Source organism: Pelophylax lessonae (assembly GCF_965119305.1).
Source record: "Pelophylax lessonae genome assembly, chromosome: 3".
Classification (NCBI taxonomy): domain Eukaryota; kingdom Metazoa; phylum Chordata; class Amphibia; order Anura; family Ranidae; genus Pelophylax; species Pelophylax lessonae.
In genome coordinates this window covers 508,511,220-508,655,398 of record NC_138770.1, presented here as the reverse complement: position 1 = coordinate 508,655,398, position 144,179 = coordinate 508,511,220, and the positions used below count along the sequence as shown (strand labels likewise).

Genomic DNA, 144,179 nt, shown 5'->3' with positions numbered 1-144,179 from the left:
TAGACAATCTGTCCAATACTTCAGCAACAACCAGCTTGCCTGAAGCTCAAGGACACTGATAGGCAAACAGGCTTCCTCTGGAGTCCAGCCACCCTGAGCTAAGTTTGATCCCAGGACTCCTCCCCAGCATGACAGGCTGGCATCCGTTCCCAGTCCAGTGAAGGGGTAGTGAGGACTTTCCATTCCTAAGGGCCAGAGACCACCACCACAAGAGGAGAGAGGCCCTCGTCATCTGCTCCAAGATAATTTGAATGTCCAAGGTAATGAGAAACATTTCCATTTGGAAAGGGTTGCCTTCGCCAGTGTTCTCGAATGGAACTGTGCACACAGAACCTCCTCCAAAGGTAGCAATCATCAGGCCTAAAACCTGCATGCAAAAACACAAAGAGGGCCACCTGCAAGTCAAGAGCTGCCGGACCGCAGACCGGGGCTAACCGAGTTAGTCTTGTGAGAGGAAGACCTTGGCCCACTCCAAATCGATAATCAGCCCTAGATGCTAGCCCTTAGATGGGGCCAACACAGACTTCCTGAGGTTTATTAACCACCCGAAGTCCTTGAAGGAATGCATAGTGATCTCTACGCTGTCCAATAGGAACGAACAAGTCTCTACCTACCTGTTCAGGTAACTTATCACAGCTATACTCTGTTGTCTCAACAAGGCCAGGTCTGGGGCCAAGATCACAGTAAACAACCAGGGAGCAGTAGCCAGACCAAAGGGAAGCGCTATAAAATGATAATTCCCCAACTGCAAAGCATAGGAAATGCTGATGTCCCTCGCAGTTAGGGATGTGCAGGTAGACTTCAGATGTCCATGGATGCCAGAAAATCCCCCTGGTGAAGGGAGACCACCACTGAGGGAAAGGATTCCATCTTGTACACCTGCACAAAGCCACTCAGGGCCTTGAGAACCAGGATTCGGCTAACTTTGTTCATCTTGGGGACTGTAAACAGATTGGAATAAGATCCCCGAACCACTTCTCAAAGGAGCAAATCTCGCACAGCCCTGTACAGAGCCAGCAAACGGTCCGGCGACAGCCGCAGATTAGAGGGAAAAAAAACTGTCTGGCGGAAAGGAATGAAATCGTATTTTTTCGTTTGAGAGAATGATTTCGCAAACCCACTGGACGTGAATAAGGAAAGTCAAGGGGCCTGGAAATCAGCAAAGGCAACCCCCTTCCCGACCCTGGAAGGGGTAGGAGCAAACCTCCATGCTGAGGACGACCTATCTGCTTCCTTAGAGGGCTTCTGGGCCAGGGATGCTTGGCACCACCTACAGGAGTCCTAAAAGGTTTAGAGCCCTTTGTCGAGGGCTCAAGGTAAAAAAGAAATCCACTTGTGAGCTGATTAAGCCGGTCCAATTTCCTTTCGCACTTCCTTACTGGTCTGTGGGAGGAAGGTACTTTTGCCACCTGTAAGAGACTTGAGAAGATTACCCAGAGTATCCCAAAACCTTTTTTTGAAAGTCTGGTCCACTGATCAAAGTTTGAGCCAAAGGGTCTGCCTCAGAGCCACCACCGAAAGGCAAAGTTCAGAGAGAAGTGAGGCCCTGTCACATACATACTTTAGCCCCCAGACCAACTGTTTCATAAGTGTTTCCACAGACGTTCAGGCATCTGGCTGGTAAACAAGGTTTGCAGCAAAATCTTGGCCCAGTTGGTCGGAGACACCATAACCGTGGCCAATACATGCCAGAGCACAGATCTAACAATGGAGAACAGCAACCAGGCTAACGCCTCCGCCCTGAAGTCCGCAGGGTCCCTAAAGAGGAAGTAAACCCTCCTCTGCAACTTGTACCTATAGGTAAGCCTATATTAAGACTTACCTATAGGTACTGTAAATATCTCCTAAACCTGCACCGTTTAGGAGATATTTACCTTGCATGCAGCCAGTGCATACTATGGCTGCATGCAAGGTAAATGCATACTAGCTCATTATGTGTTTTTCTTTCAGGTGTTTGTGTTTTTTTTTTTTTTTAATTTGGAGGTTTACAACCTCTTTAAAGGAGGGAAACCCCATCACCGGGACCACTGTGGCCTCATTGAGCCTTGGAGATAGGTGGATCCACCACCGATGAAGTAATCCACCTTAATCCACTTGGGCTGCTAAGGTTTCCATCATCATATAATTTGACAAATTTGTCTGCAAGGACAGGGGTCACCTGAAGCGCAAATTTGTGCTTCATAAGTGCTTCATGATATGCTACCCTTTTGAGGAGGTCCTTCTAAAGGACATGTCCATGTCATTCAAAGGATGTCCTTTGATGACGCCCTGGTAGGTGTTGCGAAACGCGTTGACGTATTTCTGGTCGTACTGAACCATTGATGTCACTTCTTGTCCTCCATGGAACGCATGCCGAACGGCGTTCCCGGAAGCTTTGCTTTTTTCTTCCTACAGGTTGCTTCTATATGAACTCTTGTATGTAACATTTTATGCGCATATTAAATCTGTTTTATATGGACTTCACTATGTCAGCTATTTATTTTGCTTGAGCCCTAAAGACCCGCTGTAAGGCGCTACTCAGTGATAGAGTGGCAACATCCTACAGGTTGAATAAGGACTCATCTCACCAAATATAAGCTTCTTTGACCCATAGACTGAAAAGCTGAGGGTCTATTGTTTCCAGTGAGTGGGAATGCAGGAGAGGAGTGATACACTCCACACCGCCTGATTGGTCTGAAGCACTCCAGCACTTTCTTTACCTTCAAGCACCTTTGTACACTTTCTGTACATTTTTGGAGCACCATTGCACTTTATGTATATTTTGTGGATTATCTAGAGCATTATCGCACTTATTTTACATATTACTTTAGCACTTTATTGTGGTTACATATATATTTTTTTGCACATGGACACTTTATTATATTATTTATTATTGTTATAGGTGGAAGCGCTATTTTATTGTTAGTATGTATCTCTGAGTTTTTACTTAGTGGAGAGCAGCTGCACATTTTAATATTTTTTCTTACAAGTCTCTACATAGCGCGGGCTTTATTAATATTTTAAATAACCACCAGAAGCACCTGCTCACAGTCAAACTAGAGAACAGCGAGGTGGAAAGAGCTTCCCGCAGACAGCGCTGGGCTCCAGAGCCGAGCACAGCCAATGTCGGGAGGGACTACGACTTCTGTCGTACTCTGATATACCTACCATACTGAATATTTATTGCATATATGAATGAGATGATCCAGTGATCCCTCTCTCCACGAGTCCAGTGTACAGGAACCGCCTGACAGAGGATACCTATTAATATTCTAAGGCTTACTACCCCTGTAGGGGTCCCTAATTCTGGTGAGTGCGGGATACATTGGAGGGGTGCACCGTTCCTTCACCTGGTACCTAGCACTCGGACCACCCCGAATATCACCCATCAGAATTACTGAAGCACTTCCAATTTTCAGCACTTTATGGACGTTTTTTGACCACTTATTTATTGTATCACTATTTATTCATACCAGTTTCACTATACTACCTCATTTGACCTTATTTATTGATCACCTTTAGTCATTACACCTTGGCACTGTAGCACTGTATATCATTATTTATCATATATATTTTATTTTTATTTATTGATCTATCATTGCTATATATATCCTGATCTACTGAGTTTATTTAATCTTGGTTCTTTCTCACAAACCAGAGAATCACCTCCACTTTGGCACTTTATATTTATTCACAGCTCCTTTTTTATCACTTATATTGGTTTCCATTGCATATACGTATATATTTTTTGTACTGTTATTTTGTTATTCGAATATGCACACCAGCACTTCATCATTCTAAATTACACACAGTTTAGTGCCAAGATACATTTCTTTCTACATTTATATATTTATTACCTATAGGCAGCGCCACCTACCTCATTCATCCCATATTTACTGATATAGTCCTTTTTTGGACTATATTTTGAGGTTGGCTGCAGCCAAACCGTAGTCCACAAGCACAGAATTTTTTATCTCCACTTCCCCACAGCTAGGGGTACCCCAGAGAGGCCTGAGAACCCATACAGTGGACAAGTACAGCCTCAGGGGATTTTCAGGTTAGGAGGGACTCAGCGACCCCATGACAGTGTCCGCCTGCTTTACTGGCCAGCGTGAACTTGCTTCCTCCCCTGCGACCAGCCAGGCCCTTACAAGTATTCCCCAGTAACCAGCAGCCAGGAGAGGAAGAGGGAAAGACGGGACCATGCAGGACCGACTAGCCCAGGGAGTACCTGTGCCCCAAACTGCATCCAGAGATGAAAGGGAAGGGGCATCTACTTACCAGTGGATCGGAGCATGCGGGTAAGGCTCCCGTGACAGATCCTGCTCTCCACCGAAGTGGAGGGGCTTTTGGCCTGAGTAACATTGTGACATGCACTATAGGCGCCCAGTCATGTGTCCCAGCGAGACGTTTAACTTGCTGGCCGCTCAGGTCCGTGGGGCATCAATGCGGCCGATCGAGTGTGGAGCTAGTGGTCTGCATGCTTGCTGGTTAGACTGGGGTGACCATTTGATTTAGATTATCTAGCCACGCCCAGCCCGACTGTTGATAGAAGATCTCCGCAGGACAAAAAGCTAAAATTCCATAAAAAAGGGAAAAAAAGCTGTGGGACCACAAGTCCCAGCAGAAGGCCTATAGCAGAGAGGGGGTTTTATGTCCAGAGAGGACTGCACATAGGAGATGCTGAGTCTTATTTTCTGCCTACTCCTGTAGGTGGAGCTATGAAACCCTGCTTGGTCTTGAATTAAGAATCAGCTACACAATGTGTTAATTAATATGTGTGAAGTTAAAAGTATAAATATGTGCAGCTGCTGCAGACACTAAGAAATTCTTAGAAAAGATGATTAAAAACAAATTTATGCAGCGCTAGCATCTATAATATTTGGGTGAAAAATGATATATGTGACATATATTGCACAGTAGCCCAGGATCTGTATGGAACCTCTCCGAGAGCGGCGCCACGCGAGTGTACAAATTATATGCCTAATACCTTTTTACTGTTTGTAAGTATTCCATTGGCTTTTTGGCAAAATAAACCAGTTAGTACTTACTTCACCATGTACGGCCTTCTTTTTGTTTAATGGTGGAAGCGGAGGCGGACCCACACAACATTGGAGGCCACATTGGGAGGTTCCATACAGATCCTGGGCTACTGTGCAATAACGTTAAGGTCTTTTTACTTTGGCAATCTGGTGAGTGGGGAACCGAGAGGGGCACCTTATCACTTTGCAAGCACCTTGATTTCCTGGCACTTTGGCACCTTATTTGGATCACAACTTAAGGACTTTTTATGCACTCGTTATTTATTGTTCACTTGGATATAATAATAATTTTTAGCACTTCTATATATTTTTTATCGTTGCACAAGGACTTTTGATTCACCTGATATTTATTGTTTATTGATTATTCCTGATTTTAGCACTCTAGTACTTTTTATTTACACATTATCTGAGTCATAAGTGTATGTCACATATATAATTTTTCACCCAAATATTATAGATGCTAGCGCTGCATAAAATTGTTTTTAATCATGTCACAGTACATGTTGGCATTCATGGTTCCCTCAATGAACTGTAGCTTCCCAGTGCCTGCAGCACTCATGCAGCCCCAGACCATGACACTCCCACCACCATGCTTGACTGTAGGCAAGACACACTTGTCTTTGTACTCCTCACTTGGTTGCTGCCACACATGCTTGACACCATGTGAACCAAATAATTTTATCTTGGTCTCATCAGACCACAGGACAGAATTCCCGTAATCCATGTCCATTGTCTTCAGCAAACTGTTTGCGGGCTTTCTTGTGCATCATCTTTAGAAGAGGCTTCCTTCTGGGACAACAGCCATGCAGACCAATTTGATGCAGTGTGCGGCGTATGGTCTGAGCACTGACAGACTGACCCCCCACCCCTTCAACCTCTGCAGAAATCCTGGCAGCACTCATATGTCTATTTCCCAAAGACAACCTCTGGATATGACGCTGAGCATGCGCACTCAACTTCTTTGGTTGACCTGGCGAGGCCTGTTCTGAGTGGAACCTGTCGTGTTAAACCACTGTATGGACTTGGCCACTGTGCTGCAGCTCAGTTTCAGGGTCTTGGCAATCTCCCAATATCCTAGGCCATCTTTATGTAGAGCAACCATTCTTTTCTTCAGATCCCCAGAGAGTTCTTTTGCCATGAGGTGCCATGTTGAACTTCCAGTGACCAGTATGAGAGAGTGAGAGCGATAACACCAAATTTAACACACCTGCTCCCCATTCACACCTGAAACCTTGTAACACTAATGAGTCACATGACACCGGGGAGAGAAAATGGCTAATTACGCCCAATTTGGACATTTTCACTTAGGGGTGTACTCATTTTTGTTGCCAACAGTTTAGACATTAATGGCTGTGTGTTGAGTTATTTTGATGGGACAGCAAATTTCCACTGTTATACAAGTTGTACACTCACTACTTTACATTGTAGCAAAGTGTCATTTCTTGTGTCGTCACAGGAAAAGATATAATAAAATATTTTCAAAAATGTGAGGGGTATACTCAGTTTTGTGAGATAATGTATATATTTTTTGGGACTTGGATATATCATCGGATGGTGTGCAACACTCATTGATGCAAAGTTTTTTTGTACATTCACTTAATATATTTATCATAATATTTTTTTCACATGCATGCTATATGTGTTTAAGCACGAGATATTTATATATATGTTTGTATAAATGTTTTTTCACTGTTGTATATATTGATATAGCGCCGCTCCATAACGTTCTATTATTTTAAGTGTATGTGGTGACACTACAAGGATTGGCTGCCATATCCAGTTTTTTTATATATACATTGTATATATTTTTTTTCATTTACTTTTAAATTTTCTTGAGTATAGCAATGTTACAGAGGATGACGTCAAAGTAATACATTGACCCTGGAGGAAACAAAGTAAAGAACAATGTTCACATAAAACAGGCAAATACGATTCTGTGGTAGGTTAACCGTAGGGGATGTGAGCCATCCTAAGTAGTATTACACTCAAAAAGAAAAGGAAAGAGCAGGTAGTACCTTAAAATGGGTTGATAGGTCATATAGAGGCCACCACCGAGGGAACACACCATAAGACTACATGGGCATAACATAACATTTCTACTGGTCTTTGCTAGGAGTGTGGCGGGTCATTAAGAGAGTATAGGTGTACTGTTTAGGACTATGGGGCGTTAAATTTACCTCTTGGGTCTCTTAGCCAAAAGGCCCACTGATTTAAGAACATACGTATTGTAAGGTGGGCTTTTGCATGCATATATTCCATATGCATGTGTTGATTAAATATGGTTATGAGCTGCTGGGAAGTGGGGGCATGAGTATTTTTTCAATTGCAGCCAATGGCAAGACGTGTGGCTATTAGGGTGTGAGTAATTATAGTATGGTACTGTGTGTGCCATTCCTTTAGCCCCACTCCTAGCAAAGTGAATAGGTTAGGAGCGTTTAAGGGAAACGATGCAAGAATGGCTTTAGGTATCCCTTGGGATGTACGTAGCACCGAACTCCAGACTTTAGTGGCTACAGCAATTGTACTAAGGTAGGAGTGTGGTGGAGTATGATGTAGCCAAAGGGCTGCTAGTAGTTGCTTAGTTGAGCAGGCCATTGTGGCTTCTTCAATTTGCAGCCATAGGTGTTGCTAAGAGGGGACCCACCGTCTCTTAATCTGATCTAGCAAGATTGCTTTATAGTATAGTTTATCCTCTGGAGCGCCCAGTCAAGCCACATTAATAGGGGCATGTAGGATTGAGCGATGAACTCTTGGCTGTTTGCCGTTCCAAATGAATGAGTTGAGTATTCGTTGGGAGACTGGAGAATTGGTCTTGCAAGAATGTGGAGAAAATAGAGTGGAACAGGTAGAGGATATGGAGCATGAGGAAGATTTTGACCAGAGCGATTTTCCCAACTCAAGATGCTTTTAGCGCAGGTGCAGAGATATATCCTGTAACTGCTTTAGTCACTCTGTCTAAATTGATTTTTACTAAGTTTGCAGAGGGAGTTACTAGTTGAATACCTAGATATGTTAGTGAGGAGGCTGGGGCCCAAGGGAATTGGGACAAGTTAGATATTTGTTGTTTCAATTGTGGATTTAGACAGACTCCTAACATGGAGGATTTTGAGAAGTTAACTTTGTAGTGAGAAATTTTCCCAAACTGGATAAGTTCGGTGAGGGCCGGAAGGGATTGGACTGGGTTGGTGAGGGCAACTGTCACATCATCCACATACAAGCCTATCTTATGGGAGATGTGACCAATTTGGATGCCAGCTATAAAGGGATGTGACCGAATTGCTTCTGCCAACAGTTCCATTACTAGTGCAAAAATTAGTGGTGAGAGCGGGCACCGTTGCCTGGTACCGTTGGTAATTTTGAAAGGAGGGGAAGTGATGCCACCTGTTTGGACCTTAAGTGAGGGGGAAGAATATAAGCTCATAATGGCTGTAGCAAAGGTTCCCTGCAAGCCAAACGTCTTCATATCTGCTGTAAGGTAGAGCCAGTGCAATCTATCAAACGACTTCTCTGCGTCTAGGGACAGAAACAGAGTAGGCGTCCGATGATGTTCCACCCATTGGATGAGACTGATAAATCTCCTGGTGCCATCCGAGGCTTGCCTATGGGGTACGAATCAAACCTGGTCAGGATGGCCCAAGTGTGGAATGTAGTGAGAGAGGCGGGTAGCGAGTAATTTTGCATACATTTTGATGTCAGTATTGAGTAATGAGATGGGCCTGTAGTTGGACGGGTCTGCGTGGGATTTGCCTGGCTTGGGTATCGTGATGATTACCGCTTCAAGGGATTTCTTGAGAATATGGCCTGATTGAGCAAATTGGGAATATGCCTTACAAAGAGAGGGGCTTAGGAGTGCAGAGTAGGTCCAATAATATTTGTTACCAAAGCCATCTGGCCCATGTGCTTTACGAAGTGGAAGGTCACGGATCGCATCTGCAATCCCTTTTTCAAAGAAGGGTTAGTTTGACACCAAGAGTTAGGCAGCCGTGAGAGTAGGTAGGTGTAATGGTTCTAGAAAACTGTTAATCTGGGTCATGTCAGGTAAAGGTTCAGTGCTGGAAGTGTTAAGATTATATAGTTTGAGAGTAGAACTCCCTAAAACAGTCTGCAATGTCCTTGGTCACATACTCTATGGCCCTGGGTATTGTACATAAAAGGAATCCTGGCCAACGCCGCTATGCATTTCACCTGCCTCACTGAGTGTGTTCCGGGTTTGTTACCTAGCGTATACCAAGTGAGCCAGAGATCTTTGATGTGGTGGTCAGAGTATAGAAAGGTTTGGAGTTCCTCTCTCAGTCTACGCAAGGAAGTTGTGCACAAATCTTCCGGATTTTGTTTGTTAGATTGTTCTAGTTGTCTGATTTCCTGTAAGAAGGGAGTTTATACTCTCTGACCATCTCCGCTTTTCTTGGGCACCCAGCCTAATAAAGAGGCCTCCCACATAGGCTTTGTGTGCATTCCAGAGGAGTGCATCATTAGTGACCGAGCCAGAGTTAAGGGAGAAATATGTCTCTATTTCCTGTTTGACCAGTTCCTGTTACTCTGGAATGGACAGCTGTGTTCATATGCCATAGTGAGCTGCATTTGTTTCTTGGACCATAATCAAGTGTGATGGTGGCAAGCACATGATCTGACCAAGTGATAAGCCCTATGGTTGCCTGCGGTATGGCTTGGAGAATAGATTTGTGTACCAGGAAAAGGTTGATCCTGGAATAGGACTTTTGGGCTGCCAAGTAGAATGTTTAGTCCCTTTCTGAGCCATGCAAGCATTGCCAAAGGTCATAGAAGTCTTCAGAGTGGATCAAGGAGGACAGGGCAGTGGATCAATTCCTGAGAGGGCTAGAAGAGTCTAAGGACATAGCAGGAATGCCGTTAAAGTCCGCACACAAAATAATTTGTTCTTTTGGGAAAAGTTGCAATTTGGCCAAAACCGATTTGAAAAACGTTTTGTATTAGGGCCATAGACGTTCGCTATTACTAAGGGAGAGTTGTTGAAGGTGGCCGAAAGAATTAGATATCTGCCCATTGGGTAAATTTTTGTGTGGTGAAGTTGAAATGCGGACAGAAATCATGACGCCTTTGGTCTTTTTAGGTGCATGTGGGAGCTTTAGTATTTGTAATATGCATTTCTTGGATGCATAGTATGTCAGTTTTCTGGGAAATGGCTTCCCTCCAGAGGCTGCAGCGCTTAAAGGGCCTATTTAGACCCTTCGCATTGATGGCGGTAATATTGAGTGGCATAATGGTCAAGTGTAGGCAAAGCTTACGTGGCCCAGAAAGAGCGTGAAGGGTACTGCACAATTGTGTACCTTTGTGGAGAGACAAAAGATATATGCAGCAGCAGCAGCACCTTAACGTTCAGAAACACAAATCTGAAATACAAAAATGGTGGATAATACTGTAATACAATAATGCAATGAACAGCTACAAAACAACAATGCATGTGCTTGTGACGAGACCAATCTCGCCACTGGGCAAGCCTGGTTGCTCGCCTCCTGCAATGTGACTATGGACCCTCTCATCAGCCCATGCTAAACGTAAACCCCATGGCGATTTGACTGTGTTTGTGGTATCTAAGCGCTGTTTGGATATGTTGAGCGCTCAGATCCAGGCTATCTGGGGATGGGTTGAATGTGGGGGTTCTGTTCAGTAGACTGGGAGTTATGCATTTTTGTGTCTTTTTGTGTTTCTTTAACTAATGGAGTCTTGCCTCTATCCTGGAAGCTAAACCTTATTCCTGTAAACTGTAAGGCACAGGAAGTGCACTCCTAATATGGTCATTCCAGGAAGTCCAATGAGGAGACGGACTGTCTGAGGTGGCTCTCCATTCAGCTATTGTCGGGTGTGCTAATGAACTTGCCTGCTGTCTGCTAAGAGATGTATTGACACTCAGAGTAATGTGTATTGAGGGCTTGTTAGGGAACCATTGTTCTGTGTCTGGCTATTGTGTACATTGATTGCCCCCTGGAGCTTCTGTCTCCTTGCACATGGCAGTCCTTCTGGTCAAGCTATCTGACCAATCACTGCTGACTCATTTTTCAGGCCCTCATTTGCATGGCTGGAGAGGGCCTTATGGGGAGCTGCAGGTACTTTACAATTGACCAATAGGAAAGCGGTTGTTGGGGGAAGGATGTTCCAAATTCTGTATAAAAGTGTGCTGTGTTCTTCCAATAAATGTTGTTCCTATTTTAACCTCAGCGCGGAGCCTTGTCTCATTATTGGGGGGATTTATTGTATGCTGTTCCAGTTTGACTGCTAGGAGTGTAAACCCTTCATATGGTTTTTCCTATTCAGCTGTATGCAGCATTCATAAGGTTCCAGCTACACTGTTTGCATCATTCCTTGGTTTCCAGTTCGGGAGTTTGGTGTCCTGCAAGTAGCTGTGCCTGTAGCTCTGGAAGGGGAAGATCTCCTAAACGGTTTTAACCCTTTTGTGTCCGGGGTGCCGTAACAATTGGTGGCAAGCGGCGGGATCGTTCTCACAGCCAGAAGGACAGCTACAGGAGGCACCATTCCATAGATTTACAAGTTGGGGGCAACGCATGTCTCAGTACAGCGACCCTTAAAGCAACAGGATGGAACCAGCAGTGGAGTGCAGATACTCTCTGAGAGAATATGACCGTATGGTGTGGTTACGGCTGAGCTTCTTCGGACCCAATCCACTGGAGAGATCCAAGCAGTTCGTGAAGAACTTAGTGTTCGGGACTCTGCTAGACAGGGCAGAGAGAGAGGGCCAGCTGGCACGTTGGGAGGAACTCCAGCGGCAGGTACAGTTAAGGGAAGAGGAGAGGAGAACCCAGTCTCCATTCTCCAGCGGCAGGCTGAGTTACAGGGGGCAGAGACAGTTGGTCCTGTCCCCCAGCAGCAGATTGATTTGTTGGGAATTGGGAGCCCAGTCTCCATCCCACAGCAGCAGAGTGTCCTGCAGGAAACAGAGAGCCTAGTCTCCTTTCCACAGCAACAGGACACTGTATTGGGAGCAGAGACAGTCGGTCTCCCTCCCCAGGGGCTGGAAGTATATTTGGGAGAGGAGCTTGTTACCCCCTCTCCCCATGGACAGTTTGATTTGTTGGGAATTGGGAGCCCAGTCTCGATCCCACAGCAGCCGAGTGAAGTGCAGGGAATTGGGAGCCCAGTCTCCATTCCCCAGCGGCAGCCTGATGTATTGGGAATTGGGAGCCGAGTCTCCATTCTCCAGCGGCAGGCTGAGTTACAGGGGGCAGACACAGTTGGTCCTGTCCCCCAGCAGCAGATGGATTCATTGGGAATTGGGAGCCCAGTCTCCATTCCACAGCGGCAGAGTATTTTATTGGGAATTGGGAGCCCAGTCTCCATCCCCCAGCGGCAGAATATTTCATTGGGAATTGGGAGCCCAGTCTCCATCCCACAGCAACAGGGCTGTTTAGCCAAAGGGGAGACAGTCGGTCTTCCCCCACAGCAGCATGGTGGGTTATCTAAAGGGGAGACAGTCGGTCTCTCCCTACCGCAGTATGGTGGTGTATCTAAAGGGGAGACAGTCGGTCTCCCCCTCCAACAACCAGGCTCCAAGAGGCTACTTCCGTGGTAGCGCTTGCAACAGGGCAGAGTACCGCTGGTCCCTGCCCACTCAGCAACCCACCAAGGCAGTCTACCAGTCCCCCACACAGCCAAGGTGAGGCACCTGGACATGGACAAATTTCTCTTCTACCCAGGTGTAGTAACCAGTTATTTTGGGTGGGCTGTACTGCTGTTTCTGTTTTGTGGGTGGGCTGCTGGACTAACAAGGGCACTGACCGGCAGAAGGTCAGATACCCTGTTAGTCTGTTTGGAAAAGGGGAGAAATGTGACGAGACCAATCTCGCCACTGGGCATTGGAGAAGCCTGGTTGCTCGCCTCCTGCAATGTGACTATGGACCCTCTCATCAGCCCATGCTAAACGTAAACCCCATGGCGATTTGACTGTGTTTGTGGCATCTAAGCGCTGTTTGGATATGTTGAGCACTCAGATCCAGGCTATCTGGGGATGGGTTGAATGTGGGGGTTCTGTTCAGTAGACTGGGAGTTATGCATTTTTGTGTCTTTTTGTGTTTCTTTAACCATGTGGCTAATGGAGTCTTGCCTCTATCCTGGAAGCTAAACCTTATTCCTGTAAACTGTAAGGCACAGGAAGTGCACTCCTAATATGGTCATTCCAGGAAGTCCAATGAGGAGACGGACTGTTTGAGGTGGCTCTCCATTCACCTATTGTCGGGTGTGCTAATGAACTTGCCTGCTGTCTGCAAAGAGATGTATTGACACTCAGAGTAATGTGTATTGAGGGCTCGTTAGGGAACCATTGTTCTGTGTCTGGCTATTGTGTACATTGATTGCCCCCTGGGGCTTATGTCTCCTTGCACATGGCAGTCCTCCTGGTCAAGCTATCTGACCAATCACTGCTGACTCATTTTCAGGCCCTCATTTGCATGGCTGGAGAGGACCTTATGGGGAGCTGCAGGTACTTTACAATTGACCAATAGGAAAGCGGTTGTTGGGGGAAGGATGTTCCAAATTCTGTATAAAAGTGTGCTGTGTTCTTCCAATAAATGTTGTTCCTATTTTAACCTCAACGCGGAGCCTTGTCTCGTTATTGGGGGGATTTATTGTATGCTGTTCCAGTTTGACTGCTAGGAGTGTAAACCCTTCATATGGTTTTTCCTATTCAGCTGTATGCAGCATTCATAAGGTTCCAGCTACACTGTTTGCATCATTCCTTGGTTTCCAGTTCGGGAGTTTGGTGTCTTGCAAGTAGCTGTGCCTGTAGCTCTGGAAGGGGAAGATCTCCTAAACGGTTTTAACCCTTTTGTGTCTGGGGTGCCGAAACAGTGCTTAGCACACTTCTTAACTGGGGGGAGGGGGGGTGGAGGTTAATGAAGTGGTTGGCCTAGCTTACAGGGAGTTAAAGAAGAATCTATTCTTCCAAGGTAATGAGCCCAACTGTCAGGGCTATAAGTCAGATTTAGGAGGGAGAGGAGCTCTGGTTTCTGCGCTCGTTGGCCTCTCCTGGTGGCGCTGTTTAATTTGGCATATTATGGCGGGCAGCTTTGGTGATGGGGTAGGAACAAGACCACAATTGTGGAGTTGTTTATAGCCCTCTTTCGGTGAAGTAATAGCCACCTGTTGACCCTGGTGTGTAACTAATAACTTGGTTGGGAAACCCCCATTATATACCAACTTGTTATGTTGGAAGGACTTTAGTTATCGGAGCAAATTCCTTCCTCCTCTGAGCGGTAGCTGCAGACAGATCCTGAAATAGCATTACTCCTGCAGGGGGAGGCATTCCTTGCAGTCCTCAGGAGCTGGTCTTTGACATGGTAGTAATGGACCCATGCCAGAACATCTTTTGGAATCCTAGGTACACAATCAAGGAGTAGGTCCCCAGGTGAGCTGTTTCAAGTATGGAATGAGCTCATGCGACTTGACTGATTCAGGGATCCCTCTAAATTTGATATTACTGCAGGACCTGTCTTCCACATCCACCACTTTCAACTGTAACTTGCGATTTATTTCAGCTAGCATTTCCTGGGTGTCTACTACTTCATTATGGGCTGCTACCATGTCAGAAATTTGGTTATCCATGTAATTTGAGCTATCTTCCAGGGTGTCTATTCTGGTGTATAAATGATTAGTTGAGGACCTTCGTTCTCTCTGCAGCCCTGTCTGGAGAGAGCAGCATAGATTTAAGCATGGCTTCAGTAGCTGGAGCATCAGTAGTAGGGAAAGCAGAGATAGAATTAGCACAGTTTTCCTCCTGTTCACAATCCTACGCAGGCATAGAAGCCCAATGCTGTTTCTTTGCTGAGTGCAGGTTAGTGGGATAGGAGGCTGGGGAAGCTGCAGCTCTTACCTCTATCAGATGGGGAGATGGAGGCTTCTTGTGGGGACTCATCTATGTCTAAGGCTTGATCTGCAGAGGAGGCTTGTGAGGAAGGCAGCGGTGGAGGAGAGCAGCCATGCTCCCTGGCGCCATCTTGACACGCTCCATGTGGCGGCTTCATGGAGAAGTCTGTGAGCCAACGGTGACCCAGAGCCCTGTGGGTCATGCTGTACTGATGTCATCCGGTGCTTTCCCCCTCTATGTGGAGGTGAAAAACCAGCAGGCTGTGAGCCGCTAGAAACTCCCTATGAAGCAGAGCATTATGCAGCCATACTGCTCGGCAGCCAGGACACGCCCCACATTGTATATTATTTTTATTGTTTGCCTCATTTGGTAGCGCATTGATTTTTTGTTTTTTCATTTGAGGGTACTGAAGTTTGTCACCATTTTACAGATGCACACAAATTTAAGGTTTGGCATTCTGGGCATTTACTCGTCTTCTATTTTACTAAAAATGTGGGTAATTTATTGCGTTTGTTTGCACTTAAATTCCCTTCAGTGTGTGGTTTTTCTTTTTTTTTTTTCTGAAGTTTTGCATTTCCTAGGCCTTGTGCGGTAATATTGTGTGACATAAATAATTGGAAATACCACACTTTTATTCTCTAGGGCATGGGTCCTCAAACTACGGCCCACCAGGGTCCTGGACCCGGCCCGCCGGCCGGGATTTATCATTCACATTTTTTTTTCCTGAATCACCTAATTAGAGCCAGAGGCTCTAATAGGCTTCAGAAAAGGATGGACCCGGGGCGCAGAGCACTGCGCCCTAGCCCACCCATTTGTGTGTGAATGAAAATTCGCTATTGTCACACAGATCCTCCTCCTGGCCAATCAGGAAGCAGGTCTGAGACCCGCTTCCTGATTTGCCGAAAGGCAAACTCATGCCAATGGCCAAGGAGGAGGCGGGAGGACTCGAGGAGATGCAGCCGCCGCTGCAGCAGGTAAGTGCACTGACTGGTCTCTGCATTGAAGGGGGCACGGCCTGCTGGTCTCTCTGCCTTGACTGGGGGCATGCTGATCTCTCTACATTGAATGGGGGCACGGCCCGCTGGTCTCTCTGCATTGAATAGGGGCACGCTGGTCTCTGTGCATTGAATAGGGGGCACGCTGGTCTCTGTGCATTGAATAGGGGGCACGCTGGTCTCTCTGCATTGAATAGGGGGCACGCTGGTCTCTCTGCATTGAATTTGTTCATATTTTTTTTTTTCAAACTATAGTCCAGCCCCCAACAGTGTCTGAGGGACCGTGAACTGAACCCCTGCTCTAAGGTGTCTGCTTTCAGAAGATATGTAATGTTTGGGGTTTTACTTCCTTTTCAGGGCTAAAATAATGGGAGTTTTTACTTACTGTAAAATCCATTTCTCTAAGTCCACCGACGGAGCTGCTGCTTTAAATCATAGACGGATGGGTAATAAGCCCCTCCCACTAGGAGTGACCAGGTAGTGCTAAAGGCTTTGACACGCCTGGGGGGGTGGGGTCCCTGGGTTATTACCCCTGGTCTCACCGTTGCCTCTTCAGTTTAGCTGTAAGCAGTGAATAACCAAAACCCAACTCTTCAGAAAATCTAGGATGCAGTTTCCGTTATTCACACCAAGCAATGTACGCTTTCCATGTACGATGTTAAATCTTCCGAGAAGTGGACTTCCTAGCCTTGAGTAAGGTAGGAATCACAGAAGCGGACAAACCCCTGTCCTTTAACACCTTGCGCTCAACAGCCAAGCCATTAAAGCCAGTGACTGTAAAGCAGGATGGAAGATCAGACCCTGGAGATAGAAGATCTTCCCACAGAGGAAGTGTCCACGAACCTGCGACCTTCAGCAAAATCACGGGGCAAATCGGGAGCCACCAGAATTACCGGAATCCTCTCCAACTTGACCCTGCGTAGCAGGTGAGATAAAAGTTTCAGCAGAGGAAACTCATAATATTAGCCCGTACTGACTCCAGGGAGCCACCAGGGCATCTACTACATTGGCCAGAGGATCTCTGGACTGAGCCACAAACTTTCCTGTTTTGTCTGGAGGCAAACAGGTCCACATCCAGGGTCCCCCACCAGAGACACAGCTGGTGGAACACCTGTGGATGCAGGGACCACTCTCCCTGATCCAGGGTTTGACGACTCAGGTAGTCCTCCTGCCAATTGTCTACGCCGGGAAAGTTCACGGCAGATAGGGCTGGAACATAGTCCTCTGCCCAGCACAGGATCTCGGCTACCTCCAGAGCTGCCAGGGCACTCCTAGTGCCCCCTTGATGATTGACATTGTCATGGCCGTGACATTGTTGGACTGGACTCGGACAGAACACCCCTTGAGATTGTCTGTCCAGTGGAACAGGCTCAACTTAATTGCTCTCAGTTCCAGAATGCTGATCGGGGGCCTGGACTCTTCCAACGTCCAGGTCCCTTGAAAATTCAGGGTGCCCTGCATTTCCCCCCCCCCCCCCCCAACCGGTCAGACAGGCATCTGTCATCACCACCGTCCAGAATACTAGAAGGAAGGATTTCCCATGGAGAAGATTCGGAGAGCTGAGCCACCAATCAGGGAATCCTTGGATCTCCGACTCAAACAAAAACAGACTGTTCAGGAATAGAGAATCCTTGTCCCATTTGAGAAGGATCTCCTGTTGCAAAAAAGTCTTGTGTGAGCATAGGCATATGTTACAGCCTCAAAGGAGGACACCATCAGGCCCAGCACTTGCATAGATGACCTGAGAGACACCAGGTCGCAAGCCAGCAGCAACAGTATTGCTTCCCTTAACTTCTGTAACTTCACAGGAGGTAGAAATACCTTTCCTGAAGCTGAATCTAGGATCATCCCTAGATACTCCAGTCTGGTTGTTGAAACCAGGGCAGATGACTGAAGGTTGAGATTCCAACCGAACTGCTTCAGAGTGTGAATATTCACCTCCAAATCCCGTTCCAATGTCACAAACAAGTCCGTTCGGAGAAGATCGTCCAGGTACCCCAGAATCACTATTCCTCTGTCGTAGCAGAGTTAGGATAGGGACTAACACCCTGGTGAAGACCCTAGGAGCAGAGGCGAGACCAAACGGTAACGGCACAAATTGAAAATGGTCCTTGCCCACTGCGAAGCGGAGGACTCGATGACCCTGGCAAATAGGGACATAGGCATAGGCATTATTGATATCGATTGATGCCAGCAGGTCCCCCTGATGCAAGAACGCCACCACTGACCGCAGGGACTCCATGCAAAATTTCTGGACGCACACAAAGCGGTTCAGAGTTTTGAGGTACAAGATTGGATGCAATTTGCCCTCCTTCCATGGAACGGTAAACAGGTTCAAACAGAACCATTGAAAGCGTTCCTGATGAGGAACTGGTACAATCACGCCTTGTGACAGCATATCCCGAATCGCTTCCTGCAGCCCCAAAAGTCTGGGGACAGCTGAAGATTGGAGGGAAAAAAATCTGTCTGGCGGACAGGAACTAAACTATCTTGTACTCGGACTGAATTACCTCGTGGACCCACCTGTCATGCAACAGTGAGAGTCCAAGAAACTGGGAAGAAACCAAGTCTGTTTGGTTTTCTGCAACACGGTCACACGAAAAAGACGCTTCTGGGTTGTAAAGGAAGGACCTTGCTTACGGGAGAAGATCTGCCAAAAGCTTCTTAGAAGCCCAGTCAGCCGACCAGGACTTTAGCCAGATCGCACGTCTGATGAGCACACTTATCACTGACGCTCTGGCCACGAGCGGAAGAACGTCCAGGTTAGCATCGCATACAAATTGCAGAGTCTGCGATAATTGGTCAGCGAGTTCCAGGGCAGATGACGGTAACGGGGTTACTGTCAGTGCCTCTCTCAGAGCCTTTACCCATTCAAGCATAGTCTGAGAGACTAGAATGGTAGTCAGGGCAGGCCTGAGAATAGATCCCACTACCGCATACAGGTGTCGGGATAAGACCTCAATACGTCTGTTAACCGGATCAGGGAGAGATGAGGATTCTGCCACCGGTAAAACCGTGGCCTTGTGAATACCGCATATCTTGGGGTCCACCTGAGGGGAGGACCGTCCATTTGCATAAGATCTCTTCCTCAAAACGGGTAGCATCTAGGCTAGCCAAACGTTTGGGAATTGCAAGCGTGCGATTAGGTCGCCGCCATTGTTCCTCCACTAACGCGGACAAGACTTCAGGACAAGGGAAAACCTTGGCCCGATTTCTTTGCCCTGAGGGATCCAAAAGGATACCAAGGCTCCTTGGGATTTAGAAATCGCATCCATTATTTTTAGGGTGTCCCTCACTGAGAATATCAAAGCATCTACCAGCGCCTTTTCCTGTGCCAATGCAGGTGTGGAAACATCCTCTTCTGCGTCAGAAAAGTCTGAATCAGAATCTGAGGTCTGAGATGAGACAGGCGAGAGCCGAGGGCGTTTCTTGGAAAATGCTGCCGTAATAACTTTGTCAATTTTTCTGGACATTTCTTGCATCACAGACAATAAAGTCACATCATGAGCATCAGAAGCAGGTCCCAACGATACATCGGGGGTCACAGACAAACTTGGGGAATCCATGTTAGACATATGGCCAAACAGTAGGATTGCACAGTAAGAATGTAAAGAGCAAACAGAGAAATGGGGAAACACCGGAACCTGCACCGCAAGGGGTTAAACAGAAGCTTCTCCTGAAAACAGGAGCAATGGCCTAAGAGGGAGCAATCCGTGCCCAATCACCAAATATTAATGCCCCCAAGGCTAAGTGAGGTTACAAAGGCACCACAGGTCCCAGCAAGTCTGCCGCTACCGGTTTGCACTGGGCCTTTAAGAGGCGATCACGATGTACGCAGCGCTACTCTAGGGGATAATCCTAAGCCCCCTAAAGGCCTGAAACCCCTCTGAAGATGAAAAGGTGAAGGCCAGGGTAATTAAAAACTCCTCTAGAGTAGTTACCACATGGCAAACACAGCAAGGTCCATCAGCAGAATGGATAAGAGAAGGTAGAAGGAAGCACCCCTGCCCACAAGAGCCAGAAGCTCCTGTGCTGTTTTGTCTCAGGCTCCAGCAAAATGGCCACCGGCATTACAGTGATAGGGATACCCCAGGCAGGCTGCTGAGGCCTGTTAAGGCTGCAGGCCACAGCAAAATGGCGACTTTGGGCTAATGAGCACGTGACCTTGGGCCTAGTGAGGCCTACTCTACTAACAGGCCTGGGGGCTCTGGCGGGGGTCATCCCGGTGGATGAAACCCCCCCCCCCCAGGTAGCGGTATGAGGCGCAACCATGTACCCCCTTCCAAGGCCTCCCCCCCACCATCCACTACCCGGTATAGCACCTGAGGCGACTTACATAGGGGACCCCCCACTAAAAGTGTCCCGGGGGTCCAGAGCCGAGGGTAGGGAGAGGTCAGGGTAGGAGGGGAGGGTCCCAGGTGACCCCCTCATAGTGGAGTAGGGTGGTAGGAGGTATGGTTACCCGAGGGTCCTTCTCACCTATGGAGGAGCCCACATCCGCCCCAGGTGCGCTAACCAGACGGGGGACTGTACTTACCAGACCATGCAGCTGAGGGTGGGTGTCTATCCTGACAGACTGCCTCTGCACCACAGTGAGGGCGCTGTCTGCCAAGGGGCACGCTGCAATGCCGGCATGCCAGGTGTGTGCATCACGGCAGGGTGTTTCACCCGCAGGCTAGTCCCCATCAGTGGGACTATAGTTGCTATGGAGACCCAGCGTGGAGCTACGGTCTGCAAGTGCTCGTTGGCACAAACTGGGAGACCGTAAGGCTCTCATATAGCCAGTCCAAAACCCAGCCGGCATTCCACAGGAACTGGAGTCAGCAGCAACAAAAAATAGAATAAAGAAGGTTCCCTTTAAGACGTTTAAAACAGAGCTAGGACAAAAAGGTCCCAGCAGGGAGCTGTTTGGCCACTCCCAAGACTAGGCAGCTTAAACTGAAGATGCAACGGTGAGGCCAGGGGTAATAACCCAGGGACTCTGCCCCCCTGGGCGTATCAAAGCCTTTGGCTCTACCTGGTCACTCCTAGTAGGAGGGGCTTATTACCCATCCATCTATGATTTAAAGCAGCAGCTACGTCTGTCAGTGGACGGAAGAATTAAAAAAAAAACAAAAAACACAAGAACGGCTCTAGCAGTGAAAAGGTTAAAGTTGTGAGCACTTCTTAGGTGTGACACTCTGCTTTAAACTCTACAAGATCTTTTGATATTATATAAAGCCAAAATCGACACAAAAGAAAATGAAACACAGAAAAAAAAAAAGACAAGCAATACAAGGCATGTTGATTCTTTGCAATGTATTTTTTGTTTTTATTTTTGCACTGAATCGGAAATTAAATCTATAAAAAGTCGCATATATAACAGAAGAATTAAAGAAATGATGGGTATCACATCAAAATCATTATATATCTGTGGAAAGCCATCAACTTTCATAAATACTTATTAACCATACCTACAGAATAGATTGCAATTTATAAAAAAAAAAAAAAATAAACTTTCACTCACAGACAAATAATAAACCCTCCCAAATGAATTGCACTTGAATTTGTGTTATTTTTGTTTTCTTTTAGAGCAGCTCTTTATTTCACTACAGGAGACCAGATTAGCGTGAACATGTTACAAACCTTGGATAATGAAAGGATTGTTTACTGTAATTTCCTTTTCTTGTCGTGTACATTGGGACACCCCAGTGATCAGTCTCCCAACAATGCATAGGAGAAAAGGAACATTTTGTGTAACTTCAACTGTAGCACCTCCTGATATTACCACTGATGATTTATAAATTAGATTAAATCTAGTCATTATGAGTTCACCAAATGTAAAAACAGGAAGTGAATCCCATGGGTTCCTGTGTGGGCATTTGGATGATCAAGCAGTTATGAAATGTTTATTTGGGCAGGAGAAGACTTTTAAATGTAGTTATCGTTATAGGCCAATTAGGCTTTCCAATACATAAAATGCTTTATGCAACTTCAGTTTTGTGATAGCGTTTCCCCACTGATATCCCAACCTTACTGTTTAACCCCATCTCTGCCCATCTACAAATTTTTACAAACCCTGATGGCTTCAGCCGGAAATGGAGCAACAACGGGAGACAAAAGAGTGAACAACAGAAGAGAATGCAAGGGAAATTTTAGGATTTTCCAAGACATGCTTACGTAAGTTTCTTAATAGTTCTCCAGTTGTATCCACTTTATACAGTACAGTTTTCCGCATGCTTTCAAAATCTTAAACATTTTAGTAGGATTTCTTCTGCTAATCTGAGTAGGACTAAAAGGTCCAGGCAATCATGCAAAATTTGATGCTTAGAATTTGCCCTCTGCACTTTTCACCACAGTTTTTTATCTGGCACTGCGCAAATATTTCCAATCTGGCACTTTATTCCACAAACTTCCAAAGAAAGAAGCTATCCAATTACACTGACACACCATCTAGCCTAAACTTAAAATGTACAGCAAATTAATTTACATGGGAAAAAAAAAATGTATTTCTGAATCTATTCCCAAATGAGAACATGACCCCTATGCTTTAGTGCTATTTTACAGAATTTGCTAAATTAAAACAGGTAAAAAGAAAATATTTTAGACTCTATATATACCTTACTCCCACATAACAAAGGGGAACAGATTAAAAAGGTGCACCATAGGTCTATCAAAACTGAAAAGATAATAGGAATATATTATCTGTTACTTAGGCATCCAAAACCTATTTCATAGAACATCAGGCTGGTCAGTATTGAAATCTCGGCATATAGGTTATTTAACAAACATATAGGTTTGGAGAACCAACAATATGTGTTCCACGTTTGATAACAGTCATGTGCTGTATCCATATTTAGTGCATATACAACACCAGATCCTACCAACCATGTAGAAAAATGATTGGTTAAATGCTGCTCTTTCTGAAGGTGTTCAGATAAGATCAACTTAAGACAACAGAAATGCTAATAAAAAAATAATAAATTACAGAATTTAAATTGCTTTTGTTGATCCCTGCCTTGAGGGGCCTGCACCATATTGCCATATACAGAGTAAGCCCCTTGTACTGAACTTAGGGGTGATATATACACACACGTACAGCCTTAATACATTCCAGAGATCCAGAAAGGAGTATAACCATTAAAAGGCTACTCCCAACCTAATCAGCATTATACTTTTTACCAATGTACCAAATAAATGAACGGTCTTAAAAACTGTCATCACACTCCTGTGTACAAAGATAGAAAATAAATGTACAATAAAAAGATGGGATAAATTAAAAGCGGCTTCTTCGTCTTAAACTCTTCTCCAACTAATAAGGATGCAGCACTGTAGGCAGCCCAGAACACACCAAAGAGCTGCAACATAAAAAAACATAACATTAATATGGTCTCCAAAAAGCTAAAGCATGAACACTCACGCAATTATATATGCTCCAGCTAGAAACAAGAACTATGTGCAGATAGTGGTATAGTATGAACAAAGGGTGACAAGGCAGAAACACAAGAGATATATCTATATAGATATATATCTATATAGATATATATCTATATATCTATATATATATATGTGTGTGTGTGTGTGTGTGTGTGTGTGTGTGTGTGTGTGTGTGTGTGTGTGTGTGTGTGTGTGTGTGTGTATATATATATATATATATATATATATATATATATATATATATATATATATATATATATATATATACACATATATACACACATACACATATATATATATATATATATATATATATATACACATATATACACACACACACACACACACACACACACACACACACACATACACTTTAAAAAAAAAAAAAAGTTTGGAAAATTTTTATAGGTCCCTGACTGAAACCAGTTCACTTTGTAATCTTTAAAGGAGAAGTATGGTCAAAGCTCATTTGGCCACGCTTTTCCTGTGGGTTACACTTAGGAGCCAGACCAGGCTCTTCAGGGATCCCGACAATTAATTTCGGGATCCACCCACATGCCCGAGTGTGCCGCTGAAAGCGTGAACCAGACACTCCTGCACCCTCCAGTGTCTGGAGGGGCACAGTACAGAGCTGCAACAGTCACTGCTCTGAGCTCAGACCCAAGAACTGAGCGATCAGTTGTAATCGATAGCTCAGTTCTCGATGTAGAGCCAGCAGGGACAGCAGCGGCATCGGATCAAAGTATGAAGGTTTATTTTTCTTAAATTCCACACTTCACTTTTAAAGTAGCATTTAACCCTCAAAAAACACCCATTTTTTAGTTTGACATATTGATACACAAAAAAAAGTAAATAAACATTCCCCATGTATGTGTTAAATTTACCCTTGGAATTTCTCTCAGAGCTTGCTTCCAGGAATTCTGGTCTTCATAGGAAAGGGTTAACAGTGGACAGCGCAGTCTATAACTAGTTTGTTAGCTTAGACAAAAAAAGAAGAAGAAGAGGGAAAAACAGGGGAGTACCTTGCCATTGTAGGCTAAAGGCTGTGTGTTTCTGTTGATATATGGGACACACAGCGTAGAGAGGCTAAGCTCTAGACCTTGCATGCAAGGGTGGCTCCATAGAATGCTGCAAGAGAAAGGAGCCCCCTGGCTGTATGATATGGCTTGAAAATTGAGCCCAGACTCGCAGTTTTGCTTTGCAGTGCCATTTATTCTGAATAAATCTCCCAATTCAATAGGGTAACATACCTGCGCTGCAGCATATCACTGCACATGGTTGAAAAAAAAAAAAAGGGGTCATGTGCAACTTAGCACATGCTGGGGTACTTTGTCAGTACATTCAAAATAAACTGGCTTTTTCAACATACGGAGCGTTAAAACATACACTATATTGTCAAAAGTACTGGGACACCTGCCTTAACATGCACATAAACTTTATTGGCATCCCAGTCTTAGTCTGTAGGGTTCAATATGGAGTTGGCCCACCCTTTGCAGCTATCACAGCTTCAACTCTTCTGGGAAGGCTGTACACAAGATTTAGGAGTGCATCTATGGGAATGTTTGACCATTCTTCCAGAAGTATATTTGTAAGGTCAGGCACTGATGTTGAACGAGAAGACCTGGCTCACAGTCTCTGCACAAATTCATCCCAAAGGTGTTCTATCGGGTTGAGGTCAGGATTCTGCAGGCCAGTCAAATTCTTCCACCCCAAACTCTCTCATCCATGTCTTTCTGGACCTTGCTTTATGCACTGGTCCAAATCATTTGGTGGAGGTGGGATTACAGTGTGGGGTTGTTTTTCAGGGGTTGGGCTTGGCACCTTAGTTCCAGTGAAGGGAACTCTTAAGGCGTCAGTATACCAAGACTTTTGGACAATTTCATGCTTTGTGGGAATAGTTTGGGGATGGCCCCTTCCTGTTCCAACTTGACTGCGCACTAGTGCACAAAGAAAGTTCAATAAAGACACGGATGAGCGAGTTTGGGGTGTAGAAACTTGACCGGCCTGCACAGAGTCCTGACCTCAACCCGATAGAATACCTTCTCATCCAATATCAGTACCTAACCTTACAAATGCGCTCCTGGAAGAATGATCAAACATTCCCATAGACAAACTCCTAAACCTTGTAGACAGCCTTCCCAAAACAGTTGAAGCAGTCATAGCTGTAAAGGGTGGGCCAAATCATTGTTGAAAGCTACGGACAGACTGGGATGCCATTAAAGTTCATGAGCATGTAAAAGGCATGTGTCCCAATACTTTTGACAAAATATTGTATGTGCAGGGACCCTTACCCAGGAAAGGTTTATCCCTCCACCAGAAGCCAGAGCAGCATAGAGAAAACAACTTGCTCCCTGGCACAAAAGAAAGGAACAGGCCTACAATACTTATCAAACAACCTAAATAGTTACAATATATACCGTGCAACTATAGTTCCAAAAAAAACAAAAAAAAAACAAACACATACTTTTATTACTGTGGAAACAATGTCATATGATCCAACCACTAGAAGCGCAGGGGCAATTACTATTAATGGAAGCAGGGAATATCCTATGACACCAAGGACTTGTCCATAAGCCACCTGTAAAACAGAAAAAAATATTAATTATAACAGGGACCTTAAAGGAGGAACTACAGTCCGCTCACATAATTTGTAATAAAAACATCTTTGCCATTCTGAAGCTTCCCTCCAACCACTTTGTATATTATTTTATATGTAATGTGATTCTGTACTTGCCAAAAATGATGCAGAAATCTCCCTTCACTAAGTCTGGCTGCAGCGATTTTAGCTGTGGGCAGCTGAAGCTGCTGACTGTTCACTTCCTGGATTTTTCCACAGACACACATATATACAGTGACGAGTGCGAAAGAGAGAACGAGAGCGAAAGAGAGAGAGGCAGAGAAAAAGAGAGAGAGAGAGGCAGAGAAAAAGAGAGAGAGAGGCAGAGAAAAAGAGAGAGAGAGAGGCAGAGAAAAAGAGAGGGAGAGGCAGAGAAAAAGAGAGGGAGAGGCAGAGAAAAAGAGAGAGAGAGAGGCAGAGAAAAAGAGAGAGAGAGAGAGGCAGAGAAAAAGAGAGAGAGAGAGAGCGCGAGAGGCAGAGCGAGAGAGGCAGAGAGACACACAGAGAGAGACCCAGAGAGACAGAGACCCAGAGAGACAGAGACAGAGACACAGAGAGACAGAGACACAGAGAGACAGAGACACAGAGAGACAGAGACACAGAGAGACAGAGACACAGAGAGACAGAGACACAGAGAGACAGAGCCCTCGAACTGGTTGTTGGCACCACTTGCAGTCTCCAGTCTTGCTAGGGCCGGGCAACGAGGCGCCAGTAATAGCACGTACCCTGGGTGCAGTGGTAATATGTCGTGATGAGGGCTCACTGGGAATTTCTGCCCCTTCCCCTGCCTCACCGACAGGAGTGCTAATCAGTCAGTCAGTCTCCCACTGCTCTATTCCAGCAGATCGAACGGTGTTAGTTCCCCTACTTTCTGCAACACATTATTCTCTCTCCACCTTCAGCAAGCCCTCTAGACTTCAATCAATTTGCTCTCTTTCCCAGGTCACTCCACGCTCATTCCAGATAAGTTACTTCCATTTAGCTACAAGCTACAACCTATTTTGCCATTTGCTCATTCCACCTCCCTCTGTCTACACATCTCTCTAGGTACAATCATGTAACAAGTCAGACACTCCGACACTGATCCTCCTGCCCCTCTCCTACCATCATGTGTGAACTTCATATGCACGCAAGCATCATGGACAGGCATGAAAGAGTCGACCTAAATCTTACTTGACCATTACTGACTTGCAGACCATCTGTAAATATACATTATTCTGTACAGTTTGTGACTAGTCATTCTTTTCTAGCACATTTTTTTCATAAAGAGACAACCAAAATGAGATTAGCAGAACAAAAATTTCACTCTGAAATTTCTTTTTTAAAAAGCCACAAAGTGTAACATATGCATGATTTTAATAAGGACTTCCAGCTGCTATGCAGGCACACTGCAGCACCTGGGACACACTATACCTCAGTGGTGTAAGCTTCCCAGCCCAGAGTTCATAGGCATTCCACACCTCCCTATTATGTCATTATGCTCCTACACTTGCATAAGGTGCAGACCATAGCTGCACAAAGCTCCTCATTAGATTCCTACCCTGTGTTCTTTTTTCATTTGTTGGCACCTCCATTTTAGAATTGCCCTAATATACAGTGCCTTGAAAACGTATAACGTAAAATTTTCCACATTTTGTCATGTTACAACCAAAATTTTATTTTATTGGGATTTTATGTACTAGACCAACACAAAGCGGCACATAATTATGAAGTGAAAGGAAATTGATAATTGGTTTTTAAAAATGTTCACAAATAAATATCTGAAAAGTGTGTTGCGCATTTGTATTCCGCCCCCTTTATTCCGATACCCCCAACTAAAATCTAGTGGAACCAATTGCCTGTAGAAGTCGCCTAATTAGTAAATAGAGTACATCTGTGTGTAATTTAATCTCTCAGTAAAAATACAGCTGTTCTGTAAAGCCCTCAGAGGTTTGTTAGAGAACTTAGTGAACAAACCGCATCATAAAAGGCCAAGGAACACACCAGACAGGTCAGGGTTAAAGATGTGAAGAAGTTTAACCACTTGCCAACCGCCCGCCGCAGTTGTGCGGCGGCAGTCTCACTCGTACAGGCAAAGCGTCGCACATGTACAGCGCTCGCCCCCGTCCCTGATGCTGATGTGATTGGGTTCAGAACCGTTCAGTTATCAGGTCCAGGCCAATGATTTTTGGCCTGGACCCGTTAATCGGTCCTGCCCAATCAGATACTGTCTGTGCCTGTGAAATGTAAACACAGGCACAGAAAAGACCCGCTCTCTCCTCCCCAAATCCTTTTTGGATTCAACGAGAGGAGAGAGAAGGTCAAAACGCGATTACTGCACACAGCACACACCTAGCTAGGCACATTCAACCCCCGATCATCTCCCCCCCCCCCCCAGTTAACCCCTACACCCCCTGTCACAACACACACTATATAGAGTATATAGCATTTTCCTATATACCCGTATTAGTGTGACTTGTGATCAGGTTTACCGCTTGCGGCCGTTCCCGTTTGGCTTAGGATACCCGGCACCCCTCCCCCCCCAATAAAGATTTAACCCCCTGATCACCCCTCCCACCTGTCACATTGCACACTAATATACAGGTAATATAGTGGTTTACTGTATTTTTGTATTAGTGCGATTGTGACTTGAGTTAGCGCTAGCGAATTATTTTCTGTCCCAAGTAGGTTTAGGGTCCCCGCCACCCCCCCCAATAAAGATTTAACCCCCTGATCACCCCTAGTTAACCCCTACACCCCCTGTCACAACACACACAGTATACAGTATATAGCAGTTTCCTATATACCTGTATCAGTGTGACTTGTGACCAGGGTTAGCACTTGCGGCGGTTCCTTTTAGGATTAGGATACCTGCCACCCCCCGCCACCCCCCCAATAAAGATTTAACCCCCTGATCACCCCCAGGTAACCCCTTCATTGCCCTGTCACAGTGTCACTTTTATAGTGTACAGTTTTTTTCTGATCACTATTATTAGTGTCACAGGTGACATTAGTGTTAGCATCAGTCTAAGATAGCGCAGATCCCCGGCGCATAGTTAGAAATAACCCCTTGATTACCACACATACACACTTCCGATACTAGTATAGTGTTTGAACAGATCAATATCTGATCAGAACCATACTAGCGTCCAATAGTATAGGGCTCCCAAAACACGGTTTGTGCACGATCAGCACTGATTCCTGCCAGCACCTGCGTTTAGCCCCGCCGCCCAGCCCACCCCACCCCACCCGACCCAGGAAAGTGCAGTAATCAATAGATTACGGTCACTTCCAAAAAACACCCAAAACCGCTGTTAGCAGAGTCAGGCCTGATCCCTGCTAGCATTAGCAGTTTTTTGTAGTGACCAAATAGTCCTTGACAACCAGGTGCTTTTTTACCTGTGAGTCACACTAGTGTACATCTAAATTTAGTTGCTAAAATTACCAAACGTTTGTACACTAGTGAAGAGGCCTACAGTATACTGACCATATCAGATGAGAGCGATGGGGAAGCCTCACTGGCAGAATCAGGGTCAGTATACGAACCTGAAGAGAGCAGTGGCTCCCTGCCAGACAGCTCTGACGACGGATTTCTTTTTGGCCTAAAAGAAAAATGCTACGTGTGGCGGAAAAACTGGATTTTTGTAAGAACTTACCGTAAAATCCTTTTCTCTGAAGTCCATTGGCAGACGCAGATCTTATGCTTCTTCACTATTGAGTTTTGCGCGATCTACAGGAGTAGACTAGGCAGTGAAAAGTTTTCACTCGACACGCCTTTAGGGGCTGTCGCTCACGACACAAACCCAGACACACTGTGCTCTCATATCAGTTTCATAGCAAGCAGTGAAAAGACACAAATATCCCCAAATAAGAGGGGAGGGTGCTGCGTCTGTCACTTGACTTCAGAGAAAAAGATTTTATGGCAAGTTCTTACAAAAATCCAGTTTTCTCCATCGTCCATTGACAGACCCAGTTCTTATGCTTCTTCACTATTGGGGCGTCCCAAAGCAGTATAGGCATGAGGGGTGGGAAGAACGTAACCAAAATTGTTAATGTATTCCCAAGGCTAAAAACGTAGCCAACTAGGTAACAAAATCTCAACCCATACCAGTAGGAGCTTACCCCCAAAACAAAAATTCAACCCCGTAAAGAGAAAAAAACGAGTCTCTTTTAAAACAGCAGCCTGCAAAAGCCAAAGGAGGCATCCGAGGATGCCAATAAATCTACTTTGTAGAATTTTGTAAAATTATGTACAGACGACCATGTCGCCGCTTTAAACACTTGAGTAACAGATGCCTGACGGTGAAAAGCCCCAGAGGCCCTCAGCGCTCTAGTAGAATGTACCTTCACAGGGAAAGGAGGAACCTGACCCTTCAATGAATAGGCCTAAACAACTGTCTGCCTGATCCATTTGTATATGGTCACAGCAGACGCAGCCGAACCCTTATGAGATCCCTCAGTAAGGACAAACAGAATCGGATGCCCTAAAAGTCCCCATGGCCGACAGGCAAACCCTGATCACTCGAACCACATCCAGAGAATGTAAGGTAAATTCTTTGGGGTGCTTAGGCTGAGGAGAGAGCGAAGGCAAAACAATATCTTCATTGAGGTGGAAATCAGACACCACCTTAGGAAGGAAAGACTGATTAGGTCGGAGAACCACTTCATCTCTATGAACGACCAAATAAGGCGAACAACGGGGAAGCGCCACCAACTCAGACACTCTGCGGGCAGAAGTAATAGCCACCAGAAAGGCAATCTTCTGAGATAAAGGAAGAGATATGTCCCTAATATTCTTAAAAGGAGGCTTTTGAAGAACAGACAAAACCAAATACAGATCCCATGGAGGCAAAGGGGATCTTCTTGGAGGAGCCAGATGACGCACCCCTTGAATAAAGGTGCGGATCAAGGAATTAGTTGCCAACGGGCGTTGGAAGTAAATGGCTATGGCCGACACTTGTCCTTCAAGCGTGCCTAAAGCCAAACTTTGCTCAACTCCTATCTGCAAGAAAGCCAAGACCCTCATCACCGAAACAAGCGAGGATACAATTTTTGCGATTCACACCAGGTAATATACATCTGCCAAGTATGATGATAAATTTTCCTTGAAGTCGCTTTTCTAGCCCTCAACAGGGTAGGAATCACAGATTCAAAAGAGACCGGTCTCTCAACACCTAGCCTTTAACTGCCATGCCATTAAAGCCAGCGACCGTAAAACAGGATGGAAGATAGGCCCTTGAGACACCAGATCCCTTCTTAGAGGCAGCCGCCGAGGAGGCTCGACGACCATCTTTACCAGGTCTGCGTACCACGACCGGCGAGGCCAGTCCAGGGCCACCAGAATTATTGGCACCTTTTTCACCGTCAACCTGCAGGGGAACATTGACAACAGCTGTATTGGAGGAAAGGCATAAATCAGCCGATATTGGCTCCAAGGAACCACCAATGCATCGTCGGCCAGAGGGTCTCGAGCCCTGGCCACAAACCTCTTTACCTTCTTGTTCAGACGAGACGTAAACAGATCCACCTCCGGAGTTCCCCACCAGGCAAACAGGAGATGAAAAATCTCCAGATACAGGGACCATTACCCTGATCCAGAACCTGCCAGTTCTCCAGTCCTGGAATGTGAACTGCAGAGAGAGCCGGAACATGTCCCCCGGCCCAAGGCAGAATCTTGGCCACCCCCTGGGCCGCCCAGGCACCCTTGGTGCCCCCTTGATGATCGATGTAAGCCACAGCCGTGGCATTGTCAAATTGTACCCGAACCGAAAAACCATGCAGCAGAGTCGTCCAGTGGAGCAGGCAGAGCTCGATTGCCCTGAGCTCCAGGAAATTTTTCAGCAAGGAGGATTCCTCCGTTGACCAGATTCCTTGGACACAGGGAATCTGGTCAGCACTCCACCCCAGCCCAACAGGCTGGCATCCGTGGTGACCACTGTCCACAACAGTGGCAGAAAAGACTTGCCCTGGCTCAGAGCGGGCAACAGAAGCCACCACGAGAGCTCTAATCTCGTGGATCGGCCAGATATACCATTCTGTCTAAGGACTGTTGATCCTTGTTCCACTTGACAAGAATCTTTCTGTAGAGGTCTTGCGTGAAATTGAGCAAATGGGACCGCCTCGAGGGTCGACACAATGCGCCCCAAAGTCCGCAGGGAGGAAAGATCGTTGTCCATCAGCAACCTGATTTCGCTTTGCAACATCTGAAGTTTGTCCCTGGGGAGAAAGACCCTCGCGAGAGGAGTCGAAAATCATACCCAGGTAACTCAAATCGCTCTGACGGAGTCAGCGCAGACTTCTTGAAGTTGATGGTCCACCCGAACTCCTGAAGGGTCTGAACTGTGATTGACAGGTCGCCCAACAGGGTATGGTGAGAACTTGCTCTCAACAGGAGATCGTCCAGATATCCGAGGATCGCAATCCCCTTTTGCGGAGCAAAGCCAACACTGGGGCCAAAACCTTGGTGAAGACTCTGGGAGCGTAGGCTAGACCAAAGGGTAATGCCACAAACTAAAAGTGCTCCTCCGCCACTACAAAAACGGAGATACCGCTGATGACCCCCTTTACATAGGGATGTGCAGATAAGCATTCTTTGATATCGATGGAGGCCAGAAAATCCCCTTGATTTAAAGACGCTACCACCGACCGAATGGATTTCATCCGAAACTTCTGCAACTGCACAAAGAGGTTCAGTGACTTGAGGTCCAAAATTGGATGCACCTTGCTCTCCTTTCTGGGCACCATGAACAGGTTTGAATAAAAAAAAACCTTGAAACCTTTCCTGCTGAGGATCCGGCACAACCACTCCCTGTGCAAGGAGATCCTGCGCTGCCTCCCTAAGATCCTTCAAGCGATCCGGAGACAGACAGATTTGAGGGAAACAATCTGCCTGCTGGACGAGACCGAAATTCGATCTTGTACACTGTTCAAATCAGTTTGTGAACCCATTAGTCCTGATGTAGACGTCCAGGGTTCCTGAAAGTAACGCAGACGTCCCCCCACCCCAGAATCGGATGAGGGCGCCCCTTCATGCAGAAGAGGATTTTTCCGCCGAACCGTAAACACCGGGGAGTCTTCCACAGGTACCACAGTAGATTTGTGCAACATGGAAACAGGGTGATCCACCTTAGGCGACACTGTCCAGCTATGGGAGACTGAGTCAGCAAAGGGATAACGACGTTTAAAGCAATTTGGCACCACTAGCACGTGCTTAATGAGCCGCCATTGCTCATACACAATATCGTGAAAGTCTTCTAGACAAGTGAACACCTGACCCGACTTCTGGGCTTTGCGGGAGCCAAAAACTACCCGCTGTCCTGACTGTGTGGGCTCATCATCCATTTGCAAGGTTTCCCTTACCAAAGAAATCAGTGCTTCCACCCTCGCGCGTTCCCGTGCCGCAGCCGAGGACGACATATTCTCCTGACCATCTGACTGCGAGGACAGGATACCTCAGGGATGGGACTGTCCGTGGCGACCATATCAGGCTCCGAATCAGAAGACTGAGAAGGCAGTGGCGGTTTCTGGGCAGCGAATTGTTTCATCACAAAGTCCAGCTTTGACGCTAGATTTTCCAAAGCTGCAGACAGACATGAGAGACTGCGATCCGGATGGTCCGGCAGGTGCACTAATAAAGTCTGAGGGGGAATTCATATTGCAAGTTTAAAAAAAAAAAAAAAAAAAAAAGAAGAGTGCACCACCCCTTTAAATCGTGATCCCAGGCCGCACCGCTATACAGCGCTGCATCCGGAGTCCCCCTTAAAAGCTGGCAGGAGCAAAGTGTGCCAGAGGAATGCCCAAAGGAACAAAACCCCTTACTTTACCACGTCTGAGAAGTAACTGCTCTGTAGTGTAGTCTCCAGCATGAAAAACGTCTGACAGGAAGAGACATATAATCACAAGAGGCCGTAGACTGCGTAGGCTACGAAAAAATGGTGCAAATAGTAAAGTATAGGAAGTTCAGGGAAAATGGCCGCTGTTCCTTCACACAGAGAGCCGATGCCCACACTTAAAATGGCAGCCGAAACACTCAAGACCCAGACATGAGGCCACCGCAGGGATCCACCTAAAGGGGTCCCCCTAGGACAAGGTAACATTATCAACCCCCCCCCCCCCCCAGGTGTCAGACGCCGACGATAGCACCCCCAAGAGCGGAAGCAGGGAGGGCAGGGCCTGTCCTGATAGGCCTGGGGGATCTTTCAGAGAGAACGCAGCCCTGTTATTCCCAGGAGTGGGCCCACATCTCCCGCCTCAGAGGTCTGCCAGGGACAAGGGGGGGCTCAGTCTCACTCACCGTACCATGGACAGCGTGGGATCCGCTCCGAACAGCTCGCCTCACACCCTGAGTGGGGGTGCTGCCAGCCAAAAGCAGTACGCTGCGCCACTCGCAGGCTCATCCCCATCTACCGGGGCTCCGTCGTGGCAAGGCCTGGGCGGACCATAACCTGCTCATGCTCGTTGGCCAGGCTGGAAGACCGTAAGGATCTAGATTATCCAGTGCGAAACCGCAGCCGTCTGACGCTTGTAGTTCACCAGGAGGATCCCCCTGACACTAGCTAGCGATAGTGAGTGCAGAAAAATAAACAAACATTCTTAAAACAATAAAAAACTGAGACCGAAGTCCCAGCAGGAAACCTAGGTCCTACTCCTTCACTAGGCAGCAAGAAACTGATATGAGAGCACAGTGTGTCTGGGGTTAGGTCGTGAGGGACATCCCATATAGGCATGTCGAGTGAAAACTTTTCACTGCCTAGTCTACTCCTGTAGATGGGGCATAACCCAATAGTGAAGAAGCATAAGAGCTGCATGTGTCAATGGACGATAGAGAAACTAACACTGCACATCAACCTGAACACATCATCTCCACTATGAAACATGGTGTTGGCAGCATTATGTTATGGGGAAGCTTTTCTTCAGCAGGGACAAGGAAGCTGGTCAGAGTTGATGAGAAGATGGATGGAGCCACATACAGGGCAATCTTAGAAGAAACCCTGTTAGAGTCTGCAAAAGACTTGAGACTGGGGTGGAGGTTCACCTTCCAGCAGGACAACAACCCTAAACATACAGCCAGAACTACAATGAAATGGTTTAGATCGGGGTGGGGAACGCGCGACTCACAAAATCATTTGGTCCGGCCCCCCATGTAGACATCCCAAATCTCCGCGAGGTGCAGGAGTCTCCCACATATGGCCTGTGGCTCCCTAACAACCGCAAGTGCCTCGCAATATCCCGGCTGTCAGCTGAGCGGTCAAAACAGAGCCAATGCTTCCTGTATAATTCCGGCTCTGTTCCTGACTCAGTCTCCTCATAGGCAGAGTGCATCTGATATCACTCTGCCTGTGACTCAGACTGTCAGGACTGACCGAGAGAGGAAGCATCGGCTCTGCAGCATGCTTCCTACAGCGCGGCGCCACTACTCACACTTTTGCCCTGTTGATGTCAATATGTGTCTCGAGCCAGCATTTCCAGCCAGCAGTAGCCACAGCAGTACCAGCCAGCACAGTACCAGCCAGCAGTGAGTACTACCCACCAGCATTTCCTGACAGCAGCCCCCTCCCCCGCCACCCAGCAGCCAACCAGTTGCGGGTAGCAACATCTTTAATACCAGCTAACATCACACACCTCACCAAAGAGAAGCAGTTCCAGCCATCACATTGGGGGTGAGTTAATTCAATGTTTGACCAAATATAAACAGGCTAATTTTTAATTAGATTATTTTGTATGGACCCCGAATGAGGTTATACATATTCAAATGGCCCTTGGCAGAAAAAGTTTGCCCACCACTGGTTTAGATCAAATCATATTAATGTGTTAGAATGGCTTAGTCAAAGTCCAGACCTAAAACCAATTGAGAATCTCTGGCAAGACTTAAAATTGCTGTTTATAGATGCTCTCCATCCAATCTGACAGAGCTTGAGCTTTTTTGCAAAGAAGGATGGGCAAAAACTTTTACTCTAGATGTGCAAAGCTGGTGGAGACATACTCAAAAAGACTTGCAGCTGTTATTGCAGTGAAAGGTGGTTCTACAAAGTATAGATTTAGGGGAGCTGAATACAAAGGCACGCCACACATTTAAGATATTTGGAAAAAAAAAAAAAAAAAAAAGGAAAACCATTTATCTTCCACTTCACATTTATATGCCACTTTGTGTTGGTCTATCAGATAAAATCTCAGTAAAATAATGTTTTTGGTTGTAACATGACAGTATGTGGAAAATTTGAAGGGGTATGAATGTTTTTTTTTTTCCAAGATATTGTACCCCTAGTCCCTGGCTAAGAACTTTTAAAAAATTCCTACAAAGAACTACCTGTTAGAAATAAAACACACACACACGCCTCAGATGGTAGCATCCTTTCAACACCTCCCACGAATATTAACTAACAAATTAGGCATGAAGATATATGGATAATATGAAATAGGAGAATGGCTCCATTCACACTTTTGTGACTTGTCATGCTACTTTGGACATCAAAGTCGCATGACATGTTGCAGCCCATGGTTTACAATGGCAACCGTTCAAATCAGTGTGATTTAAAGTTGCCTGCATTACTTTAATGCGACTTTGATGCAGTGTTTCCAAGTCGGATCAAAGTCGTGCTCCAAAGTCGTGTTGAAAATCATGTGACTTTGGAGTCACTAGTGTGAAAAGAGCCGAAGGGCAAATGATAACATGTTATGCAAGTATACACACACAATAATGCTTATAGTTTCAAAGTGTTTGAACTCATAAAAAGAAGATATGTTTTAGTTTTAAGCATTATTATGGTTTAGATCACCAGCTTATATCTAAAAGGCAGCATTCTATAAAATATAATCCTTTTTATTTAGGGGGCAAGAGGAGGTAAGTCGGATGCTAGTACAGTAATAATAAAAAAAAAACATGGTTGAAAATCACTACTTACACTTTAGGCAAGTCTACTGACAGTTCAAGTGCATTATTTTTAGCATTCCCATTAAAAAAAATTAGCAATATTAGATAGTAATGAACAAATCACTTACATCTCCACCAAGCACCCTAGCAAGCAGGAAGATTGTCAGTGATCCGAATATCCAAATTGTGATAATCCAGGACACTACCTGAGAAAATAAAGTTAGCAGGAAAAAATATTAACATAGGATTTCTGTTAAATTGGACATTTAAACTAATTTCTAAATATATAAAAAACGTGGAAATTTAACTTCTTTAGGTCAAAATGTATTCCTTCACACCATACATTTACAGAGGCTGCCTGCCTCTCCAATGCACTGCTGGAACTCAAGCCCCACAAAAGACACTAGGTAAAACAAACCCTGTCTGTGCTTGGCACTATTCAGATATCAAGCTTTAGAGTGTCTGGGCTTCATGATCATTTGCTCATACACCAATCGCAGCATTGTGAGATGAGGAAGGAGCATTCACATTTGCTCCATGCCTGTAAATTCTGACCTCCAGGCTATGCTAGTTATCTGGCTGTCTCTAGCTGTGATACTTTGAGTCACCATGAACAAGAATGGAAATCAGGAAAGTCAGGGAGAAAATCAAGATTCCTAAAGCGGACCAGCAGGCTGAATGATAGAAATAAAAAAAAAAAAAAAAATTCCTCCACCACATGGGGGTGAGAGTAGATGGAGGATGAGAACCCCCCCCCCCCCCAACATTGAAAACAGACTTTCAAAAGATTGTATTTGCATAGTGCTGGGTACACAGACCCTTAACCACTTCAGGTCTGCCTGTAGCAGTTTTACTGCTACAAGGCGGCACCTGTGAGCCGGATCACGTGTATGCACACACACACACACACACACACACACACACACGATCCAGCTCATCTGGGTAAAGCATGCATGCGTGCCGCCAGCAGCTCGCTCCCACTGTGATCACACACACACACAGTGGGAGCACAACAACGGGTAGCCCAGACTGGATGTCCGCCGGCACCTGCCGATTGTGCAGTACACAGGCAGAACAGCAGTCTGCCTATTTGACCAAGGAAGATCGCCTTCTGTTAGTAGGGAAGTCTTGGATCCTGTGTTCCTGCAAAGCAGGGACATGGATCCATGCCTTCCCCTAGTAAAAGCACCCCCACACAGTACACAAAATCACTAGCTAGGCACACAGTTAACCCCTTCCCCGCCTGTGCCATTAGTACAGTGCATATTTTTTTTATCACTGTAATAATCTCACTGGTCCCCAAAAGGGTCAGTGTCCATACCGTCTGCTGCAACATATAATAGATATATGCATGATTCTGCAGAAAACAGCCGCTTTGTAGCAGTATATCTTCTATGGGGTGATAGGGAAGTGAATTTGAATAAATAACCCTTTTTCTTGCCAGTGAAAAAAAACATATCTATTTCTGTCAATTTAACACGAAACTGTAAACATACACCAACTTTTTAACCCTAAGAAGATGTGTGGGCGATGATAAAGCCCCCGCTAAAAGTCTGGAGACTTGCTCAAATAACAGACTTCCTGTTCACACTATACCCACGAGGCTGTAGGCCGACCCCTCAGGCACCTTTCAAACAACTCTATCTGGACAGAGGAACACTGAGACACTCCATGTCCCTAACCTTTAAACTTCTATTAGTATTACCTGACTCATTCACACCACCTTTGCTTGAAATTGGAAAGGAACATTGACATTTCTCTCTCACCCGGAAGAAAAAAAAAAAGAAAACCACATGGCATATTGTTCTTCTGCCATCATTCCTCTGGCGTTAGTTGGTATTAGGAGTTGAGCAATAAAAATGCTAAGCAAGATAGTACAAAGTTCCATTGATTGTCCAAAAAAAAAAAAAAAATCCACCCACAAACTGCTGGAGATGCAGGGAGGATAAGAGGACTCTCCCGCATATCATTTGGTCATGTGCCAAATTTAGAGAATTTTGGCAAGGGGCCTGAGACGACTTCTCTACATTCTCTCTACCACCCCCCCCCCCTCAAAAAAAAAAAAAAAAAAAACTGCCTGATCTGAATTTTAGAGATGATTCAACAGCCTACCTTCTTCACCTAACTGTCCCAGGCACAGATGCAGAAAGGCCCTTGTGATGCAACTTTTAAAAGCAGTGCAGCCAGGATATACGTGTACCAACTATCTGGAAGAATCTCCCCTTCCCTCAGCTTATGGTTTTCTAAAATAAACAAGATCAGATACATGGAACATCTGACAACCTCCCACAGGCTCGGTTCACACTTGTGCGATGCGGGAACGCTGCGAATATGCAGCGTGTTCCCGCATCGCATCCACAATTCTGGCAGTTCACACTGCCATATGCGATACGCAGTGCGATCTGCAAGTACGCACAGAATCGGATCGCACAAGTGTGAACCACTGTGCGATCCGATTTTGATGCGGCTCAAAAAATGCCTCCTGTGCGTCTTTGGTGCGGATGCAGTGCGAATTCAGCCATACAAAGTTTATGGCTGAAATTTGCACCGCACAAGAGATCGCATGTAATGAAGGAGCAGTGCGCTTCGAATTACAAATGCGATCTCTGCAGCTGCACAAGTGTGAACCGGCACTCAAACATAAGGAGAGAAAAAAAAAAATTAAATATTTAGATAAACATGGTAATATAGAATAGAATTTGCCTATTCCCTGTAATATAGGGACATCCTATCCAGGATTCTTTCCCCCTGTAGAGGAAAGAATGTTTTCATATCCTCCCTTACCCAGCACACCTTTTACTACCTTTTCCATTCCCAGACCGACCCCCATTACCATACCATCATTTTTTCACAACGTCATTTAAAATGCTCATCAGTTACTCCTTTTTTTATCCTTCACCATCTCGACAGTGTTTCCTACCAATGTTCCAAAGGTTTCTTTGTGAAAAAAACAGAAAACTAAAACTAGGAAGGCACCTGAGTTTACAATGACCTAATTGGCCACTATCTGAATAGGTAGGCCACTATCTGAACAGGTAGACCACTACTGTGTCCTTGCCATGCTGGTCATCATTGCTGCTCCTACATCATAGAATGTTCTTTATTGATTAATTCTTTGGAAAGTGATCAGCAGTCTGTTATTTTAAGCTATTATGAGACAATGCTAATTATTGTTATGAGCGAATTTTCAATTTTTGGTTTTGAAAATAAGGAATTAAACAAGTCCCTGTTTAAATTAAACCCAAATCTTCCTCCTACTCAGGGTCTATGTAAGAGGGCACAAGTCACCCTCCATGTTAACCCTTAAAAAGGAAAATTTAGCGGAAATGATACACTGGTTTCCAAACAGTTACCACAAACTAAATTCAAGAATATAACGACTCATCAATTATTTACATAATACCCAGGTGTCTTGGGTAGATGTTCACAAAGCTCCTGTAGAGGAAAGAATGTGTTCATATCCTCCATAGAACAGATGTGACCATGTTTTACCTCCTAAATTGGATGCCTCAGCCTGGTAATTTATGATACATGTGCTGCTCAGCTATACATACAGAGATACAAAAACCTGAAGTATTTGTACTGTATTTACTTTAGTGACAAATCTGACTGCACATGTAGTGGCAAAGATCACTTACAAACACAAATTACCAAACAAGAGATTTGCAAGAACGTTTGCGCCTCAGAGTTGAGCCAGTCTGTAGAAATGTTTGCAGGCAGCATCGAATTATCTACTGAAATATGCATGCTGAGGAACATGGAGAGAGTACTAAGTGCAATAAAGTTTGACAATTATCTCTGTAGTAAATGGCTACTGTATGTACAGTAGGTAGATCATTTTTGTTCAGTAAAAACTGATAATTTCCAAAGGAAACAAGCAGTTGACCCTTGCGGTGCAGTCCCACTGCAAGGAAGGATTTTCTAGATTCCTGAGCTTTAAATGCCCAGTAACTTTCCGCATGCACCAACAGAACAGCACTTACTCTAAACTGGCCATAGAGTGAGATCATTGAAAAGAATAAAACAACTGCAAGTGGTCCCCAAAAGTCAGGATTGTCTCGAACTACTTGTCTGTTGAATCCAAGAGATGGCATCGGCATCAGAACACATCGGATTTTGTAGTAAATGTCTTTAAGATCTATGTCCAACTCCTCCCTATAATTAAAGAAAGAACATAATAGTAAAGACATGCACACATAAGAACGTTAATAACAACTCAAAATTGGCATGCCAGTGAATTTAAGAGCTACACCAAACTACATCATCTTTCAAGCAGGAATATGAAGAGTAAGGGAGAAAACTGAAACGGTGTAAAAATCAAATTTACTCAGAACTTGTGTATACAGTTATGTCCTATTGCAAAATATGATGGCCCTATACACAGTCCACACGACGTGAAGGTAACTCCATCTGATCTCAGGGCAGGGTGCATCGGCCTGATAGTTTAAGCTCTTCTGCCCAGATGTCACTTTAACCACCTGACCTCCAGAAGGTTATACCCCCTTGATGACCAAGACATTGTCTGCTATTCAGCACAGGCAATTGCTTGGTTATGCAACACTGTATCCAATTGAAAATTTATATAAAATTTTTTCACACCAATATAGCTTTCTTTTTGTGGTATTTGATCACCATTTTTTATTATTATTATTAATCTAAAAATGAAGAAAAAGGACACTAATACAGTCAATAACACTGTACACTGCAACTGTATGAATAACACTGGCTAAATGACAGGGCAAAGGGTTAACTGGAAGGCAAATGTTAAAATGTGCCTCCGAGAGATCATCTCTCTCTATACACCTACACATACATATAAACGTAAACGCATGCAGTGGTGGCGATACAGGTTGTATATCACCGTGCATGTCCGCGTGAGAGCAATAATTCTAGCACCAGACCTCCTCTTGTAGCACTGAAGGGATACCTAAAGGGGGCTTTTGAAGTGTCTCCTATAAAAAAAAAAAAAAAAATATATGGTACTGAAGTTTAATAGATCGGTATGGAGCGGTGCTTTATCAACATATACAACAGTGAAAAAACATTTATAACATATATATCTATACACAGTATCTCATAAAAGTGAGTACACCCCTCACATTTTTGTAAATATTTTATTATATCTTTTCATGTGACAACACTGAAGAAATTACACCTTTGCTACAATGTAAAGTATTGAGTGTACAGCTTGTATAACAGTGTAAATTTGCTGTCCCCTCAAAATAACTCAACACACAGTCATTAATGTCTAAACCACTGGCAACAAAAGTGAGTACACCCCTAAGTGAAAATGTCCCAAGTGTCAATATTTTGGGTGGCCACCATTATTTTCCAACAAGGTCTTAACCCTCTAGGGCATGGAGGTCACCAAAGCTTCACAGGTTGCCACTGGAGTCCTCTTCCACTCCTCAATGATGACATCGTGGAGCTAGTGGATTTTAGGGACCTTGCGCTCCTCCACCTTCTGTTTGAAGATGCCCCACAGATGCTCAATAGGGTTTGGGTCTGGAGACATGCTTGGCCAATCCATCACCTTTACTCTCAGCTTCTTTAGCAAGGCAGTTGTCATCTTGGAGGTGTTTGGGGTCATTATGTTGGAATACTGCCCTGTGGCCCAGTCTCCGAAGGGAGGTCATCATGCTCTGCTTCAGTATGTCACAGTACATGTTGGCATTCATGGTTCCCTCAATGAAATGTAGCTCCCCAGTGCCGGCAGCACTAATGACACTCCCACCACAATGCTTGACTGTAGGCAAGACACACTTGTCATTGTACTCCTTACCTCATTGCCGCCACACACGCTTTACACCATCTGAACCAAATAGGTTTATCTTGGTCTCATCAGACCACAGGACATGGCTCCAGTAATCCATGTCCTTATTCTGCTTGTCTTCAGCAAACTGTTTGTGGGCTTTCTTGTGCATCATCTATAGAAGAGGCTTCCTTCTGAGACATCAGCCATGCAGACCAATTTGATGCAGTGTGCGGCGTAAGGTCTGAGCACTGACAGGCTGCATATATTTTTTATTTTTTTATTTGGCAGGTACTTTTGTGGAGGGATCTAGGGGTCTAAAAGACCCCAAACCCCTCCTCTGCACTTAAAAGCATTCAAAAATGCCAAGTTTGGCTGTTTTGAATGCGGTCATATTTTTGAATCTGGCACCAGACAGTACCCGGAATTAATGTCTCCCATGACATCAACTAAGGGTTTTTGCATGGAGACCCGATCATAGTCAAATGCGGCTTTGACATACAGCAGGGCGTGGCAGGAAGATGGTGCCGTGAGGAGGCTCGCTGAGGAGCTCCGTGCTCTCTGCAACGGCGTCCGCCCGTAATTAGCGGTTGTCCGGCATATCCCTCCCCGGAAACCTCGCGAGACCAGCGGCTCACCTCGGAGCTCACACACCGCCTCTTAGCGCGGGGACATCCGAAGCCGGGCGGCGTGCAGCTCCGCATGCGGGGGTACGAGTGGCGGCGGAGATATACTATTGAAGCCACGAGGGTACCCCCGCGCTAGATCGGATCTTGACTCCGTGACTAGAGCGGCGAGCGGAGGTGGTGGGAGCCTCACAGAGGATTGAGAGTCTCCTAACCTCCAGCATGCCGAAGGAGCCTCTAGCTGTAGAGGAATGAATGGTGGTGGATTTCCCTCAGAGGCGTAAGTAGAGGAGGATACCTGAACAGTGCTCGTGACCAGCTCATGCAAGCTGGAGAAGTGCCCGGTGCGAGGAGCCAAGGCCTGTCGGTCCGGAGCGTGGATATCTCCACATATTTCCTCCGGGGGTCTCGGAGTGGAGGGGTGGAAGAACGCGCTAGTATGGCGCCAAAGCGACCGGCTGGAAACACCGAGGTGGCGGCAAAAAAGGACGCTAAATGCACAGGTAACAGCAAGGAAATCCAAGAACAACCTATAGGCGGAAAAAGGGATGAGATATCCACAGTATGTGATGAGTGGCCAACAGCACAGTCTCCATCACCTCAAGCCCTGCAAACGCAACCAGAGAGCTGGAAGGAGATCCTAGCCATGATGCCTACTAAGAAGGACTTGATGGAAATAGCTGCAAATATAGTAAGTTCTTTAACTACTGAAATAACCTCTTAAAAGGGACACATTAATAAATTGGATGGCAGGATTGTGGTGGTGGAGAATGGACAAAGTCAGCTAGAGAAGAGAGTGGAACATATTGAGGCTGTTCAGAAATCAATGGCTAATAAATTTATCATGCTACAATTACAACAGGATGACGGGGAGAACAGACAACGGCGGAACAATATACGTCTCAGGGGTCTCTCTGAAGACATCCCAAGTACGGAATTAAGGGGCAAGCTCGGTGAAATATTCAATGGCCTACTGGAACGACCCCTTACAGAGGCCATTGAAATAGACAGAGTCCATAGAGTGAGAGCTCCCCGTAGTGTGGGGGCGGATTTCCCCCGGGACGTATTAGCAAGGATTCATTTTTTTGCTCAAAAAGAACAAATTATGTTGAAAGCGTGGGATAGGGGCCCCTTTGATTACGAAGGGTCAAAGATCAGGATCCTGCCAGACCTTTCTAAGAAGACACTAAGAATGCATGCAGCGGTCAAGCCTTTGCTTGAAGAAATTCGGAAAGCAGGGGCAATTTACCATTGGGGACACCCATTCCACATAAGGATAAAGAAGGGGGACTCTATGTTTATTTTGAGATGGCCTGATCAGTTGCAAGGACTTTTTTCTTTCTTAAAAATACCGCCAATTGAGGTAGCAGATTGGCTAGATGTACCAACAGCGTAGAATAGCTCTAGAGGAATTAAGTAGCATGAGGGAGAGGGTGGATATGCAGATGGGCCGAAGCTGGGATGTGTTGAATAACAGCGGGTCATGTTAATTCAAGTTGATGGGTAGACAGGTGTCAGCTATCTGTTAATTGTAATGGCCGTAATTACGGGGAGGGGGTTTTGCTGGGCCATACATACAAGGGGTTGGGGATAAGGGTTGGAGGGGGGGTGTCATAAGATGGTTTTGGAATTTATAAATTAATGGGTGTTGTGATATATGACAATGTGGTGAGTTGAGATATAATTTATCATTAAGCGCAGCATGATACCCATCCAGAACCCCCCAAATCCAAACCCACCCGATACAGTTGTGTGAGAAGGGCGGACGCCCAGGGACGCACGGACCCTCGGAGGTCCGTTGTTATGATTTTTGTCCCTTGTTTTTTTTTTTTTTCCTCTTTTTTTTTTTTTTTTGTGTGGATGTTGTGTTGCTTGTAAAGGTAGAAAGAAGTCCTCCTCACGGCGCGCATCTTGATTGCCCGCCCAAATAGGATGCGTCTTGGTACGCAAGGTCAAGAGTAGACCAAAGTTAGTCAAACACACTGACACACCGGTAGTGGGGGGAGCGGAAGGCGGAGGGGAGCGGGGAAGGGGATAGGGGGGGGGGGTCACCCCCCTTTTTTTTTTCTTCCTTTTGCTTTCTCCCGGTTTTCTCTTCTCTTGTCCCTTCCCTCTCTCTCTCTCTCTCCTTCTCCCCTCTTCCGCCCTAGTCCCCTCTGTACTATATAGTGGAGTTTTAGTGGGGGGGGGGGGGGGGGGGGAGTCGTGAGATTCCTGCCGGTTTAGTAAGACAGGAACATAAATAAGACAGGGGAAGGACCAGGTAAGTAGGTGGAGGAATGCAAGGTACTAAAATTACGTCCCTAAATGTCAGGGGGCTTTCGACCCCCGAAAAAAGATCACGATTGCTGCTGGATATGAGACGCAGTCGAACACAGATTGCATTTATTCAAGAAACATACTTTAGACATGAAAAAATTCCGAGGTTACACAATAAGAACTTCCCGTGGGCATACCATGCCCCATCCCCAATAGCAAAGTCAAAGGGAGTTAGCATTATTATAGCAAAAGAGGTTGCTTGGACCCATATCGACACGCGCTCAGATCCACAGGGAAGATATTTAATGTTAAAAGGCAAGATTGGGAATAAAATGATCACTTTGGTAAATACATACTTCCCTAACAGTAGCCAGCTGGCATTTTTACTACTTCTGACACCAATAATCCTTGAATTCCAAGAGGGTTCGCTAATTATGGGTGGGGATTTCAATTACGCGGCCGAGCCTATGTTGGATACGTCAATGGGAACGTCACATTTACCATACGCTCGGTTGAAAAAACTCAGCAGGGAGTTGTCCCTGCTTAATTTAATTGACCCCTGGAGAATTATGCATCCAGAGGAGAAAGACTATACGTATTTCTCCCCAATACATAATAGATATTCTAGGATTGATCGGATTTTGATTTCACAGACAGAGCTATCCAGAGTAGTGTCTACTCAGATTGGATCTTTCTCCATGTCGGATCACTCGCCTATTCATATCACAATAAATTTTGAAGCAGGCCCAAAAAGGCCACCGACATGGAGATTGAATGAACTCTTAGTACAATCAGTGGACACAAAAACGGAGATTCAGACAGAATTAGAAAGGTATTTCCAGGAAAACACGAGTGAGCAAGCGACGCCATCAAGCATTTGGGAGGCACACAAGTGTGTCATCAGAGGAGTGATGATACGGTTGGGTACCAAACGCAAACGTGAAAAAGAGAGAGAGATTGCTGAGTTGTTGGCTCAGATAGAGATTTTGAGTTTAGTGCATAAAAAAAACAGTAGCGAAGATACAACTGTCGCCCCTAACGAAGGCCAGGGAAAAACTCAATGAATTGCTATATGAGAAAGTTATGAGATCTCTAGTGGCACAAAAAAGACATTTCTATGAATATTCAGACAAACCGGGGGCGATGTTGGCCCGAGCCTTAAGGGGACCGCAGAAACGAACGGTAATCAACCATATACGAGTAAAGGGGGGACAAAAAATATCTGGAATAGCAGAAATTGCAGAGGAATTCAGCAGATTTTATCAAGGACTATATGACATCGCCTCCTCGGAGCCAGCCAGAGGGGGGGGGGGCTGGCTTCGATGAGGCGATCAAATATATCAAAAATTCGGACATGCGGACATTGGACCCGGACCAGGCGAGCGTGATGGAGGAGAGGATTTCAGAGGAAGAGCTTAAGTGGGCCTTTTCGCAAACAAAACCACACAAAGCCCCCGGCCCAGACGGTTTTTCTTTTCTATATTATAAGCAATTTTTTGAGATCCTAAAAGCTCCTCTATTAGCGCATTTGAATTATATTGGGGAGGGAGGAAGTATGCCAATAGATTCACTACGGGCGTACATCACCCTTATCCACAAAGAAGGGAAGGATGCAACGATATGTGGAAGCTACCGTCCAATCTCCTTGCTGAATTTGGATACCAAGTTATTCGCAAGGATGATTGCGAACCGGCTTCTTCCATACATACCGAGCCTAATCCATTATGATCAGGTGGGGTTTGTCCCTACAAGGGAGGCGAGGGACAATACCACCCGAGCAGTGGACCTAATATACAATGCGCAACGACGGAAAGTGCCAATGATGCTGTTGGCCGTAGACGCCGAGAAGGCTTTTGACAGGGTAGCCTGGAATTTTATCAGGGCCACCCTGACTCATATTGGCCTAGGAGAAAGAATGTTAACTTACATCATGGCATTGTATTCTAGGCCCTCGGCGGCGGTTAGGGTAAATGGGTGGGATTCTGACTTCTTTCAGATTAAAAACGGCACTCGCCAGGGATGCCCTCTGTCCCCATTGATTTTTATTCTTGCGCTAGAGCCCCTTTTATGGAATATACGTCAAAATGCGGAAATAGCGGGACCCAATGTGGCAAAGGGACAACACAAGGTGGCAGCGTATGCAGACGATCTGCTATTTTTTGTGACAGAGCCCGAAAAAACACTCCCACAAATACTAGACGCTATCAGTAAACATGGAGAGGTATCCTTTTTTTAAAATAAACATATCTAAATCATCGGCATTAAACGTCTCCATACCTGCAGGAAAATATAAGAACTTGCGGCAATGTTTCCCTTTCCAGTGGAATAATCAATCAATAGAATACTTAGGAATACATATTACTTCAAATCCTTCGGATTTGTTTGAGGTAAATTTCTCCCCACTTCTGAAGACACTGAGGACTGATGTACAGAAATGGCAGACATTGGTATTGTCATGGTTCGGCCGATGTAGTGCTTTAAAAATGAATGTGTTGCCCTGACTTTTGTACGTTATACAAGCTGTGCCAATTACAATACCAATGGCTTTCTTTGTTCAGGTTAAGAGATTATTTCGAAATTTTATCTGGGCTAAAAAATCTCCCCATATAGGGATGCAGATCTTAACCCTCCCGAAGGCAAAGAGAGGGGTGGGATTGCCTGACCTGTTACGGTACTATAGGGCAGCCCATCTTATGAGGGTGTATGATTGGCACTGTAACCAATCACACAAACAGTGGGCACACATGGAAAGAGAGATTATGAATTCTCCTACACCATTGGCCCCATGGACTCCCATTCTGAAAACAGATAAAATACTTTCCCACCCGACAATAGGGGCAACGCTACATATAGCAACAAAACTACAAAACCATCAAGCAGTAGCACCTTCGATCTCACCCTTGACGCCGTTGGTAGGAAATTCCTCTTTTATCCCTGGGAATACCAACGGGAAAATCATAGAGCTAGCCAAGGCAGGTAGAGCACGTCTGAGGGACGTATGGACTCAAAATGATCCACCAACTACTGAAGAGATAATGACATGGCCCGAAGGGAAGTTGGACATTTTTAGTGCATTCCAAATCAGACACTATTGTAAACAGTTACAAAATAGGGGGTATATCCCAAAGTCATTAACACCATTTGAGTCTTTATGTGAGGGTGGGGAGCGAATTCCGCATGTACTATCTTATATGTACTCGCTTTTAGGGGGTACACAGGACTTACACCGCCCGAGTTTTGTGCAGAAATGGGAGAAAGATCTTGCTGTCTCTCTCAATCAACAACAAGTAAACAAAATCCTCAGACTCGCTCATAAAGCATCAATTGCCAGCAGATATCAGGAGATTAGTTATAAAGTATTAACCAGATGGTATAGGGTGCCGAGGATCCTGCACAAAATGGATCGAAAACACTCGGACAAATGTTGGCGATGCGGAGAAGTGGGGGGGACTTTGTTACACATATTTTGGTCATGCTCAGCAATTGGGGAGTTTTGGAACGAGGTGGCCCGAATAATTGAGAAATTAACAATAATTAAGGTAAGAGAAGATCCGGCATTGTGCCTACTACATTGTACGAGTAATTCTATTAAAAGATATAGAAATTCTATTTTGATACATTTATTGAACGCAGCGAAGGCTTGTATACCAGCTATGTGGGGACAGACACAGAGCCCAACAGTACGCTTGTGGCTCTCCAAAATAAGGGAGATTCAGAGGATGGAATCATTAACTGCAGCACGGTTAAGTATGGAAGAGCGACATAGGGTACGATGGCAACCCTGGACGCTGTTCACATGCTCAGAGGAATACTTACAGGCAGTAGGTTAGGGGGGCGGGCGCGGGGGGGGGGGGGGGAGGTGGTATGGAGAGGGCGGGTGAGAGGTCATTTTTATTTTAATTTTAACTTTCTTATTTTTTTTTTTCTCTTCTTTCCTCCTTTCTCCCGCGATCTTCTGTCTTGCTCTCTCTATACCTGGTGTGACAGTGGAGGAGGTAGCTCTGGGAGGTTTGACAATTAGGCGGGTTATCCGGAATATATGTTGTGTATGTCTTGTCTGGGATAGGGATTTTTCTCCCCCCATCCCCCTTTTTTTTTTTTTTTTTCCTCTCCTCTCTTCCTCTCTCCCTCCGTCAAGGACGGGGGAGGAGGAAGGGGGAGGACTGTCTTCCTTGTGCCGAGGAGGAACGATTTCTTTTTTTTTTTTTTTGGTAGTAGCTCACGGAGGAGTTTGGATTTGTGCGGTCTGGTGACATGGGAAGAAAAAAAAAAAAAAACAGAATCATAAAAAAAAAATGCGGCTTTGAACGGGTCTTCGGCAGCCGTGCAGGCTGGTCGCTCGGGTCTCCCGTCCCACCGAGCCGGAAAGGCGGAGGGAGGGGGGGGACATCCCCTTCCGCTCCTCAGCCGCATTGGTTGTCATTACAAGACAGCCGACCGTTGGCTATGGACGCCGCTACGGGGGTGATGCCTCTAGCTGCAGGCATCAATACGTTACAAGCACTTTCCCGAAATATCGGCAATATATTATATATATACACCCATACATACATACATACATACATACATACATACATACACTGTACTCGCACAGAACCTGGCCAACTTCTCTCCCTGAACGAAAAAAAGAGCTCAGGGAAAAAGAAACCGGACCGATCCGGTGTGTTCGGTTTACAAATACACAGTGGTTTGGGCTGTGATTGTTTACAGCAGATCAGCAGGTAAACAGCCTAAGTGCAGGTTCACACTAATGCGATCACAGACATCGCACTACTCCTAAAATCACACGCGATGTCTGTGCGGTGCGAGTTCATCCATTCAGTTTATATGGCTGAATTCGCACCGCAATCGCAGAGAACACGACCAGGACCCTTTTTTGGTCCGCAGCAGAATCGGATCGCATGGTGGTTCACACCAGTGCGATCCGATTCCTGTGCGAACTGTCAGATCTCACTGCGATATGCGATCTGATCTGGGGGTGTCGTTTACTTTGAATTGACACCCCTAGCATATCGCATATGGCAGTGTGAACCGCCTGTGCTGCGGATGCGATGCGGGAACACGCAGCATATTCGCAGTGTTCCCGCATCGCAAAAGTGTGAACCGGCACTAAATCATCGGCTATAACAACCTGACAGACTCGTGCTGTGCCCAACAACAGCACAGATCAGCAGAGGGGTGCCTGAAAACCAGGAAATAACCTGCGACATACCCGTATGTCATTTAGCCTGGAGCTGCCACCTGCCCGTAGTACATTTATTGCGAGTGGCTAAATAGTGCAGAACAATCTCGGTTCTCAAGCTCAATTTTATAAGATCACATAACCTAGCTTTCCCCCAAGCGCTTTCACGTTCCTGAGAAAAAACAGGCGAAGGCAGAAAAAACAGTGGTAGAAGGTTAAATATTTAAATGCTTGCAAAGAGCAGTCAAAATTAGAATAAAATGTTAGTATTTTGTGCATAGTTTAGCCCAATTCCTACAAACTTCCCCTGTAATATGTTGTAACTTTGCTTTTCACAATTTTGTCATCTCTTCCTACATTCTCTTTACCTTACTACTCTTCTCCACCCCACAGTATTCGCCGCGGGAATCACCCTTACAGTGCGGCGGAAGAGGTCCCCCGCCTGCTTACCGGACCCGCTGGCAGCGGGGAAAACGATCCGGTCCCGGATCCTCTTAGACAGGAAGTCGAGTGAGGGCAAGATGGCCCTCACTCGACTCTATGGTCTTGGAGGACCGGAGCGACGTCAAATGTCATTGCCTAGCAACCGTCTTAAAGAGCCGATTTTTTTTTAACCTTTTTTTTTTTTTTTTTTTTCTTTTCTAGTGTACTTGTGAGGTCTTTTTGACCCCAGATCTCACAATAAAGGAGGTTCTGTCATGCCTATTTATATTACAAGTAATGTTTTACATTCCTTGTAATAGGAATAAAAATCACTTTTTTTTTTTTTTTCTTTTTAAACGGTGTAAAAATAAAAAAAAATGAAAGTGCCCTGTCCCCGTTAGCTCACGCACAGAAGCGAACGCATACAGAAGCCCTGCCCACATAAGTAAACCGTGTTCAAACCACACATGTGAGGTATCGCCGCAATCGTTAGAGCGAGAGCAAACCTCCTCTGTAACTCTAAGCTGGTAACCTGTAAAAATGTTTAAAGTGTCGCCTATGGGATTTTTAAGCACCAAAGTTTGTCGCCATTCTGCGAGCGTGCGCAATATTGAAGCATGACATGTTGGGTATCTATTTACTCAGTGTAACATTATCTTTTACATTATGGGAAAAAAATTGGGCTAACTTTACTGTTTCTTATTTTTTTTTAATTAAAAAAGTGAATTTAAAAAAAAAAAAAAAACTGCGCTTGGAAGACCGCTGCGCAAATACGGTGTGATAAAAAATGTTTGGGGGTTCCAAGTAGTTTTCTAGTTAGAAAAAAAAAAAAAAAAAAAACGTATTTTAGCTTGTAACACCAAGTGTCAAAAATAGGCTTGGTCTTAAAGTGGTTAACCTACTTGCAGTTACTGAAACCTGGCTTCAGAAATCTTAAAGCGGATCTTCACTGCATCTGAGCACCACAAACCAAAAGCGCTATTTAATTTATTTTCATTATTCAAAGCAAACTCCCCATCCATCCACGTCTCTGTGCTTTATTTTGCTGAGAAATCGCTTTGAAAATCACCCCCTAGCATTTATGGCCGTGGCATTTACTTCCTGCCCTTAGCTCAAGTATGCATACAAGAAACCAGGAAGTAACTGAAGAAATGTAAAAAAAAAAAAAAAAAAAAAAGTTTTAAACAGGAAAGAATATATTCTATTTATTTCCTATGTATTTACTAATGCTAGCAGCATTAGGATTAAAAATAATCAATGTTAAATTGGGAGAGTAAAGCCCATGCACACGATGAAAAAAAAAAAAAAAAACCCTGGAAGTAACATTGTGTACGATGAACGTGTGAACATAATGTCCAATTTTCGTTTAAATTAGTACAGTTTTCGTCTGGAAAAAAAAAAAAACAACATAACAGCAAGGCGGGGCGTGCTCAAAAACGAAAAAATACATACAAAACAAATTCAAAAACACATTATATCACTTCTGAAGTTGTATACTGGCATATGAAAATGTTCATATATTGAGGAACCTCTTCACTTTCAATAGGAGACTAGCATGCAACAAAAAACAGATGAATATTTGTCCGATAAATCGTATTGGGTGTACGAGGCTTTACTTTACCTCTCCACCTGCACTCTCATGTCCACTGGACTCACCCAGGACCAGTGAAAGAAAGGGAGGTTGAGTTGGAATCCTCCCATAACTAGAGAGCACTTTTCAAGTTCGTCATACACCCCACTCTCCAATCATCTCCTCTTTTGAAGCCGAATTAATTTTTTCTCCACAGATTCGCTTAGGGGTGTGGTAATTTTTCTGCTTCACGAACAGGTGTGCTTCCTTGACGATTTCTCTGCATGGCTACCCTAAACTTCACAAATACCATTGATTCAACATCTGTGAGGTCTCCTATGGCCACACCCTTGAACTTTTATTTTCATAGTCTCTCCCACAATCCTTTTAGTACAGAGGGGGCTCCTAAACTTTTTTTTTTTTTTTTTTATGCCTACCTAACCATCTGTCCTCTGGACCACACATATTGACCACCGGGGTGGGAGGGGGGTTGGGGGCATTACCGCTGTCTGCACATCCCAATTGTCCTGGCACTCACACTGCTCCTCACCAGCAGCTCTCACCATCCTCAGCCGCCTCCTCCTGCAAATCCTGCCACCCACTACAAGTCCAAACCGACTTGTTCTGCTCTCCATGTCACTGCTCCTCCCCTGTAGCTTTCACCATGTTTAGCCTCCAAGTCCGGGCGCCAACTGAGAGTCCAAGCCGACACTTGTTTTGCTGGCACTGCCACGGATGTTCACAATACCCACAAAAAGAAAGAAGAGGAGGGGGGGGGGGAATGCCACTCTATGCACACCCCTCCCTGGGGGCGCTGCTTCTCATTAGTGCAGACAACTGTGTCACTATGAAATATAGAGGGCCTTATTGGAGGAGGCAGTGGGAGGTGGAGAAAATAGGAAGGAGGTAGAGTGACATACCTAGGGTGGTAGGATCCTAAACAGCCAGTGTTGTTTTTTACGTGTATTGTATATAGCCACAAGTAGAAGGGCTACCTATAGCGCTTGCTGTGAATAAATGGGGCTAGGTAAAGTGCTTAACCAGTGCAAAATATTATATCAAAGGGATGGATAACAATTGGAACAAGAGGCCTAAGTTGCTGTATTTGCAGATTATCTGTAAGATCTAGTAGTGCAAATCAAAAATCAAAAAGGCAAAGTTCACGGGTGACTAAAAGTACAAATTTTACAGTAGTAAGTGTTCAATAAATACTCACAAAAGTTCATAAAAATCCTTATAAAGTTCATGGGTGACTTGAAGTGCAAATTAGGCAGGTATTTTTTGGGTGGAAATAAAGCCCAGGTGCTCTGTGCTCAGCTTCCAAACGGTCAGGTGATACTTGTTTCCACCGTGGAGGGTAGTAAAAAAAAAAACACTCACCTGAATGAATGGGTCTTATATACCGTATAGTATTAAGACCGGGTACCGCTTGTTTGGCTTTGGCCACCTGGACCAGGGTAGGTTCCGCTAAGGGTTGTAGTGCTCCAATCCTCCGGACTGGCACCTCCTAATTTATCTCCATCGGTAGGTCCAGCCCAGTTATAGAATAAAAAGAAGGCTCCGTATAGTGTGATATTGTTTCAAGAGCTTTTATTTGACTTTCAGAATACACGGGTAGTAAAAACAATAAAAACGCCAGCAGGAAGGAGCCCACGAGTGGAGAGAGGCGAATACCGTTGCGCTTTCCAGTCGGTTCCCGTGACATAGACAGCGTGCGTTTCATCAGAACGTTCACGTCTTCAGAGGAAGACCTCAACGTTATGATGAAACGCGTGTAAGGTGGAACGCACGCTGTCTACGTCACGGGAGCCGAGTGGAAATCGCAACGGTATTTGCCGCTCTCCACTCGCGGGCTCCTTCCTGCTGGCGTTTTTATTGTTTTTACTACCCTTGTATTCTGAAAGTCAAATAAAAGCTCTTGAAACAATATCACACTATATGGAGCCTTCTTTTTATTCTAGAACCGGGCCGAACCTACGGATGGAGGTAAACTAGGAGGTGACAGCCCGGAGGATTGGGGGTGTGTTGTTTTACTACCCTCCACGATGGAAACAAGTATAATCACCTGGCCGTTTGGAAGCTGAGCACAGAGCACCTGCACTTTATTTCCACCCAAGAAATACCTGCCTAATTTTTGAGTATTTATTGAACACTTACCACTGTAAAATTTGCACTTTTAGTCACCCATGAACTTTGCCTTTTGATTTTTATGAGGATTTTCATAGGATTTTTTCTGGATCACTACAATTATGCACTGATATGTAATTCAGCCTTATTATTGTATTTAGATCATGTCCCACTGAGCACCTTGCCTTCAATAATTATCTAACACCTTATCAAGCACTATAGAGGTATCCATAAAAAAGCAACTACTATTTATTGCATATGTGCTGCATCTAATGCAACTCTTCAGGTGTACTCATCTCATGGGACAACTTTGTATCCATTTATTTTTTGCCTCACTGTTACCACACCCAGCACCTTAGAACTATTCACACACACGCACACACACACACACACATACATACATACAGTGCCTTGCAAAAGTATTCGGCCCCCTTGAACTTTGCGACCTTTTGCCACATTTCAGGCTTCAAACATAAAGATATAAAACTGTAATTTTTTGTGAAGGATCAACAACAAGTGGGACACAATCATGAAGTGGAACAAAATGTATTGGATATTTCAAACTTTGTTAACAAATACAAAACTGAAAAATTGGGCGTGCAAAATAATTCTGCCCATTTACTTTCAGTGCAGAAAACTCTCCAGAAGTTCAGTGAGGATCTCTGAATGATCCAATGTTGACCTAAATGACTAATGATGATAAATAGAATCCACCTGTGTGTAATCAAGTCTCTGTATAAATGCACCTGCACTGTGATAGTCTCAGAGGTCAGTTTAAAGCGCAGAGAGCATCATGAAGAACAAGGAACACACCAGGCAGGTCCGAGATACTGTTGTGGAGAAGTTTAAAGCCGAATTTGGATACAAAAAGATTTCCCAAGCTTTAAACATCCCAAGGAGCACTGTGCAAGCGATAATATTGAAATGGAAGGAGTATCAGACCACTGCAAATCTACGAAGACCTGGCCGTCCCTCTAAACTTTCAGCTCATACAAGGAGAAGACTGATCAGAGATGCAGCCAAGAGGCCGATGATCACTCTGGATGAACTGCAGAGATCTACAGCTGAGGTGGGAGACTCTGCCCATAGGACAACAATCAGTCGTATACTGCACAAATCTGGCCTTTATGGAAGAGTGGCAAGAAGAAAGCCATTTCTTAAAGATATCCATAAAAAGTGTCGTTTAAAGTTTGCCACCTGGGAGACACACCAAACATGTGGAAGAAGGTGCTCTGGTCAGATGAAACCAAAATCGAACTTTTTGGCAACAATGCAAAATTTTATGTTTGGCGTAAAAGCAGCACAGCTCATCACCCTGAACACACCATCCCCACTGTCAAACAGTGGTAGCAGCATCATGGTTTGGGCCTGCTTTTCTTCAGCAGGGACAGGGAAGATGGTTAAAATTGATGGGAAGATGGATGGAGCCAAATACAGGACCATTCTGGAAGAAAACCTGATAGAGTCTGCAAAAGACCTGAGACTGGGACGGAGATTTGTCTTCCAACAAGACAATGATCCAAAACATAAAGCAAAATCTACAATGGAATGGTTCACAAATAAACATATCCAGGTGTTAGAATGGCCAAGTCAAAGTCCAGACCTGAATCCAATCGAGAATCTGTGGAAAGAACTGAAAACTGCTGTCCACAAACGCTCTCCATCCAACCTCACTGAGCTCGAGCTGTTTTGCAAGGAGGAATGGGCAAAAATTTCAGTCTCTCGATGTGCAAAACTGATAGAGACATACCCCAAGCGACTTACAGCTGTAATCGCAGCAAAAGGTGGCGCTACAAAGTATTAACTTAAGGGGGCTGAATAAATTTGCACGCCCAATTTTTCTGTTTTTTATTTGTTAAATAAGTTTGAAATATCCAATAAATTTCGTTCCACTTCATAATTGTGTCCCACTTGTTGTTGATTCTTCACAAAAAATTACAGTTTTATATCTTTATGTTTGAAGCCTGAAATGTGGCAAAAGGTCGCAAAGTTCAAGGGGGCTGAATACTTTCGCAGGGCACTGTACATATACATATATATATATATATATATATATATATATATATATATATATATATATATATATATATATATGCGCACTACTAGATCTTACAGATAATCTACAAATACAGCAACTTAGGCCTCTTGTTCAAATTGTTATCCATCCCTTTGGTATAATATTTTGCACTGGTTAAGCACTTTACCTAGCCCCATTTATTCACAGCAAGTGCTATAGGTAGCCCTTCTACTTGTGACTATATACAATACACCTTTACCCTTTCTATAGCAGCTGCATTTGATAGATATTTAATATAAAAAAACGTTCTCTTAAATACCATTTAACCCACTGGCGCGGGGGATATACTTCCAAGTATATATACCCTTTGTTCTTATTTACGCCTATATGGCTGTATCCTCCTGTGCATGTACTATAGTTATGAGGCATACAGGTGAAACTTACTGTAGATACATTTTTAATGGATCTGTACTTAGCACTGCAGTACTCATCTTTGCACAGCAGTGTGCATGGTTTTAGACAACAATGCATCTGATTACAGATCCATAAAACAATGGTGTTTTTACTCCCATGTGCAAGCAGCCTCAGGGCTCATGCACACAGATCTTCTAAAAATGCCAGCAGCGTTGCAACGTTAAAAATGCGAGTTTTTACATTAGCGTTTTGCCGTGTTTTAATTAGAAAGAAAACACTAGCAATGGAACCAAAAATGCCAGTTAGCAGCGTTTTACATCTTTTACTGGTGTAAGAGCGTTTTTTTACAGTTCAAAAACTCCATTCAAAACCCACTAGTTCTGGGGGGTTTTCCCAGCCAGAAAACACTGGTAACAGCTGGTGCGTGCATGGACACATAGGATAACATGCTGGGGAGTTTACTGGCTGTAGGAAATAAAAAAAAAAGCCAGAAGCCAAAAAAGCAGCAGCTGTAAAAACCTCCAGTGTGCATTAAGCCTTCTAGTTTGCATCTTACCCTGTATACTGGCATCCTCCCCTCTAAAACATGCATTGGTTATTCCCATATTTTAAAAAGACCTCGCTGGACCCCACCAGTCTGAACAACCCAAGACCCATCTCCTTGCTTTAATGAGCGTCCAAACTTCTACAATCACCTAGTCTATAACCATCTGAGCTGATACTTCACTAATCACAACCTCCTTGATCCCTTAAGGTCTTGCTTTCACCAGCAACTTTCCACTCCAACTGCCTTACTAAAATGATTTAGTGACTTACTAACCATTAAAACCAATAGCAGCTTCTCTGTAGTCATACTAGTCCTTTTTGCAGCTTTTCAAACAGTTGACTAACCCCTAATTTGACAAAAAATTTAGCTCATGAAATATGCTCCCTATGCCCCCCTTCCCACTTTTCCATTGCATCCAATAAGACAACTTTCAGTTCTTCCTCTCAAGGGTGCTAGGTTTAATCCTTGACCTGGACCTCTCCTTTCAGCCCCCACATACAATCCAAACAAATCTTGATGCCTTCACCTCTGCAATATTTCCAAAATATGGCACTTAACTAATTACACCACCAAGCAACAAATGTACTCCCTTTGTTAGCAGCAGTGGGGGAAGCTGTAATTATTGTTCAGGACTAGAACAGCTTCTTTTAAAAAACACATGTAAAATCAGACATGCTTGTTGTACCCAAGTTGATTGATCGATAAGCTTGGGTACATTAAGCCTGCCCATACATGATTCAAATCAAAGGCAGGCTTTAGCTCCCACAAGCAGGGTACTACTGATCCTCTTGACTTGAATTGTATGGTCATTGTACGGTCTCTCCCTTATATATCGAAAGGCTCGGTTAATGCTTCAAAAGTCCTAGATATTATTAACAATAATATTATTTATTAACACAAATACTACTTCTTATTCTTATTAAATGCATAAAAATGTTGCATTTTAACACATTTTATGTTTTTTCGACCCTCTGAGAAATTAATGAGAAAATGCACATCACAAAAATGAGTGTTCATGTGGTCATGTAGTGGAAACCTATGCATTGCAGCTATGCAAAAACCGGATATACAGCATTTTTACGCATTGTAAGTGATAAACCGGTCCACTGTAAAAAAATATACAGAAAAACATACAAATAATGCAAGTTTGGTGATTTTCTTTTTTTTTTAGCACATCTGCATTGTTAAATGTTTCTCCACCACTTTGCATGACATAAGCAGAATATGCTAAACAGCACGTACAAGCTTGTACATGAAAATGCAAGCAGTGATGTGTGAAAGTGCCCTTAATCTCAAAGCAAAAAAATTCAATGCAAAATACATACAGTAAAGGCTTATTATCTTCAGGGTCATTTTCCTCGACTTCCAATAACCATCCATAACCTCTCTGGCGAAGAAATGTGGTGGCTGTTGACTCTTTGGTGAAGTCTCCACCAACGTTTAACTTAACATCAGGCGCCGCTATTGACCCAGTTAGATCTGTTTGGGAAAAAAAACAAACATTCGTAAGATAAATTCCTAAAACCAATAAACATATCTGGCTAACATGAAAATACATATACAATAAACACAAAAATAAATCCAATTCCGATGAGGCTACAACTGCTTGCAGAAGATAAACACCAGATCAGTTGCACAGTGGGTAAAGAAAAAGAATCACCCCCCCCCCCCATTTTGAAATAAATCACATTTTGTTGCTTTGCAGCTTGAAATGAAGACCAGCACAGTTTTTGTTTTATCCAGCTGTATTTACTCAGTGCAACTTATAACATCCAAGTGAAAGATATAACACCAACATGTTAGAAAAAAAAAAAAAAAAACAAAAAAAAAAACACATAAAAAAAAAAACAGAATCAATGAGTTGAAAAAGGATCACCCCCTTGGGTCAGTATTTTGTTGAACCACTTTTTGCTTTACTTACAGCCTCAAGTCCCTGTTCACATTGGAGCGACTTGTCGTTCAATTTGACAGGTCAAATCGCATGGCAAGTCGCATCCTATTGCCAGCAATGGCGCTGTTCAAATCAGTGCCACACTGACTTTGCGGTGTCACGCTGATTTGAAAGAATAGTACATGCACTACTTTTGGCGAGGGCAGTAGATTTTCCTCAAAACCGAATTTGAAGGTATTTTGCCCCATCCATTTTTCCTTCTATCGTGACAAGTGCTCCAGTCCCTGCTGCAGGAAAATACTCCCATAACAGGATATTACCCCCTTCAAGCTTTACTGTAGGAATGGTGTTATTTGGATGGTGAGCTGTATTGGATTTGCTCCAGACATATCATTTGGTGTTGAGGCCAAATACATTTTAGTCTTGTCTGACCACAATACCTTTTTCCATGTGGCCTTAGAATCTTTAAGGCGCGTTTTGGCAAAGCTCATTTGTTACTGCATGTGGCCTTTCTTGAGTAGCAAGTGATTTTCAGGAAGGGGGGGACCCTTTTTCCAACTCTGTGATTCTGTTTTTGATTTATTTTTTTCCTGAAATATGTAGCATCCTCCTAGGTAGGTGCTAGTGAGTACAGTTTTTGACTCTGTCTGCCTATCGGAGGAGCAGCAGGCAAATCTATATTGCTTTTTGCCTACCAGAGAACAGGATTTGTGAGTTAGGTCTGCTCAGTGTGTGATTTAATGGGTCTAGATAGTGTTTCACACTGGTCCAATAGGGAGGCATGTTGGGACAGTGGGAGGAAACTTGACCAATCGGTACACAGGCTTTGATACAGTCCCAGTGATTGGCAGAGACCAGCTATCTCAGTGCATTATGGGATACTGTATAAAAGCAAGGAGCACATGTGCTCCGGGGTATTTGGCTGGTGAGCAGAGTCCCGGAGGGAGGATAGTGGCTGCCTACTCCTCTGTAGTGGTGGCACGTGGTCCCAGGCGGTCGGCCTGGAGATCAAAGGAACTGAACGCAGAGGTCCAGGAGAACTGACTAGAGAGGTAAAGACACTGGAGACCCTTGAAAACCAGTATTGTAAATACAGGGGTTTCAAGGGGCCTGACCTGAGGGGGGCCACCCCGGAGTAGGATAGAGGACAGGTGTCAGTGTGTCCAGTGAAAGGGGATACTAGGAGAGTATCCTAAAGAGAATTAGTTCATCAAGTGTTCTGGATAGAGATTTAACCCAAATTCACCTAGTCGCAGGGTGAATCAGCAGCCTGGCTGCATCAGACAGGAGTCCTCATATCTTGTGAATAGTAAATCTGGAGTATCCCACTATTCCCTTCTCCCAGCCTATTTAAAATAAAACACAAAAACAACTACAAACCCCTGGACTGATCATTGACTGAGCCAAGAAGTAAAGTGTTAAATTGTGAGTACCAGAGTTGCTAACGGTAACCTAGGGGGACCCAAGAGTTCAATATCCAGCAGCCCTCAAGGGGGCAGTGCTACACATAAAATGCTACTGTTTAATGCAGCACATTTGGGTAAAGTCCGATTAGCCAATGAAGTTTCTTAAAGTGATTGTAAACGATCACCTTGTAAAACTATTTTGTTTAAAACAGAAATGAAAAAGGCAAAACATTTGTGTATAGATGTAAAAATAACATTATAAAAAAAAGAAAAAAAAAAAAAAAGAAGAGGGAAAAAAAAAGTATTTATAAAAGTGATCACATTCCCTGTGTTCCCTCTGTTCTCAACTGCATAAGAACTGGGGGGGAACCGTACACTGAGCTTCCCAGTGAATGGCTGTGCAGTGGAGGTGTTTCAGGACAAGCCTGATCATTACAGGAGAGCAGGCTGAGTTCCAAGCATAGCTAGAGAACTGACCATGGTGTGTTCTCCTGCTTAGTGTGGTGGGTTTTTATAGGCAATACAAAGAGAATAGGATACCTTTTCATACTAGCACATGGTACAGCAGGCACATAATCAGGAATATGAAATGTTGGGGTAACAAACAATTTAAGCCTATAAATAACTCTGAAAAAATGCATTACTTAATATAGCAGTAGATTACAATAAAGACAATGCTTGTAAAGGGGATCATCTTGCTTTTTCAAGATATACAGCTGTCATTCACTTTTAGTTAAAAAAAAAAAAATGCTCAGCTTCTGTCCAGAACTTTAGTGAGGCTGTATGAGTTTGCGTACGTGACTCATCCGTTTTTTGTAGAATATCAGCTCGAGTTTGGGGCAAGAAAGCCTACGACTCCTCACAAATCTAGAATATCAGCGCCTGTTCAGGGCAGGGAAGTCTACCACTCATTACAAATGTCAGCATTTACTTCATTACAAGGTGTAGCTTTTTGCTTTCAGAATTGGTTTCTAAAGGCAATAGCATTTTCTTCGATGCACCTTCTTCAGAAACATTGTTTTAGATCTCTTTTTTTTTCCCCACAAAATTTATCTTTTATTGTCGACCTTAATGTCTTATGAATGATTTTTGCTTTATGGAGGCATATAGGGCTCGGCAGAAGAGTTGTATTGTTGGAAGTTGTATTTGCAAAAAGTTTAAATTATGTTTTATTGAACTTTCCTAAACCTAAAAATCTAAGTATTACATTGGGTACTTAGATGTTTTCAGGAAGCAACCAGCCCCTCCCATGAGTCAGGATCCGCTTGCTTTGTACATAGAAGTACAAAGTGATGACAACCACTGGTGGCCAAAAGGTACGCAATGAAAATAAAAAAAAAGGTTTTATTTAACTTTTTTATTTTTTGCTTGAAAAATACTTAGAACCCCCAAACATACATACATACAAACATTTTTTTTTTTTTTGGCAGAGACCCTAGAGAATAAAATGGCGATAGTTGCAATTTTTTTATGTCACACGGTATTTGCGCAGCGGTTTTTCAAAGGATTTTTTTGGGGAAATATACACTTAAATGAATTAAAAAAAAAAAAAAAAACGAATAAAGATGATGTTATGCCGAGTAGATGCCGAACATGTCACGCTTTAAAAATTGTGTGGAATGGGGGAAAAAAATTGATTTTTGACTTGATTTTACCGTAAAATACTCTTCTCTAAAGTTCACTGACAGACGCAGCTCCATATTCTTCTTAACAATTGGGTTATGCAGCCCCCTTCAGAAGGACACTAGGCTGAGAAAAAAAAAAAAAGCCTTTACCATGCCTATGGAGCAATCCCTGAAGGCATACACCCACTCTCTGCCATACGATTCAGTTGTGTTGCATGCAGTGTGTTACGGACCGTTTCAGCAGACAAGGGGTTAAAATCCGTTTAGGCGCTATGCCCCTTTCTGAGAGACAAGCACAGCTACTGCAGAACACCAAACTCCCGGACTGGATACAAAATAGCACTCCAACCTGGAACCTCACGAATAGCTGCTAGCAGATGAACAGGAAAAGCATACATCCATCAGCTTACACTCCTAGCAATCAGTCTCCAACAGCATACAGTGAATCCCCCCAAGAACGAGACAAAGCTCAGAGTTGAGGGTAAAACAGGAACAACATGAACATTTATTGGAAGAACACAGCACACTTATATACAGAAATTGGAACATCCTTCCCCAACAACCGCTTTCCCATTGGTCAATTGCACAGTACCTGCAGTCCCCCATAAGGTCCTCTCCAGAATGCAAATGAGGGCTCGAAAATGAGTCAGTAGTGATTGGTCAGATAGCTTGACCAGGAGGGCTGCTATGCAAATGAGGACTTGAAAATGAGTCAACAGGGATTGGTCAGATAGCTTTGAACAATGCAAGGAGACAGAAGCCCCAGGGGGCAATCAATGTAAACTATAGTCAGACACAGAACAATGGTTCCCTAACGAGCCCTCAATACACATTACTCTGAGTGTCAATACCTCCCTTAGCAGACAACAGGTGAGGTCATTAGCACACCTGACAAAAGGTGAATGGGGAGCCACCTTAGTCAGCCCGTCTCCTCAGAACTTCCTGTAATGACCATATTAGGAGTTGACTTCCTGTTCAGAGAGCTCATGGCAAATGGGAACAAAAATCTTCATATTACAAGGGAGACATTATTCTTGAATAGGACTGTCCCATTTGTAGTAGTCCAAACCATAGTGTCAGTGTTCACCACCCTCCTGGTCACCCTGCATCCACCAAATCCATACGAATTAGAATCTACCGAACGGCTGTGCAGAAAGGGAGAAATAAATCCTTCTGCACCGTAAAATTAACTCTTTAGCTGCCGGTCCATAATCCAAAGGCAGCAGGCGGGCAACCAGGCTCCTCCAATGCAATGTGGCGAGGTTGGTCTCGTCACACAGTGCCACAAGTAAAAACCCCAACCCACTCAGAAATAGAGGGGCGGGTGCTGTGTCTGTCAATGAACTTTAGAGAAAATGATTTTACGGTAAGTCAAAAATCCAGTTTTTCCCCCCATTCCACGCATTTTTTAAAGCGTGACATGTTCGGTATCTACTCGACTAACATCAGTTTTCTCCATCGTTCATTGGCAGACGCAGCCCCATATTCTTCTTAACCATTGGAGTGGCAAAACAACTTAGAGAAAGAACATAATTCCCAAAGGCTAAAATCAGGTAACATGGAGCTCAACCAGGAACAACTGGAGCTCACCAAGAAACATACACCCTCTAAGAGAAAAAAAAAATGCAGCCTGCAACACCTTGCGGCCAAAAGAAGCATCTGAGGATGCCAACGCATCTACTTTTGTAGAATTTAGTGAACGTGTGCACAGACGACACCAGGTTGCCGCCTTGCAAACTTGTATTACTGATGTCTGATGGCGAAAGGCCCAAGAGGCACTCAGCGCTCTAGCAGAATGCGCCTTCACAGGGAAAGGTGGAACCTGACCATTAAGTGAATACGCCTCTACCACCATCTAACTGATCCAAGACTCAGTAACCGCTAGGCAAACCCTAATAGCCCGAACCACAGCCAAAGAATGCAATGCAATTTCCTTGGGATGCTTGGGCTTAGGACAGAGTGAAGGCAGCACAAGGTCTTCATTCAATAGAAATCAGAAAGCACCTTAGGAAGAAACGACTGATTAGGTGGAAGTACCACTTAATCTCTGTGGACCACAAGAAAAGGAGAACGGCAGAACAGCGTTGCCAATTCAGACACTCTGCGGGCATAGGTAATAGCCACCAAAAGGGCTACCTTCTGTGACAGTGTAAGCAAAGGAATCTCCCCAAGCTTTCAAAGGGAGGTTTTTAAAGAACACGGAGGTAACAGGGACCGTATAGGAGGAGCCACATGACGAACTCCCTTGATAAAAGTGCGAATCACAGAATGCGTAGCTAAAGGGCGTTGAAAAAAAACACAGCCAAAGCGGACACCTGGCCTTTATTGTACCCAAGGCCAACCACTGCTCAACCCCTCTTTGGAGGAAAGGCAATATCCTAGCCACTGAAAAGGCGTGTGGATGCACCTCAAATCGATCCACACCATCAGATGTACGATTTCCACGAACAATGATATTTCCTGGGAGGTAGATTTTCTAGTCTTCAATAGTGTAGGAATCACTGAGTCAGAAAGACCCCTATCCTTCAATACCTGGCTTTCAACAGCCACGCCGTTAAAGCCAGTGACTGTAAAGCAGGATGGAAGATCGGCCCTTGAGACAACAGATCTTCCCTGAGAGGAAGTCTCCAAAGAGCATCGGCGACCAACCTTACCAAATCTGCATACCAAGACCAGCGAGGCCAGTCTGGGGCCACCAGAATGACCGGAATCCATTCCACCTCTATTCAGCGCAGAAGCTTTAGCGGAGGAAACGCATAGATCAGGCGATACTGACCCCAAGGAGCCACCAGTGCTTCTGTGACGTCGGCCAGAGGATCCCGAGACCTGGCTACAAACTTCTATACCTTCTTGTTGAGCCAAGAAACTAACAGATCTATATCGGGTGTCCCCCCCCCGGACACACAACAGGTGAAAACACCTCCGGGTGCAGGGAGCATTCCCCCTGATCGAACACCTAACAACTCAAGGAATCCGCCTGCCAGTTCTCCGCTCCGGGTATATGCACGGCGGAGTGGGCTGGAAACAAAATTTTTTGCCCATATTAACCGCTTCCATACAGAGCAGTTTGACACCCTTCCTGCCCAGACCAATTTTCAGCTTTCAGCACTCTCACACTTTGGATGACAATTGCTCAGTCATGCTACACTATAACCAAACAAAATTTTTATCATTTTTTCACACATATAGAGCTTTCTTTTGGTGGTATTTGATCACAACTGGGGTTTTTTTTTTTTTTCGTGATATATGCAAAAAAAGAGCAAAAATTTTGAAAAAAAAACACTTTTTTTTAGTTTCAATTATGAAATTTTGCAAAAAATAAAATTTTCTTCATACATTTGGGCCAAAATGTATACTGCTACATGTCTCTGGTAAAATTAACCCAAATTAGTGTATATTATTTAGTCTGTGTGAAAGTTATTGAGTCTAGAAGCTATGGTACCAATTACTGAAAATTGATCACACCAGATGTACTGACTGCCTATCTCCTTTCTTGAGGCCCTGAAATGTCAGGACAGTACAAATACCGACCAAATGACCCCTTTTTGTAAAGTAGACAGTCCAAGGTATTTAGTAAGAGGCATGGTGAGTTTTTTGAAGTTGTAATTTTTTCCCACAATTCTTGGGAAAATGAAGAAAAATTTTTTTTTTTCTTTTTTTTCCCACAAAGTTGTCAATTTATAAGCTATTTCTAACACATAGCATGTACACAGCAAAAATTACACCCAAAAATACATTCTGCTACTCCTTCCGAGTATGGCGATACCACATGTGTGAGACTTTTACACAGCCTGGCCACAAAAAGAGACTCCACGTCCAAGAAGCACATTCAGGCGTTCTAGGAGCATAAATACACATAAAACTTTCTTACTACCCATCACACTTTTCAAGGCCCTAGAGCACCAACAAAATGACCCCATTTTGGAAAGCAAACACTCCAACGTATATTCTATGAGGCATTATGGGTCGTTTGAACATATCATTTTTTTCCACAGGTTTTTGGAAAATGTGGGAAAAAAAATGAAAACTTTTTTTTTTTACACAAAGTTGTCAATTTATAGGATATTCCTAACACATAGCATGTACACAGCAAAAATGACACCCCAAAATACATTCTGCCACTCCTCCTGAGTATGGCAATACCGCATGTGTGAGACTTTTTCACAGCCTAGCCATATAGAGGGGCCTAACATCCAAGGAGCATCATCATGCATCCTAGCCACTTGCCTAGGCCTATTTTTGACATTTGGTGTTTACAAGCTAAAATCAGTTGTTTTGCTAGAAAACTGCTTAGAACCCCCAAACATTATATATTTTTTTTTAGCAGAGACCCTAGAGAATAAAATGGAGATTATTGCAATATTTTTTATCACACCGTATTTGCGTAGCGGTCTTCCAAACGAAATTTTTTTGGAAAAAATTCACTTTTTTTAATTAAAAAATAAGAAACCAGTAAAGTTAGCCCAATTTTTTTCCATAATGTGAAAGATAATGTTACGCCGAGTAAATAGATATCCAACATGTCATGTTTCAAAATTGCGCACGCTCACGGAATGGTGACAAACTTTGGTACTTAAAAATCCCCATAGGCGACAATTTAAAAATTTCTACAGGTTGCCATCTTTGAGTTACAGAGGAGGTCTAGGGCTCAAATTATTCCCCTTGCTCTAACGATCGCGGCGATACCTCACATGTGTGGTTTGAACACCGTTTACATATGTGGGCGGGGTTTCTGTATGCGTTCGCTTCTGCGCGCGAGCTAACGGGGACAGGGCGCTTTAATTTTTTTTTTTTTTTTTTACTATTTATTTTATTTATTATTTTTTATTTTTACACCGTTTAAAAAAAAAAAAAAAATTGATCATTTTTATTTCTATTAAAAGAAATGTAAATATTCCTCGTAATAGAAATAGGCACGACAGGACCTCTTTTTTGTGAGATCTGGGGTCAAAAAGTCCTCAGATCTCACAAGTACACTAAAAGATAGAAAAAAAAAAAAAAATAATTATAATATAAAATGAAAAAAAAAAAAAAGGACCTTTAAACCGGTTGCTAGGCAACAACATTTTCCCGTAGCTCCGGTCCTCCAAGACCATAGAGTCAAGTGAGGGCAAGCTTGCCCTCACTCGACATCCTGTCTGTGAGGATTCGGGACCGGATCGTTTTCCCCGCTGCCGGCGGGTCCGGTAAGCGGGGAAAAGGACCGGAACGCGTCGGGAGGGGGGGGGGCGCCTCTTCCGCCATCCCGGAAGGGTGATCCCACGGCGAATCCGCCGCTGGGACCACCCTTATCGGAAAGCCAACTGTCCACCGTTTAAAAAAGTACCAGGGTTATGGCAGCTATCTGCTGCCATAACACCGGTATTTAGGTTTAAACGGACGACGTATATAAACCTTTTTGGACTTGGACATGGTGGCTGTATGAAGGGTGACAGGTACTCGGGTACTTTGTTGGGCAGGTGACAGGTACTCTGGTACTGATGAGCAGGTGGCAGGTACTCGGGTACTCCGATAGGCAGGTGACAGGTACTCGGGTACTCTGATGGGCAGGTGACAGGCAGGTGACAGGCAGGTGATAGGTACTGATGAGTAGTACTCACTGACTGATAGGTGATAGGTGATACTGTACTGATGGGTACTGATGATCAGTACTGATACGTGATAGGTACTGATGAGTACTGATGAGTAGTGATGGGTACTGATGAGCAGGCGGCAAGTACTCGGGTACTTCAGGCGTCAGGTACTCTGATGAGCAGGTGGAAGGTACTCGGGTACTCTGATGGGTAGGTGACAGGTACTCAGGTACTCTGATGACGGGTACTCCGTTGACAGGTACTCAAAGTACCCGAGTACCTGTCATCAGAGTACCCGAGTACCTGTCATCAGAGTACCCGAGTACCTGTCATCAGAGTACCCGACATCAGAGTACCCGAGTACCTGTCATCAGAGTACCCGAGTACCCGTCATCAGAGTACCCGTCATCAGAGTACCCGAGTACCCGTCATCAGAGTACCCGTCATCAGAGTATCCGAGTACCTGTCATCAGAGTACCCGAGTACCCGTCATCAGAGTACCCGAGTACCCGTCATCAGAGTACCCGAGTACCCGTCATCAGAGTACCCGAGTACCTGTCATCAGAGTACCCGAGTACCTGTCATCAGAGTATCCGTCATCAGAGTACCCGAATACCTGTCACCAGCCCATCAGAGTACCCGAGTACCTGTCATCTGAGTACCTGATGACAGGTACTCGGGTACTTTGATGGGCTAGTGACAGGTGCTCTTTATTGGGGGGGGGGGGGCAATCAGTGTGTTTAGGGTGCACTGTAGTTGGTAACTAGCTGTTACCACAATCTCCTCCTCACACAGGATCAGTGTGTGAGGAGGAGAACACGGTGACAGCTAGTTACCGTGTTCTCTGTTGACATTTGTGACCGGCTGTGATTGGACACAGCCGGTCACGTGGTAAAGAGCCAATTTCATTGGCTCTTTACCTAGATCGGGGATCGACTCTGTCCGAGGGACGAGCCTCGTCCCCGATCGCTGCTCTGCGCGCCCCCGGGGGCGCGCATTGCAGAGAGAACGAGCGGCTCGTGCAGGAGCCGCTCATGTGATCGGCTGTGATTGACACAGCCGATCACGTGGTAAACAGCCAATTTCTATTGGCTGTTTACCTTGATCAGTGATGGGCTATGTCCGAGGGACGAGCCTCATCCCTGATCGCGCCGCTGCGCGCCGCCGGGGGCGCGCAGTAGCAGCTAGAACGGGCCGACGTCATATGACGGCGGCCCGGATCTAGACAACCACTTTGCCGACGTCATTTTACATGACTCGGTATGGAAGTGGTTAAGATCTCGCCCACCTCCCGAGCCGCCAGGACACTCTTGGTGCCCCCTTGATGACTGAAGTAAACCATGGCATGGTCTGATTGAATCAGGTATGGACAACCCTGCAGACGATTTGTCCAGTGACTCAAGCAAAAGCTTTATCGCTCTGAGTTCCAGAATATTGATCGAAAGTCTGGACTCTCTCAGAGTCCAGGTCCCCTGGACAGAACACACAGCTTTCCAAGAACTTCCCCCCACCCCCCCTCCCCAGCCGGACAGGCTATCATCAGTAGAAACCATGGTCCAATACAATGGTGGAAGGAATGGCTTGCCAAGGGCCAAGGAACGGAGCCACCACAGAAGAAGAGCACTTCTTGCGTTTTGACTCAACCGAATCAGATTGTCCAAGATTCTGGATCCTTGTCCCACTTGACAAGAACAACCCTTTGCAGAGGTGGAACTTAGCAAATGGAACTGCCCCGAAGGTAGACACCATCAGGCCTAGAGCTTGCATGCAGGTCTGCAATGAGGACAGAGTGCTGGATAACAGCAACCGAATCGCCCTCTACAACTTTTGCAGCTTTTCCGGGGGAAGAAACATGCGCACAGAGGCCGAGTTCAGAGTCAGTCCCAGATAAACCATTTTGGAGGCTGGGACCAGAGCAGATTTTCGGAAATTGATGGTCCAACCAAACTCTTGCAGAGTCCGTACAGTGATTGACAGATCGCCCACAGAACTGAGTGAGTCTGCTCTTAAAAGGAGATTGTCCAGGTACCCTAATGCGAATACCAGAGCCAACACATTGGTGAAGACCCTGGGGGCGGAGGCGAGACCAAAGGGTAACGCCACAAATTGATAATGTTCCTCTCCTACAGTGAACCAAAGAAAACACTGGTGTCCAGGGTAAATAGGGATGTGCAAATATGCGTCCTCGATATTGATAGAGGCCAAAAAGTCCCCTTGGTGTAGGAACGCCACTACCGTGCAAATGGACTCCATTCTAAACCTCTGTACCCACACGAAGCGATTCAGAGTCTTGAGGTCCAGAATTGGACGAACTTTCCTTTCTTTCCAGGGAAGAGTAAACCGGGTTTGAATAAAACCCTTGAAAGCATTCCCTAGAGGGTACGGGCACAATCACCCTTTGCGACAGCAGATCTTGTACCGCCTCTCGTAGATCTCTTAACCGATCTGAAGATAGGCGTAGATTGGACGGGAAGAATCTGTCCTACGGTTGGGACCCAAATTCAATCTTGTAACCCGATTGGAGCTGCTTGTGGGTCCATTTGTCCAGAATCAAGGAGGTCCCTGGTTCCGGACAGAAAACTAAGACGTCCCCACTACCCCAGATACGGGTGAGGGCATCTCTTTATGTAGACAGAGATTTGTCTGCAGATCTGTAGAGGCCTGTTCCCAGCTTACCTGACTACGTCTTCTTGGAACCCCCATATGACCTAAATGGCTTCAGTCCTTTCTCCTGCGTGCCGAAGTCACGAAGGGACCGCCTGTGTGCTGCAAAATAAGGGCCCCGTCTATTACGCTGTGACTTGCCCTCAGCGGATAGAGAAAGAGGAATACTCTTCCCACATGTGAGCACTTTAATCAGTTCATCCAACAAAGACCCAAATAGGCGGTTCCCCGTAAAGGGGAGATCTGATAGAGCCTTTTTAGAAGCCTGGTCTGCAGACCAGCTTATTAGCCACACCATGCGCGTTACCATTATTGCGTTTAGAACAACTCCACTGACCCGAGACAATTTTGTCACAGTAGGTGGGAAAAGGGACTACCTTTGCCCCTTTTAGTCCCCAGTCCCGAGGGGACTGGCGCCCCCCATATTAAAACATTTCGGCACCGATACAATCAGTACACCAGCGCCCTTGCATGCGCACGTGGCGTATAAAAGAAACAAAACAAAAAACACAACATCCTCACCGCAGAGCACCTGAAGTGCGTGGATGCAGACCCAGTAGAGTCGCTATATGGTAAGCTCACCCTGCGAACATGACAAGCAGGGGAGGTCGCCGACCAGAGTCCTGCAAGGAGACACCGGCTAGAGTTCCACAAAAAGAACCCTATTAGACCTAAGGGTTGCCCACCATAAATGACATAAAAGGACATAGCCCCCTATAAAGGGAAAGAGGGGGCCCGCCTTGACGCAGAAGTGCAGGCAGATTGCCCCCACTTCAAGGCAATCTGTTAGCCGCAAGCCGCCGCCTCAATTTTTGGTGCAATCCAGCTGCGCGAGGCATCCGCAGGTCAGCTTGGTCAAGCACCTCATCTCGGTCAGGTACCCGGACACCCGTGAGTAGGCCGCAAAGCCGCGGACTAAATTTTCGGCCCGATCCAGACATGTGAGGCGCAGACCAGCAGATGAAGAAACATCCGCTTCCCCCCAAGCCTATCACCACCGCAGGGAGCCCAAAGGACATTCCTGCCCCAGTCACTAACCCCTAGGGGCCTGGGAACTTGCTCAAAAACCTTCATGTTCGATCCGGACAGCCTGGTCAGCAACAACCGCATCTATCCCCCCCTTACTAGAGCAAGTGGCAAAGCCAGCTCCTACCTAACCCCAGGAGGGGGGGCATGGGGGTAGGTTATAAAAACGATGCCCTTCCGGGATCAGCGGCGTGCGTTCGACCCACCTCAAAGTGGCCAGCCTACAAGCCTGGAAAATAAATGTGACGCTGCAAGTTTATACTTTCATACAGAGGCCATCGGACATCTCTTCTACTTGAGGCAGGATTACCTTAGCCCCCACACTAGCCCAGACTGACCCAACAAGGAGTGGGAAATAGGCTGCATTTTATTCTCCTGGACAACTAGTATACACACCTTGGGCTGAAACATGGCCCTTAGGCTCTGAGGAATCGCAAAACCTCGAAACGCATAGGCCTAGCTTCAGCGGACGCTATACCTTGGGGTTCTGATGTGGATGGCACTGTATCCATTTGATATGCTTTTACCAAGACTGAGTATTTTTATACCTTTTATCCAAAAAAACCTTTATAGAGGATAATGCACTAGACCGATGCGCCCTTGTGTTTGTTCTTTGATTTTAGGGGCCAAAAGGTCACAGTGACGGTTAGAAAGGCTGGAAGAAAATCGAAGGAAACCCGGGGGTCTGACCATTCAAAGGAGGGGCCCACGTCCTCTCCGAGACCGAAAGAACTACGGGGGGACCCTACTCACCATACCAACGACAATCAGGTGGGCGCCACTCCGGACAGACTATCTCTTCACTCGGGTGAGAGTGCTGACGGCCAAGGGGCATGCTGTGACTCAGGCAGAACCAGGCCGTGTGCGCCCCGGCCAGGTGTTTCTCTCGCTGGCTAGCTCCTGTGAATTGAGGCTAGGCCTAGCGTGGGGCTATAACCTGCACACGCTCGCTGGCCGGACTAGGAGACCTTAAGGATCTAGGATATCCAGTCCAAAACCCAGGCTGTTGATTGCAGTTCTCTCCGGAACATAACTAGATAAATAAAAATTTTAAAAAAGGTTACTTATAAAAAACACGCTAAGACCGAAGTCCCAGATGGGAACTAGGTCCTACTCATAAACTAAGCAGAAACAAACTGAATCCTATAGCAGAGTGAGTGGGTGTAGGCCTTCAGAGACTGCCCCATAGGCGTGGTAAAGTTTTTTCCTGCCTAGTGTCCTTCTCCTGTAGGGGGCAGCATAACCCAATGGTTAAAGAGAATCTGGAGCTGCGTCTGTCAATGAACAATAGAGAAACTACGGTGCTTAACTACCTCCCACCCGGCCATAGTACATATACGGCCGGGTGGGAGTCTCGTCCTTCTGAATGGACGTTCCGGAACGTCCTTCAGAAGGAGAGAGAGATCGCGCAGCCGTCATGTAATGTAAATAGAGCCGTTGTAACGGCTTCGATCTCTTCTCCTCCTGACAGATCCTGTCAGTGAGGAGAAGATCAGAGGATCGGTGCTGCTGCGGGGGTGATCAGTGAGTATTTCTAATTACTCACTGATCACAAGGGGGGTCTGTGCTGGTAATCAGAACATTGATTACCAGTGCAGCCCTGGGGGGGGGGGGGGGAGGGGTGCCACTAAGCCACCAGGGATGCCCACCCATGACCACCAGGGATGCCCACTATGGCCACCAGGGATGGCAAGCAGGGCTCAGAGAGCCCCCCAGTGCCCTCCCTATCAGTGTTGCCCACCAATGGCATCAGTGCCGCCCACCAGTGCCATTATTGCCATCTATCAGTGCCGCCCACCAGTGCCCATTATTGCCCACCAGTGCTGCCCATCAGTGCCCATTAGTGCCCCCCATCAGTGCCGATCAGTGCAGATCATTGCCGCCCAACAGTGCCACTATCAGTGCCCATCAGTGCCGCCAATCACTGCCCATCAGTGCTGCCTATCACTGCCCATCAGTGCTGCCTATCACTGCCCATCAGTGCTGCCTATCACTGCCCATCAGCGCTGCCTATCACTGCCCACCAATGCTGCATATCAGTGCCACATATTAGTGCCCATCAGTGCTGCATATCAGTGCTGCATATCAGTGCTACCTATCAGTGCCCATCAGTGCCACCCCATCAGTGCCACCCCCATCAGTGCCACCCCATCAGTGCCACCCCATCAGTGCCACCCCATCAGTGCCACCCCATCAGTGCCACCCCATCAGTGCCACCCCATCAGTGTCTCCTCATCAGTGTCTCCTCATCAGTGTCTCCTCATCAGTGTCTCCTCATCAGTGTCTCCTCATCAGTGTCTCCTCATCAGTGTCTCCTCATCAGTGTCTCCTCATCAGTGTCTCCTCATCAGTGCAGGAAAAAACATATCTATTTACAAAATTTTATAACCTAAACAAAAAAACTTTTTTTTTTTTTTTTCAAACTTTTCAGTCTTTTTTTATTTGTGCACCAAAAAAGAAAAAACCTGGACGGTGATCAAATACCACCAACAGAAAGCTCTATTTGTGGGGAAAAAATGACACAAATTTGGTTTAGGTACAGCGTTGCATGACCGCGCAATTGTCATTCAAATTGCAACAGCGCTAAAAGCTGAAAATTGGTCTGGGAAGGAAGGGGGTTTAAGTGCCCAGTATTGAAGTGGTTAAAATTATCCACAGGTGTCGCTTAAAACACCTTTACAGGTTACCAGTTTACAGAGGTCTGGTGCTAGAATTATTGCTGTAATGTTAGCTGTGATACCTCACGTGTGTTGCAATCACCGTTTGCATACACGTTTTGGAGTAACGTATGCGTTCGCATTTGTGCGTAAGCACGGGGGGCGTGGTGCTTTAATTTTTTTGGAAATATTTTATACAAATTTTTTTTTTTTTTTTTTTTTTTTACTTTTTTGCCATCACAAGGGATTAAACATTCCTTGTGACAGGTCCTCTTTATGGAGAGATCCCAAATCTCTCCTCTGGCCTCTAATACAGCCAGACACAGATCAGTCTGATGGGTTGCTTGCGGTCAGGTAAAGTCGTCTCTCTCTCCGTTACTCCATATATTCCAAGTAGTATTTAGGTTGTTAAAGCAACTTCAGCGATTTTTAGCTTACCACGAGGAAAAAAAAAAAAAAAACATTCCCAAATAAACTATCTGTTAAAATTCTTAACCAAACACTTGCAGTTTACAACTATCCCCATCATCATGTGTATGGTATTGTTGGGGGGGGGTATGCGCTTGCTCATCCCCCCCCCCCTTTTCCTGCATGCTCGGATAAGGAAATGGTATGGATTTTCGGGGAGGCCTCATATTTTTGGTGAATAAGGATATCATTTAGTGTCACTTTAAATGCTTATTTACTATGATCGTCCCTGTGACAGACACGGGTATCAGATCCCTGCCCTCCTCACTATCTCGTGACAAAGGACCAGCCAATCTCACACTCCTGTCACTTACGTAACAATGCCACTCTCAGCTGCATCCTGCACAAAGATTTTCCAGCTCACGGGACCACAATCTAGGTGCCAGCAGGCTGAGAGCAATTGTCACTGGGCAAATTAAGCAATTAACCCTTTCAATGCCATCACCTACAATTTGCCCGAGCAGGAGGAAGCTTGTAATTCTAGCAATATCAATTATGATTTTAGAATAATCGTCTGTAACACACACTGTCACCGCAGACCGGTATGTTCATAGGATTTATTCTATACAGTAGCACTCTTATCAGACAGGTTCTTTGATAACCTTGTCCCTAAGCTTGCAAGCTAACACTATGCAAAATAAGTTTTAATAATGAAAAGTTCAACGTTGATGCAAATAAAATAACTTATAGAAAAAAAAAAAAAAAAAAGAAGTATTTTAAAGAAAAAGAGAGACATATGTCAGCAATAGAAAAAAAGCAGGTAGAATTGAGGAGGAAGAATACTTGCAGTCAATGTTCTGGGTGTTATTAGAGTTCAGTCAGGTTGTCAAACTTGACAAATGTTCCTGCTTTGATGGTAAAGGAGAACTGCCCACAACCAATAAAATAGTGGCCAAGGGCTGTCCTGGGTTTATGACAATATTAGGTTCCTCCTCTTTGGACAGTTTTATATTCATATTCTCCAATATGTATCGGTTACATTTTTTAAACTGATCGATTATTTTTCAGCATTGAATTTTGCATCCAGGGATACTAAACACGGAATATCTCAGTTAAAACTTGTCATACAGGGAATATCTGACAGCCATCTTCCATTTAATGTGTGCTAGTGTGGTCATGTATGACCTTAACCACTTAAGCCCCAGCCCTATTTCAGACACTTTTTGTTTACAAGTTAAAACCAGTATTTTTTTCCTAGAAAACTACTTAGAACCCCCAAACATATTATATATATATATATATATATATATATATATATATATATATATATATATATATATATATATATATATATATATATATATATTTTTTTTCTTTTTAGCAAAGACTCTGTAGAATAAAAATGTCGGTCATTGCAATATTTTTTGTCCCTCGCGGTATTTGCGCAGAGGTCTTTAAACGCCATTTTTTTGGAAAAATTTTGAAAAATCACATTTCACTGCATTTAAAAAAATACTAAACAGTAAAGTTAGCCCATTTTTTTTTTTTTTTGTATATTGTGAAAGATGATGTCACGCGAGTAAATGGATACCCTACATGTTACGGTTTAAAATTGCGCCCCCCCTTGGGATGGCGACAAACTACGGTCAATAGAGCTCTCAATAGGCAACACTTTATTTTAATGGTTACCAGTTTAGAGTTAAGAGTGTAGCTCTTTTTTTTTTTAATAATTGCTCACGCTATGGCGATCGCGGCGATACCTCACATGTCTGGTTTGAACAGTGATTTTTTTTTGTGCGCGAGCTAACGGTGACGGCTAATTTTTTTTTTTTTCCTATTTTTTTTTAACTTTATTACAGGTTTTTTTTAAAAAAAAAAATGCCTGATCACTTTCATTGCTGTCACAAGCAATGTAAACATCCCTTGTGACACCAATATGCAGTGACAGGTACTCTTTATGGAGGGATCGAGGATCTCAAAGACCCTAGACCCCTTCACTACACTTCCCCATGTATGCAAAACGCCGAAACCGGCTTTAATACTTAATGGGTATGCAGTGTCTTCATCTTCTAATCTTTACCTACTGTAAGTTCCTGTTTAAGCTGGTGCCATGACCGCTGCTCCAGGTTTCCTGCTTCAGGGAGACTGCTTTCTCTTGCAGTGTCCTATGCAGCCACCATTGAATGCACTAGAGTTGGGTGTCCCTGCATCAATAGAAATGCACAGCCCCGTAGCCTAGAATGGCATTGCATTTCCCTGCTCCTCCCCAAACTTCAAGCAAACAGACTGGAGACTGCACTATTTACTGTTAACCATTTCCTGTGAAGGACTGGAGGTTCAGGGAAGCAGCACTGAAAGAGCAGAAACCAGTAGTGTTGAAAAGGGCATTTTCCCCACAACCCAGGCCATGAGATCCAGGTGCCCCCCCCCCCCATGTGAATGAGGAGTACCCCATTCACCAAACAAAACATAAAAAGTATTTTTGACAAGTCCTTTATAAAAAAAAAAAAAAAAAAAAAAAAAAGAAGAAGGACGTCCTCCAGTGTAGATCCATCATCAATCACCTGTCCCCAAAGCATCCCCCCCCCCCCCCAAATGTTAAGGGCATATGGCCTGGTATGGGCCCTTTCCTGGCCTGCCAGGCCACATGATCAGATAGGGATATGGATTTGGGGGGGGGGGCGGGGGACCCTATTCCTTTTTTTATTTTGGCGTGGGGTTCCCCTTAATATCTGTACCAGACCGAATGGTCTTCGTATTAGGATTTCTGTTTGCTCCTCATAATCTTTATCGTTGCTGCAAAAAACATTACATGCCTGCCTTAGGATAACCAGTCCTCCTCCTTTATCCGCTGGGCAGCTTATGAGGATTCAGAGGAATTGTAGCAACGATAAAGATTATGAGGAGCAAACAGAAATAATACGAAGTATGATTGAGATTGCTGGGGATAGGAAGTAACGTTAAGAAGAAATGTCCTATGGCTGGTCCAGGATATCCATATACAGCCAGGTGGAGCTGTGAATGGGGATTACCCCTTTGATGGGAGAGCATGTGTGGAGACACCGGGCACTTTGGTGGTATTGCAGCAAAAGGGAGCTCCACAGTATAATGCAAACAGTTATTCTAGCAGCACTACTAAAAGGACTTGCAGTGCTGACACACGACGACGGTTGGAATGCTCGATTAATGGAAGGCCGATTGAAACTCTTTAAACAGTAACCAATTTTGAGCACTGATCACTTTATATCAGCTTTGGTCACTTTCAAATACATTTTTGTTATATTGATTTGAGGTTTCAAGTGTAATAGGCTTGGATATTTTGCACTGCGCACTTTCACAATATTTTATTATTTTGCAGTATTTTCCATTTTGAGACATGGTATTTGAATTTTGATATGCTGTGTTTATTTACCTGCTATATATATATATATATATATATATTATACACACGCACACACATACATACATACATACATACATACATACACACAGTGCCTTGTGAAAGTATTCAGCCCCCTTGAACTTTGCAACCTTTTGCCACATTTCAGGCTTCAAACAAAGATATAAAACTGTAATTTTTTGTGAAGAATCAACAAGTGGGACACAATCGAGAAGTGGAACGAAATTTATTGGATATTTCAAAACTTTGTTAAATAAAAAAACTGAAAAATTGGGCTTGCAAAATAATTCAGCCCCTTTACTTTCAGTGCAGCAAACTCTCTCCAGAAGTTCAGTGAGGATCTCTGAATGATCCAATGTTGACCTAAATGACTAATGATGATAAATAGAATCCACCTGTGTGTAATCAAGTCTCCGTATAAATGCACCTGCACTGTGATAGTCTCAGAGGTCTGTTTAAAGCGCAGAGAGCATGAAGAACAAAGAACACACCAGGCAGGTCCGAGATACTGTTATGGAGAAGTTTTAAGCTGGATTTGGATACAAAAAGATTTCCCAAGCTTTAAACATCCCAAGGAGCACTGTGCAAGCGATAATATTGAAATGTAAGGAGTATCAGACCACTGCAAATCTACGAAGACCTGGCCGTCCCTCTAAACTTTCAGCTCATACAAGGAGAAGACTGATCAGAGATGCAGCCAAGAGGCCCATGATCACTCTGGATGAACTGCAGAGATCTACAGCTGAGGTGGGAAACTCTGTCCATAGGACAACAATCAGTCGTATACTGCACAAATCTGGCCTTTATGGAAGAGTGGCAAGAAGAAAGCCATTTCTTAAAGATATCCATAAAAAGTGTCGTTTAAAGTTTGCCACAAGCCACCTGGGAGACACACCAAACATGTGGAAGAAGGTGCCCTGGTCAGATGAAACTAAAATCGAACTTTTTGGCAACAATGCAAAACGTAATGTTTGGCGTAAAAGCAACACAGCTCATCACCCTGAACACACCATCCCCACTGTCAAACTGGTGGTGGCAGCATCATGGTTTGGGCCTGCTTTTCTTCAGCAGGCACAAGGAAGATGGTTAAAATTGATGGGAAGATGGATGGAGCCAAATATAGGACCATTCTGGAAGAAAACCTGATGGAGTCTGCAAAAGACCAGAGACTGAGACGGAGATTTGTCTTCCAACAAGACAATGATTCAAAACCAAGCAAAATCTACAATGGAATGGTTCACAAAAACATATCCAGGTGTTAGAATGGCCAAGTCAAAGTCCAGACCTGAATCCAAATCGAGAATCTGTGGAAAGAACTGAAAACTGCTGTTCACAAACGCTCTCCATTCAACCTCACTGAGCTCAAGCAATTTTTGCAAGGAGGAATGGGCAAAAATTTCAGTTTCTCAATGTGCTAAACTGATAGAGACATACCCCAAGCGACTTACAGCTGTAATCGCAGCAAAAAGGTGGCGCTACAAAGTATTAACTTAAGGGGGCTGAATAATTTTGTACGCCCAATTTTTCAGTTTTTTATTTGTTAAAAAAGTTTGAAATATCCAATAAATTTTGTTCCACTTCATGATTGTGTCTAACTTGTTGTTGATTCTTCACAAAAAATTACAGTTTTATATCTTTATGTTTGAAGCCTGAAATGTGGCAAAAGGTCGCAAAGTTCAAGGGGGCCGAATACTTTCGCAAGGCACTGTGTATTATATATATATATTTTTTTTTTTTTTCTATCGATTAGTTGGTTCTAACACTATAGAGCAGCACCAAACCCATTTTCTGTTTAAAATTCAATATCTTAATGAGTGTTTAACCCCATTGGTAATTAACACTTTATCCTATATACAGGATACTAGTGTTTTTTTTTTTTAATAAATTACGAGAAATTTATGTTGAGACGGCTCCTATTTAGTCGCTTGGAATGTAGCAAGCTTATACGCCTCTTGCTTCTCTTGTTTATACGGATATACAAATATCCTTCTTACTGGAACTGCTTAAAGTGGTTCTGGAAGATTTTTTTTTTCTTATTTTATGTTTAAAGAGTTTCATTTTCTACAGCTTAGGTGGTGCAGCGATGGGCTCCAATGTCGCACCCCCATATGCCAAACACATTTATGAACATGATTGAAACATCTTTTGTTTATAGCAATATGTTATTTTTGGAGAACTGTAAAGGATGGTTTTGATTTATTGATAACGTGTTTTTGGTATGGGGTGGCGACATTGGGACTCCATTGTTTAATTATTACGTGAATTTTTTAAATACCCGATTTAAAGTTTAACATCATATTTATTCAAAACAGTAATTTCATTTTTAGATACTACATTAAAGATTAAGAATGGTCACATTGAGATCAATCAAGATCAATCTGTATAATAAACCTACAGACCGCAATAAATTATTGCACTTTTGATGACTTTTGGGGATACCCTACTGGGTGAAAGCTAACTAACTCGTGCGAAAAGAATAGTCAATAAAATCTAGAGAAATGTGAAAAACATTTAAATGAAATTGAGGAAAGACTGACACAGAGGGGTTATCCAACAGAAATTGTGAATAGGGAAAGAAGCAATCTTGCGACTACCAAAGCTCCTTTAATTAGGAACAAAAGTAACCCATTTGTGTCTCAATTCCATCCATTTTCATTTTGTATACAGAAATTAAGAAACATTGGTCTATTTTGATTGAAAATTATCCAGCGGTTCCAGAATTTCACACACCCCCTTATCTTCATATAGAAGAGGTGAGGCATTATGAGATAGATTGGTGAAGACTGATCAGAATATTACACCCAGTCCCATGATGACATTTTTTAGGACCACGTAATACTGGTTTGTATCCATGATTGAGTTGTATACAATGTAACTTCATGATTAGGGGGAAACGTTTTTCACACCTACGTAAAGGATAAGGGACAAGTTGGTACAACTAACACTTCCTAGACACTTTCTAGAATAAGGACACAGTGTCCCGGGTAAAGTTCATGGTCATTGATGGGGTACAGAAAGAAAGAAGGGGTGGAAATCGTGAATTACTTCTTAGGAAGCGAGAAGTTCAATGGATACATTCTTTAGGCAATGATACAATTCAGAACAGGATTTATATTTGCTTGTATAAATATTTTATTTTTTTATTTTTTGACCCAATGCTGTGTAGTATTCTAATATTGAGTATTGGATATTATTTGTGAATCTGTGTAAATATTTAACCTTGATTTTTTTGATAAACTTGATGGGTGATAAATTATGTAATTTTGGTGATTTGTGTATATATGCTTTTGTAAAAAAAATGTTCTATTAATAGGTTCATTCTTGGATGCCTCCAACAATGAGTTGGAGGATGGACCCGCATATCCTTGCCTTGTGAATACTGAACTCAAGATGTGTTTGTTCTCTTGATGGATTAATGGATTCCTAATTATTGTTGAATCTCTTTAAGCGTGTGTATACCTAGCATTATTTATATGTATTCCTATCTGAAGAAGGGCGTTATGTCAGACTGAAACTGTCATTCGGAATGCTTCCGATTTACATGTATTTGTTGGATCGATCCAAATAAATTCTATGTGCAGCAATCCCTGTGGACTATTTTCTAATATATATATTAGGGTAAATCTCTAAACAAAGTTGGTATTCATTTAATAGAATTTATCTTTATTGGGTATTACAAAGCTAACAAAGAAATACCATTATCAGTGCAACCCTATTTGGTATCAGTAATGGTGCCAATACTGAGCATTTGTACCAGGCTTAGTGAGTTCAGCATGGGTTAACACAGGAGTGTTGAGGGGGGGGGGACCAAATGCAATTCGGAAATTCGGACAGAAATCGCTTTGCACTCCTGTTTAAATCACATGCAATTCCTTGCAGTGCAATTTGAGCCCATTCATTTTGTATGGGCTCAAATTGCACTGCAAAAGGTATCAGTACTCGCTGGCAAAAAGGTCTCTGTGCAATCCTAAAAATCCTTTAAAGGGGTTGTTAACCTCAGACCAGAGGCATATCATGAAATCAGTTGGCCCATGTGCAAAATCAAAAGTGTGCCCCAGGCACTGAAAAAAAAAAAAAAAAAAAAAGAAGAAGAATGCGGTGCGCCTAAAAGCGGCCATTGTTTAAATTATGCTAAATATTAGGTGTCACTTAAAGGAGGTGTGGTTAAATAGAGTCTGAGATTACTTACATAGTGCAGAAAGTGGTAATGTTAACCACTTGCCAACCGAGTACGGTAGTACTACTGCGGCAAAGTGGTTCGTTATCGTCTGACGACGTAGTATTAACGTCGTCAGACACTCCCCCTTCTGGGCGGCGCTTGCGCGCCGCCGGAGGCTCGCTCCCGCTGTTTTCATTCACAGCGGGAGTCGGGCCAGGGGAGGAGCAGCGGCGATCGCCGCTGCTCTGCCCCGATCGTCGGGGATCTAGTGTGGAGATCCGCCCGCCTGTGTAAACACAAGCGGGCGAATCTCCATAGTGACAGGGACTGACAGATCGGACTGTTCAGCATAGCTGGACATCCGATCTGTCCATGACTCACACAGTCACCTCCCCCCCTACACGTCAGTAAGCACCAGGCATACATTAACCCCTCCCTCTCCAGTAAAATTAACCCCTTCCCTGCCAGTGTCATTTTTACAGTAACAGTGCATATATATAGCACTGATTACTGCAGTAATGTCACTGGTACCCCCAAAAGTGTCAAAAATGTCAGTCAAGGGTCCGATCTGTCCGCCGCAATGTCGCAGTCCCACAAAAAAAAAAAAAAAATATAGAGAATACAAATGTATGTCTCCAGACATGACAAAACTCACCTATTGCGTGAAGCAGCCAGGAACCAGGAGCCCTCACAACACAACACAAAAATTACCTACAACACCCAAACATTACAATATATCCCGCACACACTATCCCACAAAAGTGAGTACACCCCTCACATTTTTGTAAATATTTTATTCTATCTTTTCATGTGACAACACTGAAGAAATGACACTTTGCTACAATGTAAAGTAGTGAGTGTACAGCTTGTATAACAGTGTAAATTTGCTGTCCCCTCAAAATAACTCAACACACAGCCATTAATGTCTAAACCGCTGGCAACAAAAGTGAGTACACCCCTAAGTGAACATGAACAAATTGGGCCCAAAGTGTCAACATGTTGTGTGGCCGCCATTATTTTCCAGCACTGCCTTAACTCTTTTGGGCATGGAGTCCACCAGAGCTTTACAGGTTGCCACTGGAGTCCTCTTCCACTCCTCCATAATGACATTAGGGAGCTGGTGAATGTTAGAGACCTTGCGCTCCTCCACCTTCCATTTGAGGAAGTCTCTATCCTCAGCTTCATTAGCAAGGCAATTGTCTTGGAGGTGTTTGGGGTCAATATGTTGGAATACTGCCCTGTGGTCCAGTCTCTGAAAGAAGGGGGATCATGCTCTGCTTCAGTATGTCACAGTACATGTTGGCATTTATGGTTCCCTCAATGAACTGTAGCTCCCCAGTGCTGGCAGCACTCATGCAGCCCCAGACCATGACACTTCCACCACCATGCTTGACTGTAGGCAAGACACACTTGTCTTTGTACTCCTCACCTGGTTGCCGCCACACATGCTTGACACCATCTGAACCAAATAAGTTTATCTTGGTCTCATCAAACCACAGGACATGGTTCCAATAATCCATGTCGTTTGTCTGCTTGTCTTCAGCAAACTGTTTGCGGGCTTTCATCTTTAGAAGAAGTGTTTCCTTCTAGGACGACAGCCACACAGACCAATTTGATGCAGTGAGTGGCGTATGGTCTGAGCACTGACAGGTGGACCCCCCCACCCCTTCAAAGTCTGCAGCAATGTTGGCAGCACTCATATTTCTATTTCCCAAAGACAACCTCTGGATAGAACGCTGATCACGTACACTCAACTTCTTTGGTCGACCATGGCGAGGCCTGTTCTGAGTGGAACCTGTCCTGTTAAACCAATGTATGGTCTTGGCCACCGTGCTGCAGCTTAGTTTCAGGGTCTTCTTATAGCCTAGGTCATCTTTATGTAGAGCAACAATTTATTTTTTTATTTTTTTTCAGATCCTCAAGAGTTCTTTGCCATGTTGAACTTCCAGTAACCAATATGAGAGAGTGAGAGCAATAGCACCAAATTTAACACATCTTCTCCCCATTCACACCTGAGACCTTGTAACACTATCGAGTCACTTGACACCAGGGAGGGAAAATGGCTAATAGCACCCAAATTTGGACATTTTCACTTAGGGGTGTACTTTTGTTGCCAGCGGTTTAGACATTAATGGCTGTGTGTTGAGTTATTTTGAGGAGACAACAAATTTACACCATTATACAAGCTGTACAATCACTACTTTACATTGTAGCAAAGTGTCAAAAAATGTGAGGGGTGTACTCACTTTTGTGAGAATATGAAAAAAAAAAAAATTTATATTATATATATATATATATATATATATATATATATATATATATATATATATATATATATATATATACACACACACACACACACACACATACATACACACACACACAACTGTTCAAAAGTTGGGGTCACTTAGAAAAATCCTTCTAAGGTGTACAGAGGCCCATTTCCAACAACCATCACTCCTGTGTTCTAATGGTATAGTGTTAGCTAATCATGCTAAAAGGCTAATTGATAATTACAAAACCCTTGTGCAATTATGTTAGCACAGCTGAAAATCTATTCTTGTTCTGAGAAATGAAGGCTATTCCATGCGAGAAATTGTCAAGACGCTGAAGATTTCCTACGATGGTGTGTACTACTCCCTTCAGAGAACATCACAAACGGGTTCTAACAAGATTAGAAAGAGAAATGGGAGGCCCCGGTGCACAACTAAGCAAGAGGACAAGTACATTAGAGTCTCTAGTTTGAGAAATAGACGCCTCATAGGTCCTCAACTAGCAGCTTCATTAAATGGTAACCGCAAAAACGCCAGTCTCAACGTCCACAGTGAAGAGGCAACTCCAAGATGCTGGCCTTCTAGGCAGAGTGGTAAAGGAAAAGCCATATCTGAGACTGGCCAATAAAAAGGAAAAGATTAAGATGGGCAAAAACACAGACATTGGACAGAGGAAGATTGAAGAAAAGTGTTTTGGACAGATGAATTTTAGTTTGAGGTGTTTGGATCACACAGAAGAACCTTTTGAGACACAGAACAAGTAAACAGATGCTGGAGAAGTGCCTGACGCCATCTGCCAAGCATGGTGGAGGTAATGTGATGGTCTGGGTCTGCTTTGGTGCTGGTAAAGTGGGAGGTTTGTACAAGGTAAAAGGGATTTTGAATAAGGAAGGCTATCACTCCATTTTGCAACGCCTTGCCATACCCTGTGGACAGCGCTTGATTGGAGCCAATTTCCTCCTACAACAGGATGATGACCCAAAGCTCAACTCCAAACTATGCAAGAACTATTTAGGGAAGAAGCAGCCAGCTGGTATTCTGTCTGTAATTGAGTGGCCAGCGCAGTCACCGCATCTCAACCCTATTGAGCTGTTGTGGGAGCAGCTTGACCTGAATGGTACGTAAGAAATGCCCATCAAGCCAATCCAACTTGTGGGAGGTGCTTTAGGAAGTGTGGGGTGACATTTCTTCAGATTACCTCAGCAAATTGACAGCTAGAATGCCAAAGGTCTGCAAGGCTGTAATTCATTTTGAAACTCATTAGATGAATAAAAGTGTGAGTTTTCATGGAAAACATGAAATTGTCTGGGTGACCCCAAAATTTTGAACGGTAGTGTATATATCCCAATTTTTTGTAAAATATGAAAGATGAAGTTATGAAGAGTAAACAAATACCTAACATGTCACACTTTAAAAATTGTGTACGCACGTGAAATGGCGAGAAATGAGGGTACCTAAACATCTCCATAGGCAATGTTTTAAATGCTTTTACAGAGGACCCGTTTAGAGTTACAGAGGAGGTCTAGTACTAGAATTATTCTCAATCTACAGTTTGTGGCAATAATTTACATGTGGGGTGCGAACACCCTTTACATATGCGTATACGACTTACGAATAGGTTCGCTTCTGTAATGGGTGCACTTTAAATAAAATGTTTTCCCTCATATTTACAACCTAATTTTTTTTTTTATTTTTTTATTACTTTTATTCCCATTACAGGGAATGTAAATATGCCTACAAATAAGGATGACAGGTTCTCTTTATGAAGGGATCTGTGGGTCAAAAATACGGAAAATCTCTCCTTTACCTTTAACAGCAAAAGATAAAAAAAAAAAAAAAAAAAATTAAAAATTGTTTGTTTATTTCCTCCATAGACCGGAAGTGATGTCATGATATCGCTCCAGTCCTCCAAAGCCATAGAGGCAATTTAGTCACTGCCTCTGTAACCAGCTGGCCACATTGTCCAATCATTTCTAGGTGAGTCAGCGGAGATATATCAGGGTTTTGGCTAATAGCTTCAGCCATAACCACAGTAAATTATGTGCAAACCGCAACGTATATTTGCAATATAGTCAGCAAGTGGTTAAAAGATCCCTTCACTACACAAGAGTTCTTATATCTGCAGTGCTGGTTGTATTTTCCAGCATGAACATAACTAGGAATTTTACCTTACACAACAATAAGGACCGGACCTACAGAAGAATCATTAACACAGTACAAGCCAAAAAAAAAATTCACTCCAAATCAACATTGACTATTTTTAATCCTTAAGCGGCTAGCATTAGTATTAAATACTTTCCTGTTTTAATCTTTTCTTTTTTTTTTTTTTTTTTTAATTTTACATTTTTTTTTTAGTAACTTCCTGCTTTTCAGACCTAGGCAAATGTCATACATCCCAGGGGTCTGGAGGAGGAGGAGTCTGGAGGAGGAGGAGTTTTCTCAGTTAATTACACCCTCCTGCCTGCATTCCTGAGCTAAGCGCTGATGGATTCCAGGATGTAAATGCTACATAAATCATCTGCCCTTACTCAAAATCACCACAGCCAGAAATGCTAGGGGGTTGTTTTTCAAAGTGATTTCTCAACAAAATAAAACACTGAGATATATGGATGGGTGAGTTTGCTTTCAATATTAAAAATGATATAAAATAGCATTTTTGGTTTGTGGTGCTCAGATGCAGTGTAGTTGGGACATACTAAAACATTTAATGTGAAAATGGCTTAATGTAGCTTAATGTGTAATAAAGTGCCTAAACCATAATCAATTGCCCTTAAAAACTTTGCTCAGACTAAGTTTTTAACTTTCCTAATCTATCCTCGAAGTTTCATGTATTTTGGTCTTCCAGGAGACAAACTAGGGACATTAAGCTTGTTTTTTGGGGAGCTTAATGTGGCTTAACGTACAAAAAAAAAAAAAAAAAAGAGCTTGGATGTGAACCAATCTCACCCAAAACTTCACGATAGAAGACTCTATTGATGCCAAGATAGTCTGAAAATTTTAGCTCATTTGGTAAATCAAACTAAAAGTTATTCACATTTAATGTCAACAGCTTAAAGAGGTTGTAAACCCAATTTTTTTTTTCCCAACCTGAAAGGGAAACCCATAATGAGCTAGTATGCATTGCATACTAGCTCATTATGAAATACTTACCTTAGAACGAGCCCCCGCCGTGCCGCCCGCTTACCTCTATGACGGGCGACATGTTCAGTCGCCCATCTTCCGGGATCGCGGCATCCGGCCATCTGATTGACCGGAGCCGCGGTGACGTCACTCCCACGCACGTGAGCCGACGGTCACGGCACGGGGCTCTGAAGGAATGGCACCAGCGGCCATTTCTTCAGAGCGCATGCGCCAGTGATGTCACTGGCTGCATGTAAGGTACATATCTCCTAAACGGTACATGTTTAGGAGATATTTACAGTACCTATAGGTAAGCCTATGATAAGGCTTACCTATAGGTACAACATGCAGAGGAGGGTTTACTTCCTCTTTAATGTAAAAAGAGCTTAATGTACCATAATGTACCTAAACCTCAATCAATTGTCTTGAAACTTTGCATAGCCTAAGTTCTACACTTCCTAAACCTATCCTGGAGGTTTCATGGATTTTGGTTTTTCCACAAGGAAAACTAGGGACATTAAGCTCTTTTTTTGGGGAGCTTAATGTGGCTGAACGTAAAAAAAAAAAAAAAAAAAAAAAAGGAAGAGCTCAGAAGTGAACCAATTTCCCCCAAACTTGGCACAATAGAAGAGTCTATCTAGGTCAATACATTCTGAAAATTTCAGATCATTTGGTAAATCACACCAAAAAGTTATTCACATTATTCCAATCTTTTACATTTCTAAAACATTTAGCGCCCCAAAAAAAAGAGCTTAATGTCCCTAGTTCTCCACGTGGTAGACCAAAATCCACAAAACCTTACCAAATGATCTGAAATTTTTAGAATATATTGACATAGATAGACTCTCCTATTGTGCCAAGTTTGGGGGAAATTGGTTCACATCTAAGCTCATTTTTGTATATTAAGCCACATTAAGCTCCCCAAAAAAAAAAAAAGCTTAATGTCCCTAGTTTTCCATGTGGGAGACCAAAATCCACGAAACCTCAAGCCTCAAGAATTGGTTTGGAAAGTGTAGAACTTAGGCTGTGCAAAGTTTCAAAACAATGGAATGAGGTTTAGTTAAATTATGGTACGTTAAGCTCTTTTTACATTAAGCTGTTGACATTAAATGTTTTAGGAATGTAAAAAAATAGCTTAAAGTAAAAAGAGCTTAACGTACCATAATGTACCTAAACCTCATTCAATTGTCTTTGCACAGCCTAAGTTCTACACTTCCCAAACCAATTCTTGAGGTTTCATGGATTTTGGTCTCCCACATGGAAAACTAGGGACATTAAGCTCTTTTTTTGGGGAGCTTAATGTGGCTTAACCACTTACTACCCGCCTGCCACCAAATGATAGCGGAGCATTGTAGCTATTATCCTGGGACGCCGTCATATGACGGCGCACCAGAACAGCCTCTCTCGCGTGCCCCCGGGGGCGCGCGGGGCGGCGGTCGTGACTGCGACGTTTTGCTAGGACACGGCGCGACCCAGATCTCTGTAAAATCTCGCGTCTCCGGCCACTCACAGCGCCGGAGCCACCGAACCAGGAAGAGACGCAGAGGGATCATGTCCGCTCCCACAGCGGTGTCCGGGGGTCCGTGTCGGGGCTTCGTTTTAAGGTAAGATTTTCATAATGAACTAGTATGCGATGCATACTAGCTCATTATGCCTTTGTCTTGGTTTTTTGTTTTTTTTTGAGTATACTACCACTTTAAATGTTTTAGTATGTCCCATGTAGTCCCACCTTAAGTCACCTGGCAACTACTTCGGTGTTTGTTAATTTCTTATAAATTAGGCACTTTATTATTCATAAAGCCATTTTCATATTAAATGTTTTAATATGTCCACGTTAAGTCACCTGGCAACTACTTCGGTGTTTGTTTAATTCTTGCGCTAAGCCAGCACAATAACAGAACAGACTACAGTAAGATTGCCCTGAGGACATCAGGATCACATCAAAACAATCCTCCTTTTTAAAGAAAACCTGTGCTGAGAAAATATGAAAACTGCCATTGCCAACCTCTCCTTCTAGAGATGCTAGCTGCTTGGCTTTCATGTGGATTCACCACTGCAATACTTCAATATACTGATCCACAAAACACCCAGATTAAGAATTCTAATCTCACTATGACGTTTTTAGCATGCTTGTTTCAGGTCAGTGACCCAAAATATTCACATCAGGGAAAGCCTGGAAACTAGTACAATTAGATAGAAATCAGCAACAACAACAACCTCCATACTTCTCTCTCAGTACAATATTCCATTAAAATAATAAAAAAAAAAAACGATACCCAAAGACCGCTAGAATTGAGAAGCAAAGATCTGCCTGTGGGTGCCTGTAGATGCATTGGTCAATAGAAAAAAAAAAAAAATAAAGCAGCTGGAAGTTAAAGTGGTTGTAAAGGCTCCACCCCAGCCCCTAAATACTTTGCCGAGTCTTGTATCACTCCAGCACTGTACCGGAAAGCAGTAGTGCTGCTTCTCCCTCTCTACTCACAGGACTCAAAGGCAGCAGCCATTGGCTCCTGCTGCTGCCAACCAAAACCTGTGAGGAAGGCGGGGGCAAGCCACTGTGTGTCTATAGATGTGCACAGCCCAGCTAGGAATTGAGCCCACATAACAAACAGCTTGCTAAAGGGGCACTCAAAAAGGGAAGAGTAGCTGAGATTGCCAATGAGGGATCCAAAAAGAGGAGGAACTGGACTGCCCTGTGCATTTCACAGAGCAGTAAAGTATTTTATTTTAAGAAAAAAAAAAAAATAATAATGATTTTACAATCACTTTACAGTTGAACTTTATTCTCCTTGTGTGTAGAAAATACACACTCCTCTGGCTAGCAGATGCAGTGTTGTCCTGCAGAGATCTACTGTTAAGATGTGTCCACCATCTTGGTCCCTCTCACCTTGTCGTTGATGAAGTCTGAGGCTCCACTCCCTGACTGTTCTGTGAATAGATTCCCACAGCAACCTGGGAAATGTTACAGGGTCTCCCAGAGAGTGAGAAATATCTATCTGGCCTAGGCCAGAATGGCGGTGGGTGGCTGGGCAGCTGGAAAAAAAAAAAAAAATATCCCCCTACCCAGAGAAAGAAAAGACCATTATTATTGCAGAGGAAGGGACAGAAGCAGGGAGTAAAAGTGTATTTCCAGGGTAAAGTTTAAATAACATGTCCAGATTGCTCATGTTCCCCCTGATAAATCAGTGTTCACAGTATCTCTCACTCTTCCTACTTGATCCATTCTCCTTCATTAAAACAAATATGTAGTCTCAATATGTGGTGCACGAAAGCCATCAGAATAGCTCTACTTTAAAAAGACTAAAGCCCCGTACACACGCGTCGAAAATTGGCAGGGAATTTTCGTCGACGACCGAGCTGCCGATTTTAGGGTTGTTAGTATGATGCTTCCGACAACCATCTCCGACTTTTCGACTGAAAAAAATCTGGTGTGCAGACTATAACGTTTTTGTTGGCCGTCAACACAACGGCCGATTTTCGTGCAGTCAGTACAGATTTAGGGCTCTTTCACACGGGCGATCCGATCAGATCCACCTGTCAGTTTTTTAGGCGGATCTGATCGGATCCTCCATGCAGTTCTATGGGGCAGCGGGTGTCAGCGGAGACACCTCCACTGACACCCGCTGCCATCCGCATCCGATCCTGTGCTTGAAATCTGGACGGATGGAAACCCTATTTTTCCATCCATTCAGTAATCGGATCTGATGAGAGCAGACAAGCGGTCCGCTCTCATCCGATCCCCCATAGAGGGCAGCGGGGGCTGAGACATCTCCCTCTCCGCAAGCGGAGACAGAGCTGTCATCCGCCCGGCTCAGCGGGGATCGCGGATCGATCCCCGCTGAGCAACACGGATCCGCCTACGGAGGCGGACCGTGTGAAAGAGCCCTTAGACAGGGAAAAATCTGATGAGCAAGTCTGGGCATGCTCAGTGAAGAAAGAACACAAAGAAAGCAAACCAACACATGACATCACTTCTGAGGTAGAATTTTGTTGGGCGAGAAAATTCGTGTGCAGTCTAGGCACATTCCAACCAACAAAACACAACTCTGGACAAAAGACAAACGATCGGTCGGCCGATAATCGTTGCATGTGCACGGGGCTTTAGTCCACCTTTTCAGAAAAATCTAAAAGCTGAACACTCTACACCAATTTTACTAAACCTTTTCAACACACAGGAACCCTTGAAATATTGTCCTGGGCCCGCAGAACCCCTGCTGAAATGACTATATCTACAACTCATGATAAATTAGTGTAATGGTCAGTGGAAAGAAAGCTCCTTACACTTGTGGTCATTGGGAAGAATTACCCCCTTACAGATAGCTAAAAAGATCTATGGTGTTAGTTAGAGCTGCACGATTAATCATTAAAAAAAAAAAAAAAAATATTGCGATCTTGATTTACCCCCCCCCCCCCCCAACCTTTACAATCTTAAAACGGCATTTCTTCAATTCATTCAGGCTCCGTTCACATGTAGGCGTTTTTGGGGAGTTTTTCTGCTCTAGGATCAGCTCTCAAAACGCCCAACAAGACAAATCCTATTCATTTCAATGGCCCCTGTTCACAACTGAGCGTTTTGACGCTGTAAGCAAAACGCCCAACGCTCAAAAAAGTACATGAGCTTCTTTTTGGGCAGATTACAGGCGTTTTCCATTGGTTTCTATTCAATCTAAAAACGCCTGCACAAAAAACACCTGTAAAAACGCCTGTTAATCGCGGTAAAAAACGCTACGCTCAGGTGTGAATGTAGCCTTAGAGCAGAGCCGTTCTCTGCTCACCCACAGCTGTCAAAAAAAATAAATAAAAGAGCCTTCACAAATGTTTATCAACATTGCTTAGGCTGGGAAATAACTATAAATAGAATTTTTTACAATGTATAATTTCAGTCTTCTAGATCAAAAGGAATGAACTTCCATCTGTAAATGAATTCAGTTTAACCCTAAGGCCCCTTTGACACCGTAGAGTCCATCGGTTTTTCTCAGCGGGGGATCGATCCGCCGATTCCCCGCTGAGCAGGCGGATGGCTACAGGTCCCCGCTGTTCTCTATGGGGGAATCGGATGAGAACGGATCGTCTATCCGTTCTCATCCGATCCCATCTGATCGGCTGGATGGGTGGAAAAAAGGGTTTCCATCCGTCCAGATTTGACGGATCGAAACGGATGTCAGCGGACATGTCTCCGCTGACATCTGATGTCCCATAGAGATGCATGGGGCATCTGTTCAGATCCGCCATAAAAACGGACAGGCGGATCTGAACGGTCCGCCTGTGTGAAAGGGGCCTAAGCCTTTTTCTGATAATTGTTGCTTACAAATTAAAATCAGTATTTTGTGCTGGAATATTACTTAGAACTCCCAAACACTATATATATTTTTTAGCAGAGACCGCAGAGAATAAAGTGGCGGTTGTTGCAATATTTTGTCACACTATTTGCGCAGCGGTCTTTCCAACACAATTTTTTGGGAAAAAATACTTTTTAATGAATTAAAAAAAAAAAACCAGTACAGTTAGTCCAATTTTTTGTAAAATGTGAAAGATGATAAGTTGAGAATCGTGATCTTTATTCTAAGCAAAAAAATAGTGATTCTCATGTTATCCAGAATCGTGCAGCTCTAGTGTCAGTGGGAACTTATTTAAGTAGCAGAAAATGCTAATTTCTCACGAAAGCCCTAACAACCTCGGAGGAACCCTGGTTGAGAAACCCTGCCCAACACCCTTCCCACCTGATCCCTGCAGTGCACCTTCGCAGTCACATGCAGCTTAACGCAGAAAGAAAAAGGTCCTGCTTTCAAAAACCTCAAGTAGACAAATACTGAAGAACCTCAAAGAAGCCAGGTAGAAGATGCCGGGGCGGGGAAGGAGCCGAGTCTTTGAAGTATCACAGAGTTTAGCGCTGCTTTAAGCAAATAAGAGCATTTAGATGTGGAGTTATTTTCTTTAATCCAGCAATCAAATAAAAGGGAAGTAAAATATATCTTAGAGTAGGACTTTATGGCCCTTTCACACTGGAACATGTACGTTCGCACACATGCATTCCTGCACGGTCAAGGCAAGAGAATGTTACCAGCACACCACGGATCACCAGAGGGTCCAAAGGCTCCGAAACGTTGCTTCTGTTTTTATGATGTGATGCTGAATAAAAGCATTTAGCGATCACGTCATAAGAATAGAAGCGTGCAAGGCTCCAAAACCTTGGTTCTGTTTTTAGGATGTGATTGCTGAAAATAAGCTTTGGCCTTGCTCTGGAGCTCTGTGGTGTCCTGGTGACTTGCTCTGATTGGTTTCAGCCCGATCATCGCTGCAGCACCCCTTAAAGTGGACTTTTACCTTCCCGCTGCACTGTCCTCCTCTCTATCCTGCTCTCACTCTACAGTGCCAATAGCTGATTTATTTATTTTTATTTACTCCCCCCACATCAAAGGCTCGGCCAGTCCTCAGGTTTCTGGGATTGCCTAGGCTAATGATGTGGTGCCCCCAATGCGTCCTAGAATGCATGACGTACAGTCCCATTCAGCAAAGAGTTGGGGGGGGGAGGGGGCGGGCCTGGTGGCTTCTGTACTCAAAGAGCTGGCAGCTTCACTGACAAGAATGTAAAAGGTTAGCAGGCCGAACGCAAAAATGCGGCCTCTTGGCGCCTGGTCCTTTCCGCCGAGGGGCTGCATATTTACGTGATTTGCTGTCTCTACACCTACGCTGGGAGCGACGTGCTCCCAGCACAGTTACCCATCGCCTAACCGAAAGCTTCCTATCGCTCGTTGCGATGGGGAGTTTTCGGACCACGTGGCAGCCAATCACGGCAGTCACGTGGTCTCAAGCCATGCCCCACCTCTTAAAGGGCCGTGAGGTGCCAGCGCTAAGAGGTTAAAAGGAAGAAGAAAAAAAATATTAATTTCAATGCCCAATAAAATGAAAGGGTTTCTAACCCTAAATTTTGCTTTCCTGCAAGCCCCTCTTTCAAGCTCCCATCCTGCACTGTATAAGTGTTTGCAAGAAACAAAGGCTCTAAATACCTTTTTGAGAAGTATCTTCAGGCCAGTCACGTGACTCCCGGCCGCTTTGCTATTACTATCGAGGGCTACAGCAGGAGGAGCCAAGCTCTTCCTCTGATGACATCTGGGAGTCATGTGACTGTCGAGCTGCCGCTCAGCTCCTACTGCCGTAGCCCTGGATTGTGTTATCAGAGCGGCCGGGAGACACATGACCAGCCTGAAGGTACTTCACAAAAAGGTATTTAGAGCCTTTGGATGGGAGCTTGTGCAGGGTGGAAACTTGAAAGGGAGGGGCTGGCAGTGGCATTGTACATTTATTATTATTATCATCATCATCATCATCATCATCATCATCATCATCATCAGTAGCGGGAGGGGGGGCGGGGAGATAGAGACACAGGCTCCCGAGCTGATGGGGAGGGCAGAGAGGAGAGCTGCAAATGATGGAGGAACGCAGGCAGACCATGGTAGCCAGGGCTCAGCAGCCATGACTACTGTGGTCAGCACACAGACGGGAGGGCAGAAACAGTCAGCTTTTTTAGTTTCCAGAGGGGAAGGTTAGATCGCACAAGCACGGTGCTGTTTAACCACTTCTGGCCCAGAAGATTTTCCCCCTTAATGACCAGGCCATTTTTGTGCGATTCGGCACTGCATTACTTTAACTGACAAACGCGCGGTTGTGCGAAGCTGTACCCATATAAAATGAATGCCTTTTTTCCCCACAAATAGAGCTTTCTTTTGGTGGTATTTGATCACCTCTGCGATTTTTATTTTTTGCGCTATAAACAAAAAAAGAGTGACAATTTGGAAAAAAAAATATATATATTTTTCACTTTCTGCTATAGAACATTCCCAATTAAAAAAAACACCATATTTTTTCATAATTTTAGAGCCAGTTCACACTGAGGCGATCCGACTTCGGGGGGCAACCTGTGAAGTCGTGTGCACCGCTGTGCGCTGCGACTTCGGTGCGACTTGCAGGGACTTCACATAATGGAAGTCTATGCAAGTCGCTCCCAGGTCGCCCCAAAGTAGTACAGGACCCTTTTTCTAAGTCGGAGTGACTTGTGTCGCTCCTATTAGAACGGGTCCTGTACTACTCAATGGAGCGCGACCTACCGCTACTTGTCAGGCTGACAAGTCGCCTGACAAGTCGCACTAGTCTGAATGGGCTCTTAAGCCAATTTGTATTCTACATATTTTTGGTAAAAAAAAAAATCCCAATAAGTGTATTTTAAATGGTTTGCGCCAAAGTTATCGCGGCTACAAACTAGAGAAAAGATTTAGGTCATTATTTATTTTTTTTAGCAGGACTGTGACATTGCGGCGGACAGATCGGACCCCTGACATTTTTTACACTATTGAGGGGGACCAGTGACATTACTACAGTAATCAGTGCTAAACATATGCACTGTTACTGTAATAATGACACTGGCAGAGAAGGGGGTTAACCCAGGGGCGATCAAAGTGTTAAATGTAAGCCTAGGTGGTGTTTTCTAACTGTGGAGGGGGAGTGGGTGGGCTTGTGAAATCAACGCAGAGACCGGTGTTCCTAAAATAGGTGGAACACAAGACCTCTGTGTTGATAGCTGAGAGAACAACGGTTTGTTGTGTTTACAACAGCAGACCGCCGTTCTCTCTTCACGGGAAGCGATCGCGGGTGCCGGGCAGCAATCGTGGCTGGCAGCCCCGTGGATCGGTCTACCGGCTGGCGAGTGGGCGGGCGCGAGCCTCCACGATCTCTCCCGCGAACCGCCGTACAGGTACGGCGATACGCGGAAACCTCCCACCGTGTAACTGCGGTGGCTGATCAGCAAGTGGTTAACCTGCTGTAAGGAAACAGGGTCTCTATTTTTTTGGGGGGTAAAAAAACACTTGAATAACACCCAAGTGCTTGACACACCTAAAAAACAGGGAAAAGAAAAAATATATAGATATATATATATATAGATATATATATATATATATATATATATATATATATATATATAAACACTTTATACTGATCGTATTCATTCCCCTAAAGTTGTGAAAGGTTACAAAGCACATTTGTGTACTTTTTATGTCAAGCAAACAGTTGGCAACTTTGTGTTAAACGCCAGAACCAGACTCGCCACTGTAAGCACTGCACCGTAAACAGCACCGCCAGCCCCTCTCAGCTGTCACATACAATGTAGCAGGCCTCAGAGTCTATGACAATGTAAACACTTGGCCTGGCACTGATGATATGGCTGTACAGGTGAGAACACAGGCCTTACCATCTGCCTCGGTGGAAGAGACGAAGGTGAAGTCCCCGGGTGGGTTGTTGCTGTGCAGGCGTACAGCGGGGCCCGGCTGCTGCATCCTACTGCCCCCAGCGCTACAGCTGCTGATGGTGGTGACGCTAGTGACGTCTCAATCCCTCTTCGGTGATGAGGGTGAGCCCGATGATGTCACGGCTCCAGCTCCTCCTAGGGCCGGGGAACACAGGCTGAGCGCCCGGTTGTCAGTGCTTGGGTGAGATAAACAAGGAATAAAATGCACGACTCCCCACCCACCGCCACGAAGCTTGTTGTGAGACGGTGGATATCCGGCTAGCTTCCTGAACTGCCGAGTTTGTTTTGTTCTGCTTTACTGGGGGTTTTAAATAAAGTTGTTTCAGTAAAAAAAAAAAAAAAAACAAGAAAACAGAGGCTATGTACTGGATTAGTGTACATTACAAGGCTTTTGCTCAGACTCTTTACAGGTGACACACAATGTTTGTGACACACAAATATCTTTTACAGTCACGTGTTTTTCTCCTGTCACTATTTCAGACATATCATTCTAAAATAAATCTAAAGTAAAAACATTTAAAGCAGATGAAGGCATTTAAAAGACTGCGAGCAAAGGGGGCATTTCGTGTGTAGCACCTTCCTAGCTAGGTGCTAGGAAAACACATTTGCATACTTGCCAACTGTCCCTTTTTTCCAGGGACAGTCCCTGCAAATAGGAGCCTGTCCCAGGTAATTTATATTGTCCCTGGAAGCGCCTGTTAATCGGGCTGCCCATAAATGTTAGGCAGAAGTAGACTTATTCCAACTCTGCTAGTGTGGCCTTAAAGCGGAGTTCCTCCCAAAATTGGAACTTCCGCTTTAGGGAGTCCTGACCCCCTGACATGCCACATTTGGCATGTCATTTTTTTGGGGGGGGAGCGGGTACCTAGTTTTGGCAGGTACCCGCTCCCACTTCCGCTCGGAGCGCCGCGGCGCCCTGAATGGAAGTTCTCCTCTCCCCCTCCCTCCCTGCAATCTTCTGGGACATGTCAGAGGTCCCAGAAGATTGCCGGCCAATCAAGACGCGCAGTGCGACTCGCGCATGCGCAGTGGGTACCCGGCTGTGAAGCCGCAAACTGTCACAGCCGGGTGCCCACAGCAGGGATGCCGGTGCCGAGGGAGAGGATCGAGGCTTCGGGCGGCCGCATCGCTGGACCGTTGGACAGGTGAGTGAATGGCTGGAACTCCGCTTTAAGTTTGAAATTCCCTTTTTAATCTCCTGTAATTCTCTCTATATTGAGTAGACTCTATAATCTGATAAGTGGGCAAGATTAATTATGCAGAGTGGGCGGAGCTTCAGGGAAGTGGGTGTGGTCATTGATAGCTGTGCTGCAAAGTGTCCCTGGAATTTTTTTTTAAATGTTGGCAACTATGCATTTGGTGGCTCTGTTCTGCTTATCAGGAGAGCCAGATCTGTAAGTTTAGCCTGTCCCATGTTTCCGGTGTGATTTACTGGGTCTAAGGGAGTCTCCCTACTGTATCCAATAAGGAAGCTTGTTGGACAGTGGAGGAAACCTAACCAATAGTGCACCAGGGTTTATGGCTGTCCCAGTAGGTGAGAATTGCTGCATGCATCCTGGGATTGGATAGAAATCTGGAGGTAGCATATGACAAGGTGTCCTTGGTGGAAGCAGAGTCACAGAAGGAGGTGGACGGCTGTCACTCCTCCTGCTTATGTGAGGAAGGTGGTTCAGGCAGTCGGCCTATGGAACCAGGTGTGGAGCTGGGCTGCAGAGGATCCAGTGTGCTGACCAGTGAAGCTGTTGGGCTGTTGGGAAAAACAGTATTGTGAGTACTAAGGGATCTGCTCAAGGGTCTGCCTAGGAAAGGAGACCACTCCAGAGAAGTCAGGGGATCAAGGAGCCAGCTCACACAGTTTGTTACAGGAAAGGGGGTGCCAAGTAGTTAACCCTGAAGATTAGGGACAAAGGGGGTGCCGGGAAGGGCCCTGAAGTTCTTAGGCAGTACAGTACAGTTTACCTCAGAAAGTTCATTCAGTCCTGCATCACAGCTTGTGACAGACTGAGGCAGCGGCCTAGCCGTGACTAGCTATATTCAGCATTGCTCAGCGTTAATCAGCGCTATTCAGCTCTATTCAAGTTGTCCCAACCTATTGTGCATAGTTCTTTAAGTTGGAGTATCCCACTCATTCCCTTCTCCTATCCAAGTTCCAAATAAAACCTAAAAACCAAAGAAACTGGACTGCTTCTTGTCTGAGGTAAAACACTTGGAAAAATGCCAGACTGTTCTGTTGTTGCTAATGGTAACCCAGGGGAACCCACAGACAGCAGCTCCCATGGGAGTAGTGCTACATATGTATCTACAGGACTATACAAGATAAAAATACTTTCATTAAATCCAAACCAATTCATGCCTGGGAAAAAGACCTAGAACAATAATTCAGCATACATCAATGGGACCAAGCTGTCTCCTCCATATACAAATCTACTAGGAGTGCCAATTTATGGGAATTTAGGCATAGGATTACCCTATGCTGGTATTTGACACCTTACATGTTGTCTAAATTCCAGCCCCATACATCCAATCTCTGTTGGAGAGAGCATGGACAGGTTGGCACACTGTTCCACACCTTATGGGCATGTAAAAAATTAGCTAACGTCTGGCTCTCCATTTATGAAATTGTATTAGAAATCACTGCTATACATATTCCAGTGTCTCCCAGTCTTGCCTTGTTAAAGCGGTAGTATACTCTGCTTTTTAACTTTTACCTACAGGTAAGCCTATATTAAGGCTTACCTGTAGGTAAAATTAATATCTCCTAAACCTTCCGAACCCGGAAGAGATGCCGAGGGAACATGACAGCTCCCTCAGCGGTGTCCGGGCGACCGTGTGGGGTCTTCGTTCTAAGGTAAGTATTTCATAATGCGCTAGTATGCAATGCATACTAGCTCATCATGCCTTTGTCTTCCAGATTTTTATTTTTAACCCTGTCCATTTGGGTCGAGAATTCTTAGCTAGCTTTAGCTCAGGGCTCAAACACCAACATAGGCTAGAGTCAGGTTGGACATCTGATGGCCACTTGATAGCTAGAGGTCCAGTTGTATGACAAATTAGACAGTGCTAGGGACTTAGTGCAGAATAGATAGGCTGATCCTGTGTTCCAGTGCCACATCATGGTTTTGGCTGGTGAAAATTTGCGTTTCAGGTTGGTTGAACAATGGCTAGATGGTTTGCCCGTGTGTTGCGTTTGATAAACAATATGATTTGATTTACAATATGATATGATTTAATACATTTCCTGAATGGATGGGTCCAGCTATGGAACCCTTCACGTCTGCTCTGCGCTCTAAGCTAATGAAGTCTGCACCACTTGATCTCAGGACATTATGCCATTGTCATGCAAGGTTTTTTTTTTGTTCTCAGGGGATATTACCACTTTAAACCTGGGGATAGATGCTTTTCCCTATCACCTTAAAACGGTGGTAACTAACATTTTCCTAGCTGCAAGGCTAGTATTAATGAGACATTGGAAATCACAAATACTCCCCTCTGTATCTGAGGCGATTACAGTAATACAGTCTCACTTTACTTATGAATCTATATTTGCATTGTCAAATGGAACTAATGATAAAATAAAAGACGCCTGGCAAAATTGGGCAAAGTGGTTTGAATCAACGGGCCATTCCCCTGTTACAAGCACTACATGCTATGACATATGTTAACTTTATTTGAAACACTTAATTTCTCAACTACCAAAAGTTTTATTATTGGATGACCATGTTAAATTTATGACTTATGTGACTCATACTTTCTTTTATTTTCCTTTCCTTTTGTATTTTGTTCCATTGTTCTTTTATGTTTACCTACGATGTACCATATCTATCCAGAAACAGTTCAGATGGTATGTAACCATATTCTATTTGTGTATTTGTATACGTGTATTTTCTTCTTTATAACTTCAATTATAATGAATTGATTATAAAAGACTGCGAGCAGGTTGGCTATTGTCGAAGAAGAGACTGTGGGTGCAATGTCTTCAAGGCACCTGTAGGCAAAAATGTGCATAATAAATTCACTTTTTTTCCGCTGCAAAAATATGTGCATTTATTATTTTTTCCTAAAAAGGTGAACTTATTCTTTAACCACTTCAATACTGGGAACTTTCACCCAGAGGTGGCTCTAGACTTTTTGAGGCCTTAGGCGAAATTCAAGTATGAGGCCCCCCACCCCCACGCACGATAAAAAAAATTAATAAGCAGGCGATATTAAAATTAACTGTATAAATTGCATATTTTAAGGCAAAGATTAATATATCTCAGAACCTCGATTTTCACAGCTCTTAGAATCTTTTTTTTTGTAATTAAATTATTCTACAAAATATCTATACACAAACATTGGGTATAGATAAAAAGTTTGTGGCTGACTACTTATTCATGTTTGTGTCTCCTAAAAGTGAAAAAAAGTTGTCAACAGTGTAGTAAAAGAACACTATAGGGTCAGGGACACAAATGTGTATTCCTGACCCTATACTGTTAAACTACAATGCAGAGTGACCAGTGCCCCCAACAATGCAGAGTGACCAGTGCCCCCAACAATGCAGAGTGACCAGTGCCCCCATCAATGCAGAGTGACCAGTGCCCCCAACAATGCAGAATGACCAGTGCCCCCAACAATGCAGAGTGACCAGTGCCTCCATCCAATGCAGAGGGACCAGTTCCCCCATCCAATGCAGAGGGACCAGTTCCCCCATCCAATGCAGAGTAACCAGTGCCCCCATCCAATGCAGAGTGACCAGCGCCCCCAACAATGCAGAGTGACCAGTGCCCCCAACAATGCAGAGTGACCAGTGCCCCCAACAATGCAGAGTGACCAGTGCCCCCAACAATGCAGAGTGACCAGTGCCCCCAACACTGCAGAGTGACCAGTGCCCCCATCCAATGCAGAATGACCCGTGCCCCTATCAATGCAGAGTGACTAGTTCCCCATCAATGCAGAGTGACCAGTGCCCCTATCAAAATTACAAATATTAGGGCTGCTGCTACAAGCCACTACTACTTGGGCTGGCCATATAAAGAATAATTGTGGATGGATGGATGGATGGTGGTGGTGGGGTGGTATTACATTTAGGTCACTCGCTCGGTATGTCCTTACCTTTTTCTCTCTTCTGCTCTTCTCTTCTCCTGGTACCACAGGCGGGAGAATGCAGGGGAGGGGTAACGTTGCGCCGTGACGTCATCGCTATCCATTGGCCGATTGCAGGAGCAGGAGGAGGAGACTTGCAGCACAGCATGCCCGGTGAAACCGCGATGTGAGTGCGGGGCCCGGGGTTTTCCTGTATACTAGCGCCGGCGCTGCGGCAATGTGGATGCGCCCGCCGGCGGCCAAGGTTACATCCTAATATAATAATCATATTATTTACTGGGCAGAAAGACAGCCGCGAGGCCCCTTTAAGCGCGAGGCCTTAGGCGGTCGCCTAAATCGCCTAATTAGAGAGCCGCCTCTGCACCCTCTTCCTGCCCTGACCAATCTTCAGCTTTCAGTGCTGTCGCACTTTGAATGACAATTGCACAGTCATTTTTATCAGATTTTTGGGGGGTTTTTATTTTTTCCTGAAAAAAATGAAAAAAGACAGAAAATGTTGAAGAAAAAAGGTTTTCTTAGTTTCTGTTAGAAAATTTTGTAAATAAGTAGTTTTTCTCCTTCACTGATGTGCGCTGATGAGGTTGCACTGATGGATAGAGGATGGACAGAGCCATGGATGAGGTGTCACTGATGAGGAGGCACTAACATGCAGCACTGATGAGCACTGATAGATGTACTAATGGGCACTGATAGGCAGCACTGAAAGGCAGCACTGAATGGCATCATTGATGGGCACTGACTGGCATCAGTGATAATCAGGGCTCTGATTATCTGTGCAGATCTCCCCTGTGACTGTGAGGAGAGGAAAGCCAATAACCGTAATTTCCTTGTTTACATGTGATCAGCTGTGATTGGGTACAGCTGATCACATGGGTAATAAGCCACGTCATTGGCTCTTTACCAAGATCGGTCATGATCTGTGTCCCTGGGACACAGCGTGCCGCGGATCGCTGTGCTGGGTGCCCCTGCGGGCGTGCAAGAGTGTGACGATGTCATATGACGTTGTCCTAGAAGAAGAGAGCCACCTTGTGCCCATCAGTTGTCTACACGGTGGGCGGGAGGAGGTTAAAGTGGTTGTAAAGGATTTTTTTTTTCTTCTAATAACAAACATATCTATACTTACCTGCTCTGTGCAATATAATTTCACTAAGGGGCCCTGACTCCTCCTCTATTGTTGGTGCCCCCAATAGCAAATCAATCATCATGGGGACACTTGTGCAAGCTCACTCCTGATCCCAGCTGCTGCGTCTATTGACACAAACGGCAGAACTCAGCCCTGCCCCTTGCTCCCTCATCATTGGCTTTGATTGACAGGAGCGGGAGCCAATAGCCAGGTCTGCCCAGGGAGGCGGGACAAAGCCAGGAGAGCCACAGCTCTCATGCACAGCTCTGGATTGTGATGGGGTTTGGGGAAGCAAAAGTGAGGTGAGAGAGAGAGTCTGACACAGAATGTTTTTTTTACCTTAATGCATAGAATGGCTACAACGACTTCCTAATGACGCTATTTAGTGAAATGCATTGTGGTCTTGACTAATCCCGGAAGCTTCGAGAGCCAGCGACGTCACTGCTGCCTAGGGCACTGGAACGCACGTCGACCACTGCCATGCTACAAGGGCTGCACAGAGGATCATACACTGTGCAGAGGACCGTATATTGAGTACAAACATCCCCTTGATTAGCAACTAGCCCTCTTTGCCCTGCCTGTGCCAAGTGGGCACAACTAAATGTAAGCATCCAATTTTACTTTTTTTTTAATAAAGAATAAAAACAGTATTACACTATTTCTGGCTTCCCATTGTTTTCCTATATATACCTGCTTGAGACCAGCATCCAAGTGCTTGGATATAAGGAGGAGTGATGAGAAGGAGTTTTTCCTGTATTGTTTTCCATTTCCATTGAGAATACTAACCTTAAGAGATTTGATGTGGAGGAGTTTGGTGGAGGATTGATCCATTCCTATTGAATACGGATCAAAAGGCGTTTGAAGTCTGTGTGACCTGATGTAATCTGGTAAGCAGTATTGATTACCATTAAGCCACAAAAGCACAAGGTGGAGCACCCGAACGAAAGAAAAATTTCTGTTATATCACTGCACGAACTTTAGTCACCTTTTGTACAATTATTGTATATATTGTCTTTTTATTACAATTTACAAATGTTTTGCACAAGGATTGGGACACTGCAATTGTAAATATAAGTTATATGCACCATTCACTTACACACTCATTTCAGCACATCAACTGAGTAATTTACTTTATGTTGCCGTACATCCTCATTTTAGGACATTGATTTATTTATCATTTTATTTTTTGAGATAATATTTTCACATAACAATCACGCATATATATTGTGTATAACATTCACGCAGACCCTATAGTAGACTTTTTAAATATCACTCTATATAAAATACCCACTCATACCAGAGCCTACTTTACCATTTTATACTTGAGGTACTATTTAGAGCACAAGGGAATAGAACCAGACTCCTTCGCCTATAGATTTACATCATGCTGTCACACCTGACAGCGCTTCCATCTTCACTTGGTCTTCCTTCTGGGTTTGTGGGTTCCAATCCTTTGAATGGCCAAGCCCCAATTGCGTCACTCCTGCGTAAGCGTGCGGGAGTCACTGTTTACGGCACAGAGCTCTAAAGGAATGACACAGGCATGCACTCAGCAGTCACTGTTTATGGCACAGAGCTCTGAAGGAACATCAAGGGTAGGCCATTCCTTCAGAGTGCATGTACCATTGATGTCATCGGCTGCTACACAAGTAAATATCTCCTAAATGGTGCAGGTTTAAGAGATATTTACATTATCTACAGGTAAGCCTTGTTTTAGGCTTACCTGTAGGTAAAACGTTAACAGTAGGACTTTACTACCACTTAAGGGGTTCAGTCAACCGGTGTTTTAAAACCTTACCGAAGGCATTCTTTGCTCTTGCTGTGCCTGCCTTTGAGGCTACATCCATTTGTCAGACCGTAACCTACTGGACTAGACAAATAACATGAGGACCTGATTCTATGACCCTGTTCTAGAACAATTCTAAGTATTCTTCAGTGCTGCTATTTGTATTGATGCCCTACAGAATGTATTTTGCCAGGTCTCTAGGATTACACTGCTCCCTGTGCACATGCACAGAATTGTGTGGTTAAAGGCTTGGTCTGTTGAGCCTGCTTGTAACAGGTATCTTTTATGCATGCCTTTCACTGCTGTTTGGTGAATCCTTTGATATACTGTATGTATTAAGGAAGTTATGGGAAAGTACTTTTACCCCACAGCCTAGGCCTACTGCTGCTATAGCTACTACCTCTTCCCTCTGAAAGGGGTCCTTTCATTTCTCCCAGGCATCCTTCCTCAAAGATAAGTACATTTTTTTGTTAAAAGCCTTGGGCACCAAAACCCTCCAAGCCCACAATGAAAGAGCACTCTCCAGAGTGGGTGGACATCTATTAGCCTTCACACCAGTCTAGATCAGAAGTCCTGTACCTCTGGGTCCAGTCTGTTGTTTCCATGGGCTACAAAATAGAATTTCTCTCCCTGCCCCTCCTTAATTCCTAACCTCCCATCTATCAGCTTCATCTCAAAGATAGGCAGACTTGTGGGCCCTGAGTCAACTTCAGGCAGAAGGAGTGATGATACCAATTTCTGTAGTATAACAGTTCAAAGGGTTTCATGCAAGCTTATTCTTAATTTCAAAACTGCTTAGAGGCATTCTCCCCATTTTGAACTTTAAACAATTTATGAACAAATATCTACTTGTCTCCAAATTTTGCATGGAGTGCATAAAGTCGGTCATCGCTTCTCTCAGATCAAGGAAATTTCTGGCATCAGTGGACATTGAAGATGCCTATTTTCACATTCCCATTTTTACCACACACAAACACAGTCAATGCTTTGCTGAGGAATACCAAAGCTTTCAATTTGTCACCCTCCCTTTCAAGCTATTTTCTACACTAGGGGTCTTTACAAAGGTGAATGCTCCTCTTCTGGCCCTGCTAAGATATCAGGGCATCTATGTCATGGGAGACCTAGACAACCTGCCGATGGACTCCTCAGCCACAGTTTTGTCCTTTAAAACTCAAAGGACAAAAAAGCTCCTTCAAGCTTTTGGATAGGCAATCAATTGCAAGAAGTCTGCCCTCCAGCCTTCCTATTGCATAGAGTATCCCTAACTGTTTAGGGAACTTGAGTTCATGGATCAACTCCTGAGATCCCTTACCATTGTCATTCTGAAATTACCTAGCCACCAAGAACCTAATCTCTTCCCTCTGAGACACAGGTAAGATTGTACCAAGCAATAAGGGTGGAATTAAGGGTGAATAAAGTGAAAATGGGCTGCTAAAGTCACTGAAGACTCTCATTTCAGTATCTGGTGAGATAAGATGGTTAGACACTAGATAGTTTTTAGTGGCAATGGTGTCTTTTGAGACCTCTCTAGTTTCCCACCTGCCACATATGACAACATCATAGGAAGGGATTTTCCAATAATCTTGGAACTCTTTAGACTAGTGATGGCGAACCTTGGCACCCCAGATGTTTTGGAACTACATTTCCCATGATGCTCATGCACTCTGCAGTGTAGTTGAGCATCATGGGAAATGTAGTTCCAAAACATCTGGAGTGCCAAGGTTCACCATCACTGCTTAGACCCTACCCTTATTGCTCCCTCAGAGCAATAAAGGTAGGGAGATTGTAGGAATGAAGGTGATTGTAGGAATTTCTCTGATGGTTAAAAGGAGTCGAGTTTCCATTGTCTGTGACAGCAGGAGATGCAACAGGGCCTAGAGATGAACCTTAGGCCCCCCCCAGGGGAGGAACAACATTCTCTTTGAGTTTGCCAAATTTGGAGTTACACATAGAAAATGTTGCCATTTAGAATTGAAGGACTCACACTAATAAGGGTCTGGGGGAATGTATTAAATAGAGATGGGGAACTAGTTAACCCAGATGAGAGGATTGCCCTGTAACGCTCCTGCGTTTTTTATAGTAAGCTGGATTTGCAGCTGCAGAATCTCCACTCAGTAGTCATGTAGAGATGTGTTGAATTACCAGATCCAACTCTCCAGACTCATCACTGTGGACCCGCCTGCTTCAGCATACAGATATACACACACTCAATAAGATGTTCCTGGAGTGATAGGATGTATATGACAGTATAGAGGTGATGTGCTGAAGGGACAGGTGTGAGCAGTGATAGCAATGAAAAGCACTTGATAGTAATGTTCAGGAGAGTAGTAGACGGTAATAGGTAGGATGCAGATAGGTTAGTAATAATGTATGGTAATAGGTGGTAAGGACAGCAGATGATATACAGGAGAGACTAACCCAGTGCAAGTATAGATGGTAGTAGACTCAAGAGCTAGCAATCTATGTAACAGTGCAGATGATAGAATTAGTAATGCATAGATAGTAACAGTCCTTAATGTGCAGAAGTAGATAGTGTAAGTTAGTTATGGAGGAATCCCCTGTGGGGTACTTATCACTAGTAAGGTTAGTAAGTAGAGGGGTCCGGTAGTGAGGGAGTGATCCGGTAGCGAGATACGGGATCAGTATCGAGGTTCCGGTCTGTTCCAGGTAAAGAGAATAGCTGGAGGCTCCGGCAGCATAAGACAAGGCTTGTAAGCATGCGGTTAGATCAGGTAGCGAGATACAAGATCAGAAAGTGAAGCACAAGAACAGGTAGCGAGATACAAGTCCAGGTAGCGTCAGGCATAGCTGTATACTGGCGGCTTGAACAAACTCCCTGAGAGAGAAAGCCGGCGATTGAAATAGCCGCTCAGAGCGGCGCTCAGTGATGATGTCATACGGCTTAAAGGTATATGCGTTCCACCTAACTAAAAAGGTGGGACGCAATATGAAAAGGAAAATGGGCAATAAGGGTACCAAAGGTACCAGAATCTTACAGTACCCCCCCCTTAAGGCCGGCTCCGGAAGGCCTATGGCACTGGTTTCTCCGGGTATTTAGAGTGAAACCTTCGTATAAGCCTAGGTGCGTGAACATCAGAAGTATCCAACCAGGTGTCGTCTTGGGGTCCATAGTTCTTCCATCTTATGAGATATTGGAGTCTTCCTCTGTGGATACGAGAATCCAAAATCTCCCTAATCTCAAATTCTTCTCCGCCTTCAACTTGTATTGGAGGTGGAGGTAAGATGGTAGGCCTTATTCCTTGGTTAGGAACATGTGGTTTCAGTAGCGACACATGAAAGATGGGATGTATTCTGAGATCTGCCGGTAAAGAGAGTTGTACTGCAGCTTTTCCAATGAGTTTCTTAATTGGGAAGGGTCCCAGAAATAAAGGTCCAAGCTTTTTGCTAGGGATATTTAACCTTAAATTTTTCGTCGATAGCCAAACGAGGTCCCCAATAGCATATTGAGGAGAAGGTCTTCTACGAAGGTCGTAGTACCTTTTTGGTTGACTGTGAGCGTGTGAGATGGTGGTATTAAGTAAACCCAGAGAGTCTTTTATTTGGGTAAGATAATCCGAGGCTACTGGGTTACTTGATGGTAGGATGCGTGGTGGAAGAAGTGTGGGATGAAACCCATAGTTTAAGTAGAACGGACTTTGCTTAGTAGTACTGTGGGTTGCGTTGTTATAAGCAAATTCCGCCAGAGGGAGGAGGTCCACCCAATCATCCTGTAGGTATGAGGTGTAGCAACGTAGATATTGTTCAATGCACTGGTTGACTCTTTCAGTCTGTCGGTTGGTCTGAGGGTGGTAAGGGGAAGTGAGCTTTCGCTCAATCCGTAGTATGTGACATAGAGCTTGCCAAAACTTGGAGATGAACTGTGAACCACGGTCGGATAAAAGAGTCTTTGGAATTCCATGTAACTTGAACACATGTTTCATTAGTAATTCCGCTGTTTGCTTAGATGAAGGTAGTCTGCGAATAGAAATTAAATGTGCCATCTTTGTCAGATGGTCCACTGACACTAGAATGGTATTAAATCCTTTGGAAGGTGGTAGTTCTACTATAAAGTCTAAGGACACAACTTCCCTTGGAACCTGGGGTATTGGTAGACTGCAGAGTAGACCAGATGGTTTTGTAGTGTCAATTTTGGACCTTGCACAGATGTCACATGAAGAACAAATTTTTGTACAGACGTCTTCATATCAGGCCACCAAAACTGCCTGGTAAGCAAATTAAGGGTCTTAGTCATACCCATATGTCCTGCCATAGGCACATCATGTGACAATTCCAAGATCTTGGTGCGCATAGTAGGGGGTATGTAGAGTTTGTCGTTGTAGTAGAGGAAGCCTTCTGCATCAGTAGTTAGTTGTGGTGGAGGTGAATCCAATCCTATACTGTGCAAAATCTCTTTCTTCAGGGAAGGAACAACACCAATAATACGTTCATAGGGTATTATAGGAATAGAAGGAACTTCAGCGCAGTTATCTTCGGTTAATCGTGATAGCGCATCCGCTTTTTTGTTTTTGTCTGCAGGTGTGTAGGTCACTAGGAAGTTGAATCTTAGGAAGAATAATGACCATCGTACCTGCCGGTGGGAAAGAGTTTTGTTAGTCTGAAGGTATTGAAGATTTTTATGATCTGTATATATGAGTATTGGTAATCGGCTACCTTCACGTAAATGTCGCCAATTCTCTAGTGCCAGTTTTATGGCAAGCAACTCTTTTTCACCCACTGGGTAATTCACCTCTGGGCTGCTTAGTGATTTAGAGAAAAAAGCAACTGGGTGGAGTGGTGAAGTATTTGTTGGTCGTTGGGAGAGAACTGCTCCTACTGCCATGTTTGACGCATCTACCTCCAGAATATATTGGAGGGATGGGTCTGGATGGCGTAGTATGGGAGCAGAAGTAAAGCTTGATTTTAACAAGCGGAAAGCTCCATTTGCTTCTTCTGACCATTTGAATGGTTTCTTTATACTTGTAAGTTGTGTGAGAGGTCTCACAATAGCAGAAAAGTTCTTGATGAACTTCCTATAGAAGTTTGAAAATCCGAGGAATCGCTGTAATGCCTTACGAGTTGTTGGTATAGGCCAATCCAGAATACACGATATCTTGCTCATATCCATCTTGATTCCGGTTTTAGATATGATGTATCCTAGGAATAGTATTTCTTCTTTATTAAATAGGCATTTTTTTAATTTCACGTATAGGTTGTGTGCGAGTAATCTAAATAACACAAGTCTTACATGTTTTATATGTTCAGACAAAGATCGAGAATAGATAAGTATATCGTCCAGATATACCACAACACAGACATCAAGTAAGTCTCTGAAGATGTCATTTATGAATCTTTGAAAAGCTGCGGGAGCATTACACAACCCGAAAGGCATCACAAGATATTCGAATAATCCGTATCTGGTTCTGAATGCTGTCTTCCACTCATCTCCGTCACGGATTCGGATTAGGTTGTATGCCCCTTTTAGGTCCAGTTTAGAAAAGTAAGTAGCCCCACGCACTTGTTCAATGAGTTCAGGAATGAGCGGTAAAGGATAACGATCCTTTATCGTAATGGTATTTAGTTGCCTATAGTCAATAATAGGCCTAAGACTTGAATCCTTATTGCGGACAAAGAAAAGTCCTGCAGCTGTGGAAGAAGTAGAGGGTCTGATAAACCCTTTCGCCAAATTCTCATCCAAGTATTCCTTGAGATGAGAAAGTTCATCCTGTGAAAGAGGATAAACATGGCCGAAAGGCAATTTGCTATTAGGGAGTAGATCGATAGAACAATCATAGTCCCTATGGGGAGGCAACACTTGAGCATTTTTCTCAAGGAAGACTTCGGACAGATCCTGATAGCATAGTGGTGTAATCTCATCTGACACCACAGACAGGATCTTTCCATAAGATGGGAGGTTACACGTGATCTCGCAATAGTGAGAAGGGAAGGTTAGAGTCCGTGTTTTCCAATCTATGGTTGGTTGATGTATGTGTAACCAGGGAAGTCCCAAAATAATGGGAAAATGTGGTGAAGGTAGTACATCAAAAGTGGTGGTCTCCATATGAGACTCGTTAGCAGTGACAAGGAGTGCTTGTGTCTGATTGGTGATTGGACCAGAAGATAACGGAATACCGTTAATGAAACTAACAGAGACAGGTTTAGGTTTTGAAATAATAAGTATTTTATTTAAAGTAACAAAACGTGTATCGATATAGTTCCCACAAGATCCTGTGTCGATCATAGCCTTGGTGGTGATCCTAGTCTGGTCCCACTGCAATGTCAAATGAACAAAGAGGTAGGGATTAGAAAAGGAAGTGGTTAATCCCCCTAGTAAGACATGTGAACACTCACCCTCTTTTTTGCGGACAAGGGGACAGACGCTTATCAAATGATCCGGGGATGCGCAGTACATGCAGAGATTTCTGGATCTTCTCCTGGCTCGTTCAGTGGTCGATAAAGGTGGGTGTATGGTTCCTACCTCCATAGGAGTAGGGTCAACGGCCGAAATCCGAGAAGGACTGGACAATGGCATTCCCATTTTCTCAGCCTTTCTTTCTCGCAGTCGCCTGTCAATGTTGATACTAAGTTGTATTAAGGCATCTAAAGTGCCAGGTAAATCCGCTCGGGCGAGCTCGTCTTTAACGGCTTCTGACAACCCGAGCCTGAACTGAGTTCGCAGAGATGTATCATTCCACCCTGAATCAAGGGTCCATCTTTTGAACTCTGCTACAAAGTCTTCAACAGGTCTCCTTCCTTGTTTTAAAGCCCTCAATTGGATATCAGCAGTACTCTGCCTATTGGGGTCTTCATATAAGCTAGCGAGTTCCGCTAGAAATAAGGTATAGGAGTTGAGAAGAGGATCATCTTTCTCAAACAGAGAGTCTGCCCAGGCCCGTGGATCACCCGTTAAATATGAGATAGTGGTACAGACTTTAATTTGATCAGTAGGGTAAGTACGAGGTTTTAGCAAAAAAAGCATTTGACATGCGTTTTTGAATTCACAAAATTTTTTCCGATCACCTGTAAACACTAGAGGAGAGTTTATTTTAGGTTCAGGGGGCTGAGCAGCAGTAAGCTGTGAAAGACGGGTTATCTGCTGTCTCAGAGTCTGATTTTCATCTTTTACTTCAGTAAGAGCAAGTATTAATGTATTTACTTTTTGTGTTAATTGTATCACTTGAGTGGGTAATTCTGCTGAATCCATTTTTTAGGTTCGTTCAATCTGTAACGCTCCTGCGTTTTTATAGTAAGCTGGATTTGCAGCTGCAGAATCTCCACTCAGTAGTCATGTAGAGATGTGTTAAATTACCAGATCCAACTCTCCAGACTCATCACTGTGGACCCGCCTGCTTCAGCATACAGATATACACACACTCAATAAGATGTTCCTGGAGTGATAGGATGTATATGACAGTATAGAGGTGATGTGCTGAAGGGACAGGTGTGAGCAGTGATAGCAATGATAAGCACTTGATAGTAATGTTCAGGAGAGTAGTAGACGGTAATAGGTAGGATGCAGATAGGTTAGTAATAATGTATGGTAATAGGTGGTAAGGACAGCAGATGATATACAGGAGAGACTAACCCAGTGCAAGGATAGATGGTAGTAGACTCAAGAGCTAGCAATCTATGTAACAGTGCAGATGATAGAATTAGTAATGCATAGATAGTAACAGTCCTTAATGTGCAGAAGTAGATAGTGTAAGTTAGTTATGGAGGAATCCCCTGTGGGGTACTTATCACTAGTAAGGTTAGTAAGTAGAGGGGTCCGGTAGTGAGGGAGTGATCCGGTAGCGAGATACGGGATCAGTATCGAGGTTCCGGTCTGTTCCAGGTAAAGAGAATAGCTGGAGGCTCCGGCAGCATAAGACAAGGCTTGTAAGCATGCGGTTAGATCAGGTAGCGAGATACAAGATCAGAAAGTGAAGCACAAGAACAGGTAGCGAGATACAAGTCCAGGTAGCGTCAGGCATAGCTGTATACTGGCGGCTTGAACAAACTCCGTGAGAGAGAAAGCCGGCGATTGAAATAGCCGCTCAGAGCGGCGCTCAGTGATGATGTCATACGGCTTAAAGGTATATGCGTTCCACCTAACTAAAAAGGTGGGACGCAATATGAAAAGGAAAATGGGCAATAAGGGTACCAAAGGTACCAGAATCTTACATGCCCATGAAGGGTGACCTATTATACCATATGTCACAGAGAGCATTGGAAACCATTAAGCAATTGGTGGTGCTCAAATGTTACCAAAAGTTGGTATCAGAGTAGATTCTAGATAGGCATTTGGTAGCATAGAAATCCTGAAAGAGAGAGAGTAGTACAGGGATTCTATTGGCCTGGTCAGACATTTGCAATAGTTATACATTACAAATAGTGCTATTCTTTTGCGCTAGAACTCAAACACTTCTAAATGCTGCTGCTTAAATAAATGAAAACAAAAATAAAGTGAACATACACACAAATAATGTGCAACACCAGCAATAGTTAAACAATTCTGTAGCCCTTTAGTTCCCCTTCTGATCACTGAGCTACCTTTCTATGGGAATCACCATGGATTTGGTCAGCCTTTAGTTGAAGTCTGTTAGGAGGCATCAACATATTCTAGTCACAATGGTCTTTGTCAGTTTTTTCAGCTGCATAGGCATTTCCAACGAGCTCCTTACAGACCAAGATACCCCATTGATATTTCAGGTAAATAAAGAACTTTGGAAAAAAACTTAAGGCCACACAATTACATATTTCAGTGTAGAATTCTCAAACAGACAGGTTAGTCAAAAGGTTTAACAAAACTTTAAAACAGATGGATAAAGACAGAAAGGATTTGCTATCGTAGAGATTCCTCAATCGTCAACAGGATTTTCTCCCTTTAAAGTTACCATATGGAAGGCACCCAAGGAGGCTGTTAAATTTTGCTACCGATACCTGGGAAAGTGAGCGTTCTCCTCATAGTAGCATGATTGAGCATGTTGCACAAATTCAAGATATAATAGGTAATGCCCAGAGGTGGGAGACTCGAGTCACATGACTTGACTTAAGTCAGACTTAATTCACCAGTTTGAGGACTTGAGACTTGCTTGACTAAAATTAATAAAAGACTCGACTTGACTTTGACTTGGTATCCATGACTTGAGACTTGACTTTGACTTCAGACATATGACTCGAAATGACTTTACTTTTTTAAGTTATTAAATATTTGCATTTTATCAAGATGTGTTAAAGGAAAATGAATGTGCCTGTTATGTTTCTGACACCACAGTCACTTAAAACACCTCAGTGTGTTCTGATTTTTAGGACACTGGCTGTTTAACAATGGAAATACTTAACATGTTTTTAGTGACTATGGTGTTGAAACATGACCGAACGAAGGATTTTGAGCTGTTTGGGCATTCAAAGTGTTTCTTTAATATGCCAAGAAAAAAGCACTAAGCAGTTTTGTTAATGTTGAAAATAAAACCTTTCCTGACCACTGACTTTTAACTGATTTAAAAGTGAAAATTGGGGTAGATCAGTATTTTGACTTGATTTGTGACTTGACCAAAATAAATGACTTGACTTGACTTGCTTGACTTCTAGCAGGGACTCGGCTTGACTTGCTTGCTTTTCGCCACAGTAACTTGGGACTTGCTTGTGACTTACATGTGTGACTTACTCCCATGTCTGGTAATGCCTACTGTTAAAGAACAATTGGGCCCAAACACTGTTGGCTTAACAGAGGATTTACAATTGATGGGCCAAAAATTCGTACCTTTTCACTTCATGATATTGTATTAGTACTTCTCCCAGCAGTGAAAAGTAAATTCCTAGCCAAATGGCACTCCCCTATGAAGTGGTAGAAAAAGTTTAGACAATGTTGGACCTGACCAAAGGTTATTGGCAGATTCACCTCTCCAAATCAGCCAAGGAAAAAATATGCATGTCTCCTGATGGGGCCTTTGGGTTACAGAATGCTCCTGCAGCATCTCAGCAGGCAATGTATAGGACAGTTTGTACCCATCAAATATATGCAGCTGCTAGACAATGTGATCATCCATAGTGAAGATTGGGCTTCTCATTTACTAAAGGTTTAAGAAATACTGTATTAAAAGCTATTAGGGAAGTCGGGTTTATAACCAATTCTATTGGTATAGGTGCAAACTAATTAAGTAAAAAAATAGGAGGGGTATAAGAAATCCCCAGGTAAACATAGTTAAGGCTGTCTAAAACTGGTTACATCACAGCAAGAAGCAAGTTCGAGCATTCTTAGGGATCGCTGGCTTTTACCAACATTTTATTCCCTATTTGGATTTACAGGGGACTCCCCTTACCAACTTGACAAATAGGAAGAAGTCTATCCTGATTATTTGTCGCGCGCCCATTCGCCACAGGGGGAGCCAATCAGCGGGTCCAGGGGCTGCGATTGCCGCCGGGCATCCGCGATCGCTCCCCGTGGAGACAGAATGGTGGTCTGCTGTTGTAAACATGGCAGACCCCTGTTCTGTCAATAATGAACACAGGGATCCTGTGTTCCTCTTATTTAGGAACACCGGTCCCTGTGTTCATTCAGTAAATACATCCCCCCCACTGTTAGAAAGCACCCCCTAGGGACACATTTAACCCTTTGATTGTCCCTGGTGTTAACCCCTTCCCTGCCAGTGTCATTAGTACAGTAACAGTGCATATTTTTAGCACTGATTACTGTAGTAATGTCACTGGTCCCCCCAAAGGTGTAATAAATGTCAGTTCAGTGTTTGATCTGTCCACCGCAATGTCCAATCCCCACTAAAAATCGTTGATCGCCGCCATTACTAGTAATAAATAAATAAATAAAGATGACATAAATCTTTCCCCAAGTTTGTAGATAACTTTTGTGCAAACCAATCAATATACATTTATTGGGATTTTTTTTACCAAAAATATGTAGCACAGTACAAATTGGCCTAAATTGATGAAAAAAAATTGATTTTTAAATTCTTTTTATTGGGAATGTCATATAGCAGGAAGTAAAAAATATATATTTTTTTTTTCAGGATTGTCGCTCTTTTTTTGTTTATAGCGCAAAAAATAAAAATCGCACAGGTGATCAAATGGCACCAAAAGAAAGCTCTGTTTGTGGGAAAAAAAGGATATTCAGTTTGTTAGCGTACAGTGTCGCACAACCGTGTAATTGTCAGTTAAAATAACGTACTGCTGTATCGCAAAAAATGGCCTGGTCATTAGGGGGGAAAACCTTCCAGTCCAGAAGTGGTTAAAGCGGATGGTCAGAAAAAAAAAAAAAAAAAGACACCAAGTCTGCCAACATTTCAGCTTTAGAGTAAAGCAGATAAGGATTGTGGATGGCTTGTCCCTGATTCATGTGTGTCTTGTAACCTGTATTCCAATCCCAAGGTTGAACAAGAAAAACAGGTATGTGACAGCAGGCCAGAAAAAAAAAACTTAAGCAAGTCTGGGTATTCTGAGCTGTGTAAAACTTCCAACCCGCTCATGGGTGTTTCTCTACCCTGGAACCAGTTTTGTACATGTCAGACTAGGGAGACCTGCACCCCAGGGCTCATATTTGTTGAGACAGAGCCTAAGCCTATTTTGCAGAGAGGTAGGTGCCAGGGCAGCAATAGGTTGCTCCAAGTATTTTAGCCAGGGAGCCTGTGTAAGTTGCCAAGTGTCAAATATCACAGAGATTTTTTTCTTTTTCTTTTTGTATTACTAATTTGTACCCATAGCTCTCAGCTGTTCCTAATTTTGAGGGGCTATCTCCAGTGTTGCCAACCCCCTGGAGTGAAATTTACTGTCAGAATGCTAAAATGTACAAACGGCACCAATTTTTTACTGGCACTGCAAAAATGTACATAAAATTGTCATTTTCAGTGCTAAACCGTGCAAATATCAATACTTAAACTATAAACATGTAGATAGTGCTATTCGCAATGTGTTTAAGTTAAACAAAAGTCAAAAACCATATTTCGCCATTTACATGAAGGTCAGATTAACATAACCCAGCCAGCACAGAGTTCCCCATATATCAGACTGTGTAGAATTCCCCCTTACAGTGTAACTCTGACATAAAGAGGAATGCTGCAGATCTTGATTTAAGGGGGGAACTCTGATGTAAGCGGGTGCTATGGTGACCAGAAACCACCTTATATCCGAGTCCAGTGCATTCCCACACACAGCGTCTGCAGCATTGCCCTTTACATCAGAGTTCCCTTTTACATCAGGATCCGCAGAGTTCCTTCTTGCACTGTAAGGGGAGAATCCTGCAGACTCTGATGTAGAGAGGAATATCAGGAACTTTGATGTGGGGGGGAGGGGGGACTCTGGTGACCAGAGACCACCTTCCACAGATTAATTACACTAAGGTAAGGGGGGGGGGGGGTTCCCTGCTATAAGGGGAAAAACCTTTATACCAATATCCCCTTACATTATTGTATTCACCCAGCCCTTACATCAGTGACCCCCCCTTAGACTGGCCTTGTGGCGCCGTCACTTACCTGAGGGTGGTCAGAGGCTGCGGACATGATACCGGAGGTGGTCAGATGCTGCAGACATCATACAGGAGGTGGTTAGATGCTGCGCACATGATACCGGAGGTGGTCAGAGACTGCGGACATACTACAGGAGGTGGTCAGAGGATGCGGACATGGTACAGGAGGTGGTCAGAGGCTGCAGACACCCCCATTCCCCCCCGGCAGTAATGTCCTAATCTGCCCCTCTTCACCCTCCACATCAGTGTCCACCAATGCCACCCTTTACATCACCCTCCCACAGCAGAGTCCTCCTCTGCCGACCTTCATATACCCTCTACAGCACTGTCCTTCTCTGCCCCCTTCAGTCCCCACAGCACTGTTATTCCCTGTTCCCTTCTGCCCCCACAGCACTGTCCTTCCCTGTCCCTTTCAGCCCCAACAACACTGTCCTTCCCTGTCCCCTTCAGCCCCAACAACACTGTCCTTCCCTGTCCCCTTCAGCCCTCACAGCACTGTCTTTCTCTGCTCCCTTCAGCCCCCACAGCACTGCCCTTCTCTGCCCCTTAAGCCCCCCACAGCAATGTCCTTCTCTGCCCCCTTCAGCCCCCACAGCACTGTCTTTCTCTGCCCCTTCAGCCCCCACAGCACTGTCCTTTTCTGCCCCCACTTCAGCCGCCACAGCACTGTCCTTCTCTGCCCCCTGCCTTCAGCCCCCACAGCACTGTCCTTGTCTGCCCCCACTTCAGCCCCCACAACACTGTCCTTCTCTGCCCCCACTTCAGCCCCCACAGTACTGTCCTTCTCTTCCCCCACTTCAGCCCCCAAAGCACTGTGCTTCTCTGCCCCCTGCCTTTAGCCCCCCACAGCACCGTCCTTCTCTGCCCCCTGCCTTTAGCCCCCCACAGCACTGTCCTTCTCTGCCCCCACAGTACTGTCCTTCTCTGCCACCACAGCACTGTCCTTTTCTGCCCCCACTTCAGCCCCCGCAGCACTGTTCTTCTCTGCCCCCACTTCAGTCCCCACAGCACTGTCCTTCTCTGCCCCCTGCCTTTAGCCCCCCACAGCACTGTCCTTCTCTGCCCCCACTTCAGCCCCCACAGCACTGTCCTTCTCTGCCCCTCTTCAGCCCCCGCAGTCCTTTCCTTCTCTGCCCCCTGCCTTTAGCCCCCACAGCACTGTCCTTTTCTGCCCCCTGCCTTCAGTCCCCACAGTACTGTCCTTCTCTGCCCCCAGTTCTCACATGAGTGTCCTCCTCTTCTCTAGCCAACACGCCAGCGAGACAGTGTCACTGTCTTTCTTTTAGAAATGGTGCCAACCATCGCCAGTTCGTCACTGCGCATGCTCCCACCCAGCCAGAAATAGGAGAGCTTTCCCGAGCCCGACAGGCTTCGGAACGGCGCATGCAGCCCGTAAATTTTAACCCATTTTCGGGGCTGCCCATAAATGCCCGATATGGGCAGCGGCTCCCGTAAAAAAGATGGCGGGATTTCCACCGCTGCCCGTAATGGGCATTTATGGGCAGCCCAAAAATGGGCTAAAATTTACGGGCTGCCCGTAAATTTTCGGGAGGTTGGCAACACTAGCTATCTCTGTTTTGGAACAAAGATCCTCTGTCCCTCTTTCTTTCTCATTTGCCCTCATTTTGTTCAGATCCATATAGTTTTAACCACTTTACGACCGCCCGCCGCAATTATACTGCTGTAGGCAGCAGCTCCTGTGCGAACCGCCGTAGGTATACGTCGGTCACACGCAGAGAGCTAGCGGGCGAGCGCACGCCGCCGGTGGCACGCTCCCGCCCCCGCTCATCAGCGGGGAAGCTGATGCACGGTGCAGGTGGCTCCGATTGTCGCCTGACACCCGCGATCATTCCCCACTGAGAGAAAAGGACAGGCAGCTTTTCTAAACACAGCTGACCGTTCTTCTTCCTGGAAAGATCATAGAGCCCCTGTGATCCTTCTATGCCACGCCCCCCCCCCCCCCCACAGTTAGAATCACTCCCCTAGGCTCACATTTAGCCCCTTGATCACCCACAATGTTAACCCCTTCCCTGCCGATGTCATTATTACAGTAACATTGCATATTTTTAGCACTGATTACTGTAGTAATGTCACTGATCCCCCCAAAAGTGTCAAAAATGTCAGTCAGGGGTCCGATCTTGTTGCAGTCCCGCAAAAAATTGCAGATCGCCGCCATTACTAGTAAAAAAAAAACAATAAAAAATGACATAAATCTTTCCCGTAGTTATTAGACACGATAACTTTTTTGCAAACCAATCAAAATACGCTTATTGCAATTTTGTTTACTAAAAATATGTAGCAGAAAACAAATTGGCCTAAAATGTTAAAAAGTTTTGATTTTTAATTTTTTTTTTTTTTTTGGAATGTTATATAGCATAATGTGAAAAATACAAATATAAAAATTGAACCAGCGCAGATCCCTTAAAGCAGGTGAACCATCACTCAGGTGATGAATAAAATATTCATTCGTGAAGTGAATATAAAGTGACTTGTGCTAGACAAAACTTAGAATGTGCAGAAATGAGCAGTTGCACAAGTTCCACTAGGGTCTTGAAAAAGTAACGTGACTTCGTTACGCAACGCGTCGGGACGCCGTGGTGACGTCACTTCCGGGTTTACGGCCGAGACCGGAAGGAGCTGAGGATAGCGCTGGAACCGCATCGGCGGTATTGTTTGATTTTGCCTGCAAACTTCTACAAAATTGTGAGTGCATTATATTTTACTTGTTTAAATAAAACCCCTTATGAATATACTACGCTATGAGACCCTCCTTTCATCTCATCCCCGTATTCTGAGTGTCCAATAGCTATTTAGCAAACTGCCATACCCAAGAGCCACATAGGAGACCTGGATTTGGTTCCTTATCTCGTGAAGACCCCCGTATTTCTGGAGCACTGGATATTGTTTATTTTCAACAACACTGGTTATGAACTTCACCTTTTTTTGACTCACTAATTGAACTCGTATTATCATTATCATTATCATGACATTGATCACGACTGGGACACTGTTTGTTTATATTTTTACGTTTCACATCCTTGGAAGAGCGGACAGTGGTTCTCCCTTCATAGGGCATTCACTGTTTTTTTTCTTAAAGTTTTTTCTTTGCTTTTATTTTATTCACTACACTTATATCACCTGATCTTCTCACTGATTATTTGCACCTATTGCAATTTTTTAGAACTCACTTTGGTTCACTCTTCAGAGGGCACATTTCTTTGTTTTTATATATTTGGAGCCTCTTGATCGGTTCTGTTTCATAGAACCCCAGCAATTCAGCTCCTTACAGCACGTTAAGTTTGGGATTCCCTGCACCTTGAAAAGCTGATTGGCTCACTTTTTATAGGGTGCATATTTCATTTCATCTAAATTAATTGGTTCAGTTGGAGCTATTGACCTGTTCTCCACTAGTGGAACTTGTGCAACTGCTCATTTCTGCACATTCTAAGTTTTGTCTAGCACAAGTCACTTTATATTCACTTGATCACTTTAAGATTAATTGAGTTCTGTTCTGCACTTCGTCACATGACACTGGATGTTTAACTGCATTTTATTATATTTATCTACTATTTAACATTTTAGTACTGTTATGTACAATTTTTAATATTTTATTCATCACCTGAGTGATGGTTCACCTGCTTTAAGGGATCTGCGCTGGTTCAATTTTTATATTTGTATTTTACTGTATGTGGGGACACTACTGAACTAGCTGCGTGCCTTTGGTGCTCCATCTGTATATCTTCGTCTCCCTCTCCCGTTCCCTTTTTTTCTCGCTTGGTGGCGCATAGATATTAACCCATTTTAATGTGAAAAATATTGTTTTTTTCTTTTCAGAATTGTCACTCCTTTTTGGTTTATAGCACAAAAAATAAAAACCGCAGAGGTGACAAAATATCACCAAAACCTTGGGTAAAACCTTCCGATACAGAAGTGATTAATTGCAATTTTTCAAATTAATTGAAGAATAAAAATTATTGAAATCAAATACATTTTTATTTTGTAGAATGGCTAAAATACTTCTACAAACTATATTCCCTAATATTTTAGAGAGGATTCTTTGTGCATTAAAACAACATTATTTTTGAAATTGTTCTTTTAATTTGTGAAAATATTTTACATACAATATGTGACTGTTTCCCTACATTTCCTTTGGGAACTTGTTTGTGAGAAATCATAATATACCTTTTTTAAAATTTCTATTAAAATCAATGTCAGGGACATTGACATGGTTTACTAAAGCTTGTGTGCAAAAGACGGGGCCTTAATCATGTGAGGACAAACAAATGACATTACATGCAGACACGTACACAGGTTACTGTACAGTGTATATAGACTGAATTTACTAACAAGTGTGGTTTGCAATGAAATGCATGTTCCAGCATCCAAACGTACACCAGCCTAAAATAAATGTGCTTTGGGATATAAATGACCCCTCTTAGGGATTTTCATTCACATTGCATGTAGGAACAAAACCACATTAAAGGCCCATACACACGTACCGATCGTCGGCATACAAACGTCGGTGGACGAAGGATCTGCCGATTGTACGCGTGTTAGTATGGTGCCTCCGACAGATGTCTGCGCACAATCCGCGGACAAAAGTCTTTCGTGCAAACATGAAAATATTTGTATGCCGACACCAGAACGGACGATTGTTCGCCTGTCAGTACACAATTCGGCCGACAGAGCGCAGATTTGCAAGACTGGGCATGCTCAGAAAATAGAAAACACAGGGAAAGTTAACCATTACATGACATCACTTCTGCAGTCGGCGGACAAAATTCTTGTGCTGTCCTTGTGCTGTCTTTGCACTTTTCAGCAGACACCGACATCCCGGGGAGAAAAGAGGAACATTTGTAAGCCGACCATCGGTACGTGTGTACGGGGCTTAAGTGCTTGCAAATATTGTTAAGACTGTCAGGTGTCAACAAAATTACAAAGTCACTAACCATGCAGCATTACGCTTATCTGTCCACTGTTTGCTAAAATGTCACGCTTTAGCAGAACTCTTGAAAGTGATCCTTTTCCACATTTCCTGGCATGTGGAACAGTGTATTTCCCCACAGTCTCTGTGGTTCCTCCCACCAGCCTCTATGTCATGTATCCTACAGTGACAAGGGCCAGCAGGAGGACCCACTGACCAGCCCGTGAAGATATTGCACACTGGGCACTCCAAAAAGCTGTGCGATAGGGCCCAAGACAGCCATGTTCAGAGTTCCTAAGGCTGGCCATACATTATACAATTTTCTTACAATTTTCTTTAAATTTACCTTCAACTATGTAGAAAAAAAGCCTGCCTAATTGGATACAATTGAAAATTTTGTTTAGTTTTGACCTCATATTATATGATTTTTGGTAAATCTAACAGAAAATTGTACAAGAAAATTGAACATGAATGGCCAGCATTAGTCAGGGAAAACATTTTTGTTAAACAGACATCGCATAACAGTAGTAATTCCCTTTCCATTACCCCAGGGCGTGCATCTGCAACCTCCTAGCTACATTCCAAACATCCTAATCAGCTTGTTGATAGATGAAGCAGACCCTCTTAACGACTAGACCCCGGAAGGTTTTACCCCCTGCATGACCAGGGCATTTTTTGCTATTCAGTACTGTGCTACACTAAATTGTTTGTAACACTTAAAATAAAAAATCATGGATCTGTCTCTGCACTGCATTGCTATTCATTGAAAAACAACATTGTATTAATTCTGCTAGCAGTGATTCTCGAATACCTGGTTGATCCTGCCGGTTCCTGTCATCATGTTAACAAACTGACCACGCTAGAATTGAAGCGGATCTATGCTATCATGGTCAGTTTACATCCTCTGTCATCATGCATTTAGATACAAGCACGCTGTACACTTGCACATTGTGCTTGTCTCTTTCATGGTCTAGTTAAAGCTACACCCTCCCAGACTTACCTCCTACATTGACTGCCAGCGACGTCACTGGGCTTTGCTGTCCAAAGGGGGAAGTGACACAATGCCACCGGGCATGATTGTGTTTCATCACCTTGGATACGCTGGCACCTGGTGGCATTACATCACTTCCTGCAATGACCTCTGCCTGGTTCTGTAACTTACCACCTACAGGTCTGTGAATTGCAGATTTTATGAAGAGTGCTCAAGTGACCTGCAGAACAGAATAAAAAAGAGCTACTGGCAAAGGTTTTAAAAAAAAAAAAAAATGCAAGCGGTTTTATAATGTATGCTAGCATCTTTTCAAAAATGCTTTTCTTAATAATTAACTTTACAACCACTTTACCTGGCAATTGCTCAGTCATGCAACACTGTATGCAAATTAAATTTAAATTTTATTTCCACACAAATAGAGCTTTATTTTGGTAATGTTTAATCACCACTTTTTTAAATTTATTTCTATAACTAAAAAATACTGAAAATTTTGAAAAGAAAAAAAAAACACATTTTCTTCTGATATACAATTTTACAAACAAATAACTTTCTTCATAAATTTAAGCCTAAATGTAGTCTTTGGTGAAAAAATAACCCAGATCAGTGTATAATATGCAGTGTGTGTGAAAGTTATAGAGTCTACAAACTATGGTATATACACCATATTGTCAAAAGTATTGGGACACCTGCCTTTACATGCACATGAACTTTAATGGCATCCCAGTTTTTGTCCATAGGGTTCAATATTAAGCTTACCCCCCCCCCCCCCCATTCCCATACACACACACTCCCCCTGCAGCTATCACAGCTTCAACTTCTCTGGGAAGGCTGTCCAATAGTTTTAGGAGTGTTTCTTTGTGAATGTTTGACCATTTTTTCAGAAGTGCATTTGTGAGGCTAGACGCTGATGTTGGACGAGAAGGCCTGGCTCGCAGTCTCCGCTCTAATTCACCCCAAAGGTGTTCTATCGAGTTGAGGTCAGGTTTCTGTCCAGGCCAGTCAGGCTCCTCCACCCCAAACTCACTCATCCATGTCTTTATGGACCTTGCTTTGTGCACTGCTGTGCAATCATGTTGGAACAGGAAGGGGCCATCCCCAAACTGGTCCTACAAAGTTGGGAGCATGAAATTGTCCAAAATGTCTTGGTATGTTGATGCCTTAAGACTTCCTTTCATTAGAACTAAGGGGGCAAGCCCAACCACTGAAAAACAACCCCATGAATAATACAGTAGTTATCATCTACCTTCAGCCCAAGGCAAGCCATAGATAATGCATTTTTTTCGTTCAGCCAGCAGGTTGTCAGAATACACTTATAAGTTCTGCCAGCTAAAGCCGGTGGCACTGATCAAGCTAACAAAAGGAAAACAGGCTGATTGTACAGAAGTTGATCGAGAGATCAACTTCTGTACAACTAGCCTGCCCATAGATAAAACGAACTTCGGCTGGTCCCTGCTGAACCGGTCGAATTTTGATATATCTATGGCCAGCCTAAGTTAAAGTAGTTACGAAAGCAAGCAGAAATCATCTTAGCTAAAAGGAACAGGCTAATTACCCATCATTAATAGTTTAGCTGGAATAGGTAGCAATTACACATTTTGTCTATCTCTTCCTAGAGAATCAAAACGTCAGGGTGTTTTATAACTCCTGAGTTAAGAATAGTACCATCAGAATAAGGGCATATTTACTTGTATCAATTAAATATCAGTATTTTAAGCCCAAACACTACTATCCTATAAGGTACCGGAAGCAGTTTAGGCCCATTATGTCTCCTAGGTAAAACAGCAATCCAATGCCCATCATATTTTAATCATTCAAACAGAAATTTCATGCTAAACAATAATATACACATTACCAGAATGCAACCTGTAGGTATTCCAATACATGTAATATAGGTAATATATGTAGAAAACTGTATTGGTGGGTGGGATAGCTGAATAATCGTACAGACTGACATCCCATTGGTCAATCCTCAGACCGTCTCATTGGTCAGATCATTTCTGTCAACACCCTCCTTAGGTTCCAGAAAAGAAACGCTGCATCAGCAGTCTACAGCTCTCTGTTTACCGTCAAAGAAGGAACATTAGCCACGATCAACAACAGTTATCCTAGGCTCATTGACTGGACTTTGCCAAATGTACAGAATCAGGGCTTGTTAAAGAGGAATTCCAGCCTGGGGGAAAAAAAAATAAAAGTCAGCAGCTACAACTACTGTAGCTGTTGACTTTTGTTATAAGGGCACTTACCTGTCCAGGGATCTCACAATGTCGGCATCCAAAGGCGATCCGTCCATCGGCTCCGGGTGCAGGCGCCGGCAAGTTCACTAAGGGAAAAAGGAAGTGAAGCCTTGCGGTTTCACAGCCTGTTTCCTACTGCGCATGGTTCCAGCAACATGGTTTCCCTCCTCAAGTTCCAAAAAAGAAGTGCTGCATTAGCAGTTTACAGCTCTCTGTTTACTGTCAAAGGAGGAACATTAGCCATGACCAACAAGAGCCATCATAAGCTCATTTAATTGACTTTGCCAAATGCACAGAACCAAGGCTTGTTAAAGAGGAGTTCCAGCCTGGGGGCAAAAAAATTAAAATTCATATGATGTAAGAACACAGCCTGTTTCCTGCTGCGCATGCAAAGCGTGCTTTTTATGGGTCTCTGTTTTTGCAGGGTGGAGATTGCTGTGATAGGGGTCTCTGGAAAGAGGAAGTGACAGTTATGGGGGGGTCTCTGTATCTCTGGGTTGGAAGGATGGTTGTGATGGGGTCTCTTTGTCTTTGTAATATTTTGTGCATTTAGGAATGCATTGCATTTCAGGTCTTTTAAAAAAAAAAAAAAATCTAGCCCAGAACTAGTTCTTAAAAGAGACTATTCCACATTTTCACAGCTCTTACGGTGAAGGAGCCTTTCTGTATAAATAGCTCTTTTCCTCCAGATGTAAATAATGCCCCTTTGTTTTCTGTAATGAACTGAAACTAAACTTGTAGCTCTCTTTTGGGATGGTTATGATAATTACATAGTTGCCAACGTTCTCAAAAAATGTATAGGGACATTTTGTCTGTAGGCTGGGTCCTATTTTAATTATTGGTGGGGCATTCATTTGTAGGTGTGGCCATGATAAAAATGGGCATAGTTTAAACTATGCTATATAGTGGGAGTGGCTTAAAGGGGTTGTGGTTAAATAGAGCCTGAGGTGAAAGAGGGACAAAGGGAGAAGGAAGAGAGAGAGAGAGAAAGAGAAAGGGAGGAAAAGAGAGACTCCAAACACCATCCCCCCAGGCAGATCCCATAAGATACAAGAGATGGTTAGAGCCTGTAGGGACATGATACAGAAGATGGTGAGAGCCTGTGGGGACATGATATAGTAGATGGTTAGAGCCTGTGAAGTCATGATACAGTATGGTTAGAGCCTGTGAGGTCATGATACAGTATGGTTAGAGCCTGTGGGGATATGATACAGAAGATGGTTTGAGCCTGTAAGGACATGATACAATGATACAAGAGATTGTTAGAGCCTGTGGGGACATGATACAAGAGATTGTTAGAGCCTGTGGGGACATGATACAAGAGATGGTTAGAGCCTGTGGGGACAGGATACAAGAGATGGTTAGAACCTGTGGGGACATGATACAGGAGATGGTTAGAGCCTGTGAGGTCATGATACAGGAGATGGTTAGAGCCTGTGGGGACATGATACAGGAGGTGGTCAGAGACTGTGGACATGATACAGGAGATGGTTAGATAGTGAGCAGACATGATACAGGAGGTGGTCAGAGAGTGTGCAGAGATGATACAGGAGGTGGTCAGAGAGTGTGCGGACATGATACAGGAGGTGGTCAGAGAGTGTGCGGACATGATACAGGAGGTGGTCAGAGAGTGTGCGGACATGATACAGGAGGTGGTCAGAGAGTGTGCGGACATGATACAGGAGGTGGTCAGAGAGTGTGCGGACATGATACAGGAGGTGGTCAGAGAGTGTGTGGACATGATACAGGAGGTGGTCAGAGAGTGTGCGGACATGATACAGGAGATGGTTAGAGCCTGTGGGGACATGATACAGGAGGTGGTCAGGGTGTGCGGACATGATACAGGAGATGGTCAGAGACTGTGGACATGATACAGGAGATGGTTAGAGAGTGAGCAGACATGATACAGGAGGTGATCAGAGAGTGTGCAGAGATAATACAGGAGGTGGTCAGAGAGTGTGCGGACATGATACAGGAGATGGTCAGAGAGTGTGCGGACATGATACAGGAGGTGGTCAGAGACTGTGGACATGATAGAGATGGTCAAAGGCTAAGGACTCAGCTGACAGCAGAGGCTTCTCACACAGCCATGAATGTGTACAATGTTCTGTGTATGGGGAAGGTTAGGGAGGTCAGTGCAGTTTGCTCAGTACACACACAGAGGTATGTGTGTCCCTGAGAATAACTGCTGCTCGTATTTCCCCAGAGGTGGAGCTGCAGAGAGCCCAAATTTCACTGTGGAAAGAAACGTACTTCTGCTTCCATGCACTCCAGCCTCACATGTGCTGCAGAGTTCAGCTCAAGGCAGCCCTGCCATATCCTTCTTCACCTCTATGAGGCTGCTCATGCCCCCTCTCCAACACCAATCAGAGAGAGGCAAACACAAGCCCCCCCCCCCCCCCATGCAGTTTGTGGATGTCATCCGTCACATACGTGGCATGCTAAAATGGCAGAGAGACCAAAAGAGAGAGATAAAAAATGCACCTAGCATTTTAAAAGCAAACATCTGGGCACATTTCGGATTTTATGAGCAAACAGGGAAGCATGAATTGGACAAGACACACTCTGTATGTAAAGCCTGTCACACACAATTTAAATACCTAAGGAGTACTAATAACTTAACCACTTGCCGCCCGCCCGCCGTCATATTACGGCGGAGCGGTGCGACCATTGTTCTGGGCACATTCAGGCAGGGCAGGCGCGCGATCGAACGGGCAACGCACAGGTGCCCCACGATTTGCAATGATTTCCGGATCGCGGGCAGAATTGCGGTGATTCTGCCCATAATCGCTACGCTCACATGTGAACGTAGCCTAAAGTTCACCTGTCACCAGAGACTGCCATCAGTACCGCTGTGCACCATCGCCCGTCACCTGTCACCCATCGGTGACCATCGCCCGTCACCTGTCACCCCATCAATCACTGTCACCTGTCACCCCATCAGTGATCGTCATCTGTCACCCCATCAATCATCGTCACCTGTCACCCCATCAGTGATCGTCATCTGTCAACCCATCAATCATCGTCGCCTGTCACCCCATCAGTCATTGTCACCTGTCACCCCATCAATCATCGTCATCTGTCACCCCATCAGTCATTGTCACCTGTCACCCTATCAGTCATCGTCACCTGTCAACCCATCAGTCATCGTCATCTGTCAACCCATCAGTCATCATCATCTGTCAACCCATCAGTGACCGTCACCTGCCACCTATCAGTCACCTGCCACCCATCAGTGATCATCCGCAGTCAACCGTCACCTGTCGCACAGCCCATCACAGCCAGCATGTCAAAAAGTATGTACAGCAGCGAGGAGGCCCTTCAGGTCCTCTCCATGACTGATGAGAGCACCGGGGAGCTCTCATCAGTATCCGAATCCAATTCCGATCCCCGATTCGGAATATGAAATCGCTAATAGTAGCGGATCGGAGATGGACTCGGACTATTCCTGTACACTTTGCTTTATAGAATGTATTTTGGGGTGCAATATTTGCTATATACATGCAACCACTTACCGACCGCCTAACGACTATATACGTCGGTCATTAAAAGCTAAATCATGGTGTTATGGCAGCATATAGCTGCCATAACCCCGGTATTTTTTTAAACGGCGAACGGTTGGCTTTCAGATAAGGGTGGTCCCAGTGGCGGATTTGCCGCGGAATTACCCTTGTCCCGGATCCTCAGAGACAGGAAGTCGAGTGAGGGCAAGATGGCCCTCGCTCGACTCTATGGTCTTGGAGGACCAGAGCTACGTCAAAAGTCGTTGCCTAGCAACCGGTTTAAAGGGCCGCTTTTTTTTTTTTTTTTTTTCTTTTTTAGTGTAGTTGTGAGGTGTGAGGTCTTTTTTGACCCCAGATCTCACTCACAATTAAGAAGATGGGTCATGCCTATTTCTATTACAAGGGATGTTTACATTCCTTGTAATAGGAATAAAAATGATCAAAACATTTTTTTTTTTTTAAACTGTGTAAAATAAAAAAAATAATAAATAAAATAAATTGGAAAAAAAAAATGAAAGCGCCCTGTCCCCGTTAGCTCGCGCGCAGAAGCGAATGCATACGCAAGTCCCGCCCACATATGTAAACGGTGTTCTAACCACACATGTGAGGTATTGCCGCGATCGTTAGAGGGAGAGCAATAATTTGAGCCCTAGACCCCCTCTTTAACTCTAAGCTAGTAACCTGTAGAAATTTTTAAAATGTTGCCTATGGGGATTTCTAAGTACCAATGTTTGGCGCCATTCCGTGAGCGTGCGCAATTTTGAAGCATGACATGTTAGGTATCTAATTACTCGGCGTAATATTATCTTTCACATTATGGAAAAAAATTGGGCTAAATTTACTGTTTTCTAATATTTTAATTAAAAAAAGTGAATATTTTTTTAAAAAATTGCTGCGCAAATATGGTGTGATAAAAAATATTGCAACGATCTCCATTTTATTTTCTAGGGTCTCTGCTAAAAAAAATATATAATGTTTGTGGGTTCTAAGTAGTTTTCTAGCAAAAAAAAACGATTTTAGCTTGTAAACACCAATTGTCAAAAATAGGCCCAGTCTTAAAAGTGGATAAATGGACAACTTTGTGTAAAGTGCTACTTGGATGTTAGGCCTCTGTATGTGGTTAGGCTGTGTAAAAGTGTTACACATGTGGTATCGCCATACTCAGGAGGAATAGCAGAATGTATTTTGGGGTGCAATTTTTGATATGTACATGCTATGTGTTGGAAATATTTCATAAATGGACAACTTTGTGTAAAAAAAAATGCATTTTCATTTTTTTTCCACAGTTTCCAAAAACTTGTGGAAAAAAATGACACGTTCAAAAGACTCATTATGCCTCAAAAATTATACGTTGGGGTGTTTGCTTTCCAAAATGGGGTCATTTTATGGGGGTTTCCATTGTCCTGGTGCTTCAGGGCCTTCAAAAGTGCGATAGGTTGTCAGGAAATTATATGTGTAATTTATGCTCCTAGAATGCCGGACGCTGCTACTCGGATGTTAGGCCTCTGTATGTGGCCAGGCTGTGAAAAAGTCTCACACATGTGGTATCGCCATACTCAGGAGGAGTAGTAGAATGTGTTTTGGGGTGTAGTTCCAAGTATACATATGCTGTGTGAGAGAAATAACCTGTTAATACGTCAATTTGTAAAAAAAAAATCTTCATTTTGCAAAGAATTGTGGGAAAAAATTACAACTTCAAAAAACTCACCATGCCCCTTATTAAATACCTTGGAATGTCTTCTTTCCAAAAAGGGGTCATTTGGGGGTTATTTGTACTTTCCTGACTTTTTAGTGTCTGAAGAAATGCATCAGTACATCAGGTGTGATCAAGTGTGATCAATTTTCAATGAATAGCACCATAGATTGTGGACTCTATAACTTTCACAAAGACCAAATAATATACACGTATTTGGGTTATTTTTTACCAAAGATAAGTAGCAGTATAAATTTTGGCCAAAATTTGTGAAGAAAAATTACTAATTTGCAAAATTTTATGACAGAAACAAAGAAAAATGCATTTTTCACAATATTTTCAGTCTTTTTTTATTCATAGCACAAAAAATAAAAAACCCAGTAGTGATTAAATACCATCAAAAGAAAGCTCTATTTGTGTGAAGAAAAGGACACAAATTTTTTATGGGTACATTGTTGCATGACTGAGTAATTGTCATTCAAAGTGTGAGAGCGCTGAAAGCTGAAAATCGGTCTGGGCAGGAAGGGGGTGAAAGTGCACTGTAGGTAAGTGGTTAAGAAACCACATTAGCTGTTTTCACTCTGAGATGCTAACACATGCCGCCAGCGCCGCTCATAGGGGGAGACCACTGGTCCTCTTGTAGGGGGGCCCTATCACACAGGGGGACCCACATAGGGGAGGGGGATTAGTGATGGACAACAAATACAGAAATCTTCCTCCAGCAGTTGAAAGTTTATCCCTCTCCCTGCTACCAGCTTTTATCTGCTGAGAAAAGGTACAGTTGTCCCTCACTAGCCCCCCTCCCTGTGTGGACCCCCCTCCCAGTGCTTACTCTGATAGTTCTGCTCCTGAGTTTGTTATCTCTGTAACTTTGTTTCTATCCCAGAGCTCCAAATGCTCAGCCTATATATTTTTTTTATCTCATCTTCATTTTTATTTATTAACTCAGTTTTTTCTTTTAGATTTAGTAGAAATTATGTGAGTTATATTGAATTTGTGTCTGCTAATAATGATTTTATTGTAATTTTAGCTAAATATATCTTTAATATTTTTTTTGGGGGGCCCTGTCAGGTACTCTGTATGGGACCCCACGATTTCTATCAGCAGTCCTGCCTGCCGCTACCAATGTAAAGGAAATAGACCCAGCTCAGCCAAGAATTGATGTGATGCTGTCAATGTTGCCACTCAACTCTGAAAAAGGAAAGAAAATAACCAAAGCTGTGACAGCTTTCATAGCCAAGGACCTATGGCCTTACTCTGTTGTGGACAACCCCGGGTTTGGCCACCTGTTGAAGCCGCATTATAAGATCCCATCACGCAGTCACTTTACAGAAAACGTTATACCTACACTCTATCACGAAACCAAAGCTCAGGTAATTGCGTCAATGGGCAAAGCAAGTCGAGTCGCAATAATGTGTAATTCATGGACTTCAGTCACAAAGAAGACTTATGTTACAATAACACCACATTATGTTAGTAAAGTCAGATCTCTGCACTCTCAACGAAACAGGCGTGTCAAATGCAGAGGACGCTGTGAATACATTAATGCCAATGAAGAATGCAACTCTGCTAATGTCAGAAGAGCACAATCCAACAGTGTCTCTTATTGCCCTCTAAATGCCTCTTCATGATCTGTCTAAATCTGTGTTAGTGAGCACTTATCCTTTGCCGAGATAATCCATCCACCTCACAGTTGTGGAATATCAAGATGCTGATTAGCAGGCATGATTATTGCACAGGTGTGCCTTAGGCTGGCAACAATAAAAGGCCACTCTAAAATGTGCAATTTTACTGTATTGTGGGGGGTCCGGGGGTTTTTCGAAAACCAGTCAGTATCTGGTGTGACCACCATTTGCCTCACGCAGTGCAACACATCTCCTTCGCATAGAGTTGATCAGGTTGTTGATTGTGGCTTGTGGAATGTTGGTCCACTCCTCTTCAATGGTTGTGCGAAGTGTCTTGATATTGGCAGGACTTGGAACACGCTGTCGTATATATGCCAATCCAGAGCATCCCAAACATGCTCAATGAGTGACGTGTCCGGTGAGTATGCTGGCCATGCAAGAACTGGGATGTTTTCAGCTTCAAGGAATTGTGTACAGATCCTTGCAACGTGAGCCGTGCATTATCATGTTGCAACATGAGGTGATGGTCGTGGATGAAAGGCACGACAATGGGCCTCAGGATCGCGTCACACCATCTCTGTGTATTCAAAATGCCATCAATAAAATGCACCTGTGTTCATTGTCCATAACATATGCCTGCACATACCATAACACCAACACGCCACCATGGGCCACACGATCCACAACATTGACATCAGCAAACCACTCACCCACACAACGCCATGCGCACTGTCTGCCATCTGTCCTGTACAGTGAAAACCGGGAATTCATCCGTGAAGAGAACACCTTTCCAAAGTGCCATTTGTCCACTCAAGTCGGTTACAACAACAAACTGCAGTCAGGTCGAGACCCTGATGAGGACAATGAGCATGCAGGTGAGCTTCTTTGAGACGGTTTCTGATAGTTTGTGCAGAAATTCTTTGGTTATGCAAACTGATTGTTGCAGCAGCTGTCTGGGTGGCTGTGGTCTCAGACAATCTTGGAGGTGAAGTTGGTGGATATGGAGGTCCTGGGCTTGTGTGGGTACACGTGGTCTGTGGTTGTGAGGCTGGTTGGATGTACTGCCAAATTCTCTGAAACACATTTGGAGACGGCTTATGGTAGAGAAATGAGCATTCAATTCATCGGAAACAGCTCTAGTGGACATTCCTACTGTCAGCATGCCAATTGCACGCTCCCTCAAAACTTGCAACATCTGTGGCATTGTGCTGTGTGATAAAACGACACATTTTACAATGACCTTTTATTGTGGCCAGCCTAAGGCACACCTGTGCAATAATCATGCTGTTTAATCAGCATCTTGATATGCCACACCTGTGAAGTGGATGGATTATCTAGGCAAAGGAGAAGTGCTCACTAACTCATTTTTAGACAGATTTGTGAACAATATTTGAGAGAAATAGGCCTTTTGTGTACATAGAAAAAGTCTTAGATCAGGGCAAAAACAAAAGTGTTGCGTTTATAATTTTATTCAGTGTATATACTTATTTGGGCTATTTTTACCAAAGATATGTAGCAGCATAACTTTTGGCCAACATTTATGAAGAAAAATTACTAAATTTGCTAAATTTTAAAACCGAAACGAAGAAAAAATTTTTCTGCAACATTTTCATGTAACATTGTGCAAAAAATAAAAAACCCAATGATGATTAAATACCACCAAAAGAAAGCTCTATTTGTGTGGAAAAAAAAGAGTAATTGTCATTCAAAATGTGAGAGCGCTGAAAGCTGAAAATTTGTCTGGTTAGGAAGGGGGTTTAAGTGCCCAGTGGGTAAGTGATTAAAGATAGATTATTATTTAAAAAAAAATAGAATTTATTTAACATACTTTTATCTGAGTAGTCCAGTGTCACCATAGCAACACTGTACTACTCTGGGTAGGGAGAGTCTAGTTTTTTTATGTTAAGATTTTGATTGGTGATGCAATGAAAATCTTTGTACCAGAAATACTTTGAACTGTTATGCATGAGTATTCATAACAGCTGTGATTACTACTGATCTGTGATTGGCTAAAGCTAATCACATGGTACTGGGTGTTGTGATAGGCCCAGGTAACATGTGATAGCTGTGGGCCAATCACAACTTACTAGTATAAGGAGCAAAACGGTTATGAGATTCATTGTTAACAGCTTTGTAGACTTTGTGATCATGTGATCACATAGCAATCCCATAAGTCCAGGGCTGCTCAAAGTGGAACGGTACCATGAGCCAGAATCCACTGTGTCTGGTGGACATAGCAGTTGTGAGGGGCATGCTGCACACCCCAGCAGACATGCAGCGACCCCCTTAGCCCCAGTAGGCACCATAACATATGTACGTGATTGTGGCTGCACGTGCCACCCCGCCACGTATATGTGTTGTGGCAGGACAACATGTCTGTGTGTATATATATGCAGAAACTATTTTACTTTTTTTTCAGATTGCTTATGTTCCTGGGATTGCAACTGGTGATTTAAAAAACAAAGGCTCAGGTTGACATGGGTAACACTCTTACCTATCCCCCAGCTGATTTCAATAGTCCAATAAATTCAGCTTTGGAGTTAAAGGTTGTTGTTTTTTTTAAGGGGGAGGGTTCTTTTTTATTTAATACCTTGCATGTGTGCAGAATAAAATGTTTATTTTGTAGACTATTACAGCTTTATCTATTTGTATGGGTGTTAATTTATTCCACTCGAGGAAGAAAAAAAAAGTTTTATTGATCCAAGATCCAACAAATACATAAATAGTTCAATATTCTACATTTATTTGGACAGCAGCAACACAATTAAGTACATTCATTTACTTGTGCAAAAAGAAATGGTATTTATAGTGCTATATTACAGGTTTAGAAGGGCCCTGCTCATAGGAGCTTACAATCTAAAAGGGATCACAACTTAACTTTCGTAGTGGACAGCAGGGAACAAATAGGGCTAATATTAACCAGGCAACACATTTTAGATACAACGCTCAATGCCCCACCTTCTACATCAATTTGTTGTTAGGTGCAAGATTCTCAAAACAAAATGGATAAAAAAAAAAAAAACAGAGTTACTCTTACCGGTAAAGTCTTTTCCAGGAGTCTTTCAGGACAGCCACCTCAGGGCCCTTGGCTCCTCCCTTCTCAGGAAACACTGCCTCAACCATGAAGATTTAAACACCCCCGTCAGCCAGTGCCTTTCAGTTCTCCAAGAGTGCCTCTGGCCAGCTGGGGAGACACATACTAACCACTATTCTTCTGACAGTCTTATGTCCAGAACTTCTTCGGGTGGGTAACGGTGCTGTCCTGAAAGACTCCTGGAAAAGACGTTATTGGTAAAAGTAACTCTGTTTTTCCCCTCTTGTCTTTCAGGACAGTCACCTCTGAGAGGATAAGCAAATATTTACCCCTAGGGTGGGACCACCGCTTGTAGAACTTTAAGCCCAAAGCCTGATCCTTAGTGGACAACAGGTCCAGTCTGTAGTGCTTGGTGAAGGTCGAAAAACTGGACTAGGTTGCTGCCCGACAGATCTGCTCTGACATAGCACCAGCTCTCTCTGCAGGGGAAGTCACCACAGCCGTAGTGGAATGTGCTTTGATACCCACCAGGACCTCCTTCCAGCTTGCAATATAGGCCTGACTAATGGCTAACCTAAGCCATCTGGCTAAAGAGCGTTTAGAGGCTTTAGAACCCTTACTAGTCCCTGAAAACAAAACAAAGAAGGAATCAGACTTCCTAAATTCCTTTGTACAATCCATGTACTGAAGGACACACCTTCTAACATCTAACTTATGAATGTTATGCTCCTGTTCACCCACAGGATTCAAACAGAAGGTTGGTAAAGCGATTTCTTGATCTCTGTGAAACCTTGAGGCCACCTTTGGCAAAAAAGCTGGATTGGTCTTAAAAAGCATATAATCCGGAAAAACTTGTAGAAAGGGAGCTCTAATAGAGAGAGCTTCCAATTTACTAACCCTCCTGGTGGTAGTGATCACCATTAAAAAACTGTTTTGAGGGTTAAAAACATCACCGCACAAGACTTGATGGATTCTAACAGCTCTCCTAAGAGCCTGTAGAACCACGGATAAATCCCATATTGGAAAAAGGTGATTGCACACTGGTCTCTGCCTGTTCAAGGCCCTAAATTATCTAGTCACCCAAGGATTTTCTGCTAAGGATACCTCTAAAAAGACACTTAGTGCTGACAGCTAGACCTTTATCTGCCCCACTCTGCAGAAATGTCAACACTGCCACTGGGCTGCCTACATCCAAGGAACTCTCTGCACACCAGCTGTTGAAGTGCTTTCAGGTTCTTAGGTAAATGGAACATGTTTCCTTTTTCCTGCTACTAAGCAGAGTCGCCACCAACTGATCCGGAAACCCCTTGCTTCTCAGCAACTCTTCCTCAAAAAAGAAGGTCCTTAAAAAAAGAAGGTCCTCCCGCACTGGTAGAACTTAGGAGGGTTCTATGGCCAGACCCTTCAGGACCACAAACCACTGTCTCCCGGGCCAGTGTGGCGCAATGAGAATGAGAGTCTTTCTGAAATTTCCTCAGGACCGCTGGTAGCAGTACAGGCGGGGGGAAGGCATAACATCTGGAGAAATGGCAGCTCTGAGTGAGTGCATCCACTCCAAGTGCCCCGTCCCACCTGTTTGGGGAGAAGAGCCAAGGGTTAGAGGTCTACGCACGGCACCCCTCATCTCTGGGTGATCATTTTGTAGACATCCTGATTGAGGGTCCAGTCATCCTTCAAAGTTCCTCTGCTCAGGAAGTCGGCCATTAGGTTCAATTGCCCCTTCAGGTGAACCGCCGAAAGGTAGAGCACTCAGGCTTCAGCCCACTGAAGAATTCCTTCCGCCAGAACCCACAAAGGCTTGCACCTTGTTCCCCCTTGCCGGGTGACATAAGCAACTGCTGCGGAATTGCCAGAGCGGATTTGCACATAGTGCCCCTGTAGTTCTGTCTGGAAGGTTCTGAGAGCCAGCTCGATTGCTCAGTTCTCTGCAGTTTGACGATTGCCTTGAATCTTCGCTCTTCCAAGATCCTTGCACTAGTCAGGAGCCCAGGTGTGTTTCCCAACCTGTGCCCACTTGCATCTGTAGTAATGACTCTGGACACTAACGGGACCTATGGGAGACTCTGAGAGAGGTTTGATACCCTACTCCACCACCAGAGGGATCTTTTTACCTGTATTGGTACATTAATCAGGGAATCCAGCAACAACTTACTGCGGTCCCACACCCCCAAGAACATTTGTAAAGGAGGAAAATGAAGTCCTGCACACTGTACTGCCGGAATTGTGGCTATCAACAATCCTAGTGCCAAAATGGCCTGTCTTACTGATATAGGCCGACTGCTCTGTAACAAGCTCATTGCTCTATCTTCTGACTCTTCTCCAAAGGAAGAAAGACCTTCTGAAGTGTGGACTCTAACTTGTAGCCCAGAAAAACGACCCTTTGTGCGGGCACTAAACTGGACTTTTCCAGATTCAGGAACCACCTAAGACTCTCTAAGAATAGCCTTGAGGCAAGCAGGTTCCTGGACAATTGTTCCTAAGAAGGGGAAAACAGGAGCAAATCATCCAGGTAGACAATAACCAAAATGCTCCTGTCTAGCAAGTAAGCCAAGGCCTCTACAATGACCTTGGTGAAGATGTGGGGGGAAAAGGATAGGCCGAAGGGAAGGTCCCGAAATTGCAGATGTAACGTGCCCTTTGCCGTCCTTATGGCCAACCTGAGAAACTTCTGACACCTTTCCGATATGGGAATGTGCAGGTAGGCGTCTCTCAGGTCTATCGAGGCTATGAAGCAGTTTGGTGGGAGGATAGTCCTTATCAAGAAGATCAAATCCATCTTGAATCTTTTGTAAGCTACCAAGGCGTTTAGGTTTTTTAAGTTCAAGAAAAGCCTGAACTTGCCTGAAGGTTTCCGTACAACGAAAAGGTTGCCCTCCACCTATCTCCTCTGGTGGTATCTTCACCACAACCCTCTGCTCTTCCACCTCTTCCAGGGAGAAAAGTTAGGCTGACACTTTTTCCATGCACCTTGGTAATTCAGTGATAAACATCCTGCACGGAGGGGGGCTTTAAAACACCAGATGATAACCCCTCCTTACGATCCTCAAAATGAACTGACTGGAGGTCACCGCTTCCCACTGTGGGAGGAAGACCCCAACCTTACTCCCACCGTGGTCAGCTTGTCATTGAGTTTTCTTCTATTCAGGAGGGTGAAAAATCGCCCTTCTGGCCCCAAGATTTCTTCTGCCCCTCGGTCCTTGGAGCAGAACGTTTTTTCTGAAAATGAAACTTCTTTTTAGTCTGTTAACTCCATCCACGTTTGACAGGAAAGGACTTTTCCTGTCAGCCGTCGAGTCCAGGACGGCTTCCAAGCCTGGCCCCAACAAGTGGTCCCCTGTAAAAGGAATCTCGCAAAGTTTAGCCTTGGACTTGCTTTTACCCTGCCAAGTCTTAAGCCAAAGCACCCTCCTTGCAGAATTAGCCTGGGCTGGCTGAAGATCTAGCAGACATACGTACCGATTCAGCTGACGTGTCTGCAATATAAACTACGCCCCATAGCAGCGTATGAAAGGAAGACAGAATTGTTTCCTTCGAGGTGCCAGCCTCAATGTGTGTCTTAATCTGGGTTAGCCAGTACTTCAGATTATGGGCAACCACCTTCATAGCCATGGCAGGCTTAAGATTCCCCAGCAAAGAGTCCCAGGTCTTATTTAGGAGTGAATCCATCCTTTTATCTATGGGGGTCAGAAAGAGAGTCTATGCCATCTGCCTCGAGACCTGAGAGAAGGCCGCATCCAATTTAGGGGATTTGTTCCAAACTGACGCTTCTTCCCCAGAGAAAGGGAATCTCTGTTTCAGGGCCCTAGAAAAGAAAGGTTTTCTCTCGGGGTCCTGCCATTCCTTTTTGACAGCTTCCACCAGGACTTCATGTACTTCATGTTTCTGTTCGCCCAGGCCCTGGTACATCTGGTCATGAACAGATAGAGTCTTCTCCTCCTGGATTCCTAAAGTGGTGTGGATAGCTCCCAAAAGATCCTCCACCTCTCCAGGGTTTTACCGAGAGATTTGCCATCCATCCCTTCTCTCTGCGACTCCACCTGGGAGCCTGACGCTATACTTTCACACTCTTCAGCCTTTTTTTCAGTGCCTCCGGGCGTTCTTCCACTGGTGGAGTGCAGGGCCGGTGGGGGTGGAGCAATCTCCTGCTGTGCTGGCTGAGGGGGAGTCTGGGGCTGAGGAAACTATAGGTTCAAAAATAAATCTTTAAAAGCTTGAAAGGTGCTTGAAAGCTCCTTGACGGATCAGTATACTGCTCCACCGAATGTTCCCTAACCAGGCCCCCAACACACTCCTTACAAAGCACTTTGGCCCAGGATTCCCCCATAGTAGCCTTGAATGTTGGGCACCTATGTGGCTATGTGGCAATGCTTTGTCTCATGCCTTACCCTGTAATATAAAAAGAAACAGAAAAAGGCTACGCACCCCCACTGGGACTCCACGCGGCACACGCAAGCACAGCATATCCCCAGGAGGGTACTTGGGACCAAGCACCACTTGGGTCCCAGAACCACCAAACACCACCCCCAGACCACCAAGGGGGGACTACACCATAGAACTAGTGGGGGGAAAGTAAGGGAATACCACCCCAGGGTTCTCCTTACCTTGGAATGGCTGGTGCTGGCTTTGCCTGGAGTAGTTCTCTGCTTCTGACATCTCCAGGAGTGGTTGCAAGCCTGCTGTGCCTTCAGCTGTCCCCCAGCGTTAAGTTCGCACCAGCCTATCATCAACTCTTCAAATCCCTGCGGCCGGAACCGCAAGCCCCGGGTCTGGCAGAAGTGCCCGCCTCTACCAGAAGTGACATCACCTGCCACTCGGTTCAGCTGGAAACTCCACTTGCTGGCCGCAGGATGTGGGAGGACTGGCCGCACCTCTGCAGCGCTCCCCTGAGCGGCAAAGGAGCCGACCTCCCCCTGAGAAGCTTGGGTAATACCAGGCAGCCTTACAGGTATTCCGGGCTCCCCACCCAGACCCTAGCTGCGCATATGGAGAGACCTTAGCTTCCCCCTGGCAGGAAACATAGCCCCAACCTCCCCCGGCTGTCCAGACCTGCTTCCTGGCATTGTCTCCCCACCGGAAACACCAGAACTGAAGGGCCCCAGCTGACAGGGGGTTTAAATCTTCATAGAAGAAGCAGTGTTTCCTGAAAAGGGAGGAGCCAAGGTCTCTCAGGTGGCTGTCCTGAATGACGAGGGCGGGAAAAAAACATTTCAGTCTACATGATTAAGCAAAGTTAGGAGTTGTAAGAATAGAACAAATGACATTTGTTAGGAACAACAAGAAAAGGACAGCAGGTGTTTATAAACGCATGGTCAGACAGGAAAAATATACACAAAATTGAAGCCATGCCCACAAAAACCCACTTTTAAGAAACAAATGCACAACAATTACAGCAAACACACAAAAGAAACATCAAAACAACCTTAGTGGGGTATTTGTCATCATTATGCACAATATCACCCCCCCCCCCCCCCAAAAAAAAAAAGAAGGGAAAAATATGCAAGGACAAACAGCAAATAATTTGGCCTCTTGCAGGCCCCACTACTGTAGTCTTTTATATAACATAGGTTGGAATGTGAGCATGCCTATACACACCCAATAAAGGACACGCCCACCAGTATCATTTAATCTGTCAATTCATTATGCTTAAAGTGTCTGCACCTTAAGCATAATCTCTCTCGCCCTTGGCTATGTGCTTCAATTCACACACTGCAGAACAAAGATCGAATAGCATGCACAGAGAGCAACAGTTATATAAGCATAAGTGAGTGAAATGTCCAAGTCCCTGGGCACGCTCATTGCTAAAAAAAAAAAAAAAAAAACAACCAGTGACTCATCCCTGCTGTCAGCAGAGATTCCCCAATAGCAGCATAATGGAAACAACATAGCCAAAATGTCAGAAAAGAGCATGGGCCCTTCAGGCTGTCATGGATTTCAGGGGGGGGGGGGGCCCAAGCCCAAAAAATAAAAAAAAATGTGTGGCTTCCCTCAAAATCACTAACACACCCTTATCTGAGCATACAGTCCCACAGACCAGGAAAGTGGGGTAGAAGAGCAAGCCCCTTATTGTACATGGGTGAGTGGGGATGCAAACTGTGAATCCTTGCTGATGTACCCTGGAGTTCCTGAGTACCATTGAACAACCTATTACTGTGATATGCCATACGGATAATTACTGACAACATGCTGCTATAACACCACCTATATTTTGGGTCTTGGTGCTTGATAAGAGGCTGCAATCGGTGTTGGTGTGCAATTCACAAGGCTGCTTATTGTCATTAATGAGTGAAAACATATGGCAAGATTTGCAAAGATGGTGGAACCTTCCTAAATATACCTACATATTTGATTTGGATATTTACATATAGGTGGTAGACTTACACCAGGATTTATGTTTATTGATATAAAAATATTATATTTTTTCTTTATTGGTGTGTCACTGTGGAATAGTGCTGTCACCCTCTGTTTTTTTTTTTTTTCTTTCATTTTTATGTGTATTTATAATGTTAGAATACACATCACATTTTTTTTTATAAATATTATGATCCTTTGTATTGCAATACATATAATCTATCAGACGTTGAATTTAGTAACACAGCACAACATTTGTATTACTTTTAATTTTGCTTCAGCTGAAGACAGCTGTGGGAGTTTTGATTTAGGCCCCTTTCACACTAGCGGACCGTTCAGATCCGCCTGTCAGTTTTTCAAGCGGATCTGAATGGATGTCCCGTGCATCTCTATGGGGCATCGGATGTCAGTGAAGACATGTCTGCTGACATCCGATCCGATCCGGGCCGTCAAATCTGGACGGATGGAAACCCTATTTTCCATCCGTCCAGCGGATCGGATCGGTTGAGAATGGACAGGCGGTCCGTTCTCATCCAATTCCCCCATAGAGAACAGCGGGGACCTGACAGCTCTGTCTCCGCACACATCCCCCGCTGAGAAAAACGGAGTCTGCCGACGGACACCCATGTGTAAAAGGGGCCTTAGATTTTTGTTAAATGCTGAGCACCAAGTGAAGTTTTTCTACCATTTAGGTAATATATCTCAAAAGTCTAAGGCCGGGTCCACACTAGCTGTGGCCGTGGCTCGCAACAGGGGTCGGGTGTGTCCCTGTTCTCCGTTTCAGGTGCGAACCAGGTCCAAATTTTTGCCTGAGTTTGGACCTGAAACGGAGTCAAAGATGCACAGGACCCTTTTCCAGTGTGGACCCCGACCTCCCCAGAGGTGTGTGAACCGCCTCCATTGAGAGCCAATCACAGTCTCCTGACATGCGAATTGTATACGGGGAAGTCCGCATCCAATTCGCATAAGTGTGAACCCAGCCTAAAAGTCAAAAGGCATGCTTAATGCACATGGCAGTACATACAGTACATAAGTATATATATTGCAGAAAATGTATGCTCCAAAAAAATATTAAAAACGGTAATGGCATTATTTAAATAATGAGAAAAAGATAAATATTGTATAAGAAGCAAAAAAAACACAGCTAAATACAATTACAAAGAAAATTTAAAAGTTATTATCTATGTTGGCGTTTCTGTGCATAGTATAAGTTCTTTAGTTACAAGTATTGATGTGTACTGTAAATATATATATCCACTAAAAGGGTGATTTACTCCTTTTCTATCTGTGTCACTTCAAGGAGAGGTATCACGTTGGGCTCCCAATCTACCACCAGTTTCAATAAAAAGAAAAGCAGGGACACGATCTCCAATGCAAAACAGTTTACTGAATATTTCTCTTCATACAAATGTGAAAAAGGCAGCAACTGTACAGTTTTGAGCATACCATGATCTTCACATGGTGACAACTGTGACACACAGCTTGATGAAGAGCATGATATGCTCGAAACTGTACATAACATATATATATTTATATATATTATCCTATTTAATAATCGGGCTTGTGAACACTGGTATTTACTACAGCACTTCAAAAAAAAAAAAAAAACAACTGAGGGAAGGAAAGTTGCAGTTTTTCTCATCAGGGCAAGCTCAGTTGTATCACTACTGAGATATTTGAACCAGGGGAAGTCAATGCCTGTTTGGATTTTTTAAATTATATAACTTTATACAGACCAGTTTAATATTCTTTTAAATAAATTATTCTTTAAAATGTTCAACAAAAGTATAGGAAGTATAAATTGCTTGAGATCATGTCTTAAACAAGATTTTTCTCTGCTGTGCACCTGGTTTTAGGAGGGGAACTTATTTGGACGGTCGCTAATGGGCCATACACACTATAAGATTTTCTGAAGACTTTTTCCTTTTAGATTTACCAAAACCATATAATATGAGGTCAAACCTAAACACTTTCAATTTGTATGCAATCTGGCAGGCCCTTGCACTACATAGAAAAGGTAAATCTGAAGGAAAAAAATCTTCAGAAAATCTTATAGTGTGTATGGTCCTTAAGTTTTGTGACCATTAGTAAATTTGGATTTTGGGAAAAAAAAAAGTAAATTTGGAATCTTGACTATTTGTTGACTGACTGCTTTAGCAAATCCTTTCTCTAACTAAAAGTAGTCGCAATACGTGGAAGTGAGTCCATTTG

General features: G+C 44.0%; 1 protein-coding gene across 1 annotated transcript; it reads right to left on the bottom strand.

The window, feature by feature from the left end:
- Positions 1-22,818: 22,818 nt before the first annotated feature.
- YIPF4 (Yip1 domain family member 4) lies at positions 22,819-97,450 on the bottom strand. The gene is made up of 6 exons (XM_082249370.1): positions 97,115-97,450; positions 58,994-59,147; positions 40,735-40,906; positions 36,880-36,957; positions 25,750-25,863; positions 22,819-23,206 (listed from the first exon to the last, which is right to left on the bottom strand). Exons 1-6 carry the CDS (start codon positions 97,197-97,199, stop codon positions 23,069-23,071), a joined length of 741 nt encoding a protein of 246 aa, XP_082105496.1. The 5' UTR covers positions 97,200-97,450; the 3' UTR covers positions 22,819-23,068.
- Positions 97,451-144,179: the final 46,729 nt, after the last annotated feature.

Bases quoted from the DNA above. Each gene is read 5' to 3' on its own strand.
- YIPF4 (XM_082249370.1), bottom strand. From the start codon at position 97,199: ATGCAGCAGCCGGGCCCCGCTGTACGCCTGCACAGCAACAACCCACCC. The intron at 40,907-58,993 runs GTATGTATTTTG...CTTTAATTATAG, and splicing joins GAAGATAATAAGCCTTTACT to GGAGGAGTTGGACATAGATC. The intron at 23,207-25,749 runs GTATGTGTTTGT...TTTATGTTGCAG, and splicing joins TTGTTTCCACAGTAATAAAA to CTCTTTGGTGTGTTCTGGGC.